Source organism: Crinia signifera, chromosome 9 (genome assembly GCF_055691185.1).
Source record: "Crinia signifera chromosome 9, ASM5569118v1, whole genome shotgun sequence".
NCBI classification, from domain to species: domain Eukaryota; kingdom Metazoa; phylum Chordata; class Amphibia; order Anura; family Myobatrachidae; genus Crinia; species Crinia signifera.
Genome location: NC_139225.1, coordinates 168221662 through 168365840, shown reverse-complemented (window position 1 = coordinate 168365840; position 144179 = coordinate 168221662). Strand labels below are relative to the sequence as shown.

The 144179-nt window shown below is 49.7% G+C and overlaps 1 protein-coding gene and 1 long non-coding RNA gene across 2 annotated transcripts in view; one reads left to right on the top strand and one right to left on the bottom strand.

The window, feature by feature from the left end:
- LOC146036431 (uncharacterized) overlaps positions 1–4665 on the top strand; it is a 9584-nt gene extending 4919 nt beyond the window's left edge. Inside the window, exon 2 of the long non-coding RNA XR_014460818.1 lies at positions 1959–4665. This is a non-coding gene — a long non-coding RNA (uncharacterized LOC146036431). The remainder of the gene's footprint in view (positions 1–1958) is intronic.
- A 19594-nt stretch (positions 4666–24259) lies between these two features.
- Positions 24260–139884, bottom strand: EXOC3L2 (exocyst complex component 3 like 2). Its single transcript, XM_083160427.1, has 13 exons — positions 139807–139884; positions 126711–127177; positions 72140–72573; positions 59571–59725; positions 59356–59470; positions 58664–58774; positions 53798–53898; positions 53455–53565; positions 30093–30228; positions 29878–30000; positions 29537–29692; positions 29324–29445; positions 24260–24854 (listed from the first exon to the last, which is right to left on the bottom strand). Exons 2-13 carry the CDS (start codon positions 127165–127167, stop codon positions 24560–24562), a joined length of 2316 nt encoding a protein of 771 aa, XP_083016553.1. The 5' UTR covers positions 127168–127177; positions 139807–139884; the 3' UTR covers positions 24260–24559.
- Positions 139885–144179: the final 4295 nt, after the last annotated feature.

Here is a 144179-nt window from a genome sequence, read left to right as displayed (position 1 = left end):
TGTTAGTACAGAGTCCCGCGCTTGGTCTCCCGGACTATATGTTATCATTTCACTTGTTTGCAAGGGACACATGTACAACTATGGCGGGTGTACTGACCCAACTTCATGGAGGCAAAATGCGCCCAGTCGCATTCTTCTCAAAGGTAATGCCTGTCACTGTGCAAGGAATGCCAGCTTGTCTTCGAGCACTGGCTGCCTGTGCAATGGTTGTTGAGATGTCCACATCACTTACATTAGGACATCCTACTGTGTTACATACCACACATAATGTCCTCTCCATCCTCAAAGGTCTACACACACAACACATGTCTGCCCAAAGACTCAGCGGCTATGAAGTACTCCTACTAGGGAACCCTTCTCTCACTGTAAAATACGCAACAAACACAGAAGGACCTGTCCCTGTACTAAACGCACTTTTAGGTCTTAAAGGACCTGACGACGAGGCGCCGCCTCAACATGACTGTACTCTGACAATTGACTCAGAAACTTCACCCAGACATGACATGTCGACTGTGCCTATCCCCGATGCCGACATAATATTTGTTGACGGCTCCTGCAGCCGTCCCAATGACAACACGTACCAGGCAGGATATGCAGTGGTTAAACTTCCAAACACCACCCTTGAAGCAAAGACAGTCCCCTTACAGTCAGCACAAGCTGCAGAACTCATTGCACTCACTCGAGCTTGTCACATTTACAAAGACAAACCTGTCACAATTTACACAGACTCCAAATACGCTTACGGAGTTGTTCATGATCATGGTATGATCTGGCAACGCCGAGGCTTCACTGGCGCTGATGGGAAAGGCATATCACATGCGCAACTCATCACAGATCTCTTACACGCAATTACATTACCATCTCAAATTGCCATCCTTCATTGTAAAGCACACACTGGAGGAAAGGATGATATCAGCAAAGGCAACGCTCTTGCTGATACCGCTGCTAAACGTGCTGCCACTATAGCAACATATAACCTCACTCTTGCTGTCATCTCGCCTCCTTCGTTAGATGATACATACCTACTGACAGAGTTACAGGCTGCTGCCTCTAATTCAGATCTATCAGATTGGACATATCCAATACTGCAGAAGAATCCACGGACTGGATTAATCTGCAAAGAGGGGAAACCATGTATACCCCAAACCAGTGCATCATTGTTCATAGCACACTACCACGGAGTAGGACACCATAGTATAGTAACAACTACTTTACTCCTCTCCAATGATTTCTACATTACTAATGCAAAAGATCTCATTAAACAATACATCAGTAGATGTATAATATGTCTCAGAAACAACCCAAATAACCCAGACAAAGCAAGACACCAGCACCTAGAATACCCAACCACTCCATTCACTCACCTGCAACTCGATTTCACACATATCAATAATGCAGGAAGACAGGAATATGCCCTGGTCATTGTCGACATGTTTTCTCGGTGGCCAGAAGCATATGCCACTAAATCAGAAGATGCAAAAACAGTAGCCCGCATACTCACGCGAGAAATCATTCCGCGCTGGGGATGCCCGCTTCAAATTAATAGTGATAAAGGTTCAGCCTTCACAGCCAAGGTCACAGCAGAACTAGTCAAAGCACTGCAAATAGAATGGAAGTTTCACATTCCATATCATCCACAGAGTTCCGGTATCGTGGAACGCATGAACCGTACTCTTAAAGATAGACTACGTAAAGCGACAGGAGGTACATTTGCAAAATGGAAACAAGTCCTTCCTATCGTATTGGCTGAAATTAGAATGACACCACAAAAGACTCTAGGTTACTCCCCCTTTGAAATACTAATGGGCAGACCTTTTCCCACGCCCTGGGCAAAGAAACCACTAGTTACAACTGAGGGAGATCTAGACATAATAAGAGAAGAGTACGTCAGATCTCTAATACAGAAACTTAATGAAGTTGAACAAAATGTTATCTTTAAGAATCCTTCTCATCCACAGATACCCACTCACCCATTCAGGGTTGGAGACAAGGTCGTAGTGAAAGTGTTGCCGAGAAACAAGCACCCCGGAGACTTCACCTACGGACCAGAGACAGAAGTGGTCGCAGTCACCAGGACGGCTGTCCTCACCGACGAAGGACCAACGTGGATCCATGCATCCAGAGTGAAGAAAATTCCACCTCCACCACACGTCAACACAGAGGTCGACACCGATCCCGAGACTGACACAGACGGGACGAGAGAGGTAATAACGGGGGCCAGTGGCTCTGACCTCCAACCTGGAGAAGACCTGCCGGCTGGAGGTGACGAGGAATCAGGGGTACAACATTCTGAAGCCAAGGACGACGCTACAGGATATGACTCCCCCCACCTTAGCCCTAGTGATTTTATTCGGGCTTGTTCTTTATAACTGTTTTGCTGAAGTTGATATTACTCAAAATGATGGACGCTTTACCTTCTGGTATAATTCTTCTAGCACGACTGTCGCTACTTTTATATTTTCTTATTGTGATATTGTATCTTGTTCAAACAATCAAGGCGGGAATCGAGGAGAACCACCGCTACCATGGCTGTGTAACATCCACCACACACCACACGCTGTAAGTCACGTATATATCTGTATCACTAGTACTTACTGGGGAGATTCTTGCAACTCATGGGGGGCTGTTGGGTGGAACACTAGAGCAGATACCACTGCCTTTGATATCAGCCAAGACTGGGGATATTACCCCGATGTTGGCATCCATAAATGGTCCAATGGTCGATCCTTACTAGCCCGTATGTCCCTACGAAAAAAGGGCACTTGCAATAGCCAATTTATCATTAACCTAGAAAACCCGGCCCCCGGCGATGCCGGACTATATGTCATGGGTAAATATCAATCAGGAGAAAGCGGGGGCCCAAGGGGAAGATTTCATTTAAAAGACATGTATGATAACCCAGAATACACCGCCCTCAAAACCACTGTAAAACCTAAAACACCATCATCATTCTTTAAACCACATGTCACTACTTTTAATGAAATGTTAGCCATTAACAACCCCACTTACGAAGACACTATATCCATAGAAACTGGATTATCTGACGTAAATTATTGGCTAGAATGGATGAAATATAATGCACGTAAAGTTAATCAAACTGATTGTTATGTGTGTGGAAAATCCAGACCCCACTTGGGTACGGTGCCCATACACATACCTTCAGACCAAGATAAATGTTTCTTTAGCCTGTATACTGATACTATTGTAGAAGAAACTAAATGTGAACAATGGAAGAAAGAATATCCCATAATGGTAAAGAATACCAATCCTGGTAGTACCATAACCATTTATCCTGGTAATTATACATGTTATTACTCAAACAGCACTGCACAAAACACTGTAGATCTGAAATTGTTTCCTGATGGGTATTGTGCTGAACGAAGACATATCAGTGTACCCACCATGAAAAAATCATTAGGAGACATTTATTTTATTTGTGGAGACATGAGACTCAGGACAAAGCTGGACAATCCTTGGAAAGGAGAGTGTGCCCTGGCAAAGATCATTATGCCCATACACATTCTCCCAGCCGATTTGTCTGAGCCTCCTCCCACAAATAAACCTACCACAAACTCCAGAAACAAAAGAGAAGCTCCAAAGGAAAGCTTCGATCCACACATATACATAGACACTATTGGTGTTCCCCGGGGAGTTCCTAAAGAATTTAAGGCTCGTGATGAGGTCGCTGCCGGCTTCGAGTCCCTGCTTCCCCAGGTAACCATCAATAAAAATGTGAACTGGATAAATTACATATATTATAATCAACAGCGTTTCGTTAATGATACTAGGGACGCTTTGAAAGGTATTGCTGAACAGTTGGAAGCTACATCACAAATGACATTTCAGAATCGTATGGCTTTAGATATGATGCTTGCCGAGAAAGGAGGAACCTGTGTGTACATAGGTAAGGTTGATGGATGCTGTACTTATATCCCAGACAACACAGGTCCTAATGGGAAAACTACCCTAGCTATTAAACATCTAGAAGATTTATCCATCGAACTCAAGAAGAACTCAGGTGTCACGGACCCCTGGAGTAGCTGGTTTGGATGGTTAAATGATTGGAAACACGCACTAACACAAATAGGCATGTTTATTCTCATTATAATTATTGTACTTATGATAGTAGGATATTGTGTCTTTCCCATATGTAAGAAGATTGGTTCCAAGTACCTGGATAATGTAACACCTGCTATGTACACTGATCTCGCCAAAAGCCTTCCCTCACCAGAAGATTATAGTGAATATGTTAAAATCCATCGTACCAAACAAGATGCCATCTACAAGAATCAAATTGTCTAAAAAGGACATTGATTCTAAGAGGGGATTGAAGGGTTAATCAGCCATCTTGTTTCTATTGAGGGGTTAATCAGCCATCTTGTTTCTCTGTGTCTGTCCCTGCTGATTTCAAGGTGGTTATATCCTGGCTCTTTTCCAGTACTCGCTGCTATCATAAACTTTGTTACTTTCCTTAGACACTGTACATTCTGTGCTTTCTCATAACTAATGAATACTACACAAAGGCGATGTATAAGCCACCCCACAAAGACACTGCTATTTCCCTACCTCTGCACCAAATATTAACCAATCATGTAATTGAACCAACGTCGTTTGTTGTGTATAAATATGTTGTTTTCGTCATCATTAAATCAGAGTTCAACCTTGTATCTGTGGTCCTCGTTACTGGTCATATCATATGAGGTTACACTCTCACGGAGCTCTAAGGGGTCTTCACACTGAGGTCAAATAAGGTAATTAAAATATGAGGAAATCGATACATCGGCGCATGATCGATTTCCCAACAGAGCGCATCACACCCGCACCACCACGAGCCGCCGGCAGCCCGGACCCACGCTCCTCCGCGTGCAGGTGCACGAAAAGAAGCTGAGCCCTGGGACCGGCGACCAGCAGCAGCGGGTGAGCCATCGCGTACAGGGGGATTCAGCAAGGGGAGAGCCTCACTACTGTCCCAGCCACTGTCAGCCAGGAAGCGAGCGGGCGGCCGGGCAGAGCTTGGGGAGGGTGAACCAGACGCCATGCCAATACAAGGGAACAAAGGAGGGTAATGTGCTACTAAATCAAGTGTAATGCTAGTAAAAAGTGGGAGCCCCAAGGGATGTGACCACTCACCAGGAATTCTGCAGGAAGAAGAGGAAGTCTCCTCCTCTCCCTACTATCTTAAACTCAGTCAACCGGCCAGCCCTATGCCCTTATTGGATCCCCGAGTCACATGCATCCCAGTGTGACACGCAGATGGGGATATTTAATTCACTCCATGTCTAGTGCTGGTATTACGTTACTCTATCAGTCCAGGGGTGATGCTAAGTGTGCCGTATCTGTCCAGGGGTGATGCTAAGTGTGCCGTACCAGTCCAGGGGTGGTGCTAAGCAGGGCCGGTGCTACCCACTCAGCAGCTCCTGCAAAGCAGGGAGCCGCCATGCTGAAAAGGCGCAGTCTCCCTCCCTGCTCTGCTAAAGCTGCCTTAGCCCTCACTGTCACTGCCTCCTGCACGCCGCCCACAGGCGAGGGGCAGTATAAAGAGCTTCTCCCTGCACCGCGAGTGTACACAGCCTGCACGCCGCCCGCAGTGCCTGTCTGACAGCGGGTGGCAGTATGGAGAGGCTGAGCAGCTCCCTGCACCGCGCACACACTGTCCTCCTCCTGCGACCTGCCCCCTCTTCCTCACGGACACTTGTGCTGAGGCATGTAGCTTTGTCTGTGAATGCCTGGATGACATGTCATGTCCGGATCCGCCCCTGTTCATCATTTGATTGACAGCTGACAGGCGCAGGGAGCAATGGGTAGCATTGCTCCCTGCGCCTGTCAGCTGTCAATCAAATGATGAACAGGAAGCAGTGCTGCCTCCCCTTCCTCACCTCTTCTCAGTGTGCTGTGCCAGTGCCACTGCCAGTCCTCAACACTCCGACCCCCTCTATCTCCTCCCCTCTTCTTCCATCTCCTCCTTCTCTCCCCTCCTTTCCCCCTCAGTCACGAGTGCTGCACATACTTTTTGTACTGCTTTCGGATCGCATCGCACACACATTGCATGCATTCTGTGCGATGTGATCTAGCCCATAACGTCTGCGGTTCTCGCAACATTTTGCGGACACAGCACTGAGATGGTGTATGCATACATGTACATGCACCCAAGATCCTCCATAGGATTGCATGTTGCATACGCTCCCACAATCGGGCTGCAGTTTGTTGCAATGGCAATGTGAAAGGGCGCAAAATTTATGGTTTGCAGGAGGGCGCCGGACACCCTAGCACCGGCCCTGGTGCTAAGTGTGCTGTATTAGTACAGGGGTGATGCTAAGTGTGCTGTATTAGTACAGGGGTGGTGCTAAGTGTGCTGTATTAGTACAGGGGTGATGCTAAGTGTGCTGTATTAGTACAGGGGTGATGCTAAGTGTGCTGTATTAGTACAGGGGTGATGCTAAGTGTGCTGTATTAGTACAGGGGTGATGCTAAGTGTGCAGCATCATTCTAGTGTTTGTGCCGCCCACTTGTGTCGCTTATCATAGTCATCCAGCTACCTTGGTGCAACCTTTTGGCCTAAAAACAATATAGTGAGGTCAGGTGTGAGGTGTTCAGAGTAGACTGGAAACATGGGCGGATTGGGCCACCGGGATACCAGGAAAAATCCCGGTGGGCCGGACCCATCCCACCCTCTGTCGGGCCGGCTAGAAGAGAATACGGCCGCCTGCAGTGCTTTTGGGTTCCACTAACCCGGAAGCTTCTGTCTGCGGGTGCTGAGAGCTTGTAGAAGCAGCTCCTGTCCTGCACTGTGCACTGCTCTTTCTCCTGTCAGCTTCTCACAGCAGGACATGACGCTGGTGATCAGTGGCGTAACTATAGAGGGTGCAGGGGATGCAGCTGCTATGGGGCCCGGTCGCTTTGGGGGCCCGAGGCCTCAGCAAGCTATCCCCTGCACCCTCTAAAAATGTTTTCCTCATTTTTTATTTCTAATAATCACCTAGATTTACGTCGCGCACAGCCGCACTTACACGGAGGGAGAGGGGAGGAGGGAACCGTCTTCTGCTGCAGATTCTGCCAGTGTGTGTAGTTGAGCCTGGAGTAGCGGAGCCGGGCTGCCACTGTATCAGTCAGTGTCCGTCAGCCAAGCAGCCCTGGCTCCGCTACTGCAGGCTCAGCTACACTGACAGAATCTGCAGAAGACGCGGCTCCCTGCTCCTGCCTCCTTCCCCGTACACTGCCGTCACCGTGTAGCCAGCCCTGTGCATTACACAAAGCAGACGTTCTTGATGCTGCTTCCTCCTGTCTTCTACCTCCATGTAAGTACAATGCGGCTGTGTGGGACGTAAATCCGGGGATTATTACAAATAAAAAGTGAGTAAAATATTTAATTAGAGGGTGCAGGGGATAGGCTGCTGGGGCCTCACCCCCCCCCCCCCCCCCCAAGTCGCACCCTCTATTATTATGCCACTGCCCATCACTGCCGCTTTCACTACCCCAATAACTCCTATCATTACCCCATCACCGCTGCTATTACTGCCCCATCACTAGACCCGTCATTGCCACTATTACTATCCCCATCACTGTCACTATTACTACCCCCATCACTGCTGCTATTACTGCCCCATCACTGCCACTATTACTATCCCCCACAACTGCCGCTATTACTACCCCCAGTATTGCCACTATTACTATCCCCATCACTGCCACTATTACTACCCTCATCACTGCTGCTATTACTGCCCCATCACTGCCACTATTACTAACCCCATCAGTACCGCTATTACTACCCCCATCACTAGCCCCGTCACTGCCACTATTACTACCCTCATCACTGCTGCTATTATTGCCCCGTCACTGCCACTATTACTACAGATAGCGCAGGGCTTGTCTTTGCTGGGGATGGCGGAGGACTCGCCACCCGCCATCCCCCGCCCCGCGCCATCTGTATGTCGGAAGGGGACGCGCGTGCACGAGGTGCACGCGCGTCCCGTTCCGACGGAGCTTTTGCCCGGGTCCCCGCCGGCTTCCCCGGGTCCCCGCCGGTCCACACCGCCCCCCCGCAGCCCCCCGCAGCCCTGCCCGTCTCCCTGAAGCTGGAGACGGGCAGGACTGCACCCGCCGCGCCGCCTCGCCGCCCGGCTATTGAGACGCTCGTGCGTGGGAGACGCACGAGCGTCTCATTCAGCCAGAGCGCCAGATTGCTGGCGGATCGCCAGGGACACGGTCCTGGCGCTCCGCCAGCAATAATAAGCCCTGCTCCATCTGTACCTTCATCACTGCCACTATTACTGCCCCCATCACTGCCACTATTACTGCCCCTGTTACTACAACCATCAATGCCCCTATTACTATTCCCCATCACAGTCACTATCACTACCTCCATCACTAACCCTATCACAGCCGTTGTCACTGCTGCCATCACTGCCACTATTACTACCCCCATTACTGTCACCATCACTACCCCTGTCACAACACCATCACTTCCACTATCACTGCTGCTATCATTGCCACCATCACTACAGTACCTCTGCATACCTCCCAACTGTCACGATTACAGAGGGACAGTCCCGATTTTCGGGTCCTGTCCCGCTGTCCCACCCGCGGCAGGCATTGTCCCGCTGCGGGGGGGGGTGGCAGTTGGGAGACCCCCCAATCTAATAGAATAGACGCTGTGCACATGCGCACAGCGTCTATTCTCGTATGAAAATGAGGTTGCGGCTAATTAGCATAAGACACGCCCTAATTTGCATATACCCCGCCCCCTTTTCGGGCGCTCCCTATTTATGAAGCAAAGAAGTTGGGAGGTATGCCTCTGTCACTGCCCCTATTACTATTGCTATTATTGCCTCTATATAGCCTCTATGTAGTGTGTACACACAAATATAAATATTAGTACTGTATACATGACACCTCCATGTTCACCCTCCCCTGTCACGCCTCACCCCCTATATGCTGTTCTGACACCCATCACCTCAATCCCCACTCCTCCCCACTATCGCGAAGCACAGGGGGGCCCCATTCAGAATTTTGCTATGGGGCCCACAAAGGTCTAGTTACGCCTCTGCTGGTGATGCTGCTGCTGCCGCTTGTAAGAGGCTCTGAGCGCGCTGAGAGGTGAGAGCAGCTTGCACTGCTTTGTCCCCCACTGGGGGGGGGGGGGGGGGGGCTGAAACTCCCCCTGTATGTTCTGCATAACGTTATTACTCATCCCCCATAAATCATGAACCTAAAGCACGGAGGAGTCCGGGTGTCTGACACCTTCCCCCATTACAGGCTGCTGCTGCACGGAGCTCTCCTGTGTTCAGGGCTGCCCCACACACGTGGTAAGTTAACTGTTTGAAGCCCATGGCTTCTGTAGCAATTGCTCATGTATACCTTCAGTGTATTCTTTATTTTATAATGTCATACCTCCCAACTGTCACGATTCCGTCGGGACAGTCCCGATTTTCGGGTCCTGTCCCGACGTCCCACCCGCGGCAGGCATTGTCCCGCTGCGGGGGGTGGCAGTTGGGAGACCCCCCAATCTAGTAGAATAGACGCTGTGCGCATGCGCACAGCGTCTATTCTCGTATGAAAATGAGGTTGCGGCTAATTAACATAAGCCACGCCCTCATTTGCATACGCCCCGCCCCCTTTTCGGGCGCTCGCACGGCTTCGCCGCGCGAGTGTCCCTATTTCATCTGGACACAAGTTGGGAGGTATGTAATGTGTGTGTGTGTGTGTGTACAGTAGCTATCTGCCCTGCATTTTCTCTATTTAATTATCCATCCATATTCTAAATATTCCCATTTTTTAGAGTTGCTGTAACTCTTGTTTTAGTTTAAAACAGGGGTGGCCAAAAGGTCGATCGCGGAGGTCCCACGGGTAGATCGTGATCAAGTACCATTCCCTGCACAAGCATACTGTAGCTGCTGAAGCCTCTGACAGAACAGAGGCTTCAGCGTTCCCAGGGATGCCGTGCGCGGGTGCACGTGTGACGTCACCCGCGCACTGCAAGTGAGAGCCGACTGGATGGCTCAGCAGTGGTGGGAGTCCGTGGGACAGGGGCCAGAATGTGAATTTCGGCCTCATTCCCTGTGTCAGAATGTGAATTTCGGGCACATTCCCTGTGTCATGTATGTGAATGTGTAAAGGACGGGGTATATATTACACAGGGGTAGATCCCTGGTAGGTATGTGTCCCGGGTTACTTATAGGTTGTAAAATTCCGGCCACCCCTGGTTTAAAACAATCCACTGCACCAGCAAAAATATAGTGTAAAGCCCCAAACACACTGCCGATCCCTGCCGACACCATTATTGGGAGCGACAACATGCAGGACGAGGGAAGGGATTGTTAACAATACATAGGAGCACGCATTGTTAACGATAATCAGTGTCTACACTAGGCTATATAGTAAAACATATCACTCAGAAGGGCCCTTTTTTAGTGATATCGGTACTTGTGGAGTATCACGGCTCCCACGACCTGCATCGCATGCAGATCGTATGCTAAAATCGCATTGCATCGCATCGCATGTTGCATACGATGTCATACGATGCGATGCAATGTTTTACCAATTTTTGACCATTTTTGCTCAAAAATCGTATGCCATCGCATGGCATCGTATGCAATATGTAGTGGCATACGATGGCATACGATGCGATACGATGTTTTACCGATTTTTGAGCATTTTAGCTCAAAAATCGTATGCGATCGCATCGGATGCCATACGATGGCATGCGATCTCACCCGATTTTGCATTGAAATGCATCAGAATGCATTGAAATGTGTATTAAACTTGTGAAATGCCCCCAAATGCCATTTTTCATAGTGCACCACCCCCACTATCAACGTCAACCCGAAGCGTGGCGAGAGCATTTCAGTGCAAAATCGGGTGCCATCGCATCGCATCGGATGCCATCGTATGGCATCCGATGCGATCGCATATGTTTTTTGAGCTAAAATGCTCAAAAATCGGTAAAACATCGTATCGCATGACATCGTATGCCACTACATATGGCATACGATGCCATGCGATGGCATACGATTTTTGAGCAAAAATGCTCAAAAATCGGTAAAACATCGCATCGCATCGTATGACATTGTATGGCACTACATATGGCATACGATGCCATACGATGGGAGCCGTGATACTCCACAAGTACCGTGATATCTTTTATTATATAGCCTAGTGTGTATGGGGCTTAACCTTTTCCTATATTTATACTGTCTATGTCGAGCGTCAAAAGGTCGACATGGGTTTTTTCACTGTTTTTTGGCCGAAATGTCGACACAGTCGACATGGACACAGTTTGAAGTGTACCGCAGCCCCTCGCATCGCTCGCTTCGCTCGCAATGCTTCGGGCACACTATTTTATTCTCCCACCACGCCCTAGTGGATAGTAGGGCATGAAAAACAGTGAAAAAACCCATGTCGACCTTTTGACTGTCGACATAGACACTGTTGACCTAATGGTAGTGTCGACCTAAAAACATGTCGACCTAATGAGCTGTCGACCTAATGAGCTGTCGACCTAATGAGCTGTCGACCTAATGACATGTCGACCTAATGGTATGTCGACCTATTGAGCTGTCGAACTAATGGTGTCGATGTAATGGCTGTCTATGTAAGTGCTGTCTAACAATAGTCCGGATACCTGCAGAACACTGGGATGCTGGTAATGCAGGTAGCGGTGCAGAACGCTGGGATGCTGGTACTGCAGGTAGTGGTGCAGAATGCTGGGATGCTGGTAATGCTGGTAAAGCTGCAGAACACTGGGATGCTGGTAATGCAGGTAGCGGTGCAGAACGCTGGGATGCTGGTACTGCAGGTAGTGGTGCAGAATGCTGGTATGCTGGTTATGCAGGAAAAGGTGCAGAACGCTGGGATGCTGGTAATGCAGGTAGCGGTGCAGAACACTGGGATGCTGGTAATGCAGGTAGTGATGCAGAATGCTGGGATGCTGGTTATGCAGGAAAAGGTGCAGAACGCTGGGATGCTGGTAATGCAGGTAGCGGTGCAGAACACTGGGATGCTGGTAATGCAGGTAGCGGTGCAGAACGCTGGGATGCTGGTACTGCAGGTAGTGGTGCAGAACGCTGGGATGCTGGTTATGCAGGAAAAGGTGCAGAACGCTGGGATGCTGGTAATGCAGGTAGTGGTGCAGAATGCTGGGATGCTGGTTATGCAGGAAAAGGTGCAGAACGCTGGGATGCTGGTAATGCAGGTAGCGGTGCAGAACACTGGGATGCTGGTAATGCAGGTAGCGGTGCAGAAAGCTGGGATGATGGTACTGCAGGTAGTGGTGCAGAATGCTGCGATGCTGCTAATGCAGGTAAGGGTGCAGAACGCTGGGGCACTGCTAATGCAGGTAGCGGTGCAGAACGCTGGGATGCCGGTACTGCAAGTAGTGGTGCAGAACGCAGGGATACTGGTAATGCAGGTAGTGGTGAAGAACGCTGGGATGCTGGTAATGCAGGTAGTGGTGCAGAATGCTGGGACACTGGTAATGCAGGTTGTGGTGCAGAACACTGGGATGCTGGTAATGCAGGTAGCGGTGCAGAACGCTGGGATGCTGGTAATGCAGGTAGCGGGGCCGGATGCTGGGATGCTGGTAATGCAGGTAGCGGTGCAGAATGCTGGGACACTGGTAATGCAGGTAGCGGTGCAGAACACTGGGATGCTGGTAATGCAGGTAGTGGTGCAGAACGCTGGGATGCTGGTAATGCAGGTAGAGGTGCAGAGCGCTGGGATGCTGGTAATGCAGGTAGCGGTGCAGAACACTGGGATGCTGGTAATGCAGGTAGCGGTGCAGAACGCTGGGATGCTGGTAATGCAGGTAGCGGTGCAGAACACTGGGATGCTGGTAATGCAGGTAGCGGTGCAGAACGCTGGTAATGCAGGTAGCGGGGCCGGACGCTGGGATGCTGGTAATGCAGGTAGCGGTGCAGAACGCTGGGACACTGGTAATGCAGGTAGCGGTGCAGAACACTGGGATGCTGGTAATGCAGGTAGAGGTGCAGAACACTGGGATGCTGGTAATGCAGGTAGCGGTGCAGAACGCTGGGATGCTGGTAATGCAGGTAGAGGTGCAGAGCGCTGGGATGCTGGTAATGCAGGTAGCGGTGCAGAACACTGGGATGCTGTTAATGCAGGTAGCGGTGCAGAACGCTGGGATGCTGGTAATGCAGGTAGAGGTGCAGAGCGCTGGGATGCTGGTAATGCAGGTAGCGGTGCAGAACGCTGGGATGCTGGTAATGCAGGTAGTGGTGCAGAACGCCGGTACACTGGTAATGCAGGTAGCGGTGCAGAACGCTGGGATGCTGGTAATGCAGGTAGAGGTGCAGAACGCTGGGATGCTGGTAATGCAGGTAGCAGTGCAGAACACTGGGATGCTTGTAATGCAGGTAGCGGTGCAGAACGCTGGGATGCTGGTAATGCAGGTAGAGGTGCAGAACACTGGAATTCTGGTAATGCAGGTAGCGGTGCAGAACGCTGGGATGCTGGTACTGCAAGTAGTGGTGCAGAACGCAGGGATACTGGTAATGCAGGTAGTGGTGAAGAACGCTGGGATGCTGGTAATGCAGGTAGTGGTGCAGAATGCTGGGACACTGGTAATGAAGGTTGCAGTGCAGAACACTGGGATGCTGGTAATGCAGGTAGCGGTGCAGAACGCTGGGATGCTGGTAATGCAGGTAGCGGGGCCGGATGCTGGGATGCTGGTAATGCAGGTAGCGGTGCAGAATGCTGGGACACTGGTAATGCAGGTAGCGGTGCAGAACACTGGGATGCTGGTAATGCAGGTAGTGGTGCAGAACGCTGGGATGCTGGTAATGCAGGTAGAGGTGCAGAGCGCTGGGATGCTGGTAATGCAGGTAGCGGTGCAGAACACTGGGATGCTGGTAATGCAGGTAGCGGTGCAGAACGCTGGGATGCTGGTAATGCAGGTAGAGGTGCAGAGCGCTGGGATGCTGGTAATGCAGGTAGCGGTGCAGAACGCTGGGATGCTGGTAATGCAGGTAGAGGTGCAGAGCGCTGGGATGCTGGTAATGCAGGTAGCGGTGCAGAACGCTGGGATGCTGGTAATGCAGGTAGTGGTGCAGAACGCCGGTACACTGGTAATGCAGGTAGCGGTGCAGAACGCTGGGATGCTGGTAATGCAGGTAGAGGTGCAGAACGCTGGGATGCTGGTAATGCAGGTAGCAGTGCAGAACACTGGGATGCTTGTAATGCAGGTAGCGGTGCAGAACGCTGGGATGCTGGTAATGCAGGTAGAGGTGCAGAACACTGGAATTCTGGTAATGCAGGTAGCGGTGCAGAACGCTGGGACGCTGGTAATGCAGGTAGCGGTGCAGAACGCTGGGACACTGGTAATGCAGGTTGCGGTGCAGAACACTCGGATGCTGGTAATGCAGGTAGCGGGGCCGGACGCTGGGATGCTGCTAATGCAGGTAGCGGTGCAGAACGCTGGGACACTGGTAATTCAGGTAGCGGTGCAGAACACTGGGATGCTGGTAATGCAGGTAGTGGTGCAGAGCGCTGGGATGCTGGTAATGCAGGTAGCGGTGCAGAACACTGGGATGCTGGTAATGCAGGTAGCGGTGCAGAACGCTGAGATGCTGTTTATGCAGGTAGCGGTGCAGAACGGTGGGATACTGGTAATGCAGGTAGCGGAGCAGAACGGTGGGATACTGGTAATGCAGGTAGCGGAGCAGAACGCTGTGATGCTGGTAATGCGGCTAGAGGTGCAGAACACTGAGATGCTGGTAATGCAGGTAGAGGTGCAGATCGCTGGGATGCTGGTAATGCAGGTAGTGGTGCAGAATTCTGGGACACTGGTTATGCAGGTAGCGGTGCAGAACGCTGGGATGCTGGTAATGCAGGTAGCAGAGCAGAACGCTTGGATGCTGGTAATGCAGGTAGCGGTGCAGAACACTGGGATGCTGCTAATGCAGGTAGAGGTGCAGAACACTGGGATGCTGGTAATGCAGGTAGCGGTGCAGAACACTGGGATCCTGGTAATGCAAGTAGAGGTGCAGAACACTCGGAGTATGGTAGTGCAGGTAGCGGTGCAGAACGCTGGGATGCTGGTAATGCAGGTAGCGGTGCAGAACGCTGGGATGCTAGTAATGCGGGTAAAGGTGCAAAACGCTGGGATGCTGGTACTGCAGGTAGCGGTGCAGAACGCTGGGATGATAGTAATGCAGGTAGAGGTGCAGAACGCTGGGGCACTGGTAATGCACGTAGTGGTGCAAAACACTGGGATGCTGGTACTGCAGGTAGCGGTGCAGAACGCTGGGATGATAGTAATGCAGGTAGAGGTGCAGAACGCTGGGGCACTGGTAATGCACGTAGTGGTGCAAAACACTGAGATGCTGGTTGTAACGATCAGATCAGGTGATCGATCAAATTAACGTATGCCTCCGGTTATGATTATCTGTCCGGTCAATGTATGTCTGATATTGGTGTAATAGTTATGTCTCCTGTGAGTATTGGAATCAGGACATGTCTTGTATGTAAACTGTAGGTGACCCTGGTTTGAGTTTGAGGCCTGTATACCCTCAGTGTGACATCTGTGGACTCCTCCGGAGTTAGGATGTAAGATAAGATCTGAGCCCCTCATAAACCATGGTCCAGAAGAAGAGGTTAGAGTTTGTCCCCTTCCTCCACATCTCTTATCAGTGGGTCTGCTAGGCAAGGAAGGAGGATCAATCACTTTGAAAACAGCAGACTGTAGATTGCCAGGGACCTTCCACACTCCTTCAGCATGGAAAGAGTGGAATCCCAAGGGTGGGAGGGATGAGGGAGTCTGCAAGGTATAACTAAGACCTTTCTCCCTATAGTCAGTGTCACTACCTGGGGGTCTAGCAAACAGGCTGTAGGCGACGAGAGATTTCTTGTGGAGAACCCCCCCACTTCAGGATTGTAAGATACGGTTCTGTCTTTTTTCCCTTTTTATTTTATTTCTGAAATTTGCATTTAATCGTTGTGTGTACTTTTAAAATCATTGTAATGTCTTGTAACCATTTTGTTTAAAGCTCTGTAGTATTTCTAGGAATAAATAATACATATTCCCAGTTCTGGTTCTGTGTTCTTAAGACTCATTAGCCTCAGAAGAGAAAGGCTGGAAAACGTTACCATTGTTATCTTGTATTGTGTGGTCAGGGGCGAGCCAAGCCGCCCCTTGCGCAGTTTCAGGCGCTAAAATCAGGTTTTGGCTGGTGGCAGTGTACCTCAAGGAAAGGACCCGAGTGTCCTGAGTGAACCCCAGTCACGGCCGGAGCTGCTCAGATTGACGTATCGGAGCAGGCGACCGGTGGGTCCGTGACATTTGGTGGCAGCGGTGGGATAAATGTTACAGACCCACCGGTCGCCTGCTCCGATACGTCAATCTGAGCAGCTCCGGCCGTGACTGGGGTTCACTCAGGACACTCGGGTCCTTTCCTTGAGGTACACTGCCACCAGCCAAAACCTGATTTTAGCGCCTGAAACTGCGCAAGGGGCGGCTTGGCTCGCCCCTGACCACACAATACAAGATAACAATGGTAACGTTTTCCAGCCTTTCTCTTCTGAGGCTAATGAGTCTTAAGAACACAGAACCAGAACTGGGAATATGTATTATTTATTCCTAGAAATACTACAGAGCTTTAAACAAAATGGTTACAAGACATTACAATGATTTTAAAAGTACACACAACGATTAAATGCAAATTTCAGAAATAAAATAAAAAGGGAAAAAAGACAGAACCGTATCTTACAATCCTGAAGTGGGGGGGTTCTCCACAAGAAATCTCTCGTCGCCTACAGCCTGTTTGCTAGACCCCCAGGTAGTGACACTGACTATAGGGAGAAAGGTCTTAGTTATACCTTGCAGACTCCCTCATCCCTCCCACCCTTGGGATTCCACTCTTTCCATGCTGAAGGAGTGTGGAAGGTCCCTGGCAATCTACAGTCTGCTGTTTTCAAAGTGATTGATCCTCCTTCCTTGCCTAGCAGACCCACTGATAAGAGATGTGGAGGAAGGGGACAAACTCTAACCTCTTCTTCTGGACCATGGTTTATGAGGGGCTCAGATCTTATCTTACATCCTAACTCCGGAGGAGTCCACAGATGTCACACTGAGGGTATACAGGCCTCAAACTCAAACCAGGGTCACCTACAGTTTACATACAAGACATGTCCTGATTCCAATACTCACAGGAGACATAACTATTACACCAATATCAGACATACATTGACCGGACAGATAATCATAACCGGAGGCATACGTTAATTTGATCGATCACCTGATCTGATCGTTACACTGGTAATGCAGGTAGAGGTGCAGAACGCTGGGATGCTAGTAATGCAGGTAGAGGTGCAGAACGCTGGGATGCTGGTAATGCAGGTAGCGGTGCAGAACACTGGGATGCTTGTAATGCAGGTAGCGGTGCAGAACGCTGGGTTGCTGGTAATGCAGGTAGAGGTGCAGAACACTGGAATTCTGGTAATGCAGGTAGCGGTGCAGAATGCTGGGACGCTGGTAATGCAGGTAGCGGTGCAGAACGCTGGGACACTGGTAATGCAGGTTGCGGTGCAGAACACTCGGATGCTGGTAATGCAGGTAGCGGGGCCGGACGCTGGGATGCTGGTAATGCAGGTAGCGGTGCAGAAAGCTGGGACACTGGTAATGCAGGTAGCGGTGCAGAACACTGGGATGCTGGTAATGCAGGTAGTGGTGCAGAGCGCTGGGATGCTGGTAATGCAGGTAGCGGTGCAGAACACTGGGATGCTGGTAATGCAGGTAGCGGTGCAGAACGCTGAGATGCTGTTTATGCAGGTAGCGGTGCAGATTGGTGGGATACTGGTAATGCAGGTAGCGGAGCAGAACGGTGGGATACTGGTAATGCAGGTAGCGGAGCAGAACGCTGTGATGCTGGTAATGCGGCTAGAGGTGCAGAACACTGAGATGCTGGTAATGCAGGTAGAGGTGCAGATCGCTGGGATGCTGGTAATGCAGGTAGTGGTGCAGAATTCTGGGACACTGGTTATGCAGGTAGCGGTGCAGAACGCTGGGATGCTGGTAATGCAGGTAGCAGAGCAGAACGCTTGGATGCTGGTAATGCAGGTAGCGGTGCAGAACACTGGGATCCTGGTAATGCAGGTAGAGGTGCAGAACACTCGGAGTATGGTAGTGCAGGTAGCGGTGCAGAACTCTGGGATGCTGGTAATGCAGGTAGCGGTGCAGAACGCTGGGATGCTAGTAATGCAGGTAAAGGTGCAAAACGCTGGGATGCTGGTACTGCAGGTAGCGGTGCAGAACGCTGGGATGATAGTAATGCAGGTAGAGGTGCAGAACGCTGGGATGCTGGTAATGCAGGTAGCGGTGCAGAACACTGGGATGCTTGTAATGCAGGTAGCGGTGCAGAACGCTGGGTTGCTGGTAATGCAGGTAGAGGTGCAGAACACTGGAATTCTGGTAATGCAGGTAGCGGTGCAGAATGCTGGGACGCTGGTAATGCAGGTAGCGGTGCAGAACGCTGGGACACTGGTAATGCAGGTTGCGGTGCAGAACACTCGGATGCTGGTAATGCAGGTAGCGGGGCCGGACGCTGGGATGCTGGTAATGCAGGTAGCGGTGCAGAAAGCTGGGACACTGGTAATGCAGGTAGCGGTGCAGAACACTGGGATGCTGGTAATGCAGGTAGTGGTGCAGAGCGCTGGGATGCTGGTAATGCAGGTAGCGGTGCAGAACACTGGGATGCTGGTAATGCAGGTAGCGGTGCAGAACGCTGAGATGCTGTTTATGCAGGTAGCGGTGCAGAACGGTGGGATACTGGTAATGCAGGTAGCGGAGCAGAACGGTGGGATACTGGTAATGCAGGTAGCGGAGCAGAACGCTGTGATGCTGGTAATGCGGCTAGAGGTGCAGAACACTGAGATGCTGGTAATGCAGGTAGAGGTGCAGATCGCTGGGATGCTGGTAATGCAGGTAGTGGTGCAGAATTCTGGGACACTGGTTATGCAGGTAGCGGTGCAGAACGCTGGGATGCTGGTAATGCAGGTAGCAGAGCAGAACGCTTGGATGCTGGTAATGCAGGTAGCGGTGCAGAACACTGGGACCCTGGTAATGCAGGTAGAGGTGCAGAACACTCGGAGTATGGTAGTGCAGGTAGCGGTGCAGAACGCTGGGATGCTGGTAATGCAGGTAGCGGTGCAGAACGCTGGGATGCTAGTAATGCAGGTAAAGGTGCAAAACGCTGGGATGCTGGTACTGCAGGTAGCGGTGCAGAACGCTGGGATGATAGTAATGCAGGTAGAGGTGCAGAACGCTGGGGCACTGGTAATGCACGTAGTGGTGCAAAACACTGGGATGCTGGTACTGCAGGTAGCGGTGCAGAACGCTGGGATGATAGTAATGCAGGTAGAGGTGCAGAACGCTGGGGCACTGGTAATGCACGTAGTGGTGCAAAACACTGAGATGCTGGTAATGCAGGTAGAGGTGCAGAACACTGGGATGCTTGTAATGCAGGTAGCGGTGCAGAACGCTGGGATGCTGGTAATGCAGGTAGAGGTGCAGAACACTGGAATTCTGGTAATGCAGGTAGCGGTGCAGAACGCTGGGACGCTGGTAATGCAGGTAGCGGTGCAGAACGCTGGGACACTGGTAATGCAGGTTGCGGTGCAGAACACTCGGATGCTGGAAAATGCAGGTAGCGGGGCCGGACGCTGGGATGCTGGTAATGCAGGTAGCGGTGCAGAACGCTGGGATGCTGGTAATGCAGGTAGAGGTGCAGAGCGCTTGGATGCTGGTAATGCAGGTAGCGGTGCAGAACGCTGAGATGCTGTTTATGCAGGTAGCGGTGCAGAACGGTGGGATACTGGTAATGCAGGTAGTGGTGCAGAACGCTGAGATGCTGTTTATGCAGGTAGCGGTGCAGAACGGTGGGATACTGGTAATGCAGGTAGCGGAGCAGAACGGTGGGATACTGGTAATGCAGGTAGCGGAGCAGAACGCTGTGATGCTGGTAAAGCGGCTAGAGGTGCAGAACACTGAGATGATGGTAATGCAGGTAGTGGTGCAGATCGCTGGGATGCTGGTAATGCAGGTAGTGGTGCAGAATTCTGGGACACTGGTTATGCAGGTAGCGGTGCAGAACGCTGGGATGCTGGTAATGCAGGTAGCAGAGCAGAACGCTTGGATGCTGGTAATGCAGGTAGCGGTGCAGAACACTGGGATGCTGCTAATGCAGGTAGAGGTGCAGAACACTGGGATGCTGGTAATGCAGGTAGCGGTGCAGAACACTGGGATCCTGGTAATGCAGGTAGAGGTGCAGAACACTCGGAGTATGGTAGTGCAGGTAGCGGTGCAGAACGCTGGGATGCTGGTAATGCAGGTAGCGGTGCAGAACGCTGGGATGCTAGTAATGCAGGTAAAGGTGCAAAACGCTGGGATGCTGGTACTGCAGGTAGCGGTGCAGAACGCTGGGATGATAGTAATGCAGGTAGAGGTGCAGAACGCTGGGGCACTGGTAATGCACGTAGTGGTGCAAAACACTGGGATGCTGGTACTGCAGGTAGCGGTGCAGAACGCTGGGATGATAGTAATGCAGGTAGAGGTGCAGAACGCTGGGGCACTGGTAATGCACGTAGTGGTGCAAAACACTGAGATGCTGGTAATGCAGGTAGAGGTGCAGAACACTGGGATGCTTGTAATGCAGGTAGCGGTGCAGAACGCTGGGATGCTGGTAATGCAGGTAGAGGTGCAGAACACTGGAATTCTGGTAATGCAGGTAGCGGTGCAGAACGCTGGGACGCTGGTAATGCAGGTAGCGGTGCAGAACGCTGGGACACTGGTAATGCAGGTTGCGGTGCAGAACACTCGGATGCTGGTAATGCAGGTAGCGGGGCCGGACGCTGGGATGCTGGTAATGCAGGTAGCGGTGCAGAACGCTGGGATGCTGGTAATGCAGGTAGCGGTGCAGAACGCTGAGATGCTGTTTATGCAGGTAGCGGTGCAGAACGGTGGGATACTGGTAATGCAGGTAGCGGTGCAGAACACTGAGATGCTGTTTATGCAGGTAGCGGTGCAGAACGGTGGGATACTGGTAATGCAGGTAGCGGAGCAGAACGGTGGGATACTGGTAATGCAGGTAGCGGAGCAGAACGCTGTGATGCTGGTAATGCGGCTAGAGGTGCAGAACACTGAGATGCTGGTAATGCAGGTAGAGGTGCAGATCGCTGGGATGCTGGTAATGCAGGTAGTGGTGCAGAATTCTGGGACACTGGTTATGCAGGTAGCGGTGCAGAACGCTGGGATGCTGGTAATTCAGGTAGCAGAGCAGAACGCTTGGATGCTGGTAATGCAGGTAGCGGTGCAGAACACTGGGATGCTGCTAATGCAGGTAGAGGTGCAGAACACTGGGATGCTGGTAATGCAGGTAGCGGTGCAGAACACTGGGATCCTGGTAATGCAGGTAGAGGTGCAGAACACTCGGAGTATGGTAGTGCAGGTAGCGGTGCAGAACGCTGGGATGCTGGTAATGCAGGTAGCGGTGCAGAACGCTGGGATGCTAGTAATGCAGGTAAAGGTGCAAAACGCTGGGATGCTGGTAGTGCAGGTAGCGGTGCAGAACGCTGGGGCACTGGTAATGCACGTAGTGGTGCAAAACACTGGAATGCTGGTAATGCAGGTAGCGGTGCAGAACGCTGGGATGTTGGTAATGCAGGTAGCGGTGCAGAACACTGGGAATATGGTAGTGTAGGTAGCGGTGCAGAACACTGGGATGCTGGTAATGCAGGTAGCTGTGTAGAATGGCAGTCAGTCTCAGTGGGTGACAGGTGAAGTCAGAGGGAGATTGTGGGTGATAGGGGAGGCAGGGTAAAATAAATAGTGGGTGACTGGGGAGGTAGTTGGGGACAGGAAGACAGTTGGTAACAAAGGAGGCAGTGGTGACAGGTATATAGTGGATAACTGGGGAGGCAGTGTTGTCAGGGAAATAGCGGGTGACAGGGGAGGCAGTGGTGTCAGGGAAATAGCGGGTGACAGGGGAGGCAGTGGTGTCAGGGAAATAGCGGGTGACAGGGGAGGCAGTGGTGTCAGGGAAATAGCGGGTGACAGGGGAGGCAGTGGTGTCAGGGAAATAGCGGGTGACAGGGGAGGCAGTGGTGTCAGGGAAATAGAGGGTGACAGGGGAGGCAGTGGTGTCAGGGAAATAGCGGGTGACAGGGGAGGCAGTGGTGTCAGGGAAATAGCGGGTGACAGGGGAGGCAGTGGTGTCAGGGAAATAGCGGGTGACAGGGGAGGCAGTGGTGTCAGGGAAATAGCGGGTGACAGGGGAGGCAGTGGTGTCAGGGAAATAGCGGGTGACAGGGGAGGCAGTGGTGTCAGGGAAATAGCGGGTGACAGGGGAGGCAGTGGTGTCAGGGAAATAGCGGGTGACAGGGGAGGCAGTGGTGTCAGGGAAATAGCGGGTGACAGGGGAGGCAGTGGTGTCAGGGAAATAGCGGGTGACAGGGGAGGCAGTGGTGTCAGGGAAATAGCGGGTGACAGGGGAGGCAGTGGTGTCAGGGAAATAGCGGGTGACAGGGGAGGCAGTGGTGTCAGGGAAATAGCGGGTGACAGGGGAGGCAGTGGTGTCAGGGAAATAGCGGGTGACAGGGGAGGCAGTGGTGTCAGGGAAATAGAGGGTGACAGGGGAGGCAGTGGTGACAGGTATATAGTGGATAACTGGGGAGGCAGTGGTGTCAGGGAAATAGCGGGTGACAGGGGAGGCAGTGGTGTCAGGGAAATAGCGGGTGACAGGGGAGGCAGTGGTGTCAGGGAAATAGCGGGTGACAGGGGAGGCAGTGGTGTCAGGGAAATAGCGGGTGACAGGGGAGGCAGTGGTGTCAGGGAAATAGCGGGTGACAGGGAAGGCAGTGGTGTCAGGGAAATAGCGGGTGACAGGGAAGGCAGTGGTGTCAGGGAAATAGCGGGTGACAGGGAAGGCAGTGGTGTCAGGGAAATAGCGGGTGACAGGGGAGGCAGTGGTGTCAGGGAAATAGAGGGTGACAGGGGAGGCAGTGGTGTCATGGAAATAGCGGGTGACAGGGGAGGCAGTGGTGTCAGGGAAATAGCGGGTGACAGGGGAGGCAGTGGTGTCAGGGAAATAGCGGGTGAGAGGGGAGGCAGTGGTGTCAGGGAAATAGCGGGTGACAGGGGAGGCAGTGGTGTCAGGGAAATAGCGGGTGACAGGGGAGGCAGTGGTGTCAGGGAAATAGCGGGTGACAGGGGAGGCAGTGGTGACAGGGAAATAGCGGGTGACAGGGGAGGCAGTGGTGTCAGGGAAATAGCGGGTGACAGGGGAGGCAGTGGTGTCAGGGAAATAGCGGGTGACAGGGGAGGCAGTGATGTCAGGGAAATAGCGGGTGACAGGGGAGGCAGTGGTGTCAGGGAAATAGCGGGTGACAGGGGAGGCAGTGGTGTCAGGGAAATAGCGGGTGACAGGGGAGGCAGTGGTGTCAGGGAAATAGCGGGTGACAGGGGAGGCAGTGGTGTCAGGGAAATAGCGGGTGACAGGGGAGGCAGTGGTGTCAGGGAAATAGCGGGTGACAGGGGAGGCAGTGGTGTCAGGGAAATAGCGGGTGACAGGGGAGGCAGTGGTGTCAGGGAAATAGTGGATAACTGGGGAGGCAGTGGTGTCAGGGAAATAGCGGGTGACAGGGGAGGCAGTGGTGTCAGGGAAATAGCGGGTGACAGGGGAGGCAGTGGTGTCAGGGAAATAGCGGGTGACAGGGGAGGCAGTGGTGTCAGGGAAATAGCGGGTGACAGGGGAGGCAGTGGTGTCAGGGATACAGTTTGTGATATGGAATAATTGTTGACAGAGAGTGAAAAAGAAACAGTGGGTAATAGGGGAGGCAGCAGTGGCAGGGTGACAGGAAGAAAGTGGGTTACAGGGAGCTAGTGAGTGACAGGGAGACAGTGGGTGAAACAGAGATAGTGAGAGACAGGCATAGTGTGCCTGGGCAGATAGTGAGGGACAGGGTGATAGTGAGAAAGTGGGTGACTAGAGGGTGGCAGTGGATGACAGGTCGATAGTAGGTGAGGGGGGAGGTGTGTACGCCAATCTGATGTACACTGTGGCCACAGTGCTCCTACTGTCTGCAGATAAGCGCTCGCTTGTGTGACTGTGTACATACATGAATTAGGCCCAATTAGTGTGTTCTGTCAGCCTCCTGCGTAGTGTGCGTGCCACACTGCTCCTGTTACTCCCATATAGACAATGTATTCACTTCCCCGGAACTATTGTCCGCAATGACACACAACAGAATGTTGGAGTATTGTTAAATAATTTCATCTTTAATATATATTCTGCATATACACAAACAGGAAATCATGGCAAAAACAGCATTTGTCGTCCACACATAAGTCTCAAATAACTGCATAGTTCCTCTGAGACACCGGAGCCGTTCACGGAACACTCCAATAATCATGTATGTGTGCCGTCCCCGGCACAGAGGAGGCGGCCTACACCCCTCCCAGGATAACATAATAGCGCTACCAGTAAGACCGCTCATGTAGGCCCTTGCAAGCAGAACTGTGGATTGTTAATGATATCCGTACACTGGTACTGCCACCCTACAGCTGGGTATCCTCCTCCCCGGGCCTCAAGACGCTTCCAGTAGTTGTGCTTCTCCCTCGGTAGGTGAGACGACTCAGGGCTCTGCGACCGTATTGGGAGGCTCTGGAGAAGCTGACGTTGATGCAGCGGGTGTCTCGTGTGATGGCAATGTCAGAGAAGAAGCCCGGTGAGCCCCGACATGGTATAACACAGTCTGCTCCCTCCAGGTCATGGAGGACCCCCAAAATCTGCTGCCTGGCACGTGGGTCCCACAAGCCCCGAACATCCAACAGGGATGACAGATGACGCTTCCTGGGAAATGGAAAGAGAGGCATCAGTGAGGCCCAATGAAGTAAGGCAGTGCTGGGAAGATGTTACACCTATAGGACTGTGCTCAGACATATTCTATATCGCACAGGATCTCAAACTTGGTCCTCAGGACCCCACAAAGTGCATGTTTTGCAGGTCTCCTCCAATGACCACAAGTGAAGTATTTAGCTCCACCTGTGGATCTTTTATAATGTGTCAGGGAGTAATGAGTGCACCTGTCGGGTGACCTGTGTGGGATCCTGAGGATCGAGCTTGAGAATCCCTGATCTATTGGGCTGAGATCTCATGGGTGGTTCTGACCCACACACAGACCTGTGCTGATATACAGTTAGGTAAAATAGAAAGATTCATACAGTATATTAATATAACAGTCAGCTATTAATATTATAGTAATATGTATCCTACTAATAATGTGCTGTAAATGGATCCAGCCACAGCCCCAAACCCAGTGACCACTCTGACCTTACCTCTACTAGCTACAGTTCCCCACCATGTGACCGCTCTATCCATACCTCTACAAGCCACAGTGCCCCCCACCCAGTGTCTGCTCTGTCCTTACCTCTACCAGACACAGTGCCCCCACCCAGTGACCACTCTGTCCATAACTCTACCAGCCATAGTCCCCCATCCAGTGACCATTCTGTCCTTACCTCTACCAGCCACCGTGCCTCGCCCAGTGTCCACTCTGTCCTTACCTCTACCAGCCACAACACCCCACCCAGTGACCACTGTGTCCTTACCTCTGCAAGCCAAAGCACCCCACCCAGTGACCATTCTGTCCTTACCTCTGCAAGCCAAAGCACCCAACCAGTGACCATTCTGTCCTTACCTTTACCAGCCACAGCACCCCACCCAGTGATTGCTCTGTCCTTAGCTCTACCAGCCACATCGCCCCACCCAGTGACTACTCTGTCCTTCCCTCTAACAGCCACAGCACCCGACCCAGTACTGTACTCAACTCTACCAGCCACAGTGCCCCACCCATTGATCAATCTGTCCTTAACTCTACAAGCCACAGTGCCCAACCCAGTGATCACATTGTCCTTACCTCTACTAGCCACAGTCCCCCACCCAGAGACCGCTCCCTCCTTACCTCTACCAGCCATAGCCCCCCACCAGGTGACCGCTGGGTGGGGGCTGTGACTACTAGTCACAGCCCCCACCCAGTGACCTCTCTATCCTTACCTCTAACAGTCACAGTGCCCCTCACCCAGTGAGCGCTTTGTCCTTCTATCCTTACCTCTACCAGCCACAGCATCCCACCCAGTGACCACTCTGTCCTTACCTCTGCCAGCCACAGTGCCCCACCCATTGACCACTCTGTCCTTGCCTCTGCCAGCCACAGCGCCCCACCCAGTGACCATTCTGTCCTTATCTCTACCAGCCACAGCGCCCCATCCAGTGACCATTCTGTCCTTATCTCTACCAGCCACAGCGCCCCATCCAGTGACTGCTCTGTCCTTACCTCTACCAGCCACAGCACTGACCCAGTGACCACTCTGTACTCAACTCTACCAAACACAGTGCCCCACCCATTGACCAATCTGTCCTTACCTCTACCAGTCACAGCACCCCACCCAGTGAGCACATTGTCCTTACCTCTACTGGCCACAGTGCTCCACCCATTGACTGCTCTGAACCTTACCTTTACCAGCCACAGCACCCCACCCTGTGACCGCTCTATCCTTACCTCTACCAGACAGAGTGCCCCCACCCAGTGACAGCTCTGTCCGTACCTCTACCAGCCACAGTGCCCCACCCAATGATGGCTCTGTCCTTACCAATACCAACCAAAGGTGCCCCATCCAGTGACCATTCTGTACTTACTTCTAGCAGCCACAGCGCCCCACCCAGTGAGCACATTGTCCTTACCTCTACCAGCCACAGCACCCCACCCAGTGAGCACATTGTCCTTACCTCTACCAGCCACAGTGCTCTACCCAGTGGCCGCTCTGTCCTTACCTCTACCAGCCACAGTGCCTCCTCCAGTGACCGCTCTGTGTTTATCTCTACCAGGCACAGCCCCCACTCAGTGACCGCTTTGTTCTTACCTCTACCAGCCATAGTGCCCCACCAAGTGAGCGTTCTGTCCTCAACTCTACCAGCCACAGTGCCCCATCCAGTGACCATTCTGTCCTTACCTCTACCAGCCACAGAGCCCCACCCAGTGACCGCTCTGTCCTTACCTCTACCAGCCACAGCACCCGACCCAGTGACCACTCTGTACTCAACTCTACCAGACACAGTGCCCCACCCAGTGTGTACTTTATTCCTTATGATTATATGAACGGTTCTTGTGCACGGCCATTTTTTAGAAATTTGATCTCGTTTAGATTTATCCTGAATATAGTAGGTTATTTGATAGAAACATAGAAACATAGAATGTGACGGCAGATAAGAACCACTTGGCCCATCTAGTCTGCCCCTTTTTTAAACATGTTACCTCAAGCCATATTTGATCATTATTTCTTTGTAAGGACATCAATATGCCTATCCCAAGCATGCTTAATTTTGCTCTACTGTATTTGCCTCTACCACCTCTGATGGGAGGCTATTCCACTTATCCACTACCCTTTTTGTGAGGTCATTTCCCCTGAATCTTCCTCCCTCTAGTTTCAGTGCATGTCCTCTTGTTCTGCTGCTCCTCTTCCTGTGACTAATGTCTCCCACCTGTACCTTACTCCCTCTAGTGTCAGTGCGTGTCCTCGTGTTCTGCTGCTCCTCTTCCTGTGACTAATGTCTCCCACCTGTACCTTCCTCCCTCTAGTGTCAGTGCATGTCCTCGTGTTCTGCTGCTCCTTTTCCTGTGAAGAATGTCTCCCACCTGTACCTTCCTCCCTCTAGTGTCAGTGCATGTCCTCGTGTTCTGCTGCTCCTCTTCCTGTGACTAATGTCTCCCACCTGTACCTTCCTCCCTCTAGTGTCAGTGCATGTCCTCGTGTTCTGCTGCTCCTCTTCCTGTGACTAATGTCTCCCACCTGTACCTTCCTCCCTCTAGTGTCAGTGCATGTCCTCGTGTTCTGCTGCTCCTCTTCCTGTGACTAATGTCTCCCACCTGTACTTTCCTCCCTCTAGTGTCAGTGTGTGTCCTCGTGTTCTGCTGCTCCTCTTCCTGTGACTAATGTCTCCCACCTGTACCTTCCTCCCTCTAGTGTCAGTGCATGTCCTCGTGTTCTGTTGCTCCTCTTCCTGTGAAGAATGTCTCCCACCTGTACCTTCCTCCCTCTAGTGTCAGTGCATGTCCTCGTGTTCTGCTGCTCCTCTTCCTGTGAAGAATGTCTCCCACCTGTACCTTCCTCCCCCCCGTGTCAGTGCATGTCCTCGTGTTCTGCTGCTCCTCTTCCTGTGAAGAATGTCTCCCACCTGTACCTTCCTCCCCCTAGTGTCAGTGCATGTCCTCGTGTTCTGCTGCTCCTCTTCCTGTGACTAATGTCTCCCACCTGTACCTTCCTCCCCCTAGTGTCAGTGCATGTCCCCGTGTTCTGCTGCTCCTCTTCCTGTGACTAATGTCTCCCACCTGTACCTTGTTAAAGCCCTTGATATATTTGAAAGTTTCTATCATGTCCTCCATTTCCCTTCTCTGCTCCAAAGTATACATATTAAGATCTTTTAGTCTTTCCTGGTACGTTTTGTGATGTAGGCCATGCACCATTTTAGTTGCCCTTCTTTGTACAGTCTCTAATGTATTTATATCCTTCTGGAGATATGGCCTCCAGAACTGAACACAATACTCTAGATGAGGTCGTACCAATGACCTATACAGTGTCATTATTACTTCTTTCTTTCTACTGCTGATACCTCTCCCTATGCAACCAAGCATCTGACTTGCCTTCTTCATTGCTTTGTTACATTGCCTACCTGCTTTTAAGTCCCCTGAAATAGTGACACCTAGATCCCTCTCTTCCTCAGTAGTTTCCATTATAGTGCCATTTATACTATATTTAGTCTTTGGATTTCTGAGACCCAAGTGCATGATTTTGCATTTTTTGGCATTAAACTGTAGTTGTCATGCTCTTGACCATTTCTCTAGTCTACCTAGATCATCAATCATTTGTTTTACCCCTCCTGGTGTGTCTACCCTGTTGCATACCATTGTGTCATCTACAAAAATGCACATTTTACCCTCAATTCCATTTTCAATATCACCAATAAATATATTAAAAAGCACCGGTCCAAGTACAGATCCCTGGGGTACTCCACTTGTAACCTTTCCCTCCTTTGACTGTACTCCATTTACTACAACTCTCTGTTTTCTGTCCTGCAACCACGCTCTTATCCATTCAACTATCTTAGAATCCAATCCCAAGCTTTCAAGTTTATTTAACATGTAAGAAATCGTTTCACACTTTGATGGGTGTACATACACTGCTAGAAGTCTTAGAACCCTTCCTACATAGCCAGCCCTCTGTCGTCTAGAGTGGCCGAATAAAGATTTACAGAACTATACTGACCTGAAATCTGGAAAGTCTGAGACCAACATTCCAACCTCCATCTGAATGGATGCTGTGTCCTCCAAAACAAGTATCTCAGTAAGACGTGGGATCACCTGCTCCAAGGTGGTCTGTGGAGATTCCTAATGAAAGGAATAACCTGTGTTGATGTATTACTGAGGCTGTACATAGAGGCCATAGAACATATATGGGTAGAACACTCTGTCCACTTACCAACTTGCTGAAAATCTGCCCCAGCTGCCTGGACTCCTCTCTCAGCTTGCTGGCTACTTTCCTCCGTGTCTTGGAAGCGGTACAGGACAATTTGCCTTGGATGAGAGGGCGAACCAGCTCCAACAGGACCTTGCGATGAAGCTCAGATACTATAGCCTGTGAGGAAGAGCATGAGATCCTTCAGTACTATGAGAGCCATCACATTCTATGCTTCTACCTCTGAGCCACATGCATGATGTTACATATATATGGACTATGTGCTCCGCCATAACCATTTATACCTTAGCTATGGCATTCATTTTGGGTGTTTTACACTTTATCCTCTGTTGGGCAGCACCAACCTGGTAGGGTCCTTGGCTCAGCTTGCGAAGGGTATTGGCATTATCCGTCAGAATTGACATCATCCCATCACAGGCTTCTGAATTGTTCAGCCACCGTCGGCCCAGGACTTTTCGGGAAAATGGCTGTGGGGTTGGGAAACACAAGAGACTTCTGTGTTTGGGGGAAGAATAATGAGGGATTAGAATAATTGTGTAAGGACCAGGGCAGGCTTTACCTTCATATCATGCAGTACGAGGTCACACATCCCCTGAGTGCCTAGTCCAGTGACTCCATCTAATGACCCCACGGCTTCATGCAGAAGCTCCGCCCCATGCGTTTCAGCGAGCTGTGCCATCCGACTGGCAAATTCCCTTATAAAAACATGGAACAAAAAAATTGTTGACTTTGTGCTATAGAATAAAATCTCATAGTTGTACATGTGTCACGTGATTTGGAGCTGAGGTTACCACATTAGACAATGGGGACCAGAACCCGCCTCTGGCAGGAAGAGACATCACCCAGCACATGGCCTCTGGCAGGAAGTGACATCCCCCAGCACATAGCCTCTGACACAATACATTATCCTGCTGTGCGTGTCTCCTGTCCTGGTCTGCCATTTCTATCTCACAGATAAGTCAGGAGATATCTGCTTAAGAACTTTGGATTATTCTGGTTTCATCTTTGTACATTGTTGCATTCCAGTCATTTTATTATACCACGGTTCCATCGTGTGTATTGTTACATTAACTTATCTTTGAGGTTTATTATATATTATATCATCTTCTTGCATTGTTGCATTTGTTTACTTACTTACTTTTTTGGTGGGTTGTGTACTCAGGCTAGCTAATTCCATCTTGCGTCACCTTGCCTCCTACAGCAGCCTTGTCACCCTTAAGACCTGGCGGCACCGGGGTGGGGGTGGAACTAATCTACCCCCACGAACATGACATGGCTGTTATAGGTGAAGCCATAGTCTGCAGGAGGAAAACGGGACAGCAGGGTGTCCGCAACAAAGTGCCTGCGCACCCCCTTCCTTACAGAGGAGTTCGTCGGCGGCACTCTCAGGACTTGGAAATCAATACAACGTACACACAGTGTCAAGCAATGTTTTGGTCTTTTAATAGACCGTGTGGTGACATACGTTGGAGGGCAGAGGATTTGTGTTTGGCACTTTAGGCTGAAAACAGTTCACACACCGGGGTGCCTTCACACTAGGAATGATTAGCTGGCAGAGTATCCCCAAGAAGACAGGAATGATGAGCGGCACTCTCCGGACTTTTAAAGCAGATAAATCTTTAGTAAGGTAAATAGATGCCGACGACGACTATGTACAGTAACACCTATTTACCTTACTAATGATTTATCTGCTTTAAAAGTCCGGAGAGTGCCGCTCATCATTCCTAAGTCTGCTCGGGGATACTCTGCCAGAGATATATATATATATATATATATATATATATATACACACACACACACGCATGTATATAATCTCCATCTATGCCGGCACTCCACTCTGGCAGCTGCTTTGGTGCCATTCAAAAATGAGTGTACACATTCCAATGGAAGAAGGCACTCAGAGACATTGTGATGGAAAATAATAAATCTGTATTGCGTAATAGCGCTTCCAGGAGCAAAAACACTAACAAACACTTACATAAATTCTCCCCACGGCTTACCTCCGTCCAGCGCCATCACATTGCTGTCTCAGTCCCGCCGGAAGTCCTCCAAGCCGAACTTCCGGTATCTGCACGAGGGTTGCCATAGGAACAGCTCAGCATGCGTTCCCCAGGCATACACTCTGTGTTCCACAGACAGTGCCGCTGGGTGTCTCCAATCCGGGATTGATTGGTTACAATCCAGATCAAAGGTGCCCATACTCTAGTAAGATTTATCTTCAGATCTGGCTGGTTGGAAAAAACATGGTTATGGATGAGTGACAGTTTGTCAGTTTTCCAGCATTTCCAAGCAAATGGTCAACTGTCATTTGCTCTCATCCATCACCAGGTTTTTATTCCAACAAGCCAGATCTGCAGATAAATCTGCGTGTGTATGGCCACCTTAGACAGCAAAATGAATCAGTATTAACTATGAAGAGGGAGGATCTCTTTAAGGCGTCAGTTAGAGATACTGGAAATATGATTCCCTTTGTCAGTGATTATTCTAAGGTAAGCCCCATCTTGGGAAGAGCGGTTAAAGCTCTTCGGCCCATAGCTACTTTCTCCAGAGTTAAACCTCTTCTGGCATACAGGAGGGGCCGTAATCTGAGAGATAGGCTGGTTCATGCAGATGTTGGGGAGAGAGCTAAACTGTCCCCCAATGAAACCATTGGGATGCCATAAATGTGTATTACTGTAATAAATGCAATAAAATGTATGACATTAGGCATTGCGGTCTATTCTATGTGGGCCAGACCTCGTGTAAGTGTAAGGAGAGGATGGCCGCACGGCACTAAAAGGCAAGGCACTAAAATTAGCACGGCACTAAAAGGCAAGGATATTGCTTAGCCTGTCTGCAGGCATTTCATGGAGGCTGGACATGATCTATAGTGCCTGAAATACTGTATGATTATACGCAGTGGGGATAGGTCTAAAGCCCTTCTGGTACGGGAATCACAGGGGATCTTGAGGTTGGGGACCACCAAACCTTGTGGCCTCAATGACAAGATCCAGTTATAATAGTCTGACCTGAGACTAATTCAGTGTATATTATTGCTTGTTGATGTCTTTTCTCATAATATTGTAATTTACTGCCTTTTTCTTAAGTGTTCTGTATGTATATGTGTATTTGTTCTTTTGTTTCCCTATTTTATTTTTGGTACTTGTGTAGTTTCACGGCGGCAGCTTATGCTACAGTACGTTTGAAACTAATTTATCAGCGTAGCCCAATGGCTGCCTTACTTGTGTGGTTTTATCGTGGCAGCCTCATCTACGTTATCAGTATACGTAACTACTGTACTGTTGCCATGAACTGCAGGTGTCCCTGTCAAGCCTAGTGAGAGCCTCTCGCACAGTGCTGGCGCCCACATGATCCCCTCTCTGATGGAGAGGGGATCATGCGGGCGCAGGCGGAGAGGCGCTCCATCTGTGTGAGACACAGGAGCGTCTCAGATGCTCCTGCGTCTGAGTAACTATTGCGGCAGGGTACGGCAACCCTGCCGGCAGGGTTAGGGGTTCGGTAGCGTGTGCGTCTCCTGCACAATAAAGGAGTATATAACATGGACCACTGGCAAATGCCTCCATTTGATACCCCCACTATCCACGCCAGCCCGAAGCGTGGCAAGCACAGTGAGCCACGCGTCGGGACGCGGATTATTTCACATGTGTTCCGCGTCCCCTCGCCACGTTTCGGGCTCGCTGTGCTTGCCACACTTTATAGAATCAACTCAACGCCGACGTGGATAGTGGGGGTATGAAAAGGTCGGGAGGACGCGTACAGCACTTGTCTCTGCCTCTGTGCCATCGCCTTTCTCAGCCTAGGAGAGCAGGGTTAGCGCATGGAGGATACATTCAAACTCATTTTCGGTGCCCACAGCCTTTCTCCATATGAACTCCTGCAAGTAGGAGTCAAGCTGATGGCGCGCAGTGCCCCTTTGGCATTTATTGCACCACTTGCAGGATCCCCAAAGCCGCACGATGTTCTGGGTGTGAACCGCGGTTTCCGGATTCACGAAGTTGTACCGGTGGTTCACCTGAGCATGGTGGTACCCTGCCAGATCCAGCTGCTCTGTGTTGTAGGCAATCCGAGTAAATAATCGTCCCCGGTTCGATGTGCCTCTCGATGCCGGCCATCAAATTATTGTACTGGACTGTTGTTTTTTGTGAGATCAACAGATGCCACTCACAAAACTGATGCTAGTCAGCTCCTCTGCCCAACAAAACATGAATCTGATGAGTGACAAAGGTCAGATGGCACTCACGGAACCATTGTGCAGCCCTAACGCTGACCATTTTTTCCCCAGCTTCTGATGTGGCAGCGCCACATCCGCTCCCTCACATTTAGGCTCATAGGGTGGCCATTGGGACAGGTCTTGGTGCAAGGCAGGAATTTTGACTCAGTAAAAAAGCCACTGGCTCCTCCTCCATCTGCGGCAGGTTAAAAAGAGTCAGCTTTCCTGTAGCCATAACTGAAATCGATGTAACTCTCAGACAATCTACCAGCTGACTGACTACGCTAACTGTGTACTGCTGACTGACTATGCTGTGCGCGGAAACACTACGCTGGATCTGACAGGGACGCTGGCTACGCTAAGCGGCCACGTGAACACTACACCAATACTGACAGGGATGCTACGCTAACTACATACTGACTACGCTGACTATGCTGGTCGCGAGAACACAGCACGCTACTTCTGACTGACTACGCTGGTCGCGGGAACACAACGCCGATTCTGACAGGGATGCTACGCTAACTACATACTGACTATGCTGACTATGCTGGTCGCGGGAACACAGCAGGCTACTTCTGACTGACTATGTTGGTCGCGGGAACAAAACGCCGATTCTGACAGGGATGCTACGCTAACTACATACTGACTATGCTGACTACGCTGGTCGCGGGAACACAGCGCCGATTCTGACAGGGATGCTACGCTAACTACATACTGACTATGCTGACTGCTGGTCGCAGGAACACATCACGCTACTTCTGACTGACTACGCTGGTCGCGGGAACACAACGCTGATTCTGACAGGGATGCTACGCTAACTACTTACTGACTACGCTGACTATGCTGGTCGCGAGAACACAGCACGCTACTTCTGACTGACTACGCTGGTCGCGGGAACACAGCGCCGATTCTGACAGGGATGCTACGCTAACTACATACTGACTATGCTGACTATGCTGGTCGCGGGAACACAGCAGGCTACTTCTGACTGACTACGCTGGCTACGCTGGTCGCGCTGGTCGCGGAAACACAATGCTGATTCTGACAGGGATGCTACGCTAACTACATACTGACTACGCTGACTATGCTGGTCGTGAGAACACAGAACGCTTCTTCTGACTGACTTGGCTGGTCGCGCTGGTGGCGCTGGTTGCGGGAACACAACGCCGATTCTGACAGGGATGCTACGCTTACTACATACTGACTACGCTGACTATGCTGGTCGCGAGAACACAGCACGCTACTTCTGACTGACTACGCTGGTCGCGCTGGTCACGGGAACACAACGCCGATTCTGACAGGGATGCTACGCTAACTACATGCTGACTATGCTGGTCGCGGGAACACAGCACGCTACTTCTGACTGACCACGCTGGCTACGCTGGTCGCGGGAACACAACGCTGATTCTGACAGGGATGCTACACTAACTACATACTGACTACGCTGACTATGCTGGTCGGGGGAACACAGCATGCTACTTCTGACTGACTACGCTGGTCGCGCTGGTCGCGGGAACACAACGCTGATTCTGACAGGGATGCTACGCTAACTACATACTGACTATGCTGGTCGCGGGAACACAGCACGCTACTTCTCACTGACTACGCTGGTCGCGCTGGTCGCGGGAACACAACGCTGATTCTGACAGGGATGCTACGCTAACTACATACTGACTACGCTGACTATGCTGGTCGTGGGAACACAGCACGCTACTTCTGACTGACTACGCTGGTCGCGGGAACACAACGCTGATTCTGACAGGGATGCTACGCTAACTACATACTGACTACGCTGACTATGCTGGTCGTGGGAACACAGCACGCTACTTCTGACTGACTACACTGGTCACGGGAACACAACGCTGATTCTGACAGGGATGCTACGCTAACTACATACTGACTACGCTGACTATGCTGGTCGTGGGAACACAGCACGCTACTTCTGACTGACTACGCTGGTCACGGGAACACAACACCGATTCTGACAGGGATGCTATGCTAACTTCATACTGACTACGCTGACTATGCTGGTCGCGGGAACACAGCACGCTACTTCTGACTGACTACGCTGGTCGCGGGAACACAACGCTGATTCTGACAGGGATGCTACACAAACTTCATACTGACTACGCTAACTATGCTGGTCGCGGGAACACAGCACGCTACTTCTGACTGACTACGCTGGTCGCGGGAACACAACGCTGATTCTGACAGGGATGCTACGCTAACTACATGCTGACTATGCTGGTCGTGGGAACACAGCACGCTACTTCTGACTGAATACGCTGGTCGCGGGAACACAACACCGATTCTGACAGGGATGATATGCTAACTACATACTGACTACACTGACTATGCTGGTCGTGGGAACACAGCACGCTACTTCTGACTGACTACGCTGGTCGCGGGAACACAACACCGATTCTGACAGGGATGCTATGCTAACTACATACTGACTACGCTGACTATGCTGGTCGCGGGAGCACAGCACGCTACTTCTGACTGACTACGCTGGTCGCGGGAACACAACGCTGATTCTGACAGGAATGCTACGCTAACTACATACTGACTACGCTGACTATGCTGGTCGTGGGAACACAGCACGCTACTTCTGACTGACTACACTGGTCACGGGAACACAACGCTGATTCTGACAGGGATGCTACGCTAACTACATACTGACTACGCTGACTATGCTGGTCGTGGGAACACAGCACGCTACTTCTGACTGACTACGCTGGTCACGGGAACACAACACCGATTCTGACAGGGATGCTATGCTAACTTCATACTGACTACGCTGACTATGCTGGTCGCGGGAACACAGCACGCTACTTCTGACTGACTACGCTGGTCGCGGGAACACAACGCTGATTCTGACAGGGATGCTACACAAACTTCATACTGACTACGCTAACTATGCTGGTCGCGGGAACACAGCACGCTACTTCTGACTGACTACGCTGGTCGCGGGAACACAACACTGATTCTGACAGGGATGCTACGCTAACTACATGCTGACTATGCTGGTCGTGGGAACACAGCACGCTACTTCTGACTGAATACGCTGGTCGCGGGAACACAACACCGATTCTGACAGGGATGATATGCTAACTACATACTGACTACACTGACTATGCTGGTCGTGGGAACACAGCACGCTACTTCTGACTGACTACGCTGGTCGCGGGAACACAACACCGATTCTGACAGGGATGCTATGCTAACTACATACTGACTACGCTGACTATGCTGGTCGCGGGAGCACAGCACGCTACTTCTGACTGACTACGCTGGTCGCGGGAACACAACGCTGATTCTGACAGGGATGCTACGCTAACTACATACTGACTACGCTGACTATGCTGGTCGTGGGAACACAGCACGCTACTTCTGACTGACTGCGCTGGTCGCGGGAACACAACGCTGATTCTGACAGGGATGCTACGCTAACTACATACTGACTACGCTGACTATGCTGGTCGCGGGAACACAGCACGCTACTTCTGACTGACTACGCTGGTCGCGGGAACACAGCGCCGATTCTGACAGGGATGCTATGCTAACTTCATACTGACTACGCTGACTATGCTGGTCGCGGGAACACAGCACGCTACTTCTGACTGACTACACTGGTCGCGGTAACACAACGCCGATTCTGAAAGGGACACTACGCTAACTACGTAGCTGTCACCGTGAAACTACACAAGTACCTTATTTTTGTATTTGGTTTCATATTACTATTAGTTATGGGTGATGTCACTTATTGTTTTATTGGTCTAGGGATAGCAGGCTTTGCTGTAAGGCTAGCCTGACATCCCGGATCGGAGACTCCCAGCTGCACTTTCTGTGGAACGCATGCTGAGCGGTTCCTATGGCAACCCTTGTGTGGGTACTGGAAGTGCGGCTTGTAGGACTGAGATAGTAGTGTGATGGCGCTGGACGGAGGTAAGCCGTGGGGGTATTTATGCAAGTGTTTGTTAGTGTTTTTGTGTCACTATTACTCATTATTCACTGACACATTATAAAAGATCCACAGCTGGAGCTAATTACTTCACTTGTGATTCTGTGAGGAGATCTGGAAACCATAACTGTTGGTACTGTAGCTCTCGGGGACTGGAGTTGGCTACCCCAGGCATACAGCTTACCTCATACCTCTAAACTGTGCCGAATACAGCTGGGCTGCAGGGAAAGTCCTAAGAGGCACCAAAGCTGATTGTACGCTAATCAGAGATCCCAGATCCCGCATATGCTAATCAGAGATCCCGGATCCTGCGTACGCTAATCAGAGATCCCGGATCCTGCGTATGCCAATAAGAGATCCCGGACACTGTGTGCGGTGATCACAGATCCCGGATCATGCGTATGCTAATACGAGATCCTGGATCCTGCATATGCTAATACGAGATCCCGGATCCTGCATATGCTAATCAGAGATCCCAGATCCCGCATATGCTAATCAGAGATCCCGGATCCTGCGTACGCTAGTCAGAGATCCCGGATCCTGCATATGCTAATAAGAGATCTCGGACCCTGTGTGTGGTAATCACAGATTCCGGACACTGCGTATGCTAATAAGAGATCCCGGATCCTGCGTATTCTAATCAGAGATCCCGGACCCTGCGTATGCTAATACGAGATCCCGGATCCTGCGTATGCTAATAAGAGATCCCGGATCCTGCGTATTCTAATCAGAGATCCCGGACCCTGCGTATGCTAATATGAGATCCCGGATCCTGCATATGCTAATACGAGATCCCGGATCCTGCGTATGCTAATAAGAGATCCCGGATCCTGCGTATTCTAATCAGAGATCCCGGACCCTGCGTATGCTAATACGAGATCCCGGATCCTGCGTATGCTAATACGAGATCCCGGATCCTGCGTATGCTAATCAGAGATACCGGATCATGCGTATGCTAATCAGAGATCCCAGATCCCGCATATGCTAATAAGAGATCCCGGACCCTGCATATGCTAATAAGAGATCCCGGACCCTGCATATGCTAATCAGAGATCTCGGACCCTGCGTATGCTAATCAGAGATCCCAGATCCCGCATATGCTAATAAGAGATCCCGGACCCTGCATATGCTAATAAGAGATCCCGGACCCTGCATATGCTAATCAGAGATCTCGGACCCTGCGTATGCTAATCAGAGATCCCGGACCCTGCATATGCTAATCAGAGATCCCGGACCCTGCATATGCTAATCAGAGATCCCAGATCCCGCATATGCTAATAAGAGATCCCGGACCCTGCATATGCTAATAAGAGATCCCGGACCCTGCGAAAGCTAATCAGAGATCCCGGACCCTGCATATGCTAATCTGAGATCCCGGACCCTGCATATGCTAATCAGAGATCCCGGACCCTGCGTATGCTGATCAGAGATCTCGGACCATGCGTATGCTAATCAGAGATCTCGGACCATGCGTATGCTAATCAGAGATCCCGGATCCTGCGTATGCTAATCAGAGATCCCGGACCATGCGTATGCTAATCAGAGATCCCGGACCATGCGTATGCTATCAGAGATCCCGGACCATGCGTATGCTAATCAGAGTTCTCTGACCATGCGTATGCTAATCAGAGATCCCGGATCCTGCGTATGCTGATCAGAGATCCCGGACCATGCGTATGCTGATCAGAGATCCCGGATCCTGCATATGCTAATAAGAGATCCCGGACCATGCGTATGCTATCAGAGATCCCGGACCATGCGTATGCTAATCAGAGTTCTCTGACCATGCGTATGCTAATCAGAGATCCCGGATCCTGCGTATGCTGATCAGAGATCCCGGACCATGCGTATGCTGATCAGAGATCCCGGATCCTGCGTATGCTGATCAGAGATCCCGGACCATGCGTATGCTGATCAGAGATCCCGGACCATGCGTATGCCGATCAGAGATCCCGGATCCTGCATATGCTAATCAGAGATCCCGGATCCTGCATATGCTAATCAGAGATCCAGGACCCTGCGTATGCTAATAAGAGATCCCGGACACTGTGTATGCTAATAAGATATCCCCGGCCCTGTGTGCGGTAATCACAGATCCGGATAATGCATATGCAATGCATATCCTGTGTATGCTAATCAGAGATCCCAGAACCCTGCTTATGCTAATCAGAGACCTCTTTATGTTAATCAGAAATCCAGGACCCTGTGTATGCTAATAAGCGGTCCCAGTACACTAATCAGAGATCCCGGATCCTGCCTACGCTAATCAGACATCCCAGACCCTTCATATGCTAATCAGATATCCTGGACCCTGTGTACCTTAATCACAGATCCCGGACCCTGTGTGCAGTAATCACAGATCCCGGACCCTGTGTGCAGTAATCACAGATCCCGGACCCTGTGTGCAGTAATCACAGATCCCGGACCCTGTGTGCAGTAATCACAGATCCCGGACCCTGTGTGCAGTAATCACAGATCCCGGACCCTGTGTACCTTAATCACAGATCCCGGACCCTGTGTGCAGTAATCACAGATCCCGGACCCTGTGTACCTTAATCGCAGATCCCGGACCCTGTGTGCAGTAATCACAGATCCCGGACCCTGTGTGCAGTAATCACAGAACATAGTTACGGTCCAGTTATATATACTGTAATAAAGTGCAGATTGTCAACTTTAATTTGAGGAAATTGGCATCCAGATTGGAGAAGGGGTTTAGAAATGACAGCTGTGTAATTGGACAACTGACTGCAATGCTGCATCATGGGCAGGTCTGGGGATTCCTTACATTTCTTCAGCAGGAGAAAGGTCTGGAGATGATTCCAAGTGTGGCATCTGCATTTAGAAGCTGTTTCTGTGCATAAGGAAACTCTCAGTACAAGTGGCTCCAGCCATCCCTAGGCTGCACCCACTGAACAATCCATCATGGGAGAGGTGGTGGAGAGGCCAAAGCAATTGTTTGGTAAATTCACAGAAAAAAACGTACTGTGAGCTCAGCAACACTAAAAGGCATGGACATTCCTGGAAGACAACAGTGGGGGGTGTTCGCAGGATCCTTTCCATGGACATTCCCGGAAGACAACAGTGGGGGGTGATCGCAGGATCCTTTCCATGGACATTCCCGGAAGACAACAGTGGGGGGTGTTTGCAGGATCCTTTCCATGGACATTCCCGGAAGACAACAGTGGGGGGTAATCGCAGGATCCTTTCCATGGACATTCCCGGAAGACAACAGTGGGGAGTGATCGCAGGATCCTTTCCATTGTAAAGAAACAACACATCATACTATGCTGCCAAGCGAAGAACACTCTTTGGGAGGTAGGCATATTATTATCCAAGTCTACCATAAAGACCAGACTTCGCAAAATACTGAGCATCCACCACAAGGTACAAACCATTCATACGCTTCTAGACTAAAGATTAGACATTACTGGAGCAGCATCCTGTTGTCAGATGGAACAAAGGCCAACCTGTACCAGGATGATGGGGAGCATACAGTATGGGGGTGATTGCAGGATCCTTTCCATGGACATTCCGGGAAGACAACAGTGGGGGGTGATTGCAGGATCCTTTCCATGGACATTCCGGGAAGACAACAGTGAGGGGTGATCGCAGGATCCTTTCCATGGACATTCCTGGAAGACAACAGTGGGGGTGTTCGCAGGATCCTTTCCATGGACGTTCCCGGAAGACAACAGTGGGGGTGTTCGCAGGATCCTTTCCATGGACTTTCCCACAAAACAACAGTGGGGGGTGTTCGCAGGATCCTTTCCATGGACATTCCCGGAAGACAACAGTGGGGGTGATCGCAGGATCCTTTCCATGGACATTCCCGGAAGACAACAGTGGGGGTGTTCGCAGGATCCTTTCCATGGACATTCCCAGAAGACAACAGTGGGGGGTGTCTGTAGGATCCTTTCCATGGACATTCCCAGAAGACAACAGTGGGGGGTGTCTGTAGGATCCTTTCCATGGACATTCCCGGAAGACAAAAGTGGGGGTGATCGCAGGATCCTTTCCATGGACATTCCAAGAAGACAACAGTGGAGGTGATCGCAGCATCCTTTCCATGGACATTCCCAGAAGACAACAGTGGGGGGGGGGGGGATCGCAGGATCCTTTCCATGGACATTCCCTGAAGACAACCGTGGGGGTGATCGCAGGATCCTTTCCATGGACATTCCCTGAAGACAACAGTGGGGGTGATCGCAGGATCCTTTCCATGGACATTCCTGGAAGACAACAGAGGGGGTGATCGCAGGATCCTTTCCATGGACATTCCCTGAAGACAACCGTGGGGGTGATCGCAGGATCCTTTCCATGGACATTCCCACAATACAACAGTGGGGGTGATCGCAGGATCCTTTCCATGGACATTCCTGGAAGACAACAGTGGGGGTGTTCGCAGGATCCTTTCCATGGACATTCCCGGAAGACAACAGTGGGGGTGTTCGCAGGATCCTTTCCATGGACATTCCCACAATACAACAGTGGGGGGGGGGTGATCGCAGGATCCTTTCCATGGACATTCCTGGAAGACAACAGAGGGGGTGATCGCAGGATCCTTTCCATGGACATTCCCTGAAGACAACCGTGGGGGTGATCGCAGGATCCTTTCCATGGACATTCCCACAATACAACAGTGGGGGGGGGGGGTGATCGCAGGATCCTTTCCATGGACATTCCTGGAAGACAACAGTGGGGGTGTTCGCAGGATCCTTTCCATGGACATTCCCGGAAGACAACAGTGGGGGTGTTCGCAGGATCCTTTCCATGGACATTCCTGGAAGACAACAGTGGGGGTGTTCGCAGGATCCTTTCCATGGACATTCCTGGAAGAAAACAGTGGAGGTGATCGCAGGATCCTTTCCATGGACATTCCCAGAAGACAACAGTGGGGGGGGGGAATCGCAGGATCCTTTCCATGGACATTCCCGGAAGACAACAGTGGGGGTGATCGCAGGATCCTTTCCATGGACATTCCTGGAAGAAAACAGTGGAGGTGATCGCAGGATCCTTTCCATGGACATTCCCAGAAGACAACAGTGGGGGGGGGGATCGCAGGATCCTTTCCATGGACATTCCTGGAAGACAACAGTGGGGGTGATTGCAGGATCCTTTCCATGGACATTCCCTGAAGACAACCGTGGGGGTGATCGCAGGATCCTTTGCATGGACATTCCCGGAAGACAACAGTGGGGAGTGATCGCAGGATCCGTTCCATGGACATTCCGGGAAGACAACAGTGGGGGGTGATTGCAGGATCCTTTCCATGGACATTCCGGGAAGACAACAGTGGGGGGTGATTGCAGGATCCTTTCCATGGACATTCCCGGAAGACAACAGCGGAGGTGATCGCAGGATCCTTTCCATGGACATTCCCAGAAGACAACAGTGGGGGGGGGGATCGCAGGATCCTTTCCATGGACATTCCTGGAAGACAACAGTGGGGGTGATTGCAGGATCCTTTCCATGGACATTCCCTGAAGACAACAGTGGGGGTGATCGCAGGATCCTTTGCATGGACATTCCCGGAAGACAACAGTGGGGGGTGATCGCAGGATCCTTTCCATGGACATTCCGTGAAGACAACAGTGGGGGGTTATTGCAGGATCCTTTCCATGGACATTCCGGGAAGACAACAGTGGGGGGTGATTGCAGGATCCTTTCCATGGACATTCCCGTAAGACAACAGTGGGGGTGTTCGCAGGATCCTTTCCATGGACATTCCGGGAAGACAACAGTGGGGGTGATTGCAGGATCCTTTTCATGGACATTCCCGGAAGACAACAGCGGGGGTGATCGCAGGATCCTTTCCATGGACATTCCCAGAAGACAACAGCGGAGGTGATCGCAGGATCCTTTCCATGGACATTCCCGGAAGACAACAGTGGGGGGGGGGAATCGCAGGATCCTTTCCATGGACATTCCTGGACGACAACAGTGGGGGTGATTGCAGGATCCTTTCCATGGACATTCCCTGAAGACAACAGTGGGGGTGTTCGCAGGATCCTTTCCATGGACATTCCGGGAAGACAAAAGTGGGGGGTGATTGCAGGATCCTTTTCATGGACATTCCCGGAAGACAACAGTGGGGGTGATCGCAGGATCCTTTCCATGGACATTCCCAGAAGACAACAATGGGGGTGTTCGCAGGATCCTTTCCATGGACATTCCCGGAAGACAACAGTGGGGGGTGATCGCAGGATCCTTTCCATGGACATTCCCGGAAGACAACAGTGGGGGGTGATCGCAGGATCCTTTCCATGGAGATTCCCGGAAGACAATAGTGGGGGGTGATCGCAAGATTTTTTCCATGGACATTCCCGGAAGACAACAGTGGGGGTGATCGCAAGATCCTTTCCATGGACATTCCCGGAAGACAACAGTGGGGGGTGATCGCAGGATCCTTTCCATGGACATTCCCGGAAGACAACAGTGGGGGGTGATCGCAGGATCCTTTCCATGGACATTCCCGAAAGACAACAGTGGGGGTGATCGCAGGATCCTTTCCATGGACATTCCCGGACGACAACAGTGGGGGTGTTCGCAGGACCCTTTCCATGGACATTCCCGGAAGACAGCAGTGGGGGGTGATAGCAGGATCCTTTCCATGGCATTCCCGGAAGACAACAGTGGGGGGTGATCGCAGGATCCTTTCCATGGACATTCCTGGAAGACAACAGTGGGGGTGATTGCAGGATCCTTTCCATGGACATTCCCTGAAGACAACCGTGGGGGTGATCGCAGGATCCTTTCCATGGACATTCCCACAATACAACAGTGGGGGGGTGATCGCAGGATCCTTTCCATGGACATTCCTGGAAGACAACAGTGGGGGGTGATCGCAGGATCCTTTCCATGGACATTCCCGGAAGACAATAGTGGGGGGTGATCGCAATATTTTTTCCATGGACATTCCCGGAAGACAACAGTGGGGGTGATCGCAGGATCCTTTCCATGGACATTCCCGGAAGACAACAGTGGGGGGTGATCGCAGGATCCTTTCCATGGACATTCCCGGAAGACAACAGTGGGGGGTGATCGCAGGATCCTTTCCATGGACATTCCCGGAAGACAACTGTGGGGGTGATCGCTGGATCCTTTCCATGGACATTCCCGAAAGACAACAGTGGGGGTGATCGCAGGATCCTTTCCATGGACATTCCCGGAAGACAACAGTGGGGGTGTTCGCAGGACCCTTTCCATGGACATTTCCAGAAGACAACAGCGGAGGTGATCGCAGGATCCTTTCCATGGACATTCCCAGAAGACAACAATGGGGGTGATCGCAGGATCCTTTCCATGGACATTCCGGGAAGACAACAGTGGGGGGGTGATCGCAGGATCCTTTCCATGGACATTCCCGGAAGACAATAGTGGGGGGTGATCGCAATATTTTTTCCATGGACATTCCCGGAAGACAACAGTGGGGGTGATCGCAGGATCCTTTCCATGGACATTCCCGGAAGACAACAGTGGGGGGTGATCGCAGGATCCTTTCCATGGACATTCCCGGAAGACAACAGTGGGGGGTGATCGCAGGATCCTTTCCATGGACATTCCCGGAAGACAACAGTGGGGGGTGATCGCAGGATCCTTTCCATGGACATTCCCGGAAGACAACTGTGGGGGTGATCGCTGGATCCTTTCCATGGACATTCCCGAAAGACAACAGTGGGGGTGATCGCAGGATCCTTTCCATGGACATTCCCGGAAGACAACAGTGGGGGTGTTCGCAGGACCCTTTCCATGGACATTTCCAGAAGACAACAGTGGGGGGTGATTGCAGGATCCTTTCCATGGACATTCCCGGAAGACAATAGTGGGGGGTGATCGCAAGATTTTTTCCATGGACATTCCCGGAAGACAACAGTGGGGGTGATCGCAGGATCCTTTCCATGGACATTCCCGGAAGACAACAGTGGGGGGTGATCGCAGGATCCTTTCCATGGACATTCCCGGAAGACAACAGTGGGGGGTGATCGCAGGATCCTTTCCATGGACATTCCCGGAAGACAACAGTGGGGGTGATCGCAGGATCCTTTCCATGGACATTCCCGAAAGACAACAGTGGGGGTGATCGCAGGATCCTTTCCATGGACATTCCCGGAAGACAACAGTGGGGGTGTTCGCAGGACCCTTTCCATGGACATTCCCAGAAGACAGACAACAGTGGGGGTGATCGCAGGATCCTTTCCATGGACATTCCCGGAAGACAACAGTGGGGGTGATCGCAGGATCCTTTCCATGGACATTCCTGGAAGACAACAGTGGGGGTGTTCGCAGGATCCTTTCCATGGACATTCCCGGAAGACAACAGTGGGGGTGTTCACAGGATCCTTTCCATGGACATTCCCGAAAGACAACAGTGGGGGTGTTCACAGGATCCTTTCCATGGACATTCCCGAAAGACAACAGAGGGGGTGATCGCAGGATCCTTTCCATGGACATTCCCAGAAGACAACAGTGGGGGTGTTCGCAGGATCCTTTCCATGGACATTCCAGAAAGACAACAGTGGGGGTGTTTGCAGGATCCTTTCCATGGACATTCCCGGAAGACAACAGTGGGGGTGATCGCAGGATCCTTTCCATGGACATTCCCAGAAGACAACAGTGGGGGGTGATCGCAGGATCCTTTCCATGGACATTCTCGGAAGACAACAGTGGGGGGTGTTCGCAGGATCCTTTCCATGGACATTCCCGGAAGACAACAGTGGGGGGTGTTCGCAGGATCCTTTCCATGGACATTCCCGGAAGACAACAGTGGGGGTGATCGCAGGATCCTTTCCATGGACATTCCCGGAAGACAACAGTGGGGGTGATCGCAGGATCCTTTCCATGGACATTCCCGGAAGACAACAGTGGGGGTGTTCGCAGGATCCTTTCCATGGACATTCCCGGAAGACAACAGTGGGGGGTGATCGCAGGATCCTTTCCATGGCATTGCCGGAAGACAACAGTGGGGGGTGATCGCAGGATCCTTTCCATGGACATTCCCGGAAGACAACAGTGGTGGTGATTGCAGGATCCTTTCCATGGCATTCCCGGAAGACAACAGTGGGGGGTGTTTGCAGGATCCTTTCCATGGACATTCCCGGAAGACAACAGTGGGGGGTAATCGCAGGATTCTTTCCATGGACATTCCCGGAAGACAACAGTGGGGGGTGATCGCAGGATCCTTTCCATTGTAAAGAAACAACACATCATACTATGCTGCCAAGCGAAGAACACTCTTTGGGAGGTAGGCATATTATTATCCAAGTCTACCATAAAGACCAGACTTCGCAAAATACTGAGCATCCACCACAAGGTACAAACCATTCATACGCTTCTAGACTAGAGATTAGACATTACTGGAGCAGCATCCTGTGGTCCGATGGAACAAAGGCCAACCTGTACCAGGATGATGGGGAGCATACAGTATGGAGAAGGCCACATCTTCTGTCACACATGGTGTGGTCAGTGTGATGACGTGGGCATGCCCTTGGTCACTAGTGTTTATTGATGTGACAGAAGCAGCCGGGTGAAGCCTGAAGTGTATAGAGATATACAGATGGAGCCTTCTCTGGGGTGCCATGGCTCACCAAGGCTTATTATCATCTATTGTTCTCAGCTGCAATACAATACATAGAACAATACATCTGGGGATTAGCAGAGGATGAAGTCCCACCGCTCTGGCTCACAAGATGAGGATGGCTCTATCTGTATAATCTGCCAATATTCTGCAATGGGCGAGTCAGTCCCCCGATGTCACCGGCTGAGAACAATGCTACCAGCAGACAGCCCCAGGAACAACAAATTTACAATGTGGTGAAACCCCAACAGTGCGCACAGCAGCCTCACTTGTCATGTACAGAGGGGTTTCCTATATCCCCTCATAAAGTGGAGTGCAAGAAAGATGTATACATAACTTAAATCAGGGGCTGGTAAGTTCAAATCTTTAGGATCCCCCCCCCCCCTTTGTTTTAGGTAGATGATACCATGCGGGAAAAGATACAAATATAGTGAAGTACAGTTATGTACAAAGTATTTAATACACAGGATACAAATTCTGGTAGAGCACAATGGAATCTCCAGATTTACATAAACAACGAGAATTCATTCACAGTTAAAAAACTTTTAAAAAGTGTCCATAGAGGAGAAGCTCTCAGTGTCTCAAAGGCAGAGAAATTCCCAGAGTAGGTGGAACTGATCGCCAGTTCTATAGTCCCGGGGCAAATCACCAGTCTCTGCTCCACGTTCTCCCGGCACCTCTTTCCTGAGTCACTCAGACGGCACCCCTGTGTTCTGACTGACGCGTTTCGACTCACTATGGAGTCTTTTTCAAGGTCCCAAATGGTGTATGCGGACACTGTATCATATACGGCTTTATATACTGGCTGGCGTCCGTTCGCCGGTACCATCGCTTCCGGACTCCATTGCCCAGCAGTCACCATTTCCGGAAATGTGACGTGTAGTCTTTGCCGCGACGTCATTTCCGTCGGCGGCTCGGAGGACGCGTTACCATGGTGTTGTACGATGTCCATCTTTTATATTATACTCGGCAACTATTATTCAAATAAATAGCAGTGAACTTTACGTCATATTATCGCCGGGTGCAGATTATAGAGATATAAAGTGACAGTGCTTCATATCGAATATATACTCCAATGCGGATTGCAATAATGATTTAAAGTGCCGGTGCTTAAAACCATAATATTACCCCAGTGCAAATTACAATAGCGAGATGATTTAAAGTGACAGTGCTAATGTTTGAATAGATGATAAAGCAATTAAAAACCAATTCAAAATAAAAACACTGAAGTTTATAAAAACCATTTGATCTCGTAATCAGAATTGAACCCCTTGGGTATTAGGGTACCTAATTCATAGATATGTTTCATTTCTGTTTTTGCTAACTGAGTAGTGAGATCTCTCTGTCTCCAATGGCCTTTTACCCACTTTACACCACAAAACCTAGGGATGCAGGTAACATGTTTCTGATGGCATTTATTGAAATGATTAGATAGAGCATGGGTCTCAAGACCCTTTTTTATGTTCCGAATATGTTCACTGAGTCTTATTTTAAGGGGTCTTGTAGTGCGACCAATGTACCAAAATCCACAGGTACACTGAATCTCATAGACCACATTCTTGGTATTGCATGTGATAAAATCCAAGATTTTAAAAGAATTGGTGTTAATATTTATCTCACTAAAGGCCCCCATACACTATCCGATTTTGGGACGATTTCATCCGATTTTGGCACTTTGTGCCGATAATCGGATGAAATCGGCCCAAAATCGTAGGTATGTGACATTTGATCCGATCCGATGCACGGTCCCGTGCGCATCGGACCGGATCAGGGAGGTCGGACGGTCTGTACATACGATCACGTCCGACCTCCCTGTATGCATATGCCTGCCACCTGACAGGCATATGCATACAGACACCGGGGGAGTAGTGGGGGCGGGCAGCAGTGGTGGGGGCGGCCAGCGGCAGCAGTGGTGGGGGCGGGCAGCGGCGGTGGGGACGGGCGGCGTGTGCGGTGAGCGCAGTGTACTTACACATAGCAGCAGCGGCGGGGACGGGACGCGCAGTGGCGGCTATTATATTTTTAAAATACTTGTCAAATGACCGGCCGCTCTCTGATTGGCCGGAGAGCTCTCAGAATGATACTATCTGGACCCATATCAAAATACCAGGATAATCAATCCACATCAATATGAACAAGATCATGATAGAGGAAAGGATTGGGAAACTATGCACAATAGGAATAGAAGAAGCCCATACAGAAATAGAAGTAACAACTATAATTCACATGAGACATGAGAGGAGAAACTCCCCACCAGCAACACATAACAGATATGGGCCACTCGAGAATATAGGGAGCCCGTTTCACAGGAGAGAACACAACAGAATAAGATAACCACAAATAAACGAGGATGTAGAGCAGGGGATAAAAGCAAAAGACTGCAAAAAAGAAAATTGACCAACCAAAAAAAAACGTAAAAAGAACAATTTGACCCCCAATACGATAAATACAGGAGAGACGATAACCACCCAGGAAACTGGTAGAGTTAAAATATTCAATTTAAGTAATCATATCTTACTAGAAGAAGAGAGGTCTTTATTGGCAAATGGGGTTAAACTACGCCCCATCAATATCTATGAATAAACTCAATACATTTATAGATATAGAATAAGTATATAAGAAAATTGAGTTTAAAAAAATTATTTCTAATGAAGGAAGGGTATGGAGCGGTAGAAGAACCGATGGTCCAATCGGGCTTCAAACCGAAATCCATCTTCAACCCCACTCATCTTCAACCCCACAAAGACATTTATGAAACTAGTGATGGAGGATTTAGAAAAAATCAATAATAAGATACCAAAAAAGAATTTAACAGCCAAAGAAAGAAAAGCCCTTAAAGATTTACAAGACGACACCAGTATAGTAATCAAGCCCACCAACAAAGGCGGAGGGGTGGTGATAATGTCAAGAGATGTATGAGGCAGAAATCAAACGTCAATTGGATGATTCTGGCACTTATAGTCTACTAAAGAAAGACCCCACTGAAAGAATACTGAATGAACTGAAAGCATTGGTAGACAAATTCCAAACCAAGGGAACTATAACAGATAAAGAGGCTGCATTTCTGGTTAATAAAGAACTGGTAACACCAGTAATCTACATTTTACCTAAAGTCCATAAGGATATCCAAAACCCTCCAGGATGACCAATAGTGGCTAGGGTTGATTCAGTCACGGCTAATCTGTCGGCATTCATAGACTATCATCTCCAGCCACTAGTTGGGACAAAAATCTCTCACCTTAAAGACACCAAGGATTTTATTATATATCTAAAGGAGATTGAATGGACTACAGATATGTTTTTAGTAACCGCAGTTGTACGTGCGTTATACACAATAATTGCACACGAGGAAGGGTTAAAGGCCACTGAAAGTAGTTTACCACCCGAGTTACAGAATTTCATTTTAGAAGGGTCAAATTGATTTTCTATAATAATTACTTCCTGTATAATGACATTTTTTACCTACAACAAAGAGGGACAGCCATGGGCACCAGGTTCGCACCGAGCTATGCTAATATTTTTATGGGTCAGTGGGAGAATGATACTATCTGGACCCATAACCCATTCGGAGCGAACCTGGTGTCCTGGCGAAGATACATCGATGACGTGTTTTTTTTATTTGGAAGGGGGGATGAGTCCATTTTAAAAGAATTTTACACTTTTTTAAATTCCAATTCTCTAAACATTGAGTTGACCTTCACTAGTAGTAACATGGAGGTTAACTTTTGAGATTTAACGGTATATATTTCTGAAAACCCCATCCATACCAGAAATTATACCAAACCTACTGACTCAGGTGCTTTTATCCCCGCCTCTAGCTGTCATCACCCCAACTGGTTGAATTCAATTCCAGGGGGACAATTTAAAAGAGTTAAAAGAAATTGCTCGGAACAGAAAGTATTTGAGAGGCAAGCGGAAGACCTGCAAAAATATTTCCTTAACTCCAACTATAGCGAGCAACAAGTAGAGAAAACGAAAAAGGAGGTCACTTTAATCCCACTAGAAATGTTATTAAAACCACAGGAAGATAAAATAACCACCAATACAAAAATTGAATTTGCTTTCATAACGTCATTCAACAGCCAGTATAAACTTATTGAAAAAATATTAAGTAAACATTGGGGGGAATACAAAAAGATCCAGTTATAGGGCCACTTTTGCCTTTGAAACCCAAATGTATATATCGAAGAGCACCAAATCTAAACTCTAAATTGGTCCACAGTGCCCTCCCTCCCAAAAAAGCCATTTCTACCATCAAATCCAAGGGCTTTTTTAGATGCGCCACTTGCATTGGATGCCGACACATCCAAGGGTTGGGACAAAGGCTTAGTGAGATAAATATTAACACTAATTCTTTTAAAATCTTGGATTTTATCACATGCAATACCAAGAATGTGGTCTATGAGATTCAATGTACCTGTGGATTTTGGTACATTGGTCGCACTACAAGACCCCTTAAAATAAGACTCAGTGAACATATTCGGAACATAAAAAAGGGTCTTGAGACCCATGCTCTATCTAAGAATTTCAATAAATGCCATCAGAAAGATGTTACCTGCATCTCTAGGTTTTGTGGTGTAAAGTGGGTAAAGGGGCATTGGAGACAGAGAGATCCCACTACTCAGTTAGCAAAAACAGAAATGAAACTTATCTATGAATTAGGTACCCTAATACCCAAGGGGTTCAATTCTGATTACGAGATCAAATGGTTTTTTATAAACTTCAGTGTTTTTATTTTGAATTGGTTTTTAATTGCTTTATCATCTATTCAAACATTAGCACTGTCACTTTAAATCATCTCGCTATTGTAATTTGCACTGGGGTAATATTATGGTTTTAAGCACCGGCACTTTAAATCATTGTTGCAATCCGCATTGGAGAATATATTCAATATGAAGCACTGTCACTTTATATCTCTATAATCTGCACCCGGCGATAATATGACGTAAAGTTCACTGCTATTTATTTGAATAATAGTTGCCGAGTATAATATAAAAGATGGACATCGTACAACACCATGGTAACGCGTCCTCCGAGCCGCCGACGGAAATGACGTCGCGGCAAAGACTACACGTCACATTTCCGGAAATGGTGACTGCTGGGCAACGGAGTCCGGAAGCGATGGTACCGGCGAACGGACGCCAGCCAGTATATAAAGCCGTATATGATACAGTGTCCGCATACACCATTTGGGACCTTGAAAAAGACTCCATAGTGAGTCGAAACGCGTCAGTCAGAACACAGGGGTGCCGTCTGAGTGACTCAGGAAAGAGGTGCCGGGAGAACGTGGAGCAGAGACTGGTGATTTGCCCCGGGACTATAGAACTGGCGATCAGTTCCACCTACTCTGGGAATGTCTCTGCCTTTGACACACTGAGAGCTTCTCCTCTATGGACACTTTTTAAAAGTTTTTTAACTGTGAATGAATTCTCGTTGTTTATGTAAATCTGGAGATTCCATTGTGTTCTACCAGAATTTGTATCCTGTGTATTAAATACTTTATACATAACTGTACTTCACTATATTTGTATCTTTTCCCGCATTGGTATCATCTACCTAAAACAACGGGGGGATCCTAAAGATTTGAACTTACCAGCGCCTGATTTAAGTTATGTATACATCTTTCTTGAGCCTGAGGAACACATAGCAATGGAGGACATCTGCAGAAGAGGCTTAGCATAGCATCGCATAGGGGGACACACCATTGGGCAAGGTACATGGGTTCCAGGCATCAGGCGGCCATTGCCTACACAGGATTCTCCACAATGTACTAGACATGTTATTTATGATTATGTTCATTTTTCCAATTACATTTCATCCCTGAACCCGGGACTGCGTATAAGAGGCTGCAATTACTTTCATACGATAGTTTTGTTCAACCCCTGAAATTAAAGCTGAAAGTCTGTTCCCTTTCACATGCCTTGTGGCATCCAGAGCCCAGAGGAGACTTTTCTCAGTGTCTGAATATATAGGACAGAGTTATCCCCATCCTCATCTCCCTGTTATGTTCCAGGTTGCATTGGACCTGCCTCTGGAGGCTGCATAAGAACCACCACATGGTAACCCTGATAGTCCTAACCCTTCCACGAATGCATTTTACCTGTCAGCCTTACCTGCAATAGGTAGAATGATTATAAGCAGCATATCAGATGTGTATTATGTGTTTTCCTCACCGGAACATGGGGCAACAGTTCACAATGCTGATGACTCGACAGATGAATGCATCGCTGCCTTCCACCAGACCATTCTGCTCCGAGTAAAATCGTTCCACCGTCTTATGGAATCTGGGATATAACAGAAAGCTGTGATGAGAACACAACATTCCCCATGAGACCATTGGCTTAGTCATTCATATCATGGCTGGGTATCCCGCCAGCCCGCCAGCCATGAATAGCCATTACTGAATCACAGAAGCCACCAAGAGCCTGATACACCCAGTAACTAAGGGTCTCTGGTAAGAGCAGAACACCTAACGTTCCCACATATAAGGGGCTGTGGTCATGTCCTGGAATGTACCTGTGCAAGAAGTCCGAGAAGCAACTTAGACAGGTCTCAGCCACCATGATCCCAAATTCTTCATTAATCAGTGGAGCCCGATCTACATGAGGTTTCATTATCTAGGAGGAAGTGCGAGATACCAGCATATGATAAGTGTGAGACACCAGCATATAATAAGTGTGAGACACCATCATATGATAAGTGCGAGATACCAGCATATGATAAGTGTGAGACACCAGCATATGATAAGTGCGAGATACCAGCATATGATAAGTGTGAGACACCAGCATATGATAAGTGCGAGATACCAGCATATGATAAGTGCGAGATACCAGCATATGATAAGTGTGAGACACCAGCATATGATAAGTGCGAGATACCAATATATATTAAGTGCTAGACACCAGTATATGATAAGTGTGAGACACCAGCATATGATAAGTGCGAGACACCAGCATATGATAAGTGCTAGACACCAGCATATGACAAGTGCGAGACACCATCATATGATAAGTGCGAGACACCAGCATATGATAAGTGCGAGATACCAGCATATAATAAGAGCGAGATACCAGCATATAATAAGTGTGAGACACCAGCATATGATAAGAGCGAGACACCAGCATATAATAAGTGCGAGACACCAGCATATGATAAGTGCTAGACACCAGCATATGATAAGTGCTAGACACCAGTATATGATAAGTGCGAGACACCAGCATATGATAAGTGCGAGACACCAGCATACGATAAGTACTAGACACCAGTATATGATAAGTGCGAGACACCAGCATACGATAAGTGCTAGACACCAGCATATGATAAGTGCTAGACACCAGCATATGATAAGTGCGAGACACCATCATATGATAAGTGCGAGACACCAGCATATGATAAGTGCTAGACACCAGCATATGATAAGAGCAAGATACCAGCATATAATAAGTGTGAGACACCAGCATATGATAAGTGCGAGACACCAGCATATGATAAGTGCGAGACACCAGCATATGATAAGTGCTAGACACCAGTATATGATAAGTGTGAGACACCAGCATATGATAAGTGCGAGACACCAGCATATGATAAGTGCTAGACACCAGCATATGACAAGTGCGAGACACCATCATATGATAAGTGCGAGACACCAGCATATAATAAGTGTGAGACACCATCATATGATAAGTGCGAGACACCAGCATATGATAAGTGCGAGACACCAGCATATGATAAGAGCGAGATACCAGCATATAATAAGTGCGAGATACCAGCATATAATAAGTGCGAGACACCATCATATGATAAGTGCGAGACACCATCATATGATAAGTGCGAGACACCATCATATGATAAGTGCAAGACACCAGCATATGATAAGAGCGAGATACCAGCATATAATAAGTGCGAGATACCAGCATATGATAAGAGCGAGATACCAGCATATAATAAGTGTGAGACACCATCATATGATAAGTGCGAGACACCAGCATATGATAAGTGCGAGACACCAGCATATGATAAGTGCGAGACACCAGCATATACTGTAAGTGTGAGACACCATTATATGAGAAGTGCAAGACACCAGCATATGATAAGTGTGAATCACCATCATATGATAAGAGCGAGATACCAGCATATAATAAGTGCAAGACACTAGCATATGATAAGTGCGAGATACCAGCATATGATAAGAGCGAGATACCAGCATATAATAAGTGTGAGACACCATCATATTATAAGAGCGAGATACCAGCATATAATAAGTGCAAGACACCAGCATATGATAAGTGCAAGACACCAGCATATGATAAGAGCGAGATACCAGCATATAATAAGTGCGAGATACCAGCATAAAATAAGTGTGAGATACCAGCATATAATAAGTGTGAGACACCATCATATAATAAGTGCGAGATACCAGCATATAATAAGTGCGAGATACCAGCATATAATAAGTGCGAGACACCATCATATGATAAGTGCGAGACACCATCATATGATAAGTGCAAGACACCAGCATATAATAAGTGCGAGATACCAGCATATGATAAGAGCGAGATACCAGCATATAATAAGTGTGAGACACCATCATATGATAAGTGCGAGACACCAGCATATGATAAGTGCGAGACACCAGCATATGATAAGTGCGAGACACCAGCATATACTGTAAGTGTGAGACACCATTATATGAGAAGTGCAAGACACCAGCATATGATAAGTGTGAATCACCATCATATGATAAGAGCGAGATACCAGCATATAATAAGTGCAAGACACTAGCATATGATAAGTGCGAGATACCAGCATATGATAAGAGCGAGATACCAGCATATAATAAGTGTGAGACACCATCATATTATAAGAGCGAGATACCAGCATATAATAAGTGCAAGACACCAGCATATGATAAGTGCTAGACACCAGCATATGATAAGTGCGAGACACCAGCATATGATAAGTGCTAGACACCAGCATATGATAAGTGCGAGACACCAGCATATGATAAGAGCGAGATACCAGCATATAATAAGTGTGAGACACCATCATATGATAAGTGCGAGACACCAGCATATGATTAGTGTGAGACACCAGCATATAATAAGTGTGAGACACCAGCATATGATATGTGCGAGACACCAGCATATTATATGTGCGAGTCACCAACATATGATAAGTGTGAGACACCAGGATATGATAAGTGTGAGACACCAGCATATGATAAGTGCAAGACACCAGCATATGATATGTGCAAGTCACCAACATATGATAAGTGTGAGACACCAGCATATGATATGTGCGAGTCACCAACATATTATATGTTCGAAACACCAGTATATGATAAGTGTGAGACACCAGCATATGATAAGTGCGAGACACCAGCATATGATAAGTGCGAGACACCAGCATATAATAAGTGTGAGACACCAGCATATAATAAGTGTGAGACACCAGCATATGATATGTGCGAGACACCAGCATATGATATGTGCGAGTCACCAACATATGATAAGTGTGAGACACCAGGATATGATAAGTGTGAGACACCAGCATATGATAAGTGCAAGACACCAGCATATGACATGTGCAAGTCACCAACATATGATAAGTGTGAGACACCAGCATATGATAAGTGTGAGACACCAGCATATGATATGTGTGAGTCACCAACATATGATATGTGCGAGACACCAGTATATGATAAGTGTGAGACACCAGCATATGATAAGTGCGAGACACCAGCATATGATAAGTGCGAGACACCAGCATATAATAAGTGTGAGACACCAGCATATAATAAGTGTGAGACACCAGCATATGATAAGTGCGAGACACCAGCATATGATAAGTGCGAGACACCAGCATATGTGAGGAGGGTGTTAGGGGGGTACGTGAATCACTCTTCCACTGAGTGTGTTGGAGATGGGACATGGGGGGGGGGATGTTGTGGTACCTGATGACTCTCGCTGGGTTTGATGGAATTGGGACATGGGGGGGGGGGTTTAGGGGGTGCCTAAATCACTCTCCCACTGTGTATAATGGAGATAGGACATGGGGGGGGGTTGATAGGGTGGTACCTTAATCACTCTTCCACTGAGTATGATGGAGATGGGACACAGGAGTGTTGGGGGGGGGGGGGGTATCTAAATCACTCTACCACTGGGTATGATGGAGATGGGACATTGGGTAGGATAGGGGGCACCTGATGACTCTGCCACTGGGTATGATGGAGATGGGACATTGGGTAGGATAGGGGGTACCTGATCACTCTCCCACTGGGTATTATGGAGGTGAGACATGAGGGAAGTGGGGTGGGGGGGTTAGGGGGGTACCTGATGACTCTCCCACTGGGTATGATGGAGATGGGACACGGGGGGGGGGTATCTAAATCACTCTCCCACTGGGTATGATGGAGATGGGACATTGGGTAGGATAGGGGGCACCTGATGACTCTCCCACTGGGTATGATGGAGATGGGATATAGGGGGTGTCTTACGGGGGGTACCTGATCACTCTCCAACTTGGTACAATGGAGTTGGGACTTGGCGGGGAGGTTTACACGGGCACCTGATGACTCTCCCACTGAGGATGATGGAGATGAGACATGGGGGGTGGTAGGGGGTATCTGAATCACTCTCCCACTTGGTATGATGGAGATGGGACATGGGGGGCTGTTAGGGGGGTATCTGAATCACTATGCCACTGGTTATAATGGAAATGGGACATGGGGGGTGTTATGGGAGTACATAATGACTCTCCTACTGGGCATGATGGAGATAAGACATGGGGGGTGGTAGGGGGTGGGGGTACCTGATCACTCTCCCACTGGGTATGATGGAGATGAGACATGGGGGGTGAAAGGGGGTGGGGGTACCTGATCACTCTCCCACTGGGTATGATGGAGATGAGACATGGGGGGTGTAAGGGGGTGGGGGTACCTGATCACTCTCCCACTGGGTATGATGGAGATGAGACATGGGGGGTGGTAGGGGGTGGGGGTACCTGAATCACTCTCCCACTGGGTATGATGGAGATGAGACATGGGGGGTGTAAGGGGGTGGGGGTACCTGAATCACTCTCCCACTGGGTATGATGGAGATGAGACATGGGGGGTTGTGGGGGTGGGGGTACCTGATCACTCTCCCACTGGGTATGATGGAGATGAGACATGGGGGGTGTAAGGGGGTGGGGGTACCTGATCACTCTCCCACTGGGTATGATGGAGATGAGACATGGGGGGTGTAAGGGGGTGGGGGTACCTGATCACTCTCCCACTGGGTATGATGGAGATGAGACATGGGGGGTGGTAGGGGGTGGGGGTACCTGAATCACTCTCCCACTGGGTATGATGGAGATGAGACATGGGGGGTGGTAGGGGGTTACCTGAATCACTCTCCCACTGAAGCTTGATAGAAGATCGTCAGTTTTAAATTCCAGTTTCCAGCGCTCTTGTTCCAGTTTTAATTCTTCCTCCAGCCTCTGGGAGACTCGTTGCTGAAATATAGAGACATGTGTGGTGGATGGGAGATTAAAGTGGGTATGGGTAAAACCGGACCAGGACAAGACCCCCGGACCACCGGACCGGACATAAAATTCTGCAGTCCAGGGTGTCCTGTCTGGGGGTTCTGCCTGTGATGCCTGTCACCAGGGAGTGGAGGAGGGGGAGAATAAAGACTCCCTGTATGGTCCGGGCATGTAGCAAAAACTGGACGGTCCGAACCACACGGGGAGGCAGCGATCTCCCCTTCCCCAAGTCCCCGATGATAGCTATCACAGGGCCCCCCCCCCCCCCCCCCCCCGGACGGGACACCCCCTGGACCGGACACTACAAGCTCCGGAATGCAAATTTTTCTGTCTGGTCCGGGGTTTAGTCCAGGTCCGGTTTTTACATAGTCCCGATTAAAGTTTATTTACTGTGAGCGTTGGTATCAGGTAGATCTACAGAGTCTACATTCACAATGAGTAGACCAATGTCTACTTTGTCCACGTCAATGTCTTTGTGTTGACCTATTGACTATGTAGACAGTGTAGATATTTTCTTCCATGCATTACTAGGTGTGCTCATCCCTACTGACCTGTATGACACTGACATATTGCTGCTCCAGCATCCTCCGCGTCTCATTGGTCAGTAGTGGCTCCAGTTCGGAAGGGTTGATGAGAGGGGATATCTCCGGCCTGGACAGCACATCCCTGGTGAGAACAGTCAGCATTAGCCTGATCTCTCTCTCTCCCCCCCCCCCCCCCCCCCCCCCAATTGTGCCCATTCCCAGCTTGTGTATCTAGAACTGACCTGCAATAGATGTTACTGTTCCAATCTAGAATGAAGTAAATGTCATTGGTCTCCAGATGACGCTGGGCGACAGTGTTCAGCCAATCAGAAATTCCGTGGTGATAAGCAGAGTGGTAGATCCTGAACACCTCAAAGTCCCTGGGATAAGAACAGACCTGGGGAGAATGAAGGCAGAAGCGGTTTGCCAAAACGTAGATCAAGCACCTACAGGGGTACTGTATCAAGCTGCTCACACAAGGGAAAGTCAGTTCCCAAAGGGTTAGAACACAACAGAGGGTTGGATCAATATAAATATTATTTATTGATTTATTCCTAAAAAATAAAATAAAAACATGTGCACATTGCTCAGTCCTTGGATGCAGAATGGTTCCCCATTGGGTCCACCATGAATGGAATCAAACAATGTGGGAGTCCATATACCTGGCTTGGTTTGGAGTTCCGCTGGAGGATGTTAGAAGTGACCGCATGATGTTACCGATGGATTGGTGAAAAGATTTAGCAGGTGATGGTATCCCAAGAATGTTGCAGTATAAGGGTAATGGGTATGGTCTATCAGAAGAAATGTAGGGTTTGAGCTGATTCATTGTGGGATATGAGTCCAGGTCCTCTAGTGTCCTATAAGCTGATGGATCGCTCGGTGCTCACTGACGTGTTCTGCTGTTTACAACAACCTTTTCCAAGGTTTAGCACCGGTTTTATGGTCAGGGTTTATACACGGTCATAAAAGGATGTGCACTTCATACAATCAATCAATTACCCAATTGATCTAATTAGTGTCACATTTTAAAAAAGGGATCTTTAAAATATACACAAGTGAGGCTATAAAGGAGGCAGACCTAATTAATATATCTGTAACAAATAATTATGTTACCAAACGAGATAATCATTTGTTCATAGCAGAAATCTCCACATTATTCTTAACCACTTCCAGTTATTGGAAAGCATATCACGTCCATCCTTCCCTCCGATGTGCCCCACACGGTGTCCGTCCTTCCCTCCTGTGTGTCCCATACGGCGTCCGTCCTTCCCTCCGGTGTGTCCCATACGGTGTCCGTCCTTCCCTCCGATGTGCCCCACACGGTGTCCGTCCTTCCCTCCGGTGTGTCCCATACGGCGTCCGTCCTTCCCTCCAGTGTGTCCCATACGGTGTCCGTCCTTCCCTCCTGTGTGTCCCATACGGCGTCCGTCCTTCCCTCCGGTGTGTCCCATACGGTGTCCGTCCTTCCCTCCAATGTGCCCCACACGGCGTCCGTCCTTCCCTCCTGTGTGTCCCATACGGCGTCCGTCCTTCCCTCCGGTGTGTCCCACACGGTGTCCGTCCTTCCCTCCGATGTGCCCCACACGGTGTCCGTCCTTCCCTCCTGTGTGTCCCATACGGCGTCCGTCCTTCCCTCCAGTGTGTCCCATACGGCGTCCGTCCTTCTCTCCAGTGTGTCCCATACGGTGTCCGTCCTTCCCTCCGGTGTGTCCCATACGGCATCCATTCTTCCCTCCAGTGTGTCCCATACGGCGTCCGTCCTTCCCTCCAGTGTGTCCCATACGGCGTCCGTCCTTCCCTCCAGTGTGTCCCATACGGCGTCCATCCTTCCCTCCAGTGTGTCCCATACGGCGTCCGTCCTTCCCTCCAGTGTGTCCCATATGGTGTCCGTCCTTCCTCCGGTGTGTCCCATACGGCATCCATCCTTCCCTCCGTGTGTCCCATACGGTGTCCGTCCTTCCCTCCAGTGTGTCCCATACGGCGTCCGTCCTTCCCTCCAGTGTGTCCCATATGGCGTCCATCCTTCCCTCCGGTGTGTCCCATATGGTGTCCGTCCTTCCCTCCAGTGTGTCCCATACGGCGTCCGTCCTTCCCTCCAGTGTGTCCCATACAGCGTCCATCCTTCCCTCCGGTGTGTCCCATACGGCGTCCGTCCTTCCCTCCAGTGTGTCCCATACAGCGTCCATCCTTCCCTCCGGTGTGTCCCATATGGTGTCCGACCTTCACTCCGCTGTGTCCCATATGGCATCCGTCCTTCCCTCCGGTGTGTCCCATACGGCGTCCATCCTTCCCCCCGGTGTGTCCCATACGGCATCCGTCCTTCCCTCTGGTGTGTCCCAAACGGCGTCCATCCTTCCTCCGGTGTGTCCTATATGGTGTCCGTCCTTCAATCCGGTGTGTCCTATATGGTGTCCGTCCTTCACTCCGATGTGTCCCATACGGCATCTGTCCTTCCCTCCAGTGTGTCCCATACGGCGTCCGTCCTTCACTCCGATGTGTCCCATACGGCATCCATCCTTCCCTCCGGTGTGTCCCATACGGCGTCCGTCCTTCCCTCCGGTGTGTCCCATACGGCGTCCGTCCTTCCCTCCGGTGTGTCCCATACGGCGTCCTTCCTTCCTCCAATGTGTGGAAAGCACTCTGTGTTTTACTTCCAGGTAAAGGGTCACACCCATCCTGATGAAGCCAGGTCCTGGTGAAACTAGTTGATGTGAGTATACTCATAGATGTTTGGGAAAAGGTACCGTGCTCAGTTGAGCCACACTCAGTTCATCAGTCTACAATTCATCTACTTAAGATAAAGATTGGGACTAAGGCCCACATTTATCATTGATCGCATTTACAATGCGATCTGGGCGGAATATTACCGCTTAGGATCGCATTGTAAAATGCGATCATATCACCTGAATTTATCACCTGCTGTGAGCAGGGACAGGGCTCCGAAAGGAGCGTGTCCCTGCGATGCCTGGAGCCGGAAGCTGGGGGGTCTGCGCATGCGCGGTTATGCGCTGACCCCCCCCCCCGCGACCCTGCTGACCGCACTGCCGCTCGGGCAGTGCGATATGTAGCCATAGGCTACACTGGGGTATCGCCATACCAGAATGGCGATAGCCCAGGGGTGCGATGCCGGGCTGCCCGATGTTGATACATAGAAACCTATAGGCCGGCGGCGCTGCTAATGTATCCCCTGTGATACATTAGGGGTATACTTAATATTTGCGGTTAACCCCCGAACGGGTGTTTTCGGGGATTTAGCCGCAAATATTAGTTGATAAATGCGGCCCTAAGACTTGTACTACAAAAGGTCAATTAGATCCAGCATATATATATATACATTGTTATTCTATGTTTGTTGCTGCCTCCTTCACCACCCCCCCCCCCCCCCCCCCCACACCCCCCTTATGTGTGTGCATATACCGGTATTCGTGGCTGTGTCAATTAGATCCAGCATATATATATATATATATATATATATACATTGTTATTCTGTTTGTGCTGCCTCCTTCACCACCACCCCCCCCCCCCACCCACCCCCCTTATGTGTGTGCATATACCGGTATTAGTGGCTGTGTCAATTAGATCCAGCATATATATATATATATATATATATATATATATATATATATATATATATATACATTGTTATTCTGTTTGTGCTGCCTCCTTCACCACCACCCCCCCCCCCCCACCACCCCCCTTATGTGTGTGCATATACCGGTATTAGTGGCTGTGTCAATTAGATCCAGCATATATATATATACATTGTTATTCTATGTTTGTGCTGCCTCCTTTACCCCCCCCCCCCCCCCCCCCTTATGTGTGTGCATATACCGGTATTAGTGGCTGTGTCAATTAGAGAAAGGTTTGAGAATTTATATATATATCAGTTCTATTATTTAGTTCTTTGCTGAATCCATTCATATATATTTATTTCTCTCATTTAATAATGTTCATTTATTGAGATTCTACAAGTTAGATTTTATTACATATCATCAATTATTTTATTTGAATTTTATGCGTTTGTCCTCTTCCATGGCCAGATGCACTAAGCTTAAAAAGTGATAAAATGGAGAGTGATAACACACCAGCCAGTCAGCTCCTACCTGTCATCTTTCAAACACAGCTTGTGACATGGCAGGTAGCAGCTGATTGGCTGGTGGTTTATCACTCTCCATTTTATCACTTAGTACATCTGGCCCCCTGTGAGATCAATAAAGCATAATGTATTACAACAGTTGGAGTACGGTGATTATTCCAATATAATCAGTACAAGTAACTTTGAGCACGAAGTGATACCTTATGGTGCACTGTCCCCCATGAGTTCATCTTGTGCATCCAATACATTCTTTCTGACACAGTCTCCTTCTCTTTTAGGGGCCCATTTATCAAGTAATATTTGCGGTTAAATCCCGCAAATATTAAGTAGCACTGCGATGTATTAAGAAGACCGCAGCAGGAATCTCCGATCCCTACTGCGATCCCCCTGCAGCGCCGCCGGCTGCATCCCCCATAGGTTTCTATGGGGATGCGAAGCTGCCCAATGTATCAACATCGGGCAGCCCGGCATCGCACCCCTGGGCTATCGCCATTCTAATGTGGCGATAGCCCGTTGTAGCCTATGGCTACATATCGCACTGCCCGAGCGGCAGTGCGGTCAGCGGGGTCGCGCGGGGGGGGGCAGCGCGTAACCGCGCATGCGCAGACCCCGCGCCTTCCGGCTTCAGGCATCGCAGGGACGGGCTCCTTTCGGAGCCCTGTCCCTGCGCCCTGCCATCTAATACATTTGGCCGAAATGATCGCATTTTACAATGCGATCCTGGGCAGTAATATTCCCGCCAATGATAAATGGGGGCCTCAGTGCCTTTAAAGTGTTCCAACTCTAGAACCCTGTCAACAGCAGGTTCACCGTTATGTTGTGTGATATAATGTTTGGATACAATGTGATGAGATATTTTATTTAGAATGTTTCTGCAGTGTTCTAGGATCTGGTTGTTCGTCCAGGTTAACATAGAAATCACATACATCGTTTCACAGTTTATGAAAGTTGAATTCTGTCCGGAATATTCTCGCTTTGGGTAATATTCCCTTGTTCTGTGTGTTTGCAGGGGATACATCTGGTTTTGCTGCGGAGTCATTGAGCTTTTTCTCTTAGGTGCAGAATATTTTTAATTGATCTATTTTTCTGAAATATAAAGTGAGGTCTTGTTGGTAATAGATCCCCCAACATTGGGTCCATGTCTCAGAAGGCCAACATTTTATCATGTTATCGATTATGCCCTTCGTTTCCCAATATTCACTATTAAAAGAAATGAAGGAGATCTCATTCTCTTCCATTTGTTTTTCTGTGGTTTTGTTCGTTTTAGGTTTGAATAGATTTGTTCTATCTGGTAGACCTGCTTCGCTAATAAGGTATTCCAAATATCCCCTCTCACGGAAGGGTTCTGTAAGGATAATATTCCCTTGTTGTTAGTATATTTCTAGATCAGAATAGTTTTTGCAGATTCAGATTAGGTATATTAATTTCCAAGACGGTAGTGAGCGCTGTAGAAATGTAGGTAAGAGTTCGGGCTTACTTCCCATCACAGTGACCTATGTGCAGCCATCACAGCGACCTCCATGTGGCCATCACAGTGGCCTCCACATTGCCATCACAGAGACCTCTACCCTACCCTCATAGTAACCTCCGCCCTGCCCTTACAGTGACCTCCGCATTCCCATCACAGTGACCTCCACGCAGCCATCACAGAGAGCTCCACCCAACCCTCAGAGCGACCTCCACCCTGCCCTCACAGCGACCTCTGCGTTCCCATCACAGTGATCTATGTGCAGCCATCACAGCGACCTCCACGTGGCCATCACAGTGACCTCCACATTGCCATCACAGTGACCTCCACATTGCCATCACAGAGACCTCCGCACTGCCATCACAGCAACCTCCGCACTGCCATCACAGCGACCTCTGCTTTCCCAGCACAGTGACCTATGTGCAGCCATCACAGCAGCCCCCATGCGGCCATCACAGTGACCTCCACATTGCCATCACAGATACCTCCACCCTACCCTCATAGCGACCTCTGCCCTGCCCTCACAGCGACCTCCGCGTTCCCATTACAGTGACCTATGTGTGGCCATCACAGCGACCTCCGCGCGGCCATTACAGTGACCTCTGCACGCCCATCACAGCGCACAGGGCCATCACAGCAACCTCCACAGTGCAATCACAGTGACCTCGGCATTGCCATCGCAGCGACCTCCGCCCTCCCCTCACTGCAACCTCCGCATTCCCATCACAGTGACATCTGTGTGGCCATCACTGCAACCTCCGCATTCACATCACAGTGACATCTGTGTGGCCATCACAGCGACCTTCGCCCTGCCCTCACAGCGACTTCCGCATTCCCATCACAGTGACCTATGTGCAGCCATCACAGCGACCTCCGCGCAGCCATCACAGTGACCTCCGCATTGCCATCACAGCGACCTCTGTCCTCACTGTGACCTCCGCCCTGCCCTCACAGCGACCTCTGCGTTCCCATCAGAATGACCTCTGTGTGGCCATCACAGCAACCTCCGCATTCACATCACAGTGACATCTGTGTGGCCATCACAGCGACCTCCGCCCTGCCCTCACAGTGACCTCCGCATTCCCATCACAGTGACCTATGTGCAGCCATTACAGTGACCTCCGCATTGCCATCACAGCGACCTCTGCCCTGCCCTCACTGTGACCTCCGCCCTGCCCTCACAGCGACCTCTGCATTCCCATCAGAGTGACCTCTGTGTGGCCATCACAGTGACCTCCGCATTGCCATCACAGCGACCTCTGCCCTGCCTTCAATGCTACCTCCGCCTTGCCCTCACAGCGACCTCTGCGTTCCCATCACAGTGACCTCTGTGTGGCCATCACAGCGACCTCTGCCCTGCCCTCACAGCGACCTCCGCGTTCCCATCACAGTGAACTCTGCACGCCCATCACATCGACCTCTGTGTGACCATCACAGTGACCTCCACATTGCCATCACAGCGACCTCTGCCCTGCCCTAACAGTGACCACCGGCCTGCCCTCACAGCGACCTCCATGTTCCCATTACAGCGACCTATGTGCAGCCATCACAGTGACCTCTGCGTGGCCATCACAATGACCTCCGCATTGCCATCACAGCGACCTCTGCTCTGCCCTCACAGCGACCTCCATGTTCCCATTACAGCGACCTCCGCGCGGCCATCACAGTGACCTCCGCATTGCCATCACAGCGACCTCTGCCCTCACAGCAACCTCCGCGTTCTCATCAGAGTGACGTCTGTGTGGCCATCACAACGACCTCCGCCCTGCCCTCACAGCGACCTCCGCATTCCCATCACAGCGACCTCTGCCCTGCCCTCACTGCGACCTCCGCCCTGCCCTCACATCGACCTCCGCGTTCCCATCACAGTGACCTCTGTGTGGCCATAACAGGGACCTCTGCCCTGCCCTCACAGCGACCTCCGCGTTCCCATCACAGTTACCTCTGTGTGGCCATCACAGGGACCTCCGCCCTGCCTCACAGCGACCTCCGCATTCCCATCACTGCGACCTCCACCCTGCCCTCACAGCAACCTCCGCCCTGCCTCACAGCGACCTCTGTGTTCTCATCACAGCAACCTCGGCGCGGCCATCACAGTGACCTCCGCATTGCCATCACAGCGACTTCTGCCCTGCCCTCACTGCGACCTCCGCCCTGCCCTCACAGCGACCTCTGCCCTGCCCTCACAGAGACCTCCGCCCTGCCCTCACTGCGACCTCCACGTTCCCAACACAGCGACCTCCGCATTGCCATCACAGCGACCTCTGCCCTGCCCTCACTGCGACCTCCGCCTTGCCCTCACAGCAACCTCCGCCCTGCCCTCACAGCGACCTCTGCATTCCCATCAGAGTGACCTCTGTGTGGACATCACAGTGACCTCCGCATTGCCATCACAGCGACCTCTGCCCTGCCTTCAATGCAACCTCCGTCTTGCCCTCACAGCGACCTCCGCCCTGCCCTGCCCTCACAGCGACCTCAGTGTTCCCATCACAGCGACCTCTGCCTTGCCTTCAATGCGACCTCCGCCTTGCCCTCACAGCGACCTTCACGTTCCCGTCACAGTGACCTCTGTGTGGCCATCACAGGGACTTCCGCCCTGCCCTCACAGAGACCTCCGCATTACCATCACTGCGACCTCCGCCCTGCCCTCACAGGGACCTCCGCCCTGCCAGCACAGCGACCTCCGCGTTCCCATCACTGCGACCTCCGCCCTGCCCTCACAGGGACCTCCGCCCAGCCCTCACAGCGACCTCCGCATTCCCATCACAGTTACCTCTGCCTTGCCTTCAATGCAACCTCCGCCCTGCCCTCACAGGGACATCTGCGTTCCCATCACAGTGACCTCTGTGTGGCCTTCAATGCGACCTCCGCCCTGCCCTCACAGCGACCTCCGCGTTCCGATCACAGTTACCTCTGCCTTGCCTTCAATGCGACCTCCGCCCTGAACTCACAGCGACCTCCGCATTCCCATCAGTGACCTCCGCATTGCCATCACAGCGACCTCTGCCCTGCCCTCACTGCGACCTCCGCCTTGCCGTCACAGCGACCTCCGCCCTGCCCTCACAGCGACCTCTGCATTCCCATCAGAGTGACCTCCGCATTGCCATCACAGCGACCTCTGCCCTGCCTTCAATGCGACCTCCGCCCTGCCCTCACAGCGACCTCCGTGTTCCCATCACAGCGACCTCTGCCTTGCCTTCAATGCGACCTCCGCCTTGCCCTCACAGCGACCTCCACGTTCCCATCACAGTGACCTCTGTGTGGCCATCACAGGGACTTCCGCCCTGCCCTCACAGAGACCTCCGCATTCCCATCACTGCGACCTCCGCCCTGCCCTCACAGGGACCTCCGCCCTGCCCTCACAGCGACCTCCGCGTTCCCATCACTGCGACCTCCGCCCTGCCCTCACAGGGACCTCCGCCCTGCCCTCACAGCGACCTCCGCGTTCCCATCACTGCGACCTCCGCCAAGCCATCACAGCGACCTCCGCGTTCCCATCACAGTTACCTCTGCCTTGCCTTCAATGCGACCTCCGCCCTGAACTCACAGGGACATCCGCGTTCCCATCACAGTGACCTCTGTGTGGCCTTCAATGCGACCTCCGCCCTGCCCTCACAGCGACCTCCGCGTTCCGATCACAGTTACCTCTGCCTTGCCTTCAATGCGACCTCCGCCCTGAACTCACAGCGACCTCCGCATTCCCATCAGTGACCTCCGCATTGCCATCACAGCGACCTCTGCCCTGCCCTCACTGCGACCTCCGCCTTGCCCTCACAGCGACCTCCGCCCTGCCCTCACAGCGACCTCTGCATTCCCATCAGAGTGACCTCCGCATTGCCATCACAGCGACCTCTGCCCTGCCTTCAATGCGACCTCCGCCTTGCCCTCACAGCGACCTCCGCCCTGCCCTCACAGTGACCTCCGTGTTCCCATCACAGCGACCTCTGCCTTGCCTTCAATGTGACCTCCGCCTTGCCCTCACAGCGACCTCCACGTTCCCATCACAGTGACCTCTGTGTGGCCATCACAGGGACTTCCGCCCTGCCCTCACAGAGACCTCCGCATTCCCATCACTGCGACCTCCGCCCTGCCCTCACAGGGACCTCCGCCCTGCCCTCACAGCGACCTCCGCGTTCCCATCACTGTGACCTCCGCCCTGCCCTCACAGGGACCTCCGCCCTGCCCTCACAGCGACCTCCGCGTTCCCATCACTGCGACCTCCGCCCTGCCCTCACAGGGACCTCCGCCCTGCCCTCACAGCGACCTCCGCGTTCCCATCACTGCGACCTCCGCCCTGCCCTCACAGGGACCTCCGCCCTGCCCTCACAGCGACCTCCGCGTTCCCATCACTGCGACCTCCGCCAAGCCATCACAGCGACCTCCGCGTTCCCATCACAGTTACCTCTGCCTTGCCTTCAATGCGACCTCCGCCCTGAACTCACAGGGACATCCGCGTTCCCATCACAGTGACCTCTGTGTGGCCTTCAATGCGACCTCCGCCCTGCCCTCACAGCGACCTCCGCGTTCCGATCACAGTTACCTCTGCCTTGCCTTCAATGCGACCTCCGCCCTGAACTCACAGCGACCTCCGCATTCCCATCAGTGACCTCCGCATTGCCATCACAGCGACCTCTGCCCTGCCCTCACTGCGACCTCCGCCTTGCCCTCACAGCGACCTCCGCCCTGCCCTCACAGCGACCTCTGCATTCCCATCAGAGTGACCTCCGCATTGCCATCACAGCGACCTCTGCCCTGCCTTCAATGCGACCTCCGCCTTGCCCTCACAGCGACCTCCGCCCTGCCCTCACAGCGACCTCCGTGTTCCCATCACAGCGACCTCTGCCTTGCCTTCAATGTGACCTCCGCCTTGCCCTCACAGCGACCTCCACGTTCCCATCACAGTGACCTCTGTGTGGCCATCACAGGGACTTCCGCCCTGCCCTCACAGAGACCTCCGCATTCCCATCACTGCGACCTCCGCCCTGCCCTCACAGGGACCTCCGCCCTGCCCTCACAGCGACCTCCGCGTTCCCATCACTGCGACCTCCGCCCTGCCCTCACAGGGACCTCCGCCCTGCCCTCACAGCGACCTCCGCGTTCCCATCACTGCGACCTCCGCCCTGCCCTCACAGGGACCTCCGCCCTGCCCTCACAGCGACCTCCGCGTTCCCATCACTGCGACCTCCGCCCTGCCCTCACAGGGACCTCCGCCCTGCCCTCACAGCGACCTCCGCGTTCCCATCACTGCGACCTCCGCCAAGCCATCACAGCGACCTCCGCGTTCCCATCACAGTTACCTCTGCCTTGCCTTCAATGCGACCTCCGCCCTGAACTCACAGGGACATCCGCGTTCCCATCACAGTGACCTCTGTGTGGCCTTCAATGCGACCTCCGCCCTGCCCTCACAGCGACCTCCGCGTTCCGATCACAGTTACCTCTGCCTTGCCTTCAATGCGACCTCCGCCCTGAACTCACAGCGACCTCCGCATTCCCATCAGTGACCTCCGCATTGCCATCACAGCGACCTCTGCCCTGCCCTCACTGCGACCTCCGCCTTGCCCTCACAGCGACCTCCGCCCTGCCCTCACAGCGACCTCTGCATTCCCATCAGAGTGACCTCCGCATTGCCATCACAGCGACCTCTGCCCTGCCTTCAATGCGACCTCCGCCTTGCCCTCACAGCGACCTCCGCCCTGCCCTCACAGCGACCTCCGTGTTCCCATCACAGCGACCTCTGCCTTGCCTTCAATGTGACCTCCGCCTTGCCCTCACAGCGACCTCCACGTTCCCATCACAGTGACCTCTGTGTGGCCATCACAGGGACTTCCGCCCTGCCCTCACAGAGACCTCCGCATTCCCATCACTGCGACCTCCGCCCTGCCCTCACAGGGACCTCCGCCCTGCCCTCACAGCGACCTCCGCGTTCCCATCACTGCGACCTCCGCCCTGCCCTCACAGGGACCTCCGCCCTGCCCTCACAGCGACCTCCGCGTTCCCATCACTGCGACCTCCGCCCTGCCCTCACAGGGACCTCCGCCCTGCCCTCACAGCGACCTCCGCGTTCCCATCACTGCGACCTCCGCCCTGCCCTCACAGGGACCTCCGCCCTGCCCTCACAGCGACCTCCGCGTTCCCATCACTGCGACCTCCGCCCTGCCCTCACAGGGACCTCCGCCCTGCCCTCACAGCGACCTCCGCGTTCCCATCACAGTGACCTCTGTGTGGCCTTCCCAGGGACCTCCGCCCTGCCCTCACAGCGACCTCCGCGTTCCCATCACAGTGACCTCTGTGTGGCCTTCCCAGGGACCTCCGCCCTGCCCTCACAGCGACCTCCACGTTCCCATCACAGTGACCTCTGTGTGGCCTTCAATGCGACCTCCGCCCTGCCCTCACAGCGACCTCCGCGTTCCCATCACAGAGACCTCTGCATTCCCATCACTGCGACCTCCGCCCTGCCCTCACAGGGACCTCCGCCCTGCCCTCACAGCGACCTCCTCGTTCCCATCACTGCGACCTCCGCCCTGCCCTCACAGGGACCTCCGCCCTGCCCTCACAGCGACCTCCGTGTTCCCATTACTGCGACCTCCGCCCTGCCCTAACAGCGACCTCCGCATTCCCATCACAGTTACCTCTGCCTTGCCTTCAATGCGACCTCCGCCCTGAACTCACAGCGACCTCCGCGTTCCCATCACAGTGACCTCTGTGTGGCCTTCCCAGGGACTTACCAATAAGTAAAACATTATTGTCTTTAAAAACAAGCAATAGTGTAACATGAATCCATATTGTGAGAAAGACGTTATACGGGGTTGGATTATAGCTCGACAGTCAATAGATTAACCACTAATGGCCGACAGGTAGTAGGCCCATATTCACAAAAGGTGAAAACATGAAAATGGTCGACACTTCTTTCCACATTTTTGGCGTCTGTGTTGCCATTTGCCAACACTGTATTAGTCTACTGCATCCTCTCGGACGGCACAATATAATAGTCTCTGCCCACTTGGATCATGAAGCAAAAAGAATGAAGAAGTTGGTTTTTAAAAAAAAATTATGAAAAATTCATGTCAACCCTTCATATGTCGACCAATGGCATGTGGATTTTTTGCTTGTGTCGACCTTTTGTCAAAGTCGACCTAGACCATGTTGACCTTTAATGTGTCGACTTATTGCCTGCCGACCAATAGTGGACACCCTATTGCCTGTTGACCTTTGCAATTGCGGGGCTGGCCCATTTATGTCCAACCCACCAGGTAGTTCTTCACGGTGGTCAGATCTTCCAGCACAACCCTCTTCACCCGGGTGGCCTGAGATGGCAGCGAGCCCATCTTCCCCTCCAGGTGACTCTTCAGCCGCTGTTCCACACTTCTTCCCACCGCCTTCACCCAATTGGCCCTCATGTTCTTAGCACCGGGTGGGCCTTCTCGGGACTCCTCCTGCTGGATGACACCAATTACTTCATCGAGTTTTAGATGTTTTCCTTTATTGTTCAGTGACTCTTCCACCACGGCCCACATTTCTTTCATCAGAGCTTCGTACAGCAGAGTCACATCCTTGGCCTGACGACCCGGACTCTTCAGAATCACAGGACTTGAGTCTCCGTCACATTCAGCTTCCAGTTCTATAATGTGCTGGTCGGCTGATCGCAGATCCCGATGCTGGATGAGATGGAGAATTTCCAGCACTGCATTAAGGAAGAGGAGAAGTTATTTGGTGTGTGCTATAGGGTGTCACGGTCAAAGAAAGCTGGCCGGGGCCTGGGTACTTTTGGTGCGCGGCCTAATTGTAGGAGGTGTGGTCTAACGCCGGGGGTATGGCCTAATCATAAGAAACGTGACCTGCCTGTAAGATATGTGGCCTAACTCTGGGAGGTGTGTACCAATTGCCAGAGGTGTAGCCTAACTATAGGAAGTGTGGCCTAATTGTAAGAGGTGTGGCCTAACTGTACAGGGTGTGGTCTGATTGTAAAAGGTGTGTCCATGACCCCTTAAAATAAAAATAATAAAATAAATACTTATGAAAAGGGGGGCGCTGTAGTCTGACCACTCTCTCTCTCTCTTCAGTCCCCCTCCCTCACACACACACACACACACACACACACACACACACACACACACACACACACACACTGCTGCTGATTCAGCCTCCCTGGATCCACTGAAGCCCAACACACCTCAGCATATTCTGGGCTGGGAGACAAAGTATGCTGCTGCTGACAGCTAAGAGGGGTGACTGTGGACTCAGGCCCATATAGCATTCCTGGACCCAGTAATAAGTACCCACTCTGCCCCTCTCTTGGAGACCCTGTCAGGTGTATCAGAGAGGTAACATGTGGGACAACACAGGAAGAGCATCACATAGTAACATAACCTTTTAAAAAGAAAATCTCTTATTGCTTTCCAGGAATGACCACTGATCAAATGGATGATGCAACTTCTAAAGAGACCTTCAACTATTCCAATTTATCAATGGCTGCCTTGTAATAAAAAGTAACCTCCAGCAAGAGATAGAAAGGAAGAAGGAACAAAGTCAGCAATTCCTACACAGAGTCCTCCGTCCTGCTCTGCATCCCACCATAGAGACAAACAGTCCTCCGTCCTGCTCTGCATCCCACCATAGAGACAAACAGTCCTCCGTCCTACTCTGCATCCCACCATAGAGACAAACAGTCCCCCATCCTACTCTGCATCCCACCATAGAGACAAACAGTCCCCCATCCTGCTCTGCATCCCACCATAGAGACAAACAGTCCTCCGTCCTACTCTGCATCCCACCATAGAGACAAACAGTCCTCCGTCCTACTCTGCATCCCACCATAGAGACAAACAGTCCTCCGTCCTGCTCTGCATCCCACCATAGAGACAAACAGTCCTCCGTCCTGCTCTGCATCCCACCATAGAGACAAATAGTCCTCCGTCCTGCTCTGCATCCCACCATAGAAACAAACAGTCCTCCGTCCTGCTCTGCATCCCACCATAGAGACAAACAGTCCTCCGTCCTGCTCTGCATCCCACCATAGAGACAAACAGTCCTCCGTCCTGCTCTGCATCCCACCATAGAGACAAACAGTCCTCCGTCCTACTCTGCATCCCACCATAGAGACAAACAGTCCCCCATCCTGCTCTGCATCCCGCCATAGAGACAAACAGTCCTCTGTCCTGCTCTGCATCCCACCATAGAGACAAACAGTCCTCTGTCCTGCTCTGCATCCCACCATAGAGACAAACAGTCCTCCGTCCTACTCTGCATCCCACCATAGAGACAAACAGTCCCCCATCCTGCTCTGCATCCCGCCATAGAGACAAACAGTCCTCTGTCCTGCTCTGCATACCACCATAGAGACAAACAGTCCTCTGTCCTGCTCTGCATCCCACCATAGAGACAAATAGTCCTCTGTCCTGCTCTGCATCCCACCATAGAGACAAACAGTCCCCTATACTGCTCTGCATCCCACCATAGAGACAAACAGTCCCCCATCCTGCTCTGCATCCCACCATAGAGACGAACAGTCCTCCGTCCTACTCTGCATCCCACCATAGAGACAAATAGTCCCCTATACTGCTCTGCATCCCACCATAGAGACAAACAGTCCCCCATCCTGCTCTGCATCCCACCATAGAGACAAACAGTCCTCTGTCCTGCTCTGCATCCCACCATAGAGACAAACAGTCCTCCATCCTGCTCTGCATCCCACCATAGAGACAAACAGTCCTCCGTCCTGCTCTGCATCCCACCATAGAGACAAACAGTCCTCCGTCCTACTCTGCATCCCACCATAGAGACAAACAGTCCCCCATCCTGCTCTGCATCCCACCATAGAGACAAACAGTCCTCCGTCCTACTCTGCATCCCACCATAGAGACAAATAGTCCCCTATACTGCTCTGCATCCCACCATAGAGACAAACAGTCCCCCATCCTGCTCTGCATCCCACCATAGAGACAAACAGTCCTCTGTCCTGCTCTGCATCCCACCATAGAGACAAACAGTCCTCCGTCCTACTCTGCATCCCACCATAGAGACAAAAAAGTCCCCTATACTGCTCTGCATCCCACCATAGAGACAAACAGACCCCCATCCTGCTCTGCATCCCACCATAGAGACAAATAGTCCCCTATACTGCTCTGCATCCCACCATAGAGACAAACAGTCCCCCATCCTGCTCTGCATCCCACCATAGAGACAAACAGTGCCCTATACTGCTCTGCATCCCACCATAGAGACAAACAGTCCTCTGTCCTGCTCTGCATCCCACCATAGAGACAAACAGTCCTCTGTCCTGCTCTGCATCCCACCATAGAGACAAACAGTCCTCCATCCTGCTCTGCATCCCACCATAGAGACAAACAGTCCTCTGTCCTGCTCTGCATCCCACCATAGAGACAAACAGTCCCCCATCCTGCTCTGCATCCCACCATAGAGACAAACAGTCCTCCATCCTGCTCTGCATCCCACCATAGAGACAAACAGTCCTCCGTCCTACTCTGCATCCCACCATAGAGACAAATAGTCCCCTATACTGCTCTGCATCCCACCATAGAGACAAACAGTCCCCCATCCTGCTCTGCATCCCACCATAGAGACAAATAGTCCCCTATACTGCTCTGCATCCCACCATAGAGACAAACAGTCCCCCATCCTACTCTGCATCCCAACATAGAGACAAATAGTCCTCCATCCTACTCTGCATCCCACCATAGAGACAAACAGTCCCCCATCCTGCTCTGCATCCCGCCATAGAGACAAACAGTCCTCTGTCCTGCTCTGCATCCCACCATAGAGACAAACAGTCCTCTGTCCTGCTCTGCATCCCACCATAGAGACAAATAGTCCTCCGTCCTACTCTGCATCCCACCATAGAGACAAACAGTCCCCTATACTGCTCTGCATCCCACCATAGAGACAAACAGTCCCCCATCCTGCTCTGCATCCCACCATAGAGACAAACAGTCCTCTGTCCTGCTCTGCATCCCACCATAGAGACAAACAGTCCTCCGTCCTACTCTGCATCCCACCATAGAGACAAACAGTCCTCTGTCCTGCTCTGCATCCCACCATAGAGACAAACAGTCCCCCATCCTGCTCTGCATCCCACCATAGAGACAAACAGTCCTCCATCCTGCTCTGCATCCCACCATAGAGACAAACAGTCCTCCGTCCTACTCTGCATCCCACCATAGAGACAAACAGTCCTCCGTCCTACTCTGCATCCCACCATAGAGACAAATAGTCCCCTATACTGCTCTGCATCCCACCATTGAGACAAACAGTCCCCCATCCTGCTCTGCATCCCACCATAGAGACAAATAGTCCCCTATACTGCTCTGCATCCCACCATAGAGACAAATAGTCCCCCATCCTACTCTGCATCCCAACATAGAGACAAATAGTCCTCCATCCTAAATAGAAAAAAGAAAATTTGCTCCACCAGAGAGCAGTAAGGGCGCCTATAGTATGTGATGTGTCTCCTAGCAGCTGCTGGGGTGCAGGGGAAGTCACTCCCTACGGGTGGTTTTACAAAGATATTTGCAAACAAAAAGAGGGTCGATTAAGCAGCGCTGAGTTTACAATGAAAGAAATTAACCAATTAGCAATGAATTGATAATATTTATATATAGCAAGTAAATTAATAATACATACAATCACATATAATATAACATAATAAAAAGATAAAAATATATAAAATTCTCACTCTCGGATTGGATCAAGATCTGGGGTGACCAATGTCCAATGAAATGTCAGTCCAAATGGGAAGTGCACTTAACCATGTATTATTCTGCTGTATTGGGGAAACAAAAATTCAGGTGTTTTGTTGGGAGGAATTCCGCCGATCCTCTCTATTGGTGCGGATAGATGTTGATACCGCTGGAGGAATTGATGGAGGAATGTCCAGATTATATCCCCAGGGATTCCTCTGTCGGTTGGATGGAAAACTTCCTTTAGCTCTGGCCCAATTTGAGAACCTCCTAATGGTGGTAGAGGAGTCACAGTAGATGTTTATAAAGGAGGGTGGGCATCTGTTCTCCAATCTTGACTGGATTTAGGGGGGGGGGGGGCAGGACTCTCTAACAGGTGGCTGGGATGGTAGTCTGCTCACCCGGAGAGATGCACTCCCAGTAACCCCAGTCACTATTGATGGAGACGGCCAAGTTCTTAGTGAGGTACACTAATCTCGACAGGTGGCAGGGGATGTTTGGGGTATCCACATTTATGGAAAGCTTCCATCAGATTTGAGGCCTGGATATCAAATGTCTCCAGACGAGAACAATTCCGTCTGAGTCGGAGCATTTGGCCCTTCGGGATGTTTTTTATCCACATCGGGTGGTGGGCACTCTTATAATTTAAATATGAGTTGGTGTTAACCGATTTCTGGTAATTGGAGGTGTGGATCTTGCCATCAACAACTTCCACTGTGATGTCCAAAAAATCAATAGTGGAGGGGTGATGGGTAAAGGTAAAGGATAAATTAAAAGTGTTGGAATTCAAGTGAGAAACAAAAGAGTGAATAGAGGTAGTGTCCCCGTCCCAAATAATAAATAGATCGTCGATGTAACGGCCATAGAGGACCAGGTTCGCGCCAAAGTCAGATCCCCAAATTAGTTGTTCTTCCAGGTCCCCCATGTATAGGTTGGCGTAACTAGGCGCGAACCTGGTCCCCATGGCCGTCCCCATGACTTGTAAGTAAAAAGTGTCCAAAAATAAAAAATAATTGTGTTTCAAAATGAAAGTAATAGAATCAGTGAGGAATTTCTGCATTTCCACTGGGAGATCGTCATCATTTCGGAGTCTCTTTTGTATACACTGAATACCCAGATCGTGTGGTATATTCGAATAGAGACTCTCCACATCCAGGGTAATAAATGAATAAGTGTCTTTCCAAATAATATTTTGTAATAAATTCAAAAAATGAGTAGTGTCCTTAATGTGCGAAGTCAAAGTGGAAACACGTGGTTGTAGGTTGAATTAATATGTTTGTCTCCTACTTCATCAATATAAACTGAAATTGTGATTTTTGAGGTTTATTGTTTTAATTGATTGTTGATTGGCTACCTATCACCATGGGTATATATACCCCTAGCCACCATACTAGAAGTCACCTTTGAAAAAGCCACAAGCTAGTGGCGAAACGCGTTAGGTGCAGCCTCTCACTCTCATCAGATTGGACCTCCAACTACTCTCAGTCCACTGCTGCTTCCTATTGGAAACTTTCATCTCAATTTCCCCTCCGGGATTCCTTCCAGCACACTTAACTCCAGGTGAGCCATACCATCCCCTGCCACCTGTCGAGATTAGTGTACCTCACTAAGAACTTGGCCGTCTCCATCAATAGTGACTGGGGTTACTGGGAGTGCATCTCTCCGGGTGAGCAGACTACCATCCCAGCCACCTGTTAGAGAGTCCTGCCCCCCCCCCCCCTAAATCCAGTCAAGATTGGAGAACAGATGCCCACCCTCCTTTATAAACATCTACTGTGACTCCTCTACCACCATTAGGAGGTTCTCAAATTGGGCCAGAGCTAAAGGAAGTTTTCCATCCAACCGACAGAGGAATCCCTGGGGATATAATCTGGACATTCCTCCATCAATTCCTCCAGCGGTATCAACATCTATCCGCACCAATAGAGAGGATCGGCGGAATTCCTCCCAACAAAACACCTGAATTTTTGTTTCCCCAATACAGCAGAATAATACATGGTTAAGTGCACTTCCCATTTGGACTGACATTTCATTGGACATTGGTCACCCCAGATCTTGATCCAATCCGAGAGTGAGAATTTTATATATTTTTATCTTTTTATTATGTTATATTATATGTGATTGTATGTATTATTAATTTACTTGCTATATATAAATATTATCAATTCATTGCTAATTGGTTAATTTCTTTCATTGTAAACTCAGCGCTGCTTAATCGACCCAGTCCTCCATCCTACTCTGCATTTCACCATAGAGACAAATAGTCCTCCGTCCTGCTCTGCATCCCACCATAGAGACAAACAGTCCTCCGTCCTGCTCTGTATCCCACCATAGAGACAAATAGTCCTCTGTCCTGCTCTGCATCCCACCATAGAGACAAACAGTCCTCCGTCCTGCTCTGCATCCCACCATAGAGACAAACAGTCCCCCATCCTGCTCTGCATCCCAACATAGAGACAAACAGTCCCCCATCCTGCTCTGCATCCCACCATAGAGACAAACAGTCCTCTGTCCTGCTCTGCATCCCACCATAGAGACAAATAGTCCTCCTTCCTGCTCTGCATCCCACCATAGAGACAAATACTCCTCTATCCTGCTCTGCATCCCACCATAGAGACAAACAGTCCTCTGTCCTGCTCTGCATCCCACCATAGAGACAAACAGTCCTCCGTCCTGCTCTGCATCCCACCATAGAGACAAACAGTCCTCCGTCCTGCTCTGCATCCCACCATAGAGACAAACAGTCCCCCATCCTACTCTGCATCCCACCATAGAGACAAACAGTCCCCCATCCTGCTCTGCATCCCACCATAGAGACAAACAGTCCTCCGTCCTACTCTGCATCCCACCATAGAGACAAACAGTCCTCCGTCCTACTCTGCATCCCACCATAGAGACAAACAGTCCTCCGTCCTGCTCTGCATCCCACCATAGAGACAAACAGTCCTCCGTCCTGCTCTGCATCCCACCATAGAGACAAATAGTCCTCCGTCCTGCTCTGCATCCCACCATAGAAACAAACAGTCCTCCGTCCTGCTCTGCATCCCACCATAGAGACAAACAGTCCTCCGTCCTGCTCTGCATCCCACCATAGAGACAAACAGTCCTCCGTCCTGCTCTGCATCCCACCATAGAGACAAACAGTCCTCCGTCCTACTCTGCATCCCACCATAGAGACAAACAGTCCCCCATCCTGCTCTGCATCCCGCCATAGAGACAAACAGTCCTCTGTCCTGCTCTGCATCCCACCATAGAGACAAACAGTCCTCTGTCCTGCTCTGCATCCCACCATAGAGACAAACAGTCCTCCGTCCTACTCTGCATCCCACCATAGAGACAAACAGTCCTCTGTCCTGCTCTGCATCCCACCATAGAGACAAATAGTCCTCCATCCTGCTCTGCATCCCACCATAGAGACAAACAGTCCCCTATACTGCTCTGCATCCCACCATAGAGACAAACAGTCCCCCATCCTGCTCTGCATCCCACCATAGAGACAAACAGTCCTCCGTCCTACTCTGCATCCCACCATAGAGACAAATAGTCCCCTATACTGCTCTGCATCCCACCATAGAGACAAACAGTCCCCCATCCTGCTCTGCATCCCACCATAGAGACAAATAGTCCCCTATACTGCTCTGCATCCCACCATAGAGACAAACAGTCCCCCATCCTGCTCTGCATCCCAACATAGAGACAAATAGTCCTCCATCCTACTCTGCATCCCACCATAGAGACAAACAGTCCCCCATCCTGCTCTGCATCCCGCCATAGAGACAAACAGTCCTCTGTCCTGCTCTGCATCCCACCATAGAGACAAACAGTCCTCTGTCCTGCTCTGCATCCCACCATAGAGACAAATAGTCCTCCATCCTGCTCTGCATCCCACCATAGAGACAAACAGTCCCCCATCCTGCTCTGCATCCCACCATAGAGACAAACAGTCCTCCATCCTGCTCTGCATCCCACCATAGAGACAAACAGTCCTCCGTCCTACTCTGCATCCCACCATAGAGACAAACAGTCCTCCGTCCTACTCTGCATCCCACCATAGAGACAAATAGTCCCCTATACTGCTCTGCATCCCACCATAGAGACAAACAGTCCCCCATCCTGCTCTGCATCCCACCATAGAGACAAATAGTCCCCTATACTGCTCTGCATCCCACCATAGAGACAAACAGTCCCCCATCCTACTCTGCATCCCAACATAGAGACAAATAGTCCTCCATCCTACTCTGCATCCCACCATAGAGACAAATAGTCCTCTGTCCTGCTCTGCATCCCACCATAGAGACAAACAGTCCCCCATCCTGCTCTGCATCCCGCCATAGAGACAAACAGTCCTCTGTCCTGCTCTGCATCCCACCAAAGAGACAAACAGTCCTCTGTCCTGCTCTGCATCCCACCATAGAGACAAACAGTCCTCCGTCCTACTCTGCATCCCACCATAGAGACAAACAGTCCCCCATCCTGCTCTGCATCCCACCATAGAGACAAACAGTCCTCCGTCCTACTCTGCATCCCACCATAGAGACAAATAGTCCCCTATACTGCTCTGCATCCCACCATAGAGACAAACAGTCCCCCATCCTGCTCTGCATCCCACCATAGAGACAAATAGTCCCCTATACTGCTCTGCATCCCACCATAGAGACAAACAGTCCCCCATCCTGCTCTGCATCCCACCATAGAGACAAATAGTCCCCTATACTGCTCTGCATCCCACCATAGAGACAAACAGTCCTCTGTCCTGCTCTGCATCCCACCATAGAGACAAACAGTCCTCCATCCTGCTCTGCATCCCACCATAGAGACAAACAGTCCTCTGTCCTGCTCTGCATCCCACCATAGAGACAAACAGTCCCCCATCCTGCTCTGCATCCCACCATAGAGACAAACAGTCCTCCATCCTGCTCTGCATCCCACCATAGAGACAAACAGTCCTCCGTCCTACTCTGCATCCCACCATAGAGACAAATAGTCCCCTATACTGCTCTGCATCCCACCATAGAGACAAACAGTCCCCCATCCTGCTCTGCATCCCACCATAGAGACAAATAGTCCCCTATACTGCTCTGCATCCCACCATAGAGACAAATAGTCCCCCATCCTACTCTGCATCCCAACATAGAGACAAATAGTCCTCCATCCTACTCTGCATCCCACCATAGAGACAAACAGTCCCCCATCCTGCTCTGCATCCCGCCATAGAGACAAACAGTCCTCTGTCCTGCTCTGCATCCCACCATAGAGACAAACAGTCCTCTGTCCTGCTCTGCATCCCACCATAGAGACAAATAGTCCTCCATCCTGCTCTGCATCCCACCATAGAGACAAACAGTCCCCTATACTGCTCTGCATCCCACCATAGAGACAAACAGTCCCCCATCCTGCTCTGCATCCCACCATAGAGACAAACAGTCCTCCGTCCTACTCTGCATCCCACCATAGAGACAAATAGTCCCCTATACTGCTCTGCATCCCACCATAGAGACAAACAGTCCCCCATCCTGCTCTGCATCCCACCATAGAGACAAACAGTCCTCTGTCCTGCTCTGCATCCCACCATAGAGACAAACAGTCCTCCGTCCTACTCTGCATCCCACCATAGAGACAAACAGTCCTCTGTCCTGCTCTGCATCCCACCATAGAGACAAACAGTCCCCCATCCTGCTCTGCATCCCACCATAGAGACAAACAGTCCTCCATCCTGCTCTGCATCCCACCATAGAGACAAACAGTCCTCCGTCCTACTCTGCATCCCACCATAGAGACAAACAGTCCTCCGTCCTACTCTGCATCCCACCATAGAGACAAATAGTCCCCTATACTGCTCTGCATCCCACCATAGAGACAAACAGTCCCCCATCCTGCTCTGCATCCCACCATAGAGACAAATAGTCCCCTATACTGCTCTGCATCCCACCATAGAGACAAACAGTCCCCCATCCTACTCTGCATCCCAACATAGAGACAAATAGTCCTCCATCCTACTCTGCATCCCACCATAGAGACAAATAGTCCTCCGTCCTGCTCTGCATCCCACCATAGAGACAAACAGTCCTCCGTCCTGCTCTGTATCCCACCATAGAGACAAATAGTCCTCTGTCCTGCTCTGCATCCCACCATAGAGACAAACAGTCCTCCGTCCTGCTCTGCATCCCACCATAGAGACAAACAGTCCCCCATCCTGCTCTGCATCCCAACATAGAGACAAACAGTCCCCCATCCTGCTCTGCATCCCACCATAGAGACAAACAGTCCTCTGTCCTGCTCTGCATCCCACCATAGAGACAAACAGTCCCCCATCCTGCTCTGCATCCCACCATAGAGACAAACAGTCCTCCGTCCTACTCTGCATCCCACCATAGAGACAAATAGTCCCCTATACTGCTCTGCATCCCACCATAGAGACAAACAGTCCCCCATCCTGCTCTGCATCCCACCATAGAGACAAACAGTCCTCTGTCCTGCTCTGCATCCCACCATAGAGACAAACAGTCCTCCGTCCTACTCTGCATCCCACCATAGAGACAAATAGTCCCCTATACTGCTCTGCATCCCACCATAGAGACAAACAGTCCTCCGTCCTGCTCTGCATCCCACCATAGAGACAAATAGTCCTCCGTCCTGCTCTGCATCCCACCATAGAGATAAACAGTCCCCCATCCTACTCTGCATCCCACCATAGAGACAAACAGTCCCCCATCCTACTCTGCATCCCACCATAGAGACAAACAGTCCCCCATCCTGCTCTGCATCCCACCATAGAGATAAACAGTCCCCCATCCTACTCTGCATCCCACCATAGAGACAAACAGTCCTCCATCCTGCTCTGCATCCCACCATAGAGACAAACAGTCCCCCATCCTGCTCTGCATCCCACCATAGAGACAAACAGTCCCCCATCCTGCTCTGCATCCCACCATAGAGACAAACAGTCCCCCATCCTGCTCTGCATCCCAACATAGAGACAAACAGTCCCCCATCCTGCTCTGCATCCCACCATATAGACAAAGAGTCCCCTATACTGCTCTGCATCCCACCATAAAGACAAACAGTCCCCCATCCTGCTCTGCATCCCACCATAGAGACAAACAGTCCCCCATCCTGCTCTGCATACTACCATATAGACAAAGAGTCCTCCTTCCGGCTCTGCATCCCACCATAGAGACAAACAGTCCCCCATCCTGCTCTGCATACCACCATATAGACAAATAGTCCTCCTTCCGGCTCTGCATCCCACCATAGAGACAAACAGTCCCCCATCCTGCTCTGCATACCACCGTATAGACAAAGAGTCCTCCTTCCGGCTCTGCATCCCCCCATAGAGATAAACAATCCTCAATCCTGCCGTTCTATACTCCGGTCATGGCTGTGGGTTCACACCCGGTTCATTACATTCCGCCATAACTATTCAAAATAGTGGTTATGGCTTGAGCAAAATGGGGTTTTGCCAGTCGCACAAAGGCTTGGGCTTCACCCCCAAAATAATAACATTGTAACCGGCACTAATTTAAAAAAATATATCCCCCCGCATTTGTATTGTCTTGTCCAGCCCAGCTTTTGTCTGTTTCAGCTCAGCATTGTCATTGTCTAGGTTGCCTGGTTTTATTTGTTTCGTTGCTGAGCATAATTATGCAGGTCCTGAAAGAGTCATTGGTTGCCTTAAATACGGCTATTTGGCAAACCTCTTACCCAAAATTTTCCTGGTCCTTTCTGAGGTTATTGGGTCTCTATCTGCCCCAAATGAGACCATGGCTATAAAATTATTAGCCAGCGAGTCCCCAAACCAGGAGATCCAGAAGAGGCACAAAAGTTTTCTACAGCCAAAGCTCTCACAGGGCATTATCTCCAGGTTTGTGAATTGCGCAAATCTGGTGGTGGTGACAAGTTTTTTCCTCCGGCAAAGTTGTGCCAAGTTGTAAGATCTGTACCTGTCTCCACTGTGGCGGAGAAACTTGCCCTTAAACCACTCATACAAAGTACTCTGACCTATAATTGGAGTCCTAATATTATAGAACCCCATTGTGGTCTCTGGAATTGGAAGATGATGTGTCCCTCTGCTACTGAGATTCCTGACACGAGGACATTGGATGCTGAATTCCCAAAAGGCAAAATCAATGTTTTTTTCTTGTCCAGAGTTTCTAACCCCAGTAGGGGAATCTTAGGTGATTACCCCAGAAGGGATCTCGAGTGGCTTAACCCTAGAAGGGGCCCTTATTCTGGTTCACTCACAAAGTCCTTCTCAAATGGACAAAACCATGTGCACTGCAGGGGGGGGGGGTGGCAGATGTAACATGTGCAGAAAGAGTTAGAATTGGGTGAGTAATTTTGTTATTTTGTTTCTGTGCAGGGTAAATACTGACTGCTTTATTTTTACACTGCAATATAGATCTCACTTTGAAGTAAAACCCCACCCAAATCTAATTCTCTCTGCACAAGTTACATCTGCCCCACCTGCAGTGCACATGGTTTTGTCCATTTGAGAAGGAATTTACATTTACGAGTGATCCAGAATAAGGACCATTATGCTGCACAGATTGAACCACATTATGCCACAAGGAATGATTGAAATTTCTCCATGTCCCTCATATTTCCTGACACCAGCTACCCCTTTTTATTCCACACACCTGCCCCCATTAGTAACACCACACACCTGCCCCCATTAGTAACACCACACACCTGCCCCCCATTAGTAACACCACACACCTGCCCCCATTAGTAATACCACACACACCTGCCCCCATTAGTAACACCACACACCTGCCCCCATTAGTAACGCCACACACCTGCCCCCATTAGTAATGTCACACACCTGCCCCCATTAGTAACACCACACACCTGCCCCCATTAGTAATGTCACACACCTGCCCCCATTAGTAACACCACACACCTGCCCCCATTAGTAATGCCACACACCTGCCCCCCATTAGTAACACCACACACCTGCCCCCATTAGTAATGCCACACACCTGCCCCCATTAGTAATGCCACACACCTGCCCCCATTAGTAATGCGACACACCTGCCCCCATTAATAATGCCACACACCTGCCCCCATTAGTAACACCACACACCTGCCCCCATTAGTAATGTCACACACCTGCCCCCATTAGTAACACCACACACCTGCCCCCATTAGTAATGCCACACACCTGCCCCCATTAGTAATGCCGCACACCTTCACCCATTAGTAATGCCACACACCTGCCCCCATTAGTAATACCACACACACCTGCCCCCATTAGTAATGTCACACACCTGCCCCCATTAGTAACACCACACACCTGCCCCCATTAGTAACGCCACACACCTGCCCCCATTAGTAATGCCACACACCTGCCCCCATTAGTAACACCACACACCTGCCCCCCATTAGTAATGCCACACACCTGCCCCCATTAGTAATGCCACACACCTGCCCCCATTAGTAATGCCACACACCTGCCCCCATTAATAATGCCACACACCCGCCCCCATTAGTAATGCCACACACCTGCCCCCCATTAGTAATGCCACACACCTGCCCCCCATTAGTAATGCCACACACCTGCCCCCATTAGTAATGCCACACACCTGCCCCCATTAATAATGCCACACACCCGCCCCCATTAGTAATGCCACACACCCGCCCCCATTAGTAATGCCACACACCTGCCCCCATTAGTAATGCCACACACCTGCCCCCATTAATAATGTCACACACCTGCCCCCATTAGTAATGTCACACACCTGCCCCCATTAGTAATGTCACACACCTGCCCCCATTAGTAATGCCACACACCTGCCCCCCATTAGTAATGCCACACACCTGCCCCCCATTAGTAATGCCACACACCTGCCCCCATTAGTAATGCCACACACCTGCCCCCATTAATAATGCCACACACCCGCCCCCATTAGTAATGCCACACACCCGCCCCCATTAGTAATGCCACACACCTGCCCCCATTAGTAATGCCACACACCTGCCCCCATTAATAATGCCACACACCTGCCCCCATTAGTAACGCCACACACCTGCCCCCATTAGTAATGCCACACACCCGCCCCCATTAATAATGCCACACACCCGCCCCCATTAATAATGCCACACACCCGCCCCCATTAGTAATGCCGCACACCCGCCCCCATTAGTAACGCCACACACCTGCCCCCATTAGTAAGGCCACACACCTGCCCCCATTAGTAACACCACACACCTTCACCCATTAGTAACACCACACACCTGCCCCCATTAATAATGCCACACACCTGCCCCCATTAGTAATGCCACACACCCGCCCCCATTAGTAATGCCACACACCTGCCCCCATTAGTAACACCACACACCTGCCCCCCATTAGTAATGCCACACACCTGCCCCCATTAGTAATGCCACACACCTGCCCCCATTAATAATGCCACACACCTGCCCCCATTAGTAACACCACACACCTGCCCCCATTAATAATGCCACACACCTGCCCTCATTAGTAATACCACACACACCTGCCCCCATTAGTAACACCACACACCTGCCCCCATTAGTAATGCCACACACCTGCCCCCATTAGTAATGCCACACACCTGCCCCCATTAGTAATGCGACACACCTGCCCCCATTAATAATGCCACACACCTGCCCCCATTAGTAACACCACACACCTGCCCCCATTAGTAATGCCACACACCTGCCCCCATTAGTAACGTCACACACCTGCCCCCATTAGTAATGCCACACACCTGCCCCCATTAGTAACGCCACACACCTTCACCCATTAGTAATGCCACACACCTGCCCCCATTAGTAATACCACACACACCTGCTCCCATTAGTAATGTCACACACCTGCCGCCATTAGTAATGTCACACACCCGCCCCCATTAGTAATGTCACACACCCGCCCCCATTAGTAATGCCACACACCTGCCCCCATTAGTAATGCGACACACCTGCCCCCATTAATAATGCCACACACCTGCCCCCATTAGTAATGCCACACACCCTCCCCCATTAGTAATGCCACACACCTGCCCCCATTAGTAATGCCACACACCTGCCCCCATTAGTAACACCACACACCTGCCCCCATTAGTAACACCACACACCTGCCCCCATTAGTAATGCCGCACACCTGCCCCCATTAGTAATACCGCACACCTGCCCCCATTAGTAACGCCACACACCTGCCCCCATTAGTAATGCCACACACCTGCCCCCATTAATAATGCCACACACCTGCCCCCATTAGTAACGCCACACACCTTCACCCATTAGTAATGTCACACACCTGCCCCCATTAGTAATGTCACACACCTGCCCCCATTAGTAATGCCACACACCCGCCCCCATTAGTAATGCAACACACCTGCCCCCATTAGTAATGCCACACATCTCCCCCCATTAATAATGCTACACACCTGCCCCCCATTAGTAATGCCACACACCTGCCCCCATTAGTAACACCACACAGCTGCCCCCATTAGTAATGTCACATACCTGCCCTCATTAGTAATGTCACACACCTGCCCCCATTAGTAATGCCACACACCTTCACCCATTAGAAATACCGCACACCTGCCCCCATTAGTAATGCCGCACACCTGCCCCCATTAGTAATGCCGCACACCTGCCCCCATTAGTAACACCACACAGCTGCCCCCATTAGTAATGTCACACACCTGCCCCCATTAGTAATGTCACACACCTGCCCCCATTAGTAATGCCACACACCTTCACCCATTAGAAATACCGCACACCTGCCCCCCATTAGTAACGCCGCACACCTTCACCCATTAGTAATGCCACACACCTGCCCCCATTAGTAATGCCACACACCTGCCCCCCATTAGTAACGCCACACACCTGCCCCCATTAGTAATGCCGCACACCTTCACCCATTAGTAATGCCACACACCTGCCCCCATTAGTAATGTCACACACCTGCCCCCATTAGTAATGCCACACACCTGCCCCCATTAGTAATGCCACACACCTGCCCCCCATTAGTAATGCCACACACCTGCCCCCATTAGTAATGCCACACATCTTCCCCCATTAATAATGCCACACACCTGCCCCCCATTAGTAATGCCACACACCTGCCCCCATTAGTAATGCCACACACCCGCCCCCATTAGTAATGCCACACATCTTCCCCCATTAATAATGCTACACACCTGCCCCCATTAGTAATGCCGCACACCTGCCCCCATTAGTAATGTCACACACCTGCCCCTATTAGTAATGCCACACACCTTCACCCATTAGTAATGTCACACACCTGCCCCCATTAGTAATGTCACACACCTGCCCCCATTAGTAATGCCACACACCCGCCCCCATTAGTAATGCCGCACACCTGCCCCCATTAGTAATGCCGCACACCTTCACCCATTAGTAATGCCACACACCTTCACCCATTAGTAATGCCACACACCTGCCCCCATTAGTAATGCCGCACACCTGCCCCCATTAGTAATGCCGCACACCTGCCCCCATTAGTAATGCCACACACCTGCCCCCATTAGTAATGCCACACACCTTCACCCATTAGTAATGCCACACACCTGCCCCCATTAGTAATGCCACACACCTGCCCCCCATTAGTAATGTCACACACCTTCCCCCATTAGTAATGCCACACACCTGCCCCCCATTAGTAATGCCACACACCTGCCCCCATTAGTAACACCACACACCTGCCCCCCATTAGTAATGCCACACACCTGCCCCCATTAGTAATGCCACACACCCGCCCCCATTAGTAATGCCACACACCTGCCCCCATTAGTTACGCCACACACCTGCCCCCCATTAGTAACGCCACACACCTGCCCCCATTAGTAATGCCACACACCTGCCCCCATTAGTAATACCACACACCTGTCCCCATTAGTAATGCCGTACACCTGCCCCCATTAGTAATGCCACACATCTGCCCCCATTAGTAACGCCACACACCTGCCCCCATTAGTAACGCCACACACCCGCCCCCATTAGTAATGCCACACACCTGCCCCCATTAGTAATGCCGCACACCTTCACCCATTAGTAACGCCGCACACCTGCCCCCATTAGTAATGCCGCACACCTTCACCCATTAGTAATGGCGCACACCTGCCCCCATTAGAAATGCCACACACCTTCACCCATTAGTAATGGCGCACACCTGCCCCCATTAGTAACACCACACAGCTGCCCCCATTAGTAATGTCACACACCTGCCCCCATTAGTAATGCCACACACCTGCCCCCCATTAGTAATGCCACACACCTGCCCCCATTAGTAATGCCACACACCTTCACCCATTAGAAATACCGCACACCTGCCCCCATTAGTAATGCCGCACACCTGCCCCCATTAGTAATGCCGCACACCTGCCCCCCATTAGTAACGCCACACACCTGCCCCCATTAGTAATGCCACACACCTGCCCCCATTAGTTACGCCACACACCTTCACCCATTAGTAATGGCGCACACCTGCCCCCATTAGTAATGCCGCACACCTGCCCCTATTAGTAATGCCACACACCTTCACCCATTAGTAATGTCACACACCTGCCCCCATTAGTAATGCCACACACCCGCCCCCATTAGTAATGCCGCACACCTGCCCCCATTAGTAATGCCGCACACCTTCACCCATTAGTAATGCCACACACCTTCACCCATTAGTAATGCCACACACCTGCCCCCATTAGTAATGCCGCACACCTGCCCCCATTAGTAATGCCGCACACCTGCCCCCATTAGTAATGCCGCACACCTGCCCCCATTAGTAATGCCACACACCTTCACCCATTAGTAATGCCACACACCTGCCCCCATTAGTAATGCCACACACCTGCCCCCCATTAGTAATGTCACACACCTTCCCCCATTAGTAATGCCACACACCTGCCCCCCATTAGTAATGCCACACACCTGCCCCCATTAGTAACACCACACACCTGCCCCCCATTAGTAATGCCACACACCTGCCCCCATTAGTAATGTCACACACCTGCCCCCATTAGTAATGCCACACACCTGCCCCCATTAGTTACGCCACACACCTGCCCCCCATTAGTAACGCCACACACCTGCCCCCATTAGTAATGCCGCACACCTGCCCCCATTAGTAATGTCGCACACCTGCCCCCATTAGTAATGTCACACACCTGCCCCCATTAGTAATGCCACACACCTGCCCCCATTAGTTACGCCACACACCTGCCCCCCATTAGTAACGCCACACACCTGCCCCCATTAGTAATGCCACACACCTGCCCCCATTAGTAATGCCGCACACCTTCACCCATTAGTAACGCCGCACACCTGCCCCCATTAGTAATGCCGCACACCTTCACCCATTAGTAATGGCGCACACCTGCCCCCATTAGTAATGCCACACACCTTCACCCATTAGTAATGGCGCACACCTGCCCCCATTAGTAACACCACACAGCTGCCCCCATTAGTAATGTCACTTACCTGCCCTCATTAGTAATGTCACACACCTGCCCCCATTAGTAATGCCACACACCTGCCCCCCATTAGTAATGCCACACACCTGCCCCCATTAGTAATGCCACACACCTTCACCCATTAGAAATACCGCACACCTGCCCCCATTAGTAATGCCGCACACCTGCCCCCATTAGTAATGCCACACACCTGCCCCCATTAGTTACGCCACACACCTTCACCCATTAGTAATGCCACACACCTGCCCCCATTAGTAATGCCACACACCTGCCCCCATTAGTAACGCCGCACACCTGCCCCCATTAGTAATGCCGCACACCTTCACCCATTAGTAATGGCGCACACCTGCCCCCATTAGTAATGCCACACACCTGCCCCCATTAGTTACGCCACACACCTTCACCCATTAGTAATGCCACACACCTGCCCCCATTAGTAACGCCGCACACCTGCCCCCATTAGTAATGCCGCACACCTTCACCCATTAGTAATGGCGCACACCTGCCCCCATTAGTAATGCCGCACACCTGCCCCCATTAGTAATGTCACATACCTGCCCTCATTAGTAATGTCACACACCTGCCCCCATTAGTAATGCCACACACCTGCCCCCCATTAGTAATGCCACACACCTGCCCCCATTAGTAATGCCACACACCTTCACCCATTAGAAATACCGCACACCTGCCCCCATTAGTAACACCACACAGCTGCCCCCATTAGTAATGTCACATACCTGCCCCCATTAGTAATGTCACACACCTGCCCCCATTAGTAATGCCACACACCTGCCCCCATTAGTAATGCCACACACCAGCCCCCATTAGTAATGCCGAACACCTGCCCCCATTAGTAACACCACACAGCTGCCCCCATTAGTAATGTCACATACCTGCCCTCATTAGTAATGTCACACACCCGCCCCCATTAGTAATGTCACACACCCGCCCCCATTAGTAATGCCACACACCTGCCCCCATTAGTAATGCCGCACACCTGCCCCCATTAGTAATGCCACACACCTGCCCCCATTAGTTACGCCACACACCTTCACCCATTAGTAATACCACACACCTGCCCCCATTAGTAATGCCACACACCTGCCCCCATTAGTTACGCCACACACCTTCACCCATTAGTAATGTCACACACCTGCCCCCATTAGTAATGCCGCACACATGCCCCCATTAGTAATGCCACACACCTGCCCCCATTAGTAATGCCGCACACCTGCCCCCATTAGTAATGCCGCACACCTTCACCCATTAGTAATGTCGCACACCTGCCCCCATTAGTAATGCCGCACACATGCCCCCATTAGTAATGCCACACACCTGCCCCCATTAGTAATGTCACACACCTTCCCCCATTAGTAATGCCGCACACCTGCCCCCATTAGTAATGTCGCACACCTGCCCCCATTAGTAATGCCGCACACCTTCACCCATTAGTAATACCACACACCTGCCCCCATTAGTAATGCCACACACCTTCACCCATTAGTAATGCCACACACCTGCCCCCATTAGTAATGCCGCACACCTGCCCCCATTAGTAATGTCGCACACCTGCCCCCATTAGTAATGCCACAAACCTGCCCCCATTAGTAATGCCACACACCTTCACCCATTAGTAATGCCACACACCTGCCCCCATTAGTAATGCCACACACCTGCCCCCCATTAGTAATGTCACACACCTTCCCCCATTAGTAATGCCACACACCTGCCCCCCATTAGTAATGCCACACACCTGCCCCCATTAGTAACACCACACACCTGCCCCCCATTAGTAATGCCACACACCTGCCCCCATTAGTAATGTCACACACCTGCCCCCATTAGTAATGCCACAAACCTGCCCCCATTAGTAACGCCACACACCTTCACCCATTAGTAACACCACACACCTTCACCCATTAGTAATGCCACACACCTGCCCCCATTAGTAATGCCACACACCTGCCCCCCATTAGTAACGCCACACACCTGCCCCCATTAGTAATGCCACACACCTGCCCCCCATTAGTAACGCCACACACCTGCCCCCATTAGTAATGCCACACACCTGCCCCCATTAGTAATGCCGCACACCTTCACCCATTAGTAATGGCGCACACCTGCCCCCATTAGTAATGCCGCACACCTGCCCCCATTAGTAACGCCACACACCTGCCCCCATTAGTAACGCCACACACCTGCCCCCCATTAGTAACGCCACACACCTGCCCCCATTAGTAACGCCACACACCTGCCCCCCATTAGTAACGCCACACACCTGCCCCCATTAGTAATGCCACACACCTGCCCCCATTAGTAATGCCGCACACCTTCACCCATTAGTAATGGCGCACACCTGCCCCCATTAGTAACACCACACAGCTGCCCCCATTAGTAATGTCACATACCTGCCCTCATTAGTAATGTCACACACCTGCCCCCATTAGTAATGCCACACACCTGCCCCCCATTAGTAATGCCACACACCTGCCCCCATTAGTAATGCCACACACCTTCACCCATTAGAAATACCGCACACCTGCCCCCATTAGTAATGCCGCACACCTGCCCCCATTAGTAATGCCACACACCTGCCCCCATTAGTTACGCCACACACCTTCACCCATTAGTAATGCCACACACCTGCCCCCATTAGTAATGCCACACACCTGCCCCCATTAGTAACGCCGCACACCTGCCCCCATTAGTAATGCCGCACACCTTCACCCATTAGTAATGGCGCACACCTGCCCCCATTAGTAATGCCGCACACCTGCCCCCATTAGATACGCCACACACCTTCACCCATTAGTAATGCCACACACCTGCCCCCATTAGTAACGCCACACACCTGCCCCCATTAGTAACGCCGCACACCTGCCCCCATTAGTAATGCCGCACACCTTCACCCATTAGTAATGGCGCACACCTGCCCCCATTAGTAACACCACACACCTTCACCCATTAGTAATGCCACACACCTGCCCCCATTAGTAATGCCGCACACCTGCCCCCATTAGTAACACCACACAGCTGCCCCCATTAGTAATGTCACATACCCGCCCTCATTAGTAATGTCGCACACCTGCCCCCATTAGTAATGCCGTACACCTGCCCCCATTAGTAATGCCACACACCCGCCCCCATTAGTAATGCAGTAACACCTGCCCCCATTAGTAATGCCACACACCTGCCCCCCATTAGTAATGCCACACACCTGCCCCCATTAGTAATGCCACACACCTTCACCCATTAGAAATACCGCACACCTGCCCCCATTAGTAATGCTACACACCTTCACCCATTAGAAATACCGCACACCTGCCCCCATTAGTAATGCCGCACACCTGCCCCCATTAGTAATGCCGAACACCTGCCCCCATTAGTAACACCACACAGCTGCCCCCATTAGTAATGTCACATACCTGCCCTCATTAGTAATGTCACACACCTGCCCCCATTAGTAATGTCACACACCCGCCCCCATTAGTAATGCCACACACCTGCCCCCATTAGTAATGCCACACACCTGCCCCCATTAGTAATGCCACACACCTGCCCCCATTAGTTACGCCACACACCTTCACCCATTAGTAATGTCACACACCTGCCCCCATTAGTAATGCCGCACACATGCCCCCATTAGTAACGCCACACACCTTCACCCATTAGTAATGTCACACACCTTCACCCATTAGTAATGTCACACACCTTCACCCATTAGTAATGCCACACACCTGCCCCCATTAGTAATGCCACACACCTGCCCCCATTAGTAATGTCACACACCTTCACCCATTAGTAATGTCACACACCTGCCCCCATTAGTAATGTCACACACCTGCCCCCATTAGTAATGCCACACACCTTCACCCATTAGTAATGCCACACACATGCCCCCATTAGTAATGCCACACACCTGCCCCCATTAGTAATGTCACACACCTGCCCCCATTAGTAATGCCGCACACATGCCCCCATTAGTAATGCCACACACCTTCACCCATTAGTAATGTCACACACCTGCCCCCATTAGTAATGCCGCACACATGCCCCCATTAGTAATGCCACACACCTGCCCCCATTAGTAATGTCACACACCTTCCCCCATTAGTAATGCCACACACCTGCCCCCATTAGTAATGTCACACACCTTCCCCCATTAGTAATGCCACACACCTGCCCCCATTAGTAATGTCACACACCTGCCCCCATTAGTAATGTCACACACCTTCCCCCATTAGTAATGCCGCACACCTGCCCCCATTAGTAATGTCACACACCTGCCCCCATTAGTAATGCCACACACCTGCCCCCATTAGTAATGTCACACACCTGCCCCCATTAGTAATGCCGCACACCTTCACCCATTAGTAATACCACACACCTGCCCCCATTAGTAATGCCACACACCTTCACCCATTAGTAATGCCACACACCTGCCCCCATTAGTAATGCCGCACACCTGCCCCCATTAGTAATGCCGCACACCTGCCCCCATTAGTAATGCCACACACCTGCCCCCATTAGTAACGCCGCACACCTTCACCCATTAGTAATGGCGCACACCTGCCCCCATTAGTAACACCACACAGCTGCCCCCATTAGTAATGTCACATACCTGCCCTCATTAGTAATGTCGCACACCTGCCCCCATTAGTAATGCCGTACACCTGCCCCCATTAGTAATGCCACACACCCGCCCCCATTAGTAATGCAGTAACACCTGCCCCCATTAGTAATGCCACACACCTGCCCCCCATTAGTAATGCCACACACCTGCCCCCATTAGTAATGCCACACACCTTCACCCATTAGAAATACCGCACACCTGCCCCCATTAGTAATGCTACACACCTTCACCCATTAGAAATACCGCACACCTGCCCCCATTAGTAATGCCGCACACCTGCCCCCATTAGTAATGCCACACACCAGCCCCCATTAGTAATGCCGAACACCTGCCCCCATTAGTAACACCACACAGCTGCCCCCATTAGTAATGTCACATACCTGCCCTCATTAGTAATGTCACACACCTGCCCCCATTAGTAATGTCACACACCCGCCCCCATTAGTAATGCCACACACCTGCCCCCATTAGTAATGCCGCACACCTGCCCCCATTAGTAATGTCACACACCTGCCCCCATTAGTTACGCCACACACCTTCACCCATTAGTAATACCACACACCTGCCCCCATTAGTAATGCCACACACCTGCCCCCATTAGTAATGTCACACACCTGCCCCCATTAGTAATGCCGCACACATGCCCCCATTAGTAATGCCACACACCTGCCCCCATTAGTAATGTCACACACCTTCCCCCATTAGTAATGCCACACACCTTCACCCATTAGTAATGCCACACACATGCCCCCATTAGTAATGTCACACACCTGCCCCCATTAGTAATGCCACACACCTTCCCCCATTAGTAATGCCACACACATGCCCCCATTAGTAATGCCACACACCTGCCCCCATTAGTAATGCCACACACCTTCCCCCATTAGTAATGCCACACACATGCCCCCATTAGTAATACCACACACCTGCCCCCATTAGTAATGCCACACACCTGCCCCCATTAGTAATGTCACACACCTGCCCCCATTAGTAATGCCGCACACATGCCCCCATTAGTAATGCCACACACCTTCACCCATTAGTAATGTCACACACCTGCCCCCATTAGTAATGCCGCACACATGCCCCCATTAGTAATGCCACACACCTGCCCCCATTAGTAATGTCACACACCTTCCCCCATTAGTAATGCCACACACCTTCACCCATTAGTAATGTCACACACCTGCCCCCATTAGTAATGTCACACACCTGCCCCCATTAGTAATGCCACACACCTTCACCCATTAGTAATGCCACACACCAGCTCCCATTAGTAATACCACACACCTGCCCCCATTAGTAACGTCACACACCTGCCCCCATTAGTAATGCCGCACACATGCCCCCATTAGTAACGCCACACACCTGCCCCCATTAGTAATGCCGCACACCTGCCCCCATTAGTAATGCCACACACCTGCCCCCATTAGTAATGCCACACACCTGCCCCCATTAGTAATGCCGCACACCTGCCCCCATTAGTAACACCACACACCTGCCCCCATTAGTAATGCCACACACCTGCCCCCCATTAGTAATGCCACACACCTTCCCCCATTAGTAATGCCGCACACCTGCCCCCATTAGTAATGTCACACACCTGCCCCCATTAGTAACACCACACACCTGCCCCCATTAGTAATGCCACACACCTGCCCCCATTAGTAATGCCACACACCTGCCCCCCATTAGTAACGCCACACACCTGCCCCCATTAGTAATGCCGCACACCTTCACCCATTAGTAATGCCACACACCTGCCCCCATTAGTAAAGCCGCACACCTGCCCCCATTAGTAATGCCGCACACCTTCACCCATTAGTAATGGCGCACACCTGCCCCCATTAGTAATACCACACACCTGCCCCCATTAGTAATGTCACACACCTGCCCCCATTAGTAATGTCACACACCTGCCCCCATTAGTAATGCCACACACCTGCCCCCATTAGTAATGCCACACACCTGCCCCCATTAGTAACGCCACACACCTGCCCCCATTAGTAACGCCACACACCCGCCCCCATTAGTAACGCCACACAACCGCCCCCATTAGTAATGTCACACACCTGCCCCCATTAGTAATGCCACACACCTGCCCCCCATTAGTAACGCCACACACCTGCCCCCATTAGTAACACCACACACCTGCCCCCCATTAGTAATGCCACACACCTGCCCCCATTAGTAATGTCACACACCTGCCCCCATTAGTAATACCACACACCTGCCCCCATTAGTAATGCCACACACCTGCCCCCATTAGTAATGCCGCACACCTTCACCCATTAGTAATGGCGCACACCTGCCCCCATTAGTAATACCACACACCTGCCCCCATTAGTAATGTCACACACCTGCCCCCATTAGTAATGTCACACACCTGCCCCCATTAGTAATGCCACACACCTGCCCCCATTAGTAATGCCACACACCTGCCCCCATTAGTAATGCCACACACCTGCCCCCATTAGTAACGCCACACACCTGCCCCCATTAGTAACGCCACACACCCGCCCCCATTAGTAATGTCACACACCTGCCCCCATTAGTAATGCCACACACCTGCCCCCCATTAGTAACGCCACACACCTGCCCCCATTAGTAACACCACACACCTGCCCCCCATTAGTAATGCCACACACCTGCCCCCATTAGTAATGTCACACACCTGCCCCCATTAGTAATGCCACACACCTGCCCACATGCCCCCATTAATAATGCCACACACCTGCCCCCATTAGTAATGCCACACACCAGCTCCCATTAGTAATACCACACACCTGCCCCCATTAGTAATGCCACACACCTGCCCCCATTAGTTACGCCGCACACATGCCCCCATTAGTAATGCCGCACACCTGCCCCCATTAGTAATGCCGCACACCTTCACCCATTAGTAATGTCACACACCCGCCCCCATTAGTAATGCCGCACACATGCCCCCATTAGTAATGTCACATACCTGCCCTCATTAGTAACGCCGCACACCTGCCCCCATTAGTAATGTCGCACACCTGCCCCCATTAGTAATGTCACACACCTGCCCCCATTAGTAATGCCGCACACATGCCCCCATTAGTAATGCCACACACCTGCCCCCATTAGTAATGCCACACACCTGCCCCCATTAGTAATGTCGCACACCTGCCCCCATTAGTAATGTCGCACACTTGCCCCCATTAGTAACGCCACACACCTGCCCCCATTAGTAATGTCACACACATGCCCCCATTAGTAATGCCACACACCTGCCCCCATTAGTAATGCCACACACCTTCACCCATTAGTAATGCCACACACCAGCTCCCATTAGTAATACCACACACCTGCCCCCATTAGTAACGTCACACACCTGCCCCCATTAGTAATGCCGCACACATGCCCCCATTAGTAACGCCACACACCTGCCCCCATTAGTAATGCCGCACACCTGCCCCCATTAGTAATGCCACACACCTGCCCCCATTAGTAATGCCACACACCTGCCCCCATTAGTAATGCCGCACACCTGCCCCCATTAGTAACGCCACACACCTGCCCCCATTAGTAATGCCACACACCTGCCCCCCATTAGTAATGTCACACACCTTCCCCCATTAGTAATGCCGCACACCTGCCCCCATTAGTAATGTCACACACCTGCCCCCATTAGTAACACCACACACCTGCCCCCATTAGTAATGCCACACACCTGCCCCCATTAGTAATGCCACACACCTGCCCCCCATTAGTAACGCCACACACCTGCCCCCATTAGTAATGCCGCACACCTTCACCCATTAGTAATGCCACACACCTGCCCCCATTAGTAAAGCCGCACACCTGCCCCCATTAGTAATGCCGCACACCTTCACCCATTAGTAATGGCGCACACCTGCCCCCATTAGTAATACCACACACCTGCCCCCATTAGTAATGTCACACACCTGCCCCCATTAGTAATGTCACACACCTGCCCCCATTAGTAATGCCACACACCTGCCCCCATTAGTAATGCCACACACCTGCCCCCATTAGTAACGCCACACACCTGCCCCCATTAGTAACGCCACACACCTGCCCCCATTAGTAACGCCACACACCCGCCCCCATTAGTAATGTCACACACCTGCCCCCATTAGTAATGCCACACACCTGCCCCCCATTAGTAACGCCACACACCTGCCCCCATTAGTAACACCACACACCTGCCCCCCATTAGTAATGCCACACACCTGCCCCCATTAGTAATGTCACACACCTGCCCCCATTAGTAATACCACACACCTGCCCCCATTAGTAATGCCACACACCTGCCCCCATTAGTAATGCCGCACACCTTCACCCATTAGTAATGGCGCACACCTGCCCCCATTAGTAATACCACACACCTGCCCCCATTAGTAATGTCACACACCTGCCCCCATTAGTAATGTCACACACCTGCCCCCATTAGTAATGCCACACACCTGCCCCCATTAGTAATGCCACACACCTGCCCCCATTAGTAATGCCACACACCTGCCCCCATTAGTAACGCCACACACCCGCCCCCATTAGTAACGCCACACACCCGCCCCCATTAGTAATGTCACACACCTGCCCCCATTAGTAATGCCACACACCTGCCCCCCATTAGTAACGCCACACACCTGCCCCCATTAGTAACACCACACACCTGCCCCCCATTAGTAATGCCACACACCTGCCCCCATTAGTAATGTCACACACCTGCCCCCATTAGTAATGCCACACACCTGCCCCCGTTAGTAATGCCGCACACCTGCCCCCATTAGTAATACCACACACACCTGCCCCCATTAGTAATGCCACACACCTGCCCCCCATTAGTAATGCCACACACCTGCCCCCATTGATAATGCCACACACCTGCCCCCATTAGTAACACCACACACACCTGCCCCCATTAGTAATGCCACACACCTGCCCCCATTAGTAATGCCACACACCTGCCCCCATTAGTAATGCCACACACCTGCCCCCATTAGTAACACCACACACACCTGCCCCCATTAGTAATACCACACACACCTGCCCCCATTAGTAATGCCACACACCTGCCCCCATTAGTAATGCCACACACCTGCCCCCATTAGTAATGCCACACACCTGCCCCCATTAGTAACGCCACACACCTTCACCCATTAGTAATGCCGCACACCTGCCCCCATTAGTAATGCCACACCTGCCCCCATTAGTAATGCCACACACCTGCCCCCATTAGTAATACCACACACCTGCCCCATTAGTAACGCCACACACCTTCACCCATTAGTAATGCCGCACACCTGCCCCCATTAGTAATGCCACACACCTGCCCCCATTAGTAATGCCACACACCTGCCCCCATTAGTAATGCCACACACCTGCCCCCATTAGTAACGCCACACACCTGCCCCCATTAGTAATACCACACACCTGCCCCCCATTAGTTACGCCACACACCTGCCCCCATTAGTAATGCCACACACCTTCACCCATTAGTAATGCCGCACACCTGCCCCCATTAGTAATGCCACACACCTGCCCCTATTAGTAATGCCACACACCCGGTCCCATTAGTAATGTCACACACCAGCTCCCATTAGTAACGCCACACACCTGCCCCCATTAGTAACACCACACACCTGCCCCCATTAGTAATGCCACACACCCGCCCCCATTAGTAATGCCACACATCTCCCCCCATTAATAACGCCACACACCTGCCCCCATTAGTAACGTCACACACCTGCCCCCGTTAGTAATGCCGCACACCTGCCCCCATTAGTAATGCCACACACCTGCCCCCGTTAGTAATGCCGCACACCTGCCCCCATTAGTAATACCACACACACCTGCCCCCCATTAGTAATGCCACACACCTGCCCCCATTGATAATGCCACACACCTGCCCCCATTAGTAACACCACACACCTGCCCCCATTAGTAATGCCACACACCTGCTCCCATTAGTAATGCCACACACCAGCTCCCATTAGTAATGCCACACACCAGCTCCCATTAGTAACACCACACACCTGCCCCCATTAGTAATGCCACACACCTGCTCCCATTAGTAACGCCACACACCTGCCCCCATTAGTAATGCCACACACCTGCTCCCATTAGTAATGCCACACACCAGCTCCCATTAGTAATGCCACACACCAGCTCCCATTAGTAACACCACACACCTGCTCCCATTAGTAATGCCACACACCTGCTCCCATTAGTAATGTCACACACCAGCTCCCATTAGTAATACCACACACCTGCCCCCATTAGTAATGTCACACACCTGCCCCCATTAGTTACGCCGCACACATGCCCCCATTAATAATGCCACACACCTGCCCCCATTAGTAATGCCACACACCAGCTCCCATTAGTAATACCACACACCTGCCCCCATTAGTAATGCCACACACCTGCTCCCATTAGTAATGCCACACACCTGCCCCCATTAGTTACGCCGCACACATGCCCCCATTAATAATGCCACACACCTGCCCCCATTAGTAATGCCACACACCTGCCCCCATTAGTTACGCCGCACACATGCCCCCATTAATAATGCCACACACCTGCCCCCATTAGTAATGCCACACACCAGCTCCCATTAGTAATACCACACACCTGCCCCCATTAGTAATGCCACACACCTGCCCCCATTAGTTACGCCGCACACATGCCCCCATTAGTAATGCCGCACACCTGCCCCCATTAGTAATGCCGCACACCTTCACCCATTAGTAATGTCACACACCCGCCCCCATTAGTAATGCCGCACACATGCCCCCATTAGTAATGTCACATACCTGCCCTCATTAGTAACGCCGCACACCTGCCCCCATTAGTAATGTCGCACACCTGCCCCCATTAGTAATGTCGCACACCTGCCCCCATTAGTAATGCCGCACACATGCCCCCATTAGTAATGCCACACACCTGCCCCCATTAGTAATGCCACACACCTGCCCCCATTAGTAATGTCGCACACCTGCCCCCATTAGTAACGCCACACACCTGCCCCCATTAGTAATGTCACACACATGCCCCCATTAGTAATGCCACACACCTGCCCCCATTAGTAATGCCACACACCTGCCCCCATTAGTAATGTCGCACACCTGCCCCCATTAGTAACGTCACACACCTGCCCCCATTAGTAATGGCGCACACCTGCCCCCATTAGTAATACCACACATCTGCCCCATTAGTAACGTCACACACCTGCCCACATTAGTAATGCCCCACACCTGCCCCCATTAGTAATGCCGCACACATGCCCCCATTAGTAATGCCACACACCTGCCCCCATTAGTAATGTCACACACCTGCCCCCATTAGTAATGCCACACACCTGCCCCCATTAGTAACGCCACACCTGCCCCCATTAGTAATGCCACACACCTGCCCCCATTAGTAATGCCACACACCTGCCCCCATTAGTAATGCCACACACCTGCCCCCATTAGTAATTCCACACACCTGCCCCCATTAGTAATGCCACACACCTGCCCCCATTAGTAATGCCGTACACCTGCCCCCATTAGTAATGCCGTACACCTGCCCCCATTAGTAATGCCGCACACCTGCCCCCATTAGTAATGCCACACACCTGCCCCCATTAGTAACGCCACACACCCGCCCCCATTAGTAACGCCACACACCCGCCCCCATTAGTAACGCCACACACCTGCCCCCATTAGTAACGCCACACACCTGCCCCCATTAGTAACACCACACACCCGCCCTCATTAGTAATGCCACACACCTGCCCCCATTAGTAATGCCGCACACCTGCCCCCATTAGTAATGCCACACACCCGCCCCCATTAGTAACGCCACACACCCGCCCCCATTAGTAACGCCACACACCTGCCCCCATTAGTAACGCCACACACCTGCCCCCATTAGTAACACCACACACCCGCCCTCATTAGTAATGCCACACACCTGCCACCATTAGTAATGCCACACACCTGCCCCCATTAGTAATGCCACACACCTGCCCCCATTAGTAATGCCACACACCTTCACCCATTAGTAATGCCACACACCTGCCCCCATTAGTAACACCACACACCTGCCCCCATTAGTAATGCCACACACCTGCCCCCATTAGTAATGCCGCACACCTGCCCCCATTAGTAATGCCACACACCTTCACCCATTAGTAATGCCACACACCTGCCCCCATTAGTAATGCCGCACACCTGCCCCCATTAGTAATGCCGCACACCTGCCCCCATTAGTAATGCCACACACCTTCACCCATTAGTAATGCCACACACCTTCACCCATTAGTAATGCCACACACCTGCCCCCATTAGTAATGCCACACACCTGCCCCCCATTAGTAACGCCACACACCTGCCCCCCATTAGTAACGCCACACACCTGCCCCCATTAGTAACGCCACACACCTTCACCCATTAGTAATGCCGCACACCTGCCCCCATTAGTAATGCCACACACCTGCCCCCATTAGTAATGCCACACACCTGCCCCCATTAGTAATGCCACACACCTGCTCCCATTAGTAATGTCACACACCTGCCCCCATTAGTAATGTCACACACCTGCCCCCATTAGTAATGTCACACACCCGCCCCCATTAGTAATGTCACACACCTGCTCCCATTAGTAATGCCACACACCTGCCCCCATTAGTAATGCAGTAACACCTGCCCCCATTAGTAATGCCACACACCCGCCCCCATTAGTAATGCAGTAACACCTGCCCCCATTAGTAATGCCACACACCCGCCCCCATTAGTAATGCCACACACCCGCCCCCATTAGTAATTCCACACACCTGCCCCCATTAGTAATGCCACACACCCGCCCCCATTAGTAATGCAGTAACACCTGCACCCATTAGTAATGCCACACATCTGCCCCCATTAGTAATGCAGTAACACCTGCCCCCATTAGTAATGCCACACACCCGCCCCCATTAGTAATGCCACACACCCGCCCCCATTAGTAATGCCACACACCTGCCCCCATTAGTAATGCCACACACACCTGCCCCCATTAGTAATGCCACACACACCTGCCCCCATTAGTAAGGCCACACACCTGCCCCCATTAGTAATGTCACACACCTGCCCCCATTAGTAATGCCACACACCCGCCCCATTAGTAATGCCACACACCCGCCCCCATTAGTAATGCAGTAACACCTGCCCCCATTAGTAATGCCACACACCTGCCCCCATTAGTAATGCCACACACCCGCCCCCATTAGTAATGCCACACACCCGCCCCCATTAGTAATGCAGTAACACCTGCCCCCATTAGTAATGCCACACACCCGCCCCCATTAGTAATGCCACACACCTGCCCCCATTAGTAATGCCACACACCCGCCCCCATTAGTAATGCAGTAACACCTGCCCCCATTAGTAATGCCACACACCCGCCCCCATTAGTAATGCCACACACACCTGCCCCCATTAGTAATGCAGTAACACCTGCCCCCATTAGTAATGCCACACACCCGCCCCCATTAGTAATGCCACACACACCTGCCCCCATTAGTAATGCAGTAACACCTGCCCCCATTAGTAATGCCACACACCCGCCCCCATTAGTAATGCAGTAACACCTGCATGCCAGCCTTGAAAAATGGAGCCGATTGCAGCCACATGCAGTCACAGCGACTCAGCTATCCTCGGCGGCGGTGCTGCGGTTGTAGTGAGATGTGGGGGTGGCCGATGTGTGTCCAATGGCGGCTGTGTGTGCGTGTGGTGTAGTCCTGCAGTCTTTGGTTCTTGCGCCGGGCCACACCTGGCACCTGCTACCCACTGACTGAGCATCTGCTACACAGAACTACACCGCGTACACACAGCTGAAATCGGACACACATACAGCAGCGCCGAGTGGCGGACCAGTCAGGAGCTGTTTGCAGGCCGCACGTGGCCCACCCCTGCCTTACCACATGTATTGTACGCAAACACATTCATTGTAGGGATAATTTATGTTGGGAGACAAATACTGTAACTACAAATTTCAACATGTTCCATGTTTTGCTGACATAATTTATTTGACAGTGGAGGATAATTTTATTACAAGGGGTATGAAGGAGATGCTGTCAGTGGCCCAAAAAAAGAGTGGTCAGTCCAGTGGTCGGTGGCCTAAAAAAAGAGTGGTCAGTCCAGTGGACGGTGGCCTAAAAAAAGAGTGGTCAGTCCAGTGGACGGTGGCCTAAAAAAAGAGTGGTCAGTCCAGTGGTCGGTGGCCTAAAAAAAGAGTGGTCAGTCCAGTGGTCGGTGGCCTAAAAAAAGAGTGGTCAGTCCAGTGGTCGGTGGCCTAAAAAAAGAGTGGTCAGTCTGTTGAAATGAGATCACTAATTTTTGGCCATAATCCTTAATCCCAGGTATTATAAACCTGTATCATTATTTCCGATGGACACAAATCTGTAGAGGTTCCAAGAGCTATTGGTGAGAAAAAGGTCAGCTCACGTGGCATGTGGCATGTGACATGGCAACATCTCCTTCTTTATTTTTCAAACACACCCCCTACAATGATGGACATGTCTACTGTCACTGCATATGATGCTGTCACCATTGAAAGAATGGTGGAGGATTATTTATTTCATTCAGTAACAGCATCCATGTAGACAGTGATGAAAAAACTGGGTAGTGCTAGTAACAGACAGACATAGAGGTACAGGAGGAGGGCCCTGCTTCTAAGCTTATAATCATGCATAGTTGCCTCCCCTCCTGCATTCTGCAGGAGACTCCCTGACATAGCAGCAATCTCCCTCTCTCCCTCATTAGTCTAGCAATCTCCCTCATGTCACCTAGCCCACATTACACTGTTACACCATAGTTGCCTCCCCTCCTGCATTCTGCAGGAGACTCCCTGACATAGCAGCAATCTCCCTCTCTCCCTCATTAGTCTAGCGATCTCCCTCCTGTCACCTAGCCCACATTACACTGTTACATCATAGTTGCCTCCCCTCCTGCATTCTGCAGGAGACTCCCTGACATAGCAGCAATCTCCCTCTCTCCCTCATTAGTCTAGCAATCTCCCTCATGTCACCTAGCCCACATTACACTGTTACATCATAGTTGCCTCCCCTCCTGCATTCTGCAGGAGACTCCCTGACATAGCAGCAATCTCCCTCTCTCCCTCATTAGTCTAGCGATCTCCCTCCTGTCACCTAGCCCACATTACACTGTTACATCATAGTTGCCTCCCCTCCTGCATTCTGCAGGAGACTCCCTGACATAGCAGCAATCTCCCTCTCTCCCTCATTAGTCTAGCGATCTCCCTCCTGTCACCTAGCCCACATTACACTGTTACATCATAGTTGCCTCCCCTCCTGCATTCTGCAGGAGACTCCCTGACATAGCAGCAATCTCCCTCTCTCCCTCATTAGTCTAGCGATCTCCCTCCTGTCACCTAGCCCACATTACACTGTTACATCATAGTTACCTCCCCTCCTGCATTCTGCAGGAGACTCCCTGACATAGCAGCAATCTCCCTCTCTCCTTCATTAGTCTAGCAATCTCCCTCATGTCACCTAGCCCACATTACACTGTTACATCATAGTTGCCTCCCCTCCTGCATTCTGCAGGAGACTCCCTGACATAGCAGCAATCTCCCTCTCTCCCTAATTAGTCTAGCAATCTCCCTCATGTCACCTAGCCCACATTACACTGTTACATCATAGTTACCTCCCCTCCTGCATTTTGCAGGAGACTCCCTGACAAAGCAGCAATCTCCCTCTCTCCCTCATTAGTCTAGCAATCTCCCTCATGTCACCTAGCCTACATTACACTGTTACATCATAGTTACCTCCCCTCCTGCATTCTGCAGGAGACTCCCTGACATAGCAGCAATCTCCCCCTCTCCTTCATTAGTCTAGGAATCTCCCTCATGTCACCTAGTCCACATTACACTTTTACATCATAGTTACCTCCCCTCCAGCATTCTGCAGGAGACTCCCTGACATAGCAGCAATCTCCCTCATTAGTCTAGCAATCACCCTCATGTCACCTAGTCCACATTACACTGTTACATCATAGTTACTTACCTCTCCTCCTGCATTCTGCAGGAGGCTCCCTGACATAGCAGCAATCTCCCTCTCTCCTTCATTAGTCTAGCAATCTCCCTCATGTCACCTAGTCGAAATTACACTGTTACATCATAGTTGCCTCCCCTCCTGCTTTCTGCCCTCCTGCTTTCTGCAGGAGACTCCCTGACATAGCAGCAATCTCCCTCTCTCCTTCATTAGTCTAGTAATCTCCCTCATGACACCTAGCCCACAATACATTGTTACATCAGTTACCCCTCCTCCCGCATTCTTCAGGAGACTCCCTGACATAGCAGCAATCTCCCTCTCTCCCTCATTAGTCTAGCAATCTCCCTCATGTCACCTTTCCCACATTATACTGTTACATCATAGTTGCCTCCCCTCCTGCATTCTGCAGGAGACTCCCTGATTTAGCAGCAATCTCTCTCCCTCATTAGTCTAACAATCTCCCTCATTTCACCTAGCACACGTTACACTGTTACATCATAGTTACCTCCCCTCCTGCATTCTGCAGGAGACTCCCTGACATAACAGCAGTCTTCCTCTCTCTCTCATTAGTCTAGCAATCTCCCTCATGTCCCCTAGCCCACATTACACTGTTACATCATAGTTACCTCCCCTCCTGCATTACTCCCTGACATAGCAGCAATCTCCATCTCTCCCTCATTAGTCTAGCAATCTCCCTCATGTCACCTTTCCCACATTATACTGTTACATCATAGTTGCCTCCCCTCCTGCATTCTGCAGGAGACTCCCTGATTTAGCAGCAATCTCTCTCTCTCCCTCATTAGTCTTGCAATCTCCCTCATGTCACCTAGCCCACATTACACTGTTACATCATAGTTACCTCCCCTCCTGCATTCTGCAGGAGACTCCCTGACATAGCAGCAATCTCCCTCCTGTCACCTAGTCCACATTACACTGTTACATCATAGTTACCTCCCCTCCTGCATTCTGCAGGAGTCTCCCTGACATAGCAGCAATCTACCTCTCTCCCTCATTAGTCTAGCAATCTCCCTCGTGTCACCTAGCCCACATTACACCATAACATCATAGTTACCTCCCCTCCTGCATTCTGCAGGAGACTCCCTGACATAGCAGCAATCTCCCTCTCTCCCTCATTAGTCTAGCGATCTCCCTCATGTCACCTAGCCCACATTACACTGTTACATCATAGTTATCTCTCCTCCTGCATTCTGCAGGAGACTCCCTGATATAGCAGCAATCTCCCTCTCTCCCTCATTAGTCTAACAATCTCCCTCATGTCTCCTAGCCCACATTACACTGTTACATCATAGTTACCTCCCCTCCTGCATTCTGCAGGAGACTCCCTGACATAGCATCAATCTCCCTCTCTCCCTCATTAGTCTAGCAATCTCCCTCATGTCACCTAGCCCACATTACACTGTTACATCATAGTTACCTCCCCTCCTGCATTCTGCAGGAGACTCCCTGACATAGCATCAATCTCCCTCTCTCCTTCATTAGTCTAGCAATCTCCCTCATGTCACCTAGTCCACATTACACTGTTACATCATAGTTACCTCCCCTCCTGCATTCTGCAGGAGACTCAGTGACATAGCAGCAATCTCCCTCTCTCCCTCATTAGTCTAGCAATCTGACTCATGTCACCTAGCCCACATTACACTGTTACATCATAGTTACCTCCCCTCCTGCATTCTGTAGGAGACTCCCTGACATAACAGCAATCTTCCTCTCTCCCTCATTAGTCTAGCAATCTCCCTCATGTCACCTAGCCCACATTACACTGTTACATCATAGTTACCTCCCCTCCTGCATTCTGCAGGAGACTCCCTGACATAGCAGCAATCTCCCTCTCTCCCTCATTAGTCTAGCAATCTCTCTCATGTCACCTACCCCACATTAGACTTTTACATCATAGTTACCTCCCCTCCAGCATTCTGCAGGAGACTCCCTGACATAGCAGCAATCTCCCTCTCTCCCTCATCAGTCTAGCAATCTCCCTCATGTCACCTACCCCACATTACACTGTTACATAATAGTTTCCTCCCCTCCAGCATTCTGCAGGAGACTCCCTGACATAGCAGCTATCTCCCTCTCTCCCTCATTAGTCTAGCGATCTCCCTGCTATCACCTAGCCCACATTACACTGTTACATTTTTTTTTTTTAAAGGAATGAGAGATAGATACATTTACATTGAATCCTCAGCACCATTTCCCAGCACATTACCAAGTACAGTAGCTCTTACTAACTGCTTTGGGGCTCATCTACATTTGTATATAAGTAATTTTACAAGATTCTTCTCAGACGTAGCAGTACACACCCACGCTTCTAGGTGCCACGTTCACAATCTCTTTTCACAATCTCTCCATATATGGAACTAGACACGCGCTTTGGGTGGAGAATGACACACACACTCAATGGCGCGTTGTACAAAATCTACTACCAACTATAATCTCCCTGAAACTAGTTTTCAAAAGTAGACAAGTATGCAATCATCTAATAATATACTGGCAGGTAAAAGATGCAATGTTTGAATTGGGCCTTGCACAACTGGCTTTGTCTTACTCTAGAAAGTCTTCCTTGCAATTTAATATCTGCAACAGCACCCCTGTATGGCAGCACCCCTCTCCCACAGTGACCGAATCATTCCTCAAAGTGTCTTCACAGTTAACTGTGATGTAAAATTTACTACAGCACCCCTTTACAGCTCGCAGGAGAACCCCTTAATTAAATGGAGTGAGGACAGAGCAGAGCACTTTGATTAATTGACACAGTGCAAAGACTGTAAAATATTTAAATTTATTTGGAGTTATGCAGCATGGAAAGCCTCCCGTGTACTCATGGAGGGGGGGTCCGAGCAGGCACGTGCAGTCAGGGGAGGCAGGAGTGGCAGTGCCTCCCCTGTCATTAGTGATAAACATAACAAAATAAATACAAAGAATATACATATTATGTGTCATAAGTATATGCTTTATATTAATCTATTCATTTTTACACCATCATTTGTTGCTTTAGTGTTTCAGAGGCACCTAGAGCAGTGCCTCCGGCTGTTAATGTTAAGGTTCATGAAAGAGGGGTGGCCAGGGGGCAGGGCAAAGCACTAGGCTGTAAAATCCCATCTAAAAAACCTCTATAAGTGGCATCTATAGCGGTGCCTCAGTGACAGGGACATGCTGTGAAAGCAAGCCCCTGTCAGTGAGGCAGCTGCGATTGGTCAGCGCAGTAGAAGTCATCCAGCTGCACCAGGCACAGTCCTTCCCAACACTCCCCCCACACGCCCCCTTCCCCACCTGGCGGGTGCACGGACCTCCGCACCCCCTCCCCCCCTGGCGACTGCTCATTCGGACACCCACCCTTCCCCCGTCTCCTGGCATGCGCAATATGAAACCTCCGTGCCTCTTCCTTACCCGGCATGCACACCCACATCTCCCCCTCCCCTGGCGGGCACATTACGGGTCCTCTGAAACCTCCCCTTCCCCACGCGACGGAACTCCGCACCCCAGCCGCCCTCCCTGCATGCCCGTGATAGGCAGCTCCCAAACCTGTGTGCACCAAGCACGGGGGCCGCAGGGGACATCCAGCCGGAGAACCATCCTAGGAGCCATGCCCAGAGCCTGAGACGGGACAAAGCTGGAGACAGTATTGCAGATGTAACACCCTGACATTAGGTAATATCAGTCACCAGGTGCCACAGTTAGTAAGGGGTTAATGCCCCAGCATAATGTATGCTGCCAGCCCAGCCAGAGTTAATTGCAGCAGGGGGCGGGAGTGATCCCCTGATGGACAGGCAGAGCAGGAAGAGGAAGTAGAGAGAAGCCTGCAGGAAAAGACTCATGTAGAGTTCATGGGAGAGAGAGAGAGGAGCCCCAGCACCACAGAGCACAGGTGGCAAGCAAGGGGTGCAGCAGCAGCAGCAGAGCCCAGTCCCAGATTAAAGCAGCAACAGCAGCAACAGAGCCCAGCAACATGGTGAGCCCAGCTGAACCCTGCCTGCTAATAGTGAGTGTGTCATTGTGATTTATGGGCTGCTGTGTCAAAGCAAATGGCCAGAGGGTGAGGGCATAGTTGGAGTTAATCCTTGGCAGACCGTCTGAAGGAGTTGGTGATAGCACGTCCCCAGTAACATACCGAGGTGTAGCTGAGTGTGGCAACGCAAAAGCGCCCACACTAGCGTGACCTGGAGGTTGCACCAAGAATTGCCAAGGCCTCATCCATATAGAGACCTGCCTTTGAGGTTCCCAGAAAATACATTGAGGACCAGTTTACTGTTTAAGGGTCTACATCAGAATCCCTGAAGTAATAGTGCCACCCGGTGGCCCAAGAGTGAAAGTACAGCCTTTGTTATAACTTGAAGAGAAGACCCTTATTAGTCAAAGTGTGATTTTCTCCCTGGACGCTAACACGGTGCACCGGTTCCATTCAAGACTGGCCGGCCCTAGTAATAGAGAGTACCCGGGTACTGCAGGTTAGCATGTATTGTGAATTATTGCTGAATTGTTGGATTTCTGCATTGTGATTATTGTGTGCTGTTGATGTGCTTATTTTGTGCTGAATACTGTTCTGAATAATAAGGTTGGTGCCCCTTGTTACAGACCGCAGAATAAAAGGGTCAAAATTGATATTTGTTGTCTATCTTTCCTTGGTGTCCATTACGTGGAAGTGAGAAGACTCCTGACCAAATAGGAAGAAGACTGGGTGTGAATTGGTTTAACAAGGTAATTGTGTTCCCGTTGCCGGTGGTTACACAGCAGCCGAGTAGAATGCAAGTACCGGGTGCCTAATGTCTGGAAGATGGATCCCGGGTGCCGGTGAGTAAGGCAAGGGGGCTGAAGGACAAATGTTTGCTGGTCACGCAGATCACAGCAGAGTGAAGGTTCAAAAAGAAAAGAGAAAAGAAACTCTTTTTTGCTGGGGCACTACTTACTAAATCTATACAATGTTTAAAATATTTTATTCAATTTTGATAAAAAAACATACATCACATATAACTAAGACAAACATACAGTGCGAGATTAGTTTGTGCTACTAATATATACGTTTTATCTATGTGTGTAGCACAAAAATCAAGTAGAATGAACCGTGCTAGGCGAAGAATTGTACATTAGAATTCAAGAAGATATGGGTAAGAAAATTGTATTACCACTTTAATAAGTTAGAGATGTCCCTGTGATCTGGTAAGTCTGAAATTGGATATTATGTATCACACAAAAGTATATTGCAACAAATTATATTGTAACTTAAATCCTATTTGTGGAAAGTAAGAGTGGATAGTACAAGTAAGAAAAGATAAGGCTATCAGGGCAGATTACCTGCTGTGCTGCATCATATAGAATTACATTGGATACAGCATGAGTTTCTTCTGCTAACCAAAAAACCTTATATTTTTAAATATAGAAAACAGAGCAGAAAAAGGATTGGAGAATATTAAAGGGGAGCTTGTACAGGACTAGCCACTAACACTTACTGGTTCCTCTCATGTATGTAACAGCGGAGAGGGAGGTTCAGTGTCTAAGCTCCGTGTCTCAGAATCCTGACAGCTCTTAAGGAGTTACTGCTGTCGGCATCTAGCCCTTTGTTAACCCGCCGATGAGTGAACTCTGAATAAGTATCAGAAAAGGAAAGATTGAGAAAGTCCACAGAATATGTGGATTCTAATGTTTATAGATTGGTTAGTGTGTACAGAACACAGAATTGGTACAATATAAGTCTGGTTGGATTGTATTTTAAATATATAGCCACAAAGTTTCCCTATAGAGAATACAAGCTCAGGTTACTGTTTTTTTATGCATTACTGTTGCCCATTCTATATGATGCAGCACAGCAGGTAATCTGCCCTGATAGCCTTATCTTTTCTTACTTGTACTATCCACTCTTACTTTCCACAAATAGGATTTAAGTTCCAATATAATTTGTTGCAATATACTTTTGTGTGATACATAATATCCAATTTCAGACTTACCAGATCACAGGGACATCTCTAACTTATTAAAGTGGTAATACAATTTTCTTACCCATATCTTCTTGAATTCTAATGTACAATTCTTCGCCTAGCACGGTTCATTCTACTTGATTTTTGTGCTACACACATAGATAAAACGTATATATTAGTAGCACAAACTAATCTCGCACTGTATGTTTGTCTTAGTTATATGTGATGTATGTTTTTTTATCAAAATTGAATAAAATATTTTAAACATTGTATAGATTTAGTAAGTAGTGCCCCAGCAAAAAAGAGTTTCTTTTCTCTTTTCTTTTTGAATATTTAATTTAAACTCTATGGGAGCACCGCCAGACATGTTATTTAGTTTATAAAATAATCCTGTATAACATGGTTAGGGTCTCCATAAATTAATAGGATATACCCTTATTTTTCCAAAAATTCTGGCTGAATGAAATTGTTTTAGCCTGTGCATAGTAACAATCCCCCCCTTTTTTTGTTTAGCAGAGTGAAGGTGTCAGCCCCAAACCCACTGTTCATTGTGCTGTTCAGGGAAGGGAGAAAAGTTGTGGGGCCAGGAGATATGTGTAAGGAGCATTCTGTGGGCATTCTTGATGTTTGCAGGACCCACCGGTCCCCTGTCATGCTGCTGCTAGTGCCTCACCGACCAACGACCTCACCGCACGTCACTGGGTCCGAGTATCTATAAACCCCCGCAGATCTATCCGCCCAGGTGTCCGATATTTATATGTATGCAGGGGCAGGCGAGGGGGATGCCCTGACGCTCACGGGGGGAGGGGGGCTGATGCAGTGTCCACTGAAGCAGTGTCCGCTGCTGAGTCCAGGAGGGGGGACTAAGCTGCCGCAACCTAGGGGGGAGAGGGCAATGCCAGAGGCGTAACTATGAAAAAATCTCCCCCCGCCAAAACTCTTTTGCACGCCTCCCCCCCACACACACATTGACCCCCCCCAACCCCCTTACCCCTCCACATAGTGCAGCTGCGTCTGCCCCGGGACCTTCCGTCGGCGAATCAGTCTGCACTGCGGCTCTCCGTCTCCCGGCTCCTGCTGTCATAAAAAACATGTCACTCAGAAAATGGCTGCCCCCGTACAGCAGACCGTTTTTTTGTGGATGCTAGAGGAGACCTCCGCCTCCTCTAGCATCCTCAAAAACGGTCTGCATTAAGGGGGCAGCCATTTTCTGTGTTTCACATTTTTTATTGCAGACGGAGCCGGGAGAGCAGGGAGAGGAGACAGAGAGCCGGCAAAAGGTCCCGGGGCAGACGCAGCAGGTAACAATAGCCTCGTAGCCCCCCTGGCGACCTCAACTTCCAAGCGCCTCCCCGCCACCGCGGGGGCTGCAGGGCGATAGTTACGCCACTGGGCAATGCTGCCGAGTCTGGGGGGAATGCGGCCGCTGCCGCCGAGTCCAGGGGGGGTTTGAAGCTGCCGCGGGCATTGCCGAGTGGTGGGGCGAGCTTAAAGTGGCCGCCGAGTCTGGGGGGGGGGGGGGTGAAGGGGGTTGGGGGGGGGGTTTCGGTGTGGTTCACCGCTCACCAGTCCAATGGCCCTGTATGTATGTTTGAAGCTGACAGCCGCAGCGCTGGCTCCTAAGAGAGCAGTGAGACAGACTGACATCTGGACTGCATCAGGGCCGTCTTAACATAAGTGAGGGCCCCTGGGCAAAATAATTCACTGGGGCCCCTCCATTAGTTTTCCCAGGAGCCCCCATTCCCCCCCCCCCCCCCCACACCTCTGTGCAGCAGCGGGGATCAGGGCTGGGGCTAGGAGTCTGTAGCGCTATTTGCCAGCGGGGCGGGAAGCGCTGCTGAATTTGGCCGGATGCTGATTGGCTGAATTCAGCCAATCAGGGCCTGTCTTTTCAAATTCAGCAGCGCTTCCCGCCCCGCAAATAGCAGTACAGGCTCCTAGTTGCAGCTGCCCGGAAGACCACTGCTGCACATAGGTGGGGGGTGAGCCTCACACCACCACCCCCCCCCCCCCACCCCCCACCACCTACTGTATGTGCAGCAGGTAGAGCATCACTCACGCAGTAGATGATAGGGATGGGACATTGAAAGAAAACATCGGTCAAATGATATTTTTCAACATTGGTTGCAAAACATCATTTAGACCTAAACATTGGTACTGTGAACCCGATGTTAACCGATGTTTCGATATTTTTTATATTTTTTTAAATAAACTGGTTACCAAAGCATATAATACACTAATAAACTTCTGAAATTATAAATAATCCCTCTATTACGTTTATCTTGTTGGAGGCTTACAGTTTATACACACACAATGGATATATGATTCATGTTTTGGGGTAAATCAAATTTGTTACGGAAGGAAAAAAAACATGAAGCGTTAACTATCAAACCTTTATTGCAACAACTCACAATCTGCTATTTTTACCTAGATTTTTAACTGTAGCAACAGGCTAATAACTTATGTTGATCATAGAAAATAGCAAAAAAACTGTACACACAGGGCAACATAGAACATACTACATCATACCTCCCAACTTCTGTGTTGGGGAAATAGGGACACTAGCGACCGAAAAGGGTGCGGGGCGTATGCAAATGAGGGAGCGGCTTATGCTAATTAGCTGCAACCTCATTTTCATACGAGAATAGACGCTGTGCGCATGCGCACAGCGTCTATTCTATTAGATTGGGGGGTCTCCCAACTGCCACCCCCCGCAGCGGGACAATGCCTGCCGCGGGTGGGACAGCGGGACAGGACACGAAAATCGGGACTGTCCCGCTGTAATCGTGACAGTTGGGAGGTATGCAGCGTTTATTCCCCGCTGCTTAGCAGCTGACAGGAGGGGTCTCCCAACAGCCCCCCCCCCACACCGCGGGACACTGCCGCCCATGGGTGGGACAGGTCCTAATAAATCGGGACTGTCCCGCTGTAATCGTGACAGTTGGGAGGTATGCTACATTGTTGCTTAGAATAACCATCAGAACAAAGACGCTGGAGCCAGTGCAACTGCAAATTAATGTTTGAAACACGTCTGCATTTGACAAACCAGCCCCCATCCCCTCCCTCAAATAGAAACTACTGTACCTGTCACTCAGTATCTGCGTCCGCTGTTACTAATAAATCACTGCACAGAAATAAACTGTGCAAATGTCTGCATCCACAACTGAATCAGGCCCTTTGTAAGGTGCTGTGATATGCTTGCTGCATAATAATAAATCAATTGATAGATTGTAAGCTTGTGAGCAGGGCCCTCATACCTTTGACTGACTGTAAATACCCAGTTTGTTGTATCACTGTCTCCTATTGTAAAGCGCAAGTGAATATACTGCGCTATATAGGAAACTATTAATAAATAAATAAATATGAAGGGAGTTCATCACAATGTCACTACTAGTGACTATCGTATTATACTGTTCATTCTAGCACCCGCTATCTTTGAAAACCCCATGCAGTTCCTCTTCCCTGCCTGGAGTGTCGCTGTCTGCTGTAGTGCTTCTAGCACAGTGTGGTCTGTATATCAGCACTGATATGCAAACCAGACCTGTGCTAGAAACACCACAGCAGACAGCGACAGTGACTCACTAACAGCACCAGTTGCAGTGAGGCAGGGGTGGGGCTGTCCTGTGTGCTGCTGCTGAATGGCTGGCCAGACTGTCTTTCACTGTCAGCTACCACCCACAGCAGCAGCACACAGTCACACACACATATGAAAGCCCAGCCAGCAGTGATACTGTCATGTTTGTTAATGTTTTTTATCAGTCTCTTAAGATTTTAATGAATATAAATCAAGGAGAGAGTGAGCTGGCTGCAAAGCATTGAAAACAGCACACATTGACACACAAAAGAAAAAACATTGGAAGATTGAGAAAAACATCGGGGGAGAAATCTAGTGATGTTGATAAAACATTGGATCCTCAACATTGCAGGGTTAAACATCGAACATTGGAACCATAAATCCCATGTTACCGATGAAACATCATATGATTACCCATCCCTAGTAGATGAAAGAAGGAGACATCGATGTGGTACCGTCACTGTGTCCTGCCCCGGCTTTAAGCAGCTGTCAGTGGAGCTGGGGGATGCGGCACTTCTGCGGCTCACCTCAGGCAAGAGTGCTGCCGGCTGTGCGGGAGAGCGGGCGGCTGGGCTGCACTACCGGCTCTCTGTTCTGCTGGCAGAGGATGAATGCCGAGAGCGGCGGCAGCAACAGCGACACCTGCCCGGGCTGCTCGGTGGCCAGTCACATTCTGCAAAGCGGGCTGGACTACAGGGACCTGGAACGGCACTGCCCTGATCACCGCCACCCGAATGATAGGATCCCTGCTGCCCAGACCCCACCGTCTTTCCCATTGGGGTGGGCCCCTAGGTCCAAGGGCCCCTGGGCAACTGCCCATCGTGCCCAATGGGAAAGACGGCTCTGGACTGCATGAAGCAAGGGGGAAGGTCGAGCATGTAGGTAAGTGGCACTTATGTTGAATAATATGTAATATGCATTACAGTGTATGGTATAATGTGTAACAAGCATAACGATCTGTGGCATAATGTGTAATGGACATTACAGTTTGGCATAATGTGCAATGGACACTACCTGGTGTGTGGTGTAATGGGAATTACGGTGTGTGACATAATGTGTAATGGGAATTACACATTATTGTACAATGTGCAATAAACATTACATTGTGTGGCATGATAGTGCGAGGGGCATTACAGTGCAAATTTTTTGACCCGTGCCTACGACGCGCACTGTCCCTATTTTATGCGTGTTTGGGCACCAATTCCTTTTCTGGCAAAGGGCAACAAAATATCTAGTTATGGCATTGCTGCTACTGGGCATATTATGTGTATGAGGCAATACTACTACGGGCATTATACTGTACACCCTTTTTTTCAGCATGCGCCTTCGCAAAATATGGAAGAGCACAAATTTATAGTTTGCAGGGGGGCACTGAGCACCCTAGCACCGGTCCCGCCTGTCTCCTTACTATTACATGGAGCAGCGCCCCCTGTCTCCTCATTATTATACGGAGCAGCACCCCCTGTCTCCTCAATGTTATATAGAGCAGTGCCCCCTATCTCCTCAATGGTTTACAGAGCAGCGCCCCCTGTCTCCTCATTATTATACGGAGCAGCGCCTTCTATTTCCTCACTATTATACAGAGCAGCGCCCCATATCTCCTCAATGTTATACAGAGCAGCACCCCCTGTCTCCTCATTATTATACGAAACAGCGCCCTATGTTTCCTCACTATTATACAGAGCGGCGCCCCCTGTCTCCTCAATGTTATACAGAGCAGCGGCCCCTGTCTCCTCATTATTATACGAAACAGCGCCCTATGTTTCCTCACTATTATACAGAGCAGCACCCCCTGTCTCCTCAATGTTATATAGAGCAGCGCCCCCTGTCTCCTCACTATCCTAGAGAGCAGCGCCCCATATCTCCTCAATGTTATATAGAGCAGTGCCCCCTATCTCCTCAATATTATACAGAGCAGCGCCCCCGTCTCCTCATTATTATACGGAGCAGCGAACGCTGTTTCCTCACTATTATACAGAGCAGCGCCCCCTGTCTCCTCAATGTTATACAGAGCAGTGCTCCCTGTATCCTCATTATTATACAGAGCAGCGTACCCTGTCTCCTCACTATTATACCATACCTCCCAACTTTGTAGCTGCAGAAATAGGGACACTAATAGCGTCCAAAAAGGGGGGACGGCTTATGTAAATGAGGGGTGCGGCTTATGCAAATGAGCATGCACACAGCGTCTATTCTGTCAAATTGGGGGGCTCCCAACTGCCCCCCCCTGCAGCGGGACACCTCCGGCCGTGGGTGGGACAGCGGGACAGGACCCGGTAATCGGGACTGTCCCGCTGAAATCGTGAGTGTTGGGAGGTATGTTATACAGAGCAGTGCCCCCTGTCTCCTCAATGTTATACAGAGCAGTGCTCCCTGTATCCTCATTATACAGAGCAGCGCCCCCTGTCTCCTCAATATTATATAGAGCAGTGCCCCCTGTCTCCTCACTATCCTATAGAGCAGCACCCCCTGTCTCCGCACTATCATACAGAGCAGCGCCCCCTGTCTCCTCACTATTATACAGAGCAGTGCCCCCTGTCTCCTCACTATTATACAGAGCAGCGCCCCCTGTCTCCTCAATGTTATACAGAGCAGTGCTCCCTGTATCCTCATTATTATACAGAGCAGCGCCCCCTGTCTCCTCAATATTATATAGAGCAGTGCCCCCTGTCTCCTCACTATCCTATAGAGCAGCACCCCCTGTCTCCGCACTATCATACAGAGCAGCGCCCCCTGTCTCCTCACTATTATACAGAGCAGCACCCCCTGTCTCCTCACTATTATACAGAGCAGCGCCCCCTGTCTCCTCACTATTATACAGAGCAGCGCCCCCTGTCTCCTCACTATTATACAGAGCAGCACCCCCTGTCTTCTCAATATTATATGGAGCAGCGCCCTCTGTTTCCTCACTATTATGCAGAGGAGTGCCCCCTGTCTCTTCATTATTATATGGAGCAGCACCCCCTGTCTCCTCACTATCCAACAGAGCAGCACCCCCTGTCTCCTCACTATCATACAGAGCAGCGCTCCCTGTCTCCTCACTATTATACAGAGCAGCGCTCCCTGTCTCCTCACTATTATACAGAGCAGCGCCCCCTGTCTCCTTACTATTATACAGAGCAGTGCCCCCTGTCTCCTCACTATTATACAGAGCAGTGCTCCCTGTTTCCTCACTATTATAAGGAGCAGGGCCCCCTATCTCTTCACTATTATAAGGAGCAGGGCCCCCTGTCTCCTCACTATTATGCAGAGCAGCGCTCCCTGTTTCCTCACTATTATACGGAGCAGGGCCCCCTGTCTCCTCACTATTATGCAGAGCAGCACCCCCTGTCTCCTCACTATTATGCAGAGCAGTGCCCCCTGTCTCCTCACTATTATACAGAGCAGCGTCTCCTCACTATTATACAGAGCAGCACCCCCTGTCTCCTCACTATTATACGGAGCAGCTCCGACTGTTTCCTTGCTATTATACAGAGGAGCGCCCCCTGTCTCCTTACTATTATATGGAGCAGTGCCCCCTGTCTCCTCATTATTATACAGAGTAGTGCCCCGTCTCCTCACTATTATGCAGAGCAGTGCCCCCTGTTTCCTCGCTATTATACAGAGCAGTGCCCCCTGTCTCCTCACTATTATACAGAGCAGTGCCCCCTGTCTCTTCACTGTTATAGAGAGCAGTGCCCCCTGTCTCTTCACTGTTATAGAGAGCAGTGCCCCCTGTCTCTTCACTGTTATACAGAGCAGCGCCCCATGTCTCCTCACTATTATACAGAGCAGTGCCCCCTGTCTCCTCTCTATTATACAGAGCAGTGCCCCCTGTCTCCTCACTGTTATACAGAGCAGTGCCCCATCTCCTCACTATTATACAGAGCAGCGCCCCCTGTCTCTTCACTGTTATACAGAGCAGTGCCCCATCTCCTCACTATTATACAGAGCAGTGCCCCATGTCTCTTCACTATTATACAGAGCAGCGCCCCCTGTCTCCTCACTATTATACAGAGCAGTGCCCCATGTCTCCTCACTATTATACAGAGCAGTGCCCCCTGTCTCTTCACTGTTATACAGAGCAGTGCCCCGTCTCCTCACTATTATACAGAGCAGTGCCCCCTGTCTCTTCACTGTTATACAGAGCAGTGCCCCATCTCCTCACTATTATACAGAGCAGTGCCCCCTGTCTCTTCACTGTTATACAGAGCAGCGCCCCATGTCTCCTCACTATTATACAGAGCAGTGCCCCCTGTCTCTTCACTGTTATGCAGAGCAGTGCCCCGTCTCCTCACTATTATGCAGAGCAGTGCCCCCTGTTTCCTCGCTATTATACAGAGCAGTGCCCCCTGTCTCCTCACTATTATACAGAGCAGTGCCCCCTGTCTCCTCACTGTTATACAGAGCAGTGCCCCATCTCCTCACTATTATACAGAGCAGCGCCCCCTGTCTCTTCACTGTTATACAGAGCAGTGCCCCATCTCCTCACTATTATACAGAGCAGTGCCCCATGTCTCTTCACTATTATACAGAGCAGCGCCCCCTGTCTCCTCACTATTATACAGAGCAGTGCCCCATGTCTCCTCACTATTATACAGAGCAGTGCCCCCTGTCTCTTCACTGTTATACAGAGCAGTGCCCCATGTCTCCTCACTATTATACAGGGCAGTGCCCCCTGTCTCTTCACTGTTATACAGAGCAGTGCCCCGTCTCCTCACTATTATACAGAGCAGTGCCCCCTGTACCGTTACTATTATACATAGCAGTGCCCCCTGTATCTTCACTGTTATACAGAGCAGTGCCCCGTCTCCTCACTATTATACAGAGCAGTGCCCCCTGTACCATTACTATTATTCATAGCAGTGCCCCCTGTCTCTTCACTGTTATACAGAGCAGTGCCCCGTCTCCTCACTATTATACAGAGCAGCGCCCCCTGTCTCCTCACTATTATACAGAGCAGTGCCCCGTCTCCTCACTGTTATACAGAGCAGTGCCCCCTGTCTCTTCACTATTATACAGAGCAGTGCCCCATCTCCTCACTATTATACAGAGCAGCGCCCCCTGTCTCCTCACTATTATACAGAGCAGCGCCTTCTGTCTCCTCACTATTATACAGAGCAGTGCCCTGTCTCCTCACTATTATACAGAGCAGCGCCCCGTCTCCTCACTATTATACAGAGCAGTGCCCCGTCTCCTCACTATTATACAGAGCAGTGCCCCGTCTCCTCACTATTATACAGAGCAGTGCCCCGTCTCCTCACTATTATACAGAGCAGCGCCCCCTGTACCCTTACTATTATACAGAGCAGCGCCCCCTGTCTCCTCACTATTATACAGAGCAGTGTCCCGTCTCCTCACTGTTATACAGAGCAGTGCCCCCTGTCTCTTCACTATTATACAGAGCAGTGCCATGTCTCCTCACTATTATACAGAGCAGTGCCCTGTCTCCTCACTGTTATACAGAGCAGCACCCCGTCTCCTCACTGTTATACAGAGCAGTGCCCCCTGTTTCCTCACTATTATACAGAGCAGCGCCCCCTGTCTCCTCACTATTATACAGAGCAGCGCCCCCTGTCTCCTTACTATTATACAGAGCAGTGCCCCGTCTCCTTTACTATTATACAGAGCAGTGCCCCGTCTCCTTTACTATTATACAGAGCAGCGCCCCCTGTCTCCTCACTGTTATACAGAGCAGCGCCCCCTGTCTCCTCACTATTATACAGAGCAGCGCCCCCTGTCTCCTCACTATTATACAGAGCAGTGCCCCCTGTACCCTTACTATTATACAGAGCAGCACCCCCTGTCTCTTCACTGTTATACAGAGCAGTGCCCCCTGTCTCCTCACTATTATACAGAGCAGTGCCCCGTCTCCTCACTGTTATACAGAGCAGTGCCCTGTCTCCTCACTGTTATACAGAGCAGCGCCCCGTCTCCTCACTGTTATACAGAGCAGTGCCCCCTGTCTCCTCACTATTATACAGAGCAGTGCCCCCTGTCTCCTTACTATTATACAGAGCAGTAGTAGTAGTAGTAGTAGTACGTTTATTTATAAGGCGCTGCAAAGTGTCCTCAGCGCCGTACATAGCAAACAAAAAAAACAAATTACAAGGTAACGTACAGGGTGTGTTGAAAGATACAGTATAAATAGGGGTATAGCTAGTCGAACTAAAATCAGCATCAGTTCAGAAGTAGGTGTCAAAATTGTCAAGGAGACTGAAGATGAAGTAGAGGAAGGGAAGAACAGGACAGGAGCACAGGTGAGGTAATGAGGTAGGGTGAGTACGTGAGGAAGGAGGGCCCTGCTCATAAGAGTTAACATACTAAAAATAGGTGGGTGGACGAACGAAATACAATAGGATAAGTAGGAACGGAGGCAGGATAGGAGGATCAAAAGAGGTTAGGAGGAGGGATAAGCTAGTCGAAAAATGTGGGTTTTGAGGGAGCGCTTGAAGGAGGTAAGGGAATCAGATAGCCTGATGGGTGGCGGGAGGTTGTTCCAGTGCAGGGGGGGGGGCAGCGCGAGAGAAGTCTTGGACACGGGAGTGGGAGGAGGTGATTATGTGAAAGGTCAGTCGGCGGGGTCAGCGATGGAGCGAAGAGGACGGGAGGGAGTGTGGATAGAGATCAGTGAAGAGAGGTAGGGAGCTGTGGAGGAGGAAAGAGCCTTGTAGGTGGTGGTGAGGAATTTAAAGAGAACTCGGAAAGGAATGGGGAGCCAGTGAAGAGATAAACAGAGGGGGGAGGCGGAGGTAGAGCGGCGGGAGAGGAAGATGAGCCTAGCAGCAGCGTTAAGAATGGATTGGAGAGGTGCGAGGCGGGTGAGAGGTAGCCCAGAGAGAAGGATGTTGCAGTAGTCAAGGCGGGAGATGACAAGAGAGCGAATGAGAATTTTGGTCGCGTCAGTGGAGAGGAATGGTCTGATGCGTGAGATGTTGCGTAGGTGAAAGCGGCAAGACTGTGAGAGAGCACGAATGTGGGGGGTGAAAGAGAGGGAGGAGTCAATGATGACACCGAGGCAGCGCGTTTGGTCGGTGGACGTGATCTCGGTTTCACCAATGCTGATGGAGATAGTGGGAGAAGAGGGGATGTTCGGGGGATGGAAGATTAGAAGTTCAGTTTTAGCCATGTTTAGTTTCAGGAAGCGTTGGGTCATCCAGGCTGAGATGGCCGTGAGGCATTCGGAGACCTTGGACAGGAGTGATGGGGATAAGTCGGGGGAGGAGAGATAGATTAGGGTATCATCAGCATAAAGGTGGTAATGAAAACCATAGGAGCTGATGAGGGTGCCCAGAGAGGTGGTGTAGAGGGAGAAGAGGAGAGGGCCAAGGACTGACCCTTGGGGAACACCGACTGGCTGGGGGGTAGTAGGAGAGGAGGAGCTCGGAGTGGAGACGGAGAAGGAGCGATCGGAGAGGTATGAGGTGAACCAGGAGAAGACCGTGCCAGTGATGCCAAAGGAGCGGAGGGTGTTGAGCAGGAGAGGGTGGTCAACAGTGTCAAAGGCAGCCGACAGATCAAGCTGGATGAGGATAGAGAAGAGGCCTTTGGATTTAGCCGATAGTAGATCGTTAGTGACTTTGGTCAGGGCAGTTTCAGTGGAAACCCGGATTGGAGGGGGTCTAGAATGGAGTTGGCAGTAAGGTGGCTTAGGAGACGATTATAGGTCAGACGTTCTAGGAGTTTGGAGGCAAAAGGGAGGAGGGAGATGGGCCTGTAGTTGGATGGAGAGTTGGGCTCCAGATTTGTTTTTTTGAGAATTGGGGAGACAAGAGCGTGTTTGAAGGAGGAAGGGAAGATCCCAGATGATAGGGAAAGATTAAAGAGGTGAGCCAGGTGAGAGCAGACTGATGGACTGAGACGACGGATAATATTGGAGGGGATAGGATCGAGCGGGCAGGTGGAGGGAGAAGCGGATTGAAGGATAGAGTGGACTTCAGCAGCAGTGGTGGGGTAAAATGAGGACAGGGGTTGGAAGGAGGGGAGTGGAGATGTAGGAGGGGAGGAGGGAGAGGGTGAGGTCATGGCAGCAGTGATGGCAGTCCTGAGAGAGGAGATTTTGGTTGAAAAGTAGGTAGCAAAATCAGCGGCTACGATGGAGGACGGAAGAGCTGGAGGAGGGGGGGAGAGCAAGGAGTTGAAGGTGGCGAAGAGCCTGCGGGGATTGGATGATTGGGAAAGGATGAGGGACTTAAAGTAGGATTCCTTGGCCAGAGCAAGGGCAGAGCTGAAGGAGGAAAGAATGAATTTGAAATGGAGATAATCCGCAAGGGAGCGTGATTTCTTCCAGAAGCGCTCAGCAGTGCGAGAGCACTTTTTAAGGAATCGGGTGATAGGTGAGTGCCACGGTTGGGGGTTGGAGCATCGAAGGGGGATAGAGGAGGGAGGGCAGGCAGAGTCCAATGCCGAAGATAGGGTTTCATTACAGAGGGAGGCAGCGAGGTTTGGGCAGGACATGAGGGCGATTGGGGCGAGAAGAGGACCCAGCGTGTTTGAGAAGGCAGCAAGATCAAGTGCCCCGTCTCCTCACTATTATAGAGAGCAGCGCCCCCTGTCTCCTCACTATTATACAGAGCAGTGCGCCCTGTCTCCTCACTGTTATACAGAGCAGCGCCCCCTGTCTCCTCACTATTATACAGAGCAGTGCCCCGTCTCCTCACTATTATACAGAGCAGCGCCCCCTGTCTCCTCACTATTATACAGAGCAGTTCCCCCTGTCTCCTCACTATTATACAGAGCAGCGCCTTCTGTCTCCTCACTATTATACAGAGCAGCGCCTTCTGTCTCCTCACTATTATACAGAGCAGTGCCCTGTCTCCTCACTATTATACAGAGCAGCGCCCCGTCTCCTCACTATTATACAGAGCAGTGCCCCGTCTCTTCACTGTTATACAGAGCAGCGCTCCCTGTCTCTTCACTGTTATACAGAGCAGCGCTCCCTGTCTCCTCACTATTATACAGAGCAGTTCCCCGTCTCCTCACTATTATACAGAGCAGCGCCCCCTGTCTCCTCACTATTATACAGAGCAGTGCCCTGTCTCCTCACTATTATACAGAGCAGCGCCCCCTGTCTCCTCACTATTATACAGAGCAGTGCCCCATCTCCTCACTATTATACAGAGCAGCGCCCCCTGTCTCCTCACTATTATACAGAGCAGTTCCCCGTCTCCTCACTATTATACAGAGCAGCGCCCCCTGTACCCTTACTATTATACAGAACAGTTCCCCGTCTCCTCACTATTATACAGAGCAGTGCCTTGTCTCCTCACTATTATACAGAGCAGTGCCATTTCTCCTCACTATTATACAGAGCAGCGCCCCCTGTACCCTTACTATTATACAGAGCAGTTCCCCGTCTCCTCACTATTCTACAGAGCAGCGCCCCCTGTCTCCTCACTATTATACAGAGCAGTGCCCCGTCTCCTCACTGTTATAGAGAGCAGAGCCCCCTGTACCCTTACTATTATACAGAGCAGCACCCCCTGTATCCTTACTATTATACAGAGCAGTGCCCCATCTCCTCACCTGATAGAGGCTCTCTTGTCTTTTCTGGCTCCCGGATCACTTCATTGCGTTCTGGCACCGCTTCCACCATGGACTCCCTCCGTGATCGGTTGCCTCCGCTTCCTCCTCCTCCACCAAGCCAAAGGAAGGAGAGCCGCTTCACACCTCCGCCAGGACCCCCACCGTCCTCTTCACCTCCCTCCTTCTTGCGCCCTAGAGACAGAAGATTCACATCTTCTGACTTGCGCCTTCCCCGCCTTTTCTCTGGGGCTCCTCGGACCCCTAGAAGACTTTTTCCTCCTTTCCAGAAAGGCGATAGTCCTGCAATTTTCTCCAATGTTCCCCTGCGCTTTGCATCTGATCCCATTGGATCCCTCTTTCCTTCTCCTTCATCATCTAGGAAAGGGTTGCCCCCTTCCGGGGAGGGACGGTCTAGGGTATTCTTCTCATCAAAGCGATTGGGGGCTGTAACAGGCATGGTCTCAGTCCTGGAGATTGTAACAGAGAGAGACTGGAAATTATTATCTCTCAATTCACACTTTCACTTGTGATGTCATCTGTAAGTGATGTCACCTTTGCAAAGCTCTATTCCTATTATTCTGCTATTTAATGTGCACTGTATATTACTACTAGTGCACTACTATATACTCACTACGCACTGTATATTACTACTAGTGCACTACTATACACTCACTGCGCACTGTATATTACTACTAGTCCACTACTATACACTAACTGTGCACTGTATATTACTACTAGTCTGCTACTATACACTTTATGCACTGTGTATTACTACTAGTCCACTACTATACACTCACTGCATACTGTATATTACTACTAGTCCACAACTATACACTCACTGCATATTGTATATTACTACTAGTCTGCTACTATACACTCACTGCATATTGTATATTACTACTAGTCCACTACTATACACTCACTGCGCACTGTATATTACTACTAGTCCACTACTATACACTCACTGCATACTGTATATTACTACTAGTCCACTACTATACACTCACTGCGCACTGTATATTACTACTAGTCCACTACTATACACTCACTGCGCACTGTATATTACTACTAGTCTGCTACTATACACTCTATGCACTGTGTATTACTACTAGTCCACTACTATACACTCACTGCATACTGTATATTACTACTAGTCCACAACTATACACTCACTGCATACTGTATATTACTACTAGTCCACAACTATACACTCACTGCATACTGTATATTACTACTAGTCCACTACTATACACTCACTGCATACTGTATATTACTACTAGTCCACTACTATACACTCACTGCATACTGTATATTACTACTAGTCCACTACTATACACTCACTGCATACTGTATATTACTACTAGTCCACTACTATACACTCACTGCGCACTGTATATTACTACTAGTCTGCTACTATACACTCTATGCACTGTGTATTACTACTAGTCCACTACTATACACTCACTGCATACTGTATATTACTACTAGTCCACAACTATACACTCACTGCGCACTGTATATTACTACTAGTCCACTACTATACACTCACTGCGCACTGTATATTACTACTAGTCCACTACTATACACTAACTGCGCACTGTATATTACTACTAGTCTGCTACTATACACTCTATGCACTGTGTATTACTACTAGTCCACTACTACACACTCACTGCATACTGTATATTACTACTAGTCCACAACTATACACTCACTGTATATTACTACTAGTCCACTACTATACACTCACTGCATACTGTATATTACTACTAGTCCACTACTATACACTCACTGCACGGTATATTACTACTAGTCCACTACTATACACTCACTGCATACTGTATATTACTACTAGTCCACTACTATACACTCACTGCGCACTGTATATTACTACTAGTCCACTACTATACACTAACTGCGCACTGTATATTACTACTAGTCTGCTACTATACACTCTATGCACTGTGTATTACTACTAGTCCACTACTATACACTCACTGCATACTGTATATTACTACTAGTCCAGAACTATACACTCACTGCATACTGTATATTACTACTAGTCCACTACTATACACTCACTGCACGGTATATTACTACTAGGCCACTACTATACACTCACTGCATACTGTATATTACTACTAGTCCACTACTATACACTCTATGCACAGTATATTACTACTAGTCCACTACTATACACTCACTGCGCACTGTATATTACTACTAGTCCACTACTATACACTAACTGCGCACTGTATATTACTACTAGTCTGCTACTATACACTCTATGCACTGTATATTACTACTAGTCCACTACTATACACTCACTGCGCACTGTATATTAATACTAGTCCACTACTATACACTCACTGCATACTGTATATTACTACTAGTCCACTACTATACACTCACTGCGCACTATATATTACTACTAGTCCACTACTATACACTCACTGCGCACTGTATATTACTACTAGTCCACTACTATACACTCACTGCATACTGTATATTACTACTAGTCCACTACTATACACTCACTGCGCACTGTATATTACTACTAGTCCACTACTATACACTCACTGCGCACTGTATATTACTACTAGTCCACTACTATACACTCACTGCGCACTGTATATTACTACTAGTCCACTACTATACACTAACTGTGCACTGTATATTACTACTAGTCCACTACTATACACTCACTGCATACTGTATTTTACTACTAGTCCACTACTATACACTCACTGCGCACTGTATATTACTACTAGTCCACTACTATACACTCACTGCGCACTGTATATTACTACTAGTCTGCTACTATACACTCTATGCACTGTATATTACTACTAGTCCACTACTATACACTCACTGCATACTGTATATTACTACTAGTCCACTACTATACACTCACTGCATACTGTATATTACTACTAGTCCACTACTATACACTCTATGCACTGTGTATTACTACTAGTCCACTACTATACACTCACTGCGCACTGTATATTACTACTAGTCCACTACTATACACTCACTGCGCACTGTATATTACTACTAGTCCACTACTATACACTCACTGCATACTGTATATTACTACTAGTCCACAACTATACACTCACTGCATCCTGTATATTACTACTAGTCCACAACTATACACTCACTGCATACTGTATATTACTACTAGTCCACTACTATACACTCACTGCATACTGTATATTACTACTAGTCCACTACTATACACTCACTGCATACTGTATATTACTACTAGTCCACTACTATACACTCACTGCGCACTGTATATTACTACTAGTCTGCTACTATACACTCTATGCACTGTGTATTACTACTAGTCCACTACTATACACTCACTGCATACTGTATATTACTACTAGTCCACAACTATACACTCACTGCGCACTGTATATTACTACTAGTCCACTACTATACACTAACTGCGCACTGTATATTACTACTAGTCTGCTACTATACACTCTATGCACTGTGTATTACTACTAGTCCACTACTATACACTCACTGCATACTGTATATTACTACTAGTCCACTACTATACACTCTATGCACTGTGTATTACTACTAGTCCACTACTATACACTCACGCGCACTGTATATTACTACTAGTCCACTACTATACACTCACTGCATACTGTATATTACTACTAGTCCACTACTATACACTCGCTGCATACTGTATATTACTACTAGTCCGCTACTATACACTCACTGCATACTGTATATTACTACTAGTCCACTACTGTACACTCACTGCGCACTGTATATTACTACTAGTCCTCTACTATACACTCACTGCGCACTGTATATTACTACTAGTCCACTACTATACACTCACTGCGCACTGTATATTACTACTAGTCTGCTACTATACACTCACTGCACTGTGTATTACTACTAGTCCACTACTATACACTCACTGCATACTGTATATTACTACTAGTCCACTACTATACACTCACTGCATACTGTATATTACTACTAGTCCACTACTATACACTCACTGCACGGTATATTACTACTAGTCCACTACTATACACTAACTGCGCACTGTATATTACTACTAGTCTGCTACTATACACTCTATGCACTGTGTATTACTACTAGTCCACTACTATACACTCACTGCGCACTGTATATTACTACTAGTCCACTACTATACACTCACTGCGCACTGTATATTACTACTAGTCCACTACTATACACTCACTGCATACTGTATATTACTACTAGTCCACTACTATACACTCACTGCATACTGTATATTACTACTAGTCCGCTACTATACACTCACTGCATACTGTATATTACTACTAGTCCACTACTGTACACTCACTGCGCACTGTATATTACTACTAGTCCTCTACTATACACTCACTGCATACTGTATATTACTACTAGTCCACTACTGTACACTCACTGCGCACTGTATATTACTACTAGTCCACTACTGTACACTCACTGCGCACTGTATATTACTACTAGTCCACTACTATACACTAACTGCGCACTGTATATTACTACTCGTCCACTACTATACACTCACTGCATACTGTATATTACTACTAGTCCACTACTATACACTCACTGCGCACTGTATATTACTACTAGTCCACTACTATACACTCACTGCATACTGTATATTACTACTAGTCCACTACTATACACTCACTGCATACTGTATTTTACTACTAGTCCACTACTATACACTCACTGCGCACTGTATATTACTACTAGTCCACTACTATACACTCACTGCACGGTATATTACTACTAATCCACTACACACAGCATAACGCACATAGCATAACGCACACAGCATAAAGCACACAGCATAACGCACACAGCATAAAGCACACATAGCATAACACACATAGCATAACGCACACAGCATAGCACACACAGCATAACGCACACAGCATAACACACACAGCATAACGCACATAGCATAACGCACACAGCATAACGCACATAGCATAACGCACATAGCATAACACACACACAGCATAACGCACACAGCATAACACACATAGCATAACACACATAGCATGACACACACAGCATAACGCACACAGCATAACACACACAGCATAACGCACACAGCATAACACACACAGCATAACGCACACAGCATAACGCACACAGCATAACGCACATAGCATAACACACACACAGCATAACGCACACAGCATAACACACATAGCATAACACACACAGCATAACACACACAGCATAACACACACAGCATAACACACACAGCATAACGCACACAGCATAACGCACACAGCATAACGCACACATAGCATAACACACACAGCATAACACACACAGCATAACACACACAGCATAACACACACAGCATAACACACACAGCATAACGCACACAGCATAACGCACACAGCATAACGCACACAGCATAACGCACACAGCATAACACACATAGCATAACGCACACATATAGCATAACACACATAGCATAACGCACACAGCATAACACACATATAGCATAACGCACATAGCATAACACACACAGCATAACGCACACAGCATAACGCACACAGCATAACGCACATAGCATAACACACATAGCATAACACACATAGCATAACACACACAGCATAACACACACAGCATAACACACACAGCATAACACACACAGCATAACACACACAGCATAACACACACAGCATAACGCACACAGCATAACGCACACAGCATAACGCACACAGCATAACGCACATAGCATAACGCACACAGCATAACGCACATAGCATAACGCACATAGCATAACACACACAGCATAACACACATAGCATAACACACACAGCATAACACACATAGCATAACGCACACATATAGCATAACACACATAGCATAACGCACACAGCATAACACACATATAGCATAACACACATATAGCATAACACACACAGCATAACGCACACAGCATAACGCACACAGCATAACGCACACAGCATAACGCACACAGCATAACACACACAGCATAACACACACAGCATAACGCACACAGCATAACGCACACAGCATAACACACACAGCATAACACACACACAGCATAACGCACACAGCATAACACACATAGCATAACGCACACAGCATAACGCACACAGCATAACGCACATAGCATAACGCACATAGCATAACACACACACACAGCATAACGCACACAGCATAACGCACACAGCATAACGCACATAGCATAACGCACATAGCATAACGCACATAGCATAACACACACACAGCATAACGCACACAGCATAACACACATAGCATAACGCACACAGCATAACGCACATAGCATAACACACACACAGCATAACGCACATAGCATAACACACACACAGCATAACGCACACAGCATAACGCACACAGCATAACACACATAGCATAACACACATAGCATAACGCACATAGCATAACGCACATAGCATAACACACACAGCATAACACACACAGCATAACACACACAGCATAACGCACACACAGCATAACGCACACACAGCATAACGCACATAGCATAACGCACATAGCATAACGCACACAGCATAACGCACACAGCATAACACACATAGCATAACGCACACAGCATAACGCACATAGCATAACACACACAGCATAACACATATAGCATAACGCACATAGCATAACACACACAGCATAACACACACAGCATAACACACACAGCATAACACACACAGCATAACACACACAGCATAACACACACAGCATAACACACACAGCATAACGCATATAGCATAACGCACATAGCATAACACACACAGCATAACGCACACAGCATAACGCACATAGCATAACGCACATAGCATAACGCACATAGCATAACGCACACAGCATAACGCACATAGCATAACACACATAGCATAACACACATAGCATAACGTACACAGCATAACACACACAGCATAACACACATAGCATAACGCACATAGCATAACGCACACATATAGCATAACACACACAGCATAACACACACAGCATAACACACACAGCATAACACACACAGCATAACACACACAGCATAACACACACAGCATAACACACACAGCATAACACATATAGCATAACGCACACATATAGCATAACACACACATATAGCATAACACACACAGCATAACACACATAGCATAACGCACATAGCATAACGCACACATATAGCATAACACACACAGCATAACACACACAGCATAACACACACAGCATAACACACATAGCATAACACACACAGCATAACACACACAGCATAACACATATAGCATAACGCACACATATAGCATAACACACACATATAGCATAACACACTCAGCATAACACACATAGCATAACACACATAGCATAACACACACAGCATAACACACACAGCATAACACACACAGCATAACACACACAGCATAACACACACAGCATAACACACACAGCATAACACACACAGCATAACGCACACAGCATAACGCACATAGCATAACACACACAGCATAACACACACAGCATAACACACACAGCATAACACACACAGCATAACACACACAGCATAACGCACACAGCATAACGCACACAGCATAACGCACATAGCATAACGCACACATATAGCATAACACACACAGCATAACGCACACAGCATAACGCACATAGCATAACACACACAGCATAACACACACAGCATAACACACACAGCATAACACACACAGCATAACACACATAGCATAACACACATAGCATAACACACACAGCATAACACACACAGCATAACACATATAGCATAACGCACATATAGCATAACACACACATATAGCATAACACACACAGCATAACACACATAGCATAACACACATAGCATAACACACACAGCATAACACACACAGCATAACACACACAGCATAACACACATAGCATAACGCACACAGCATAACGCACACAGCATAACGCACATAGCATAACACACACAGCATAACACACACAGCATAACACACACAGCATAACACACACAGCATAACACACACAGCATAACACACACAGCATAACACACACAGCATAACACACACAGCATAACGCACATATAGCATAACGCACACATATAGCATAACGCACACATATAGCATAACACACACAGCATAACACACACATATAGCATAACACACACATATAGCATAACACACACACACAGCATAACACACATAGCATAACACACACAGCATAACACACACAGCATAACACACACAGCATAACGCACACAGCATAACGCACATAGCATAACGCACACATATAGCATAACGCACACAGCATAACACACATAGCATAACACACACAGCATAACACACACAGCATAACACACACAGCATAACACACACAGCATAACACACACAGCATAACGCACACAGCATAACGCACACAGCATAACGCACACAGCATAACGCACACAGCATAACGCACACAGCATAACACACATAGCATAACGCACACAGCATAACGCACATAGCATAACACACACAGCATAACACACACAGCATAACACACACAGCATAACACACACAGCATAACACACACAGCATAACGCACACAGCATAACGCACACAGCATAACGCACACAGCATAACGCACACAGCATAACGCACACAGCATAACACACATAGCATAACGCACACAGCATAACGCACATAGCATAACACACACAGCATAACACACACAGCATAACACACACAGCATAACGCACACATATAGCATAACACACACAGCATAACACACACAGCATAACACACACAGCATAACACACACAGCATAACACACACAGCATAACACACACAGCATAACGCACACAGCATAACACACACAGCATAACGCACACAGCATAATGCACACAGCATAACACACACAGCATAACACACACAGCATAACGCACACAGCATAACGCACACAGCATAACGCACACAGCATAACACACACAGCATAACACACACAGCATAACGCACATAGCATAACACACATAGCATATAACACTCATAATGTAACGCACATAGTATAACGCACATAGTATAACGCACACATATAGCATAACACACACAGCATAACACACATAGCATAACACACACAGCATAACACACACAGCATAACACATATAGCATAACGCACATATAGCATAACACACACATATAGCATAACACACACAGCATAACACACATAGCATAACACACATAGCATAACACACACAGCATAACACACACAGCATAACACACACAGCATAACACACATAGCATAACGCACACAGCATAACGCACACAGCATAACGCACATAGCATAACACACACAGCATAACACACACAGCATAACACACACAGCATAACACACACAGCATAACACACACAGCATAACACACACAGCATAACACACACAGCATAACACACACAGCATAACGCACATATAGCATAACGCACACATATAGCATAACGCACACATATAGCATAACACACACAGCATAACACACACATATAGCATAACACACACATATAGCATAACACACACACACAGCATAACACACACACACAGCATAACACACACAGCATAACACACACAGCATAACACACACAGCATAACGCACACAGCATAACGCACATAGCATAACGCACACATATAGCATAACGCACACAGCATAACACACATAGCATAACACACACAGCATAACACACACAGCATAACACACACAGCATAACACACACAGCATAACGCACACAGCATAACGCACACAGCATAACGCACACAGCATAACGCACACAGCATAACGCACACAGCATAACGCACACAGCATAACGCACATAGCATAACGCACACAGCATAACGCACATAGCATAACACACACAGCATAACACACACAGCATAACACACACAGCATAACGCACACATATAGCATAACACACACAGCATAACACACACAGCATAACACACACAGCATAACACACACAGCATAACACACACAGCATAACACACACAGCATAACGCACACAGCATAACACACACAGCATAACGCACACAGCATAATGCACACAGCATAACACACACAGCATAACGCACACAGCATAACGCACACAGCATAACGCACACAGCATAACGCACACAGCATAACACACACAGCATAACACACACAGCATAACGCACATAGCATAACACACATAGCATATAACACTCATAATGTAACGCACATAGTATAACGCACATAGTATAACGCACACATATAGCATAACACACACAGCATAACACACATAGCATAACACACACCGCATAACACACACAGCATAACACACATAGCATAACACACATAGCATATAACACTCATAATGTAACGCACATAGTATAACGCACATAGTATAACGCACACATATAGCATAACACACACAGCATAACACACATAGCATAACACACACAGCATAACGCACACAGCATAACGCACACATATAGCATAACACACACAGCATAACACACACAGCATAACGCACATAGCATAACACACACATAGCATATAACACTCATAATGTAACGCACATAGTATAACGCACATAGTATAAAGCACACAACATAGGGTAACAGACACAGCATAACACACATAGCATAAGTCACACAGCATAAGTCACACAGCATAAGTCACACAGCATAAGTCACACAGCATAAGTCACACAGCATAAGTCACACAGCATAAGTCACACAGCATAAGTCACACAGCATCAGTCACACAGCATCAGTCACACAGCATCAGTCACACAGCCTAACGCACACAGCATAACGCACATAGTATAACACACACACAGCATAACGCACAAAGCATAATACAACGTACATAACATAATGCACCTAGTATAACACACACAGCATAACACACATAACATAGCGCACCTAGTATAACACACACAGCATAACACACATAACATAATGCACCTAGTATAACACACACAGCATAACACACATAACATAGCGCACCTAGTATAACACACACAGCATAATATGCATAATACAATGCACATAACATAACACACCTAGTATAACACACACAGCATCACACACATAACATAATGCACCTAGTATAACACACACAGCATAACACACATAACATAGCGCACCTAGTATAACACACACAGCATAACACACATAACATAATGCACCTAGTATTACACACACAGCATAACACACATAACATAGCACACCTAGTATAACACACATAAGATAATGCACCTAGTATTACACACACAGCATAACACACATAACATAGTGCACCTAGTATAATACACACTGCATAACAGTGTTACTGCCTAAGTGTACCTACCTAGTAGTACAACTACATACTAGGCTGCTATATCTAATTTAATAAAAAAATAATACTTGTGCTGTGTGGGACTGTAAAAAATAATTCCATGCTGCTGGTGCATTGAGTGCCAAGCAGTACCTAATATAATATTAATTATTATAAATTCTGCTGGTGCACATACTAGTATTTCTGCCGTATCCACCTGTCTGGTGCCTAGTACTGCCGTATCTACCTGTCTGGTGCCTAGTACTGCCGTATCTACCTGTCTGGTGCCTAGTACTGCCGTATCTACCTGTCTGATCTGGGGCCCACTGCCTAATACTGCCGCATCTACCTGTCTGTTTTGGGGCCCACTGCCTAATACTGCCGTATCTACCGTCAGTTTTGGGGCTCACTGCCTAATACTGCCGTATCTACCGTCAGTTTTGCGGCCCACTGCCTAGTACTGCCGTATCTACCGCTGCAGTACCACTCTTACATGAGCCAAGTGTTTGTGCCGCACACTTGTGTGGCTTAGCATAGTTATCCAGCTACCTCGGTGCAACCTTTTGCCCTAAAAACAATATTGTGAGGTGTTCAGAATAGACTGGAAATGAGTGGAAATTAATGTTATTGAGGTTAATATAGTGTAAGAGCAAAAAAAAACAAAAATTCTGATTTTAGCAGTTTTTATACTTTTTTAACAAAAAAATTAGAACCCAAAAATCCAAACACAAAACACTTAGGAGGTGTTTTGCCAAAACCCATTAGAACCCAAAACCTCAAGGTAATCAGAACCCAAAACCCAAAAAGTGACCGGTGCACATCCCTAGTACAAGGTACATAACATAACACTCCTAGTATAACACACACACAGCATAATATGCATAATACAACGCACAAAACATAACGCACCTACTGTAGTATAACACACACAACATAACACACCTAGTATAACACACACAGCATAACACGCTTAATACAACGCACATAACATAACACATCTAGTATAAAGCACACAGCATAACACGCTTAATACAACGCACATAACTTAACACACCTAGTATAACACACACAGCATAATATGCATAATACAATGCACATAACATAACACACCTAGTATAACACACACATTATAACACGCTTAATACAACGCACATAAAATAACGCACCTAGTATAACGCACACAGCATAATACGCATAATACAACGCACATAACATAACGCACCTACTGTAGTATAACACACACAACATAACACACCTAGTATAACACACACAGCATAACACGCTTAATACAACGCATATAACATAACGCACCTAGTATAACACACAGCATAATACGCATAATACAACGCACATAACATAACGCACCTAGTATAACACACACAGCATAATACGCATAGTACAACGCACATAACACACCTAGTATAACGTACACAGCATAATACGCATAATACAACGCATATAACATAACGCACCTAGTATAACACACACCGCATAAGGCACATAGTATAACACACACCGCATAAGGCACATAGAATAACGCACAGGAAGGCACATAGTATAACACACACCGCATAAGGCACATAGTATAACACACACCGCATAAGGCACATAGTATAACACACACCGCATAAGGCACATAGAATAACGCACAGGAAGGCACATAGTATAACACACACCGCATAAGGCACATAGTATAACACACACCGCATAAGGCACATAGTATAACGCACAGGAAGGCACGAGTACTCTTACCCAGCTGACACCAGACCACCCTCGGCCTGATACTACAGCATCTCTCTGCTATTGCTGCGCGTGTGTTTAAGTGTGCGGAATATAAATGGAGACAGGAAACTTCCCTTCCCATCCCATCCCATTCCTGTCACCTCTTTCCCCTCCCCATCTACAGGAAATCTTGGCCAGTCTTAAGGAAATGCCAAGGTCTCTTGACCTGGTGGCAGCCATCTTTAAATATACCACTGAGGAAATGATAGGGATGTGAAGGCATGAGAAACACATGGGGAAATAAAACACAAATGTTCTGTTTTTTCCGTAAAAATAAAATAAAGATTTAGTTTATGCCGAGGTTGAGCGGCTTCCAGATTGTCCCAGCTATTACTGTTCAACTATTGGGTCTGTTTGTCGGACCTTTATGAGCCTAATTCTCAATATATATATATATCTGTAGGGATGGACGCGGCACTCCAGGCTTTCGTGAACAACAAGATTTCTTTATTGAGTGAACAGCAACGTTTTAATGCAACAGCATTATCATCAGACTCAATGCAAACAACACTTCTACCTTCTTAAATACCCCCAGGTGTACATTACGCTGGAGGGATCCTCACTAGGACCACCCCCTACGTAACAGCGTGTTAGGACACACCTGCCCTTCAGCTTCCCTGTGTTACCAAGGAAACCTGAGGCAAGTCTGTTTAACCCCATCATCGTGCTACATAATACATTTTGCAACAAACAAACTATAAAAATCAAAAATAAAGATACATCAAGTGAACATATAAAAACACATTTAGAAAGGCCCCTATAGTGTGCGACATGGGTGTTATGTTGTCGCACTATAGCGACAACATAACACTACAAGAAACATTACATATAGTGTACACAGATACTGTGATATACATATACACATCAAGGTACAACCCTGGACCCATCTATGAAGGGCCAGCGAGCAGAGAAATAAGGACCAGTGTGATGGCACAATCGATATGTATGTTAAATCAAGACATTGATACCCGAATGCTCATTTAATCGCCGGGGTTCCCAGTTTCGCAATCCAACGTGCCTCACACCTCAAAAGTTGTAGACCTCGGTTTCCCCCCCGTATGGAGGAAGGGACATGATCTATCATGCGGTATTTGAGCGATGACAGACTATGTTTAGCCTGCACAAAGTGTCCGGAGACTGGTTGGTCGCTCGTCCCCTTTAATACAGCTTTGCGACCTGTGAGCCGTCATCCGCTCTTTGAGAGGGCGTTCTGTATTTCCTATATACGATAGCCCGCAAGGGCAAATTATTTGGTATACCGTAAAAGGGGTATTACAGGTTAACAGAAATCTTATGGGGATACAGCAAGCAGTGTGTGGGTGATTAAAGGAGGCCCCTGGGATTAAGAAGCTGCATGTGACACACACACATCTTACACGGCCTACTCTATTAGAAGGTCTACTCTAATTACATGGCGAGGCGTCAGATTTTACTACTTTATTGTAGTTTGTGTCAATCCTAAGAGGGGATCAGATTGTAACTATGAGTGGCCAATGTTGTCGTACTATATTAGTAGTGGTAGGACTGTGGTGGTTGTATGTAGATACCCAAGGCAGCCGATCACTGGGCTCACTCCTATCAGATTTAACTTCTAGTAAATTGTCCCGATCCAGAGCTAATAGATTTAGAAGCACCAGATGGGGGTAAACTATCGTTAGTATCGGATCTATAAAACTCTTCATCTCTATTTACATGTCGTCTATCAGATATATGTGTCTGGAATCTCCTTGCACCTCCACTATTGCCAGAAAGCCACTTAAATACACTATGATTTTGATAATTAACCTCTACCGTTTCAAGTTTCTTCCTCTTGAACGAGATCAGATCCGTATGATATTTATCGATCTGAGTTTGTAGTCGTTCAAGCCAGTTATCAGTTTTATCAGCTTTCAATGTAGATAGTGATCTGTAAGTCTGCTCTTACTTGTACCAATTCCTTACTTACTTCTACTATCACTAGGGCAATAAGGTCCAGGGAGCATTTGTTCAATACCCCACACCATCAGACGCAGAAGGCTGGATTGCCCCGTCCGACAGTGTGGGCATTTGCTACCCTAAAACCTCTAGGGATACGTTGTTTATGAAAATATTCCGATAAAAATTGACCATGCAATATCAGATCTATTTGCCTTTTCCTTAACCTTGATATTTTATGGAATAAATCAGAATTTAGAAGGCAAATGATCGAATTCTAATGGATTGCACAAGCCTGCCCAGCGGCGCCGACATCATTGGGCGATTACCATGGGAACACTCAGCGAGTACCCCTGCCTGCTGCCTCACGTACCCCCCCTGCCCACCCGCCGCAAGGTTGGGTGCATGCTAATGACAAACACTTTGTCCACTGTGGCCGTACGCACCCTAGGTTGCGCAGGTGCTAGGCCGTGGTATCCCTTGATCTGGAGCTAGGCTGCAGGTTGCGAAAGTCAGCGTTAGGCCACAGGTGAGGTTGCGCTTATTTCCAGGTGCCAATACCAGGGCCCTCAACCAGTCAGGGGACCGGTAGACATCCGGTGAGTATCATCTGTGTTGTGTCTGTTCGTTGTGTTGCGTGCTCCTTCCCCTCCCCTGGGTTGCACCCGCTATATTCCACAAGTATACACCGCAAGATCCCTACTGCTCTCTACAGGCCGAGATCCCTACTGCTCTCTACAGGCCGAGATCCCTACTGCTCTCTACTGGCAGAGATCCCTACTGCTCTCTACAGGCCGAGATCCCTACTGCTCTCTACACACCAAGATCCCTGCAGCTATCTACACCGCGAGATCCCTACTGCTCTCTACAGGCCAAGATCCCTACTGCTCTCTACACGCCGAGATCCCTACTGCTCTCTACACGCCGAGATCCCTACTGCTCGTTACATGCCGAGATTCCTACTGCTCTCTACACGCCGAGATCCCTACTGCTCTCTACACACCGAGATCCCTACTGCTCTCTACACGCCGAGATCCCTACTGCTTGTTACACGCCGAGATCCCTACTGCTCTCTACACACCAAGATCCCTACTGCTCTCTACATGCCGAGATCCCTACTGCTCACTACAGGCCGAGATCCCTACTGATCTCTACAGGCCGAGATCCCTACTGCTCTCTACACGCCGAGATCCCTACTGCTCTCTACACGCCGAGATCCCTACTGCTTGTTACACGCCGAGATCCCTACTGCTCTCTACACCGCAAGATCCCTACTGCTCTCTACACGCCGAGATCCCTACTGCTCTCTACAGGCCGAGATCCCTACTGATCTCTACAGGCCGAGATCCCTACTGCTCTCTACACACCAAGATCCCTGTAGCTGTATACACTGCGAGATCCCTACTGCTCTCTACACGCCGAGATCCCTACTGCTCTCTACACGCCGAGATCCCTACTGCTCTCTACACCGCGAGATCCCTACTGGTCGTTACATGCCGAGATCCCTACTGCTCTCTACACGCCGAGATCCCTACTGCTTGTTACACGCCGAGATCCCTACTGCTCTCTACACCGCAAGATCCCTACTGCTCTCTACACGCCGAGATCCCTACTGCTCTCTACAGGCCGAGATCCCTACTGATCTCTACAGGCCGAGATCCCTACTGCTCTCTACACACCAAGATCCCTGTAGCTGTATACACTGCGAGATCCCTACTGCTCTCTACACGCCGAGATCCCTACTGCTCTCTACACGCCGAGATCCCTACTGCTCTCTACACCGCGAGATCCCTACTGGTCGTTACATGCCGAGATCCCTACTGCTCTCTACACGCCGAGATCCCTACTGCTCTCTACACGCCGAGATCCCTACTGCTCTCTACACGCCGAGATCCCTACTGCTCTCTACACGCCGAGATCCCTACTGATCCCTACAGGCCGAGATCCCTACTGCTCGTTACATGCCGAGATCCCTACTGCTCTCTACAGGCCGAGATCCCTACTGATCCCTACAGGCCGAGATACTGCTCTCTTTCTACTCACATTACTCGTCTGTCACTTATACCTTAACCCTTTGAGTGCCAACATCAGAGATATGCAAAATATCTGCTACAAATCCCAGCGTCGCTCACATTTGTTATATAAAGTCAAATAAAACTTGTTGTGTAAAAAAAGATTCCTATATAAGGTGACATCACAGGTCATTATGGTGACATCACAGGTCATTATGGTGACCTCACAGGTCATTATGGTGACCTCACAGGTCATTATGGTGACCTCACAGGTCATTATGGTGACCTCACAGGTCATTATGGTGACATCACAGGTCATTAAGGTAAATACAGATGTTTCTTGTAAATTTTCACAAATTCACTTGGCACGTTTTGTATAAGGGAGATGCTGGGCAGGGTGTGTATAGGGTGGTGCTG

Coding starts and splice junctions, on each gene's coding strand:
- EXOC3L2 (XM_083160427.1), bottom strand. CDS start 127,167: ATGCCTGTTACAGCCCCCAATCGCTTTGATGAGAAGAATACCCTAGAC. Junction 59,726..72,139: donor CCACCGTGAAGAACTACCTG/GTGGGTTGGACA, acceptor CATTCTCCCCAG/GTCTGTTCTTATCCCAGGGA. Junction 58,775..59,355: donor AATATGTCAGTGTCATACAG/GTCAGTAGGGAT, acceptor TCTATATTTCAG/CAACGAGTCTCCCAGAGGCT.